Raw genomic sequence first — 121,896 nt, forward strand, 5'->3', positions numbered from 1 at the left:
CTCAACAGTATGCAATATAGTCCCAAATGTTCACCAAAATAATCTGAGCAGCAAAATGCTGAAAAGGGCTAAAGTGGCTGATGTAAGTTGATTCCCCAGGAAACAGACTCTGGGATGTGGAGGCTATGAGGAATTGCACATTTGTTGGGAGTGAGGGAAGCAGAACTGAGCGGAGGCAGAACTTGAACAAAGGCTTTGGCTGATCCTCCCACATCCCACAGAAATGGACAGGAGAGAGTGAGGGACCACACTTGAGGATCTGAGTCAAGGATTTTTCCACTCACCCATGACACTGGTAATACCCAGAAATTCATCTTATTATGTGAAAAAATGAGGTGTCCCAATACTGGCATTTACAAGCCAGTTATATATTGGAAGGATTCTGCCCCAAAAGGAGGATGTGGGTTTTATGGCTTTTTAAACCCTGCTTTTAAGCAGTAATTCACCATCAAAACGAGCTATCAAAGACACTCCTTGTTTGTTAAAATAGTCATGTCAGTGACATCCAGGAAACTGTTGTTCTTTTCCTTTGGAGGTGAGAGGGCAGGCACCCAGCCACCTAGAAGCTGGAGAAAGCATTTTGATGGAAATTAGCATGAGGATAGGTCAGAATTTATCATTGTTCTAGCCCTGATCCATCAAGAGATTGGTCCTGCCAACCTCTCCCTGCTTGACTTATAACAAAAACTGGTCAGACTTGACCCAGTGCAGTGGTTCTATATGAAGACTTCAGACTGTGGCCTTAAGAACACGCAATTTTTGGGCGCCTGGGTGGCTGGCTCAGTTGGTTAAACATCTGACTTCAGCTCAGGTCATAATCTCATGGTTAGTGAGTTTAAACCCCACATAGGGCTCTGTGCTGACAGCCCCTCCCCCCCCAAATAAATAAATAAAAACTTAAAAAAAAAAAAGAACATGTAATTCTTTCTACACAGGTAATGTTCAGACCAGACCATACTTGGAAATGACGTTGTCCTATGAAAATCTGAACTGGTTATGATTCTGTATGCCATGCCCTCTGCCCCGGTGGCTCAGTCAGGCCAGCCACAAACCAACCATGAGAGAGGCATTTGTACATAGACCATATTCCCAAGTAAATAGAGATGCCATTTCCCCAAGTAAATAGGTCACTGGCCACATGGAGGAGGAAAATCACCTCATTAGAAATACAGTTCATGTCGGTGCTATATTTGAAATTTGAACTTTTCAGACCAAGCGTGGGAATTCTCTGCTGTTAGCATTTAAAACAAGTGACCCTCCTGGGGCACCTGGGTAGCTCAGTCGGTTAAATGTTGACTCTCGGTTACCGCTCAGGTCATGATCCCGCAGTTGAGTGAGTTCAAGCTCCACGTCGGGCTCCATGCTGACAATGTGGAGCCTGCTTGTGATTCTCTCTCTCTCCCTCTCTCTCTGCCCCTCCCCTGTTTGCGCTGTCTCTTCCTCTTTCAAAATAAATAAACTTTTTTTTAATGTTTGTTTTTGAGAGAGAGAGAGAGAGAGAGAGAGAGAGAGAGAGAAACAGAGTACAAGCAGGTGAGGGGCAGAGAAAGAAGACACAGAATTCGAAGCAGGCTCCAGGCCCTGAGCTATCAGCACAGGGCCCGATGTGGGACTCGAACTCATGAATCTGAAGATCATGACCTGAGCAGAAATTGGATGCTCAACTGGCTGAGCCATCCAGGCATGCCAATAAACTTTAAAAATAATAATAAAAATAAAAGGAGTGACCCTTCTAGTGCCAAAGTATGAGGCTGGATTGTCAAGCCATCCAGAAAAGAGACACAACAGAAGGAAAGGACTGTGCCTTATTCAACCATCTAGTTACTGAGACCCTGCTGACGTGCCAAGCCCTCAGAATGCAAGTGAGCGAAGAGACATGGCCCTTCTCTCCTGGAGCTCACAATCAGGGTAACATAGACTGGAAAACTAACATCACAAAGAGAGGTAAAACAATAACCATAGTAAGTGTTACAGAAAGGCTCACCAGTGACTGTGGGAGCCAGTGACAGCAGACCTGACCCAGCCTGGGGAGTCAGAGATCAGGACAGACATACTACCATTAGATTAGAAAAAGACTCCCCTATGTATTTTTCTATTTATATGCACCATATATATTTCTATATGTGTTTATATAAATATACTATAATACATGCACTATGCATAATACTTGAGTTACCCATATAGTAACTCTCATTCCAGAACAGATTGTACTGGTCTCAGTTAATCCTACTGTTGACTATGCATTGCAACTGTCTTCAGATATTATTTCTGATCATTGGTGTCCAGAGCAAGCAGAACAAGTAAGGGCCCTCATCTAGAACAGGATTTTAGCCAGGGAGGACCCTGTCCAGACACATCATATGTTATACCTGCTTTGGGGAGTGTGTATGAATTTGGACAAAGATGTGCCAGGCCTGTAAGGGAGGCCATGAAGGTGTGCAAGGGTCTCTGCATGCCTCACTGAGTGCGTGCGTGTGTGTGTGTGTGTGTGTGCCTGAGCATACATGTGTCATGTGGGCTCGTGTGTGTGTGTGAATGCTCCGTGTTCTGCCAAGGAGGGGGTGGAGGGAGGCACCTCATTTTCCTGGGTCGGCAGTTTCATGGCTCAGTGCCTCTGGGGGTCGGGCGCTCTCTGCACGTCCTGGTGTTCCTTACAGCCGTTTGCCTGCAGCAGTCACACAGTTGAAAAATCTGGGTCCGTGTGACTGCTCAGAGACTCTGCAAAAGGCAAACAAGTAGAATTCGTGGCCATTTTGCAATTCCTGCTCATTAGACATGTCTGGGGCCTTGCGAGTGAGCTCTGAGGATAAATAAGTATAAATATTATATTTGCCTCCAGGTTATCTTTAAAAATGTATTTCCCTCTCCCTCTACCTGCCCCCCAGCCCCCACCAACAACTGTCAGTGCCTCCTGAAAACTCGTGGGTACCACAAGTGCCATAGTGAGAGTCTAGGGTCTTCATAAGTTGTTTGCTTCCCCTGGACTGCCCCCCACCCTGTCACCCAGTCCATAGGGTGGCCAGAGGCAGCAGGATGCCCTGTGGGCTTCTTAATGCTCCCCTAGGTGGGGAGGAGGGGGATGAACGTCTCCTATGTGGTGAGAGTCTGAGCCACCAAGTGACATCACACACACAGCTTGTCAAGGGCTTCTTCCTCACCAGCCACTCCTGGCCAACATGGCCAGGGTCCCAAAGGAATTAGGATCAGAATGAAGGCCTATGTGTGCAACCCTCAACTGGCATGATGCCACCCCCGAGGAGGGACTGAGGTCCCCAAGTCGGAGCAGAGGAAGTCCAGGCACCTCCAGTTTGCAGGTCATTAGGTTTTAAGAAAGCAAAACCTATTCTTTCCTATTCAAGGAAAAGGGGATTAGAGGGAAGCATATGGGGATTCTGCGCTCACCCCCTGAGATCTCCTGAATCAGGAGTATTTTCGTGGGTGGGATTTTGGAAGTGGTATTTTTAGAAAGCTGTCATGTGATTCTGGTGCTCAGCCAGAGTTGAGAGCCACTGGTGTGAAGTGAGAAGGAAACAGAGGGCAGAGCCCCAGCTCGTCAAGCTTCAGATGGCTGTGAGCATCAGAATTGGCACTGGAGCAGAGTGCCTTCTGTGGCTCCCTCCCTCCCCTCTGGCATGACAGCAAAGTGTCCACTCTCTGCCCATGACAGCCTTTCGATGGTCTAAAGAAAAAAAAAGAGTCCCCAGCATGGGTCCTCTCCCAGCTGAGCTGCCTTAGCCTTGCCTCATGGGACAGCATTTCCAGTTGTCTCAGTGACCCCAACTCCCAGTGTCCACCACGTGAGTCCATGTGCCACTGTCGCCTAAAATATGAGACACGGTGAGATCTGCTCAGTGTCCAGCCAGAAAAGCAGGTCATGGGCTGTTTCAGCCATCTTGGAAGACTAGCTTCCCTCCCTGCTTCCTGCCTGGACTCAGGAGATCTTCTGGGACTCTGTATCCAGGAAGGGATGTCACGACCCTAACAACAGGCAAAATGGAACCCCCTCCCCATTGCATAACAATAACAGCTACTGTTGGTTTCATACCTCCTATGTACCAGGTATTCAGCTGATTGCTTTACATGCATGACCTTATTTAATCTTTACTATGATAAAGGTACCATTATTATCACTTTGCAGATGAAGAAACAGGCCCCAAGTGGTTGCATAACCATCCTAAGGTCACACTGGTCACACAGCTGGGAAGAAGTAAAGACAGGCTTCGAATCCAGATCTTTCTCTTGACCACAATTCTATACAGCCCACAGAATCTTCTTAAAGCAACAGTCAGCTGCCTATGCAGACCCCTCTCAGTGACAAAATGGGGATAGGAGCTTCAAATCTCCACATGGAGATCAGGGCTTCTCCAGAATCCTGGGAAAAGATGAAGCATCTCTACTTACAGGAACAGGACGGATCTACACCTACTGCCTAAACCCATGGTCTTGTCATTTGACCATCTAAATATTTGCTGGGCTCCCTAGGGTGTGACCAGAGACCATGGGCTACACTCAGCCTAAAAACAGAATTTGGATAGTAAGATGAGAAGAAGGCCAATGAAGGGGCGCCTGGGTGGCTCAGTCGGTTAAGCGTCCGACTTCGGCTCAGGTCATGATCTCGCAGTCAGTGAGTTCGAGCCCCGCGTCGGGCTCTGTGCTGACAGCTCAGAGCCTGGAGCCTGTTTCAGATTCTGTGTCTCCTTCTCTCTGTGACCCTCCCCCATTCATGCTCTGTCTTTCAAATAAATAAACGTTAAAAAAAAAAATTAAAAAAAAAAAAAAGAAGGCCAATGAAGGAATATCCCTGCAATTACCTGATCCAACCTCCCTCATGATACACAGGGAAACTTAGAGAAGAGAAGAGGCTTTTCAGGGCCACCAAGCCATTTAGAGCAGCAGTAGTGATAGTGGTGGGTTTCATCTCCTATACCAGATTTCAGCTGGTGGCTGGCTTTGAGCATTGTGCTACGAAGAATTCTGAAGCCATATATGGATTCAGTGGGAAGGAACATTGTAGTTAACTGGTAGTGACTGCCATGGTTTCAAAAAGAGGTTATGGCAGTGAGCATGTCAGGTAACACCAGCCCTGTGTTAGAGTCGTGAAGTCTCAGGTCTCCTGACTGCAAATGCAGCATCAGGTGCAAGCATCCTAGTCAATTAAGAAACATTCTAGAAAATTGCTAAACAAGTATCTCAAAATGTCTCAGTGGTTGTCTTAGGCATAACACATTTGGTTGCCAAAACTAGTAACCCTATCAAATTAGCTTTAGTGAAAGAGGATTGGTTGTCAGACAATGACAGGTGATCTCATAGACCCTCAGGGACAGGAGACAGTGCATTCAGCCCACAAGAGCCCCATAGGTTGAACTGTAACCTCAGGACAGAGGCCATTCTCTTTGCTTCTTAAAGACACATATGGCGGAGACTATTGGCTGCCCTGTATAGTAGCTATACTGCCACCTTCTTCCTTGCCAGCAGAACATAGACTTTGTCCAAAAATCAGGTAGTATTGAGTCCAACCCAAGGAATGTATCATGACTGGTCTAAATCAGTCTTTTTTTTTTAATTTATTTTTATTATTGAAATATAGCTAGCATACAATGTTATATTAGCTTCAGGTATACAACATAGTGATTCAGGGATGCCTGGGTGTCTCAGTCAGTTAAGCGCTCAACTCTTGATTTTGGCTCAGGTCATGATCTCGTGGTTCGTGGGTTCGATCCCCACTTTGGGTTCTCCGCTGACAGTGCAGAACCTTCTTGTGATTCTCTGTCTCTTCCTCTCTCTCTCTGTCCCTGCCATCTCACACACACACTCTCTGTCCCAAAAATAAATAAATAATAAACATTTTTTTAGAAAACATAGTGATTCAGCATTTCTATACATTACACAGTGTTCACCATGATCTATCTATCAGCATACAAAATGTTACAATATTATTAACTATATTTCCTATGCTGTATTTTCATCTCCATTACTTATTTTATTTTTAATTTTTTAATTTTAATTGAATTATAGTTGACATATAATATTCAATTAGTTTCAGATATACAACATAATGATTCAATAATTCTATACATTGCAAAATTCTCACCACAATAAGTATATTACATTTTTTTTTTTTTTTGAGAAAGAGAGTGTGAGTGGGAGAGGGGCAGAGGGAGACAGAGAGAGAATACTGAGCAGACTTCACACCCAGTGAGGAACACAACTCAGGGTTCAGTCTCACAACGGTGAGATCATGACCTGAGCTGAAATCAAGAGTCAGACGCTTAACCGACTGAGCCACCCAGGCGTCCCAGTATATTACATTATTGACTAAATTCTGTATGCTGTGCTTTTCATTCCTGTAACTTATTTATTTTATAACCAGAAGTTTGTACCTCTTCATTCCCTTCACCCATCTCACCTATCCACTCACCCACCTCCCCTTCAGCAAACACCAGTATGTTCTCTGTGTTTATGAGTTTGCTTCTCTCTTTCCTGTTGTTGTTTAAGCCAGTCATGATAATCCTATTTCCCTTTGCCAATGCTTGGTTTATCCCAGTTCTGGGGAATGACACAGAAGGAAAAGTCTACAGGGAGCTCAATGAAAGAAAAAAGATACAAGGATAAGCTTATCCTTTCCTTCCCACCTTAGATGTGGCCATGTGAGGTTGTTGCCATATGATTGGTCCAGATTGGTCAAATGCTTACCCCTGGTCCAATCATCTGTAAGCAGATGTGAATTAGTTGTTCCAGCCACCTTGCCAACACTAGAGGAGACATCAACTGCCAGCCAATGTGTGCACCATCTTGGGCATCCAGCCCAGCTGAGTTTTGAAATAATACCAGCCCTAGCAACACTTTGATTGGAACATCTGGAGAGATCCCTCCGCAGTGAAACTCACCTAGCTAAGTCCAGTCAACCCACAGAACCTGATAGATAATAATAAATTGTTTTAAGGCACTAAGTTTTGGTCTGCTCTGTTACTTAGCAATAGGTAACTAAGACATTATTAATATAATTATTATTCTCTGTTTCTGTTTTTATCTACTTCCCTGTAACTCCAACTTGCATGTGAAGGGAGTGTGTCCCAAGAGCAAATGGGCAAGCTGGGGCATCCATCTTTGGCCCCAACTCCAGATGATTTTTCAGTCCTAGTGCCCAAGTAGCACCATCTTACTGATTTAGTCCCTGTGTCTGTGTCTCAGTTCCAAATGTTTAAGATAAAGAATCTGATTGGTCAGATTAAGTTAGGTGTTCACCCTTGATAAGAACCATTTCTGATCAAGAATGATCACATGCTAATACTGTTGGGGTTGAGTGCAGAATTCCCCAAGAAATGTTACAGATATGGAAGAAAGATGAGCATGTCTCACAGGGTATCTCTCAGCTCACTTCTTCTATGTTCCTTCTTTTCTTCAACCTCCACATAATACAAAGATGGCTGCAGCATCTCCAGCCACCACATCCTCTTGACTTCAAGTACAGTAGAAGAGAACTAGACTCTTCTGATAGCTCCTCCATTAACTCCTGAGCCGGGCACCTGGGTGGTTCAGTCATTTAAGCATCCAACTCTGCATTTCAGCTCAGGTCATGATCTCAGGGTTGTGAGATTGAGCCCCACATGGAGTTCTGTGCTGAGCATAGAACCTACTTAAGATTCTCTCTCTCCCTCTCTTTCTGCTCCTCCCCTCCCTCAAAAAAAAAAAGTTATAAACCAATTTGCAACCAAGGTCAAGACATGCTCTGGGTAAGCCTGGATCATAGACTCTACCTGTGGACTAAAGCTGTTTCCAAAAGAAGGGTGAATGAATGTGTGTGTGTGTGTGTGTGTTTGGGGGTTGGAGAGGACAAGTAATAAATCTCCACTATGCTGACCAAATACCAGATTTGGTGATTCTAAGGAGCCTCAAGAGGCAGAGGGTGGTGTTCTGAGCAATAGCTGGTGTGTGCTTGTCACTGGAAGGCACAGCCTTTCTGTAAACAAGAGTTTATCACCTTCACCTTTTAGTCTTAGGCAGTTTTCACCAGTCTCCGTCTTCTCTTCTCCAGGCTATAAGTTCTGGCTGCTTATACCCTTCCTCATGGATCACTGTCACACTGCTCCATGATTGCCAGGCCAACATCCTGCTCCTACAAGGGGCAGCCACCAGCTGTACTGCCTAGACATTTCTTCAACACTAATTACAGCAACAATAATACCATCTCTAGAAATCCTCACTGTCCTATCAGAGTCACTGGGATGGTCCGGGAGCGAGGACGGGAGCAAGTCACTACTTTCCGAGTACCTACATTATCCTGTGTACTTCTGGCTATCCCTCTCCTCCTCAAGGTCCCCTTTCTGTTTGCATTTCCACTGAGAACTGGTTGTAACTGCCCCCCAATGAAGTCAGTTGGAATACCTGTCTTCTTAAGACTAACAGTTATGTTACATGAAACAGATGTCCTCAGCCCTAGGATGGCTCTGGCTGGTGGGAAGTAGCCAGTCTGGAGGGAGTGAGGAGAAGTGGGCATCAGAAACCCAAAACCCTGTATTTGCCTCAGAGCCATTCATCAGAGGCTGATATTTCTTTCCTTCATTGCTGGCCCAGGGCCAGGGGAGTGAGTGGTTTGATTCTGTTGCATTATGGTGAGTCCACATGCAAACCAGAGGGCTGTGTCTATAAATAAGATATTATAGTTAAATCAATATTGATTATTAGGAGTTAGTGTTATATTTAAGGCTATAAAACTAAATAAATATTATGGTAAGAGTGTCCTAAATCTCATGGGCAAAACCATTGAGACACAGGCCTTGGACTGATGGAGCCATGACCTCATTTCCCTACTCCCTAAAAAGGATTGTCAAGCAGATGGTTGTCTCTGATGGGGGCAAGGGAAAGTCAACATATGGGACAATGGCGATGTCCTCCAACCCATTTTTCAGCTACATTCTTGACTTTATACAGACCTTGTTACATGTCACACAGTATATGCTCAGCTGATTCTCATGACTGGTAGTAAAAGGGTGGCTTATTCACACAATGACAATGGTACTCACCAACTTTATTTTTCTAAGAAAATCTTTTTTCTGATTTATTTTTTTAATATTTATTTATTTTTGAGAGACAGTGTGAGAGTGGGGGAGGGGCAGAGAGAGAGAGAGAGAGAGACACACACACAAAATTTGAAGCAGGCTCCAGGCTCTGGGCTGTCAGCACAGAGCCTGACATGGGGCTTGAATCCACGAACTGTGAGATCATGACCGGAGCCAAAGTTGGATGCTTCACCAACTGAGCAACCCAGGCGTCCCCCTGCCTTTTTTCTGAGTTAAAAAGGATTTCATGTTTATTATAGAAACCATAGAACAGGCAAGATAAGCAAAAAATAGATATTAAAATCTACCCAGAATCTTACTCCCCAGAGATAGTCACTGTTAGCATTTTGGTATATATCCTTCCAGTCATTTCTCTCTCTCTCTCTCTCTCTCTCTCTCTCACTCTGTGTGTGTGTGTGTGTGTGTGTGTGTAAATTTTTTTTATAGGGTAGAAATAGCTAGGCTATTTTGCAGTCTGGACAGATTATATTTATTGTGTGTACTAATATTTATTTAATCAACCCCTTATTGCTATATATTTAGGTTCTTTCCAATACTAATTAAATTACATTTCAGTTTTTTTCATTCATTTACAAGTAGAACTAAAAAGTCCTTAACTTGAAAAAATTAGCCTTTTATTTTTCCAGTTGACTAGGAGGGATGAAGCCTGAGATGGGACAAAGTGCTGTGTCTGGTAGAACACAGGAAGTCACCGTGCTCCTGCTTGTGGCCTGGAGTACAGGCAGAAGCACTCAGAGACTGGCTCCAGCAGACACTGGCATCAGTAAGACCTTCCCCAACAGTCTCGGCCACACGTCTCCTCTCCTGGCAGAACCCAGAGTCCCCAGGAGGCCCTGCACTGCCCATCACAGAACTGCTCAGTCTGAAGAAGTTGGGACGTCCTCCTACCAGTGAGCATGGGTTAGAAATACTCGTTATCGCATTCAGCCATGACAGGAGGTAAATGCCCATGTCCACTGCTCACTGCTCTTCACCAACTATGCACATAAAGACTGTCATAGCCTTCATCTGTTTGAGGGTCTGGGGGGAGACATGACCCAAAGTCTACCAGTAGTCACTGTCTTCCAGGAGGCTTGATCTTGAGTGAGTGCCACAAGGATCACAGGGCCATTTGGAGGTGAATTTCCACAGTGTCAGAGAAAACCATGTCACCAGCAGCCATTTCCTATCCCATCTGCTCTTGCTGAGGACCAGTGTCTCAGCTCCCTGCTTCCAGAACCCCAGGCTTCCAGAGCCTCCTCACCTCCTGCCTTTCCCAGGCCTGTCCTCCAGCTCCCTGTTGGTTAGTTATGCTGAGTTAATTTGGTTGCTTGCACACAAGAATCCTAATTGGAACCTACTTCATCCCCACTCATTCATCCTTCAAGGGTCAGGTCAAATGTCACTGAAACCTTCCCAGGTGCCCTAAATGTAATCAATATTATCTTTCTGCTTTACTCTTATGGCATTTATTTTATCCTGCCTGGTATGGGTGGTGATTTTTTTAAGTTTGTCTATTTGAGAGAGAGACAGAGTATATGAGCAGAGGAGGGGCAGAGAGAGAGAGGGAGAGAGAGAATCCCAAGCAGACTCCATGCTTTCAACACAGAGCCTGACATGGGGTGTGAACCCATGAACCAGGAGATCACGACCTGAGCCAAAGTCAAGAGCCAGACACTTAACAAATTAGCCACCCAGGAACCCTTGGTAGGTGATTTTTAACACGACACAGAGCTAGGGTTGTGTCTCACACCACAATCATGGGAATTTGTTGAATGAATAAATAAACAAACATGCATATCTGTGAGACTAGGAATAACATATTTTGTGTTCAACCATTGACTGACTAACCACCATTAACAGAGACACTGGATATTGTTCAGTATTTGGTCCAAATGAAAAGTCACAAGTGTTTCCATCTTCTGCATCTGTGAACAGTGAGGTAGTCCTGGTTGGTTGGGAACACATGGACATTAAATTGTAAGTATTTCCTAGTGCTTTTTCACTTGCATTCAGCATTAGTTGGTGCACCTGGCTATTATTAGACCCGAGTATGCCTCAGGTCCCTCTGTGATTCTATATCCGGCATCATGAACTGGTCACCTGCGGGCCAAATGCCTCCCAAAAGCCTCCAAAAACTGCCCAAAGCTTTGTTTGGTCCACACTGGTATTTTTTTAATTGATTAGTTGCCAACATTTAGAATTCAAGAGATTACACAGAAAAAATTCCAGATTTCTGACTTTTCTTGAAGACTCAGAGGTTCTGGCAACACCAGCTTCCATTTCCTACATGCCAAGCATCTGCTAGAGCTAAGCTTCGCTACCTACCCCAAACCCTGACTCATGCCTTTTATGGAACATAAACTCTCTGCAGTCCCCACAAAAGCCCACTTTGCTCATCACCTGCCTGGCCCCTGAAGACATTATCACTCTTAATCTCTGTTCACTGTGGTCGGTCATTACAGGTGGAAAGATGGCTGGATGGGGATATTACAGAAGGGCAATGTCCTCCTATTGAGTAGAAGTTTTGAGAGTATCATAGTCATATTCAGGAAAAAGCATATGCAAAAGATTTTCTCCTTTCTATCCCCACCTTCCCCCATGGAAGACTCACCTGCTTCTGTGAAACTAAAACCAAGCTCCTCTTTTCTCTGTTAGCATCCACAGGCACAAGTCTGTCCTTCCCAACAGGCCAGGGAGGGGAATTCTGACACCCAGAGTCTCCAAAGTCCAAATAGAACCAGTTCAGGCCTGGCCTTCCCATTCTGCCACATTATGCTGTAAACCACAGTTCAGTGGGCACAGCTGGATTCCTCCACCTTCAAGGCTACGTAAGGAACACCTCCCACCATTTGCCTGGATAAGACAGGACAACAGGGGTGAGGACTTATGGGTCTCTAGCCTGGTTGCTCTCAGTACAAAGCCAGGTTGGTGGGGGGTGGGGGGGTTGGTGATGGGAGGATGGGATAAGCCCAGCTGGGTCCAACCCCTCCACTGGCTCAGTCATGATCAGGGTTCACCCAGTTGTCTCAACCCTAGGCCAGGCTGCTTCCACACAAGACAAGTTTGACCCTCATCCCCTCTCTGAGACAGCATTGTCAGAGCAGGGGGATTAGGAGAAAAGTAGGTAGTCGGAACTCTAGCCTGATCTTGAGTGCAATAGAAGGACCTAGGATGCAACCCCAGGCAACTCAGACTAAAGAGCAGACAAAGCAGAAGCAGTAAAGGATCCTGAGAAGGAGTGTCTAGAGAAGTAGGAGAGAGCTGGGAGAGTGTTGTTAGGAAGAAACATGTCAAGGAGAAGGGAGTGGTCAATAGTTTCAAAGACAAGAGAGATCCTCAAGATACAGATCAGGAATACTGCCCTTGCAGTTTGAGGATCAGTGGGGGCCTCAGAGTAGTGGTGGGCTCTGGATCACACCAGACTGGAAGTGGGCTGAGCAGTGAATGAGAGGGAAATATGTAGAGACGATGATGGAGTAGAAATTCCTCCAACCAACCTGGCTTCAAAAAGAAGATCAAAGATACAGTAGTAGCCAGGGAGGACAAAGGGTCAAAGAATGACTTCTAATTGGAAAAGACCAGCATATATGTGGCCCAAACTTTGACTGTTTGTGACTTTATAACATGGCTTAAGTTCTTTCCCAAATTCCAGATACCAAGTTCCGCCAACCAACACGGGTGAGTAAAAGGAGCAGACGACTATGAGAAAGAAGTACTGAGTGATGTTGTAGATAATATAATCTCAACGTCTTGAGGGGTGGGGAGTGGGTACTTCAAGGCTCTGTTCTAATGGTCTTTGAATTTCCCTCCCTCTCCCTCTGGATCACACCAGACTAGAGTGGGCTGAGGAGTGAATGAGAGGGAAATATGCAGAGACAATGATGGAGTAGAAATTCCTCCAATCAATCTGGCTTCAAATAGAAGATCAAAGGTGCAGTAATAGCCAGATTAACTTCCGATAAACAGAAGCTGAGCATAACAATGTAATAATAAAAAAGACACTGGAACTGTCATCTGGATTCTACTTCCAGCTTTATCACCAACTATGTGACCCCTCTTCAGGCCTCAGTTTCCCCATCTGTACTTTAGGGACATTGACTTAAACGTTTTCTGAGAACCTACCACATTTGACACTCTCTCTGAAGCCAGTCTGCCTGGATTTAAACCCCAGCTCTGCTATGTTCTACCCGTGTGACTTAGGTGAGTTACTTAACTTTTCTGTGCCTTACTTCTTTGTTATTAAAACAGGGCTAATTGTCCTACCTCCTGGGGTTGTGAGGATGAAATGAAGGTTAACATATATACTGTCCTTAGGATAGTGCCCAGGACTTAGAAGAACACTATATAGGCATTGGCTAATGGTAGCCATTTGGCCCAGGAGAGACCCCCCCCCCCCACCCCATGAGTGAGTGAAGAATTCTGGTCTCATTGAGAAAGGCAGGAGAATTTGCAATGATGTGAGTGGAGCTAGAGAGTACAACCTAAGTGAAGTAAGTCAGTCAGAGAAAGACAAATACCGTATGATTTCACTCATGTGTGGAAAACAAGAAACAAAACAAATGAGCAAAGGAAACAATGAGAGAGAGACAAACCAAGTAACAGACTCTCAACTATAGAGAACAAATTAATGATGCCAGAGGGGAAGTGGGTAGGGGGATGGGTAAAATAGGGGCTAGGGATTAAGGAGTGCACTTGTGATGAGCACTGGGTGATTAAAATAAAAACTTAAAAAAAAAAAAAAGGCAGGAGAAAGCAGAATTCTAGAACAAGGGTGGACAAACTTTTTCTGTAAAGGACCAGATGGTAAATGTTTCAGGTTCTGTGGGATATCTGGTCTCTGTTGCTACAGCTCTACTGTTGTGGTGGAAAACAGCCACAGATAACATGTAAACAAATGGGTATGACTGCTTTCCAATAAAACTTTATTTACAAAGATAGGCAGTAGACCCAATTTGCAGATCCCTATTCTCAAACGAGGGGCCCTGCTGGAAAGAGGGATGGTGAGTTTTCCTCTCTGGTGGGTAGAACTGAGAAATTCCATGCCTCCAGACCCAGACCAGAAGAGGTCTGACCATTCCTGGCTGCAAACTCACCAAGAAAGTGGAGCTCCCAACTCACAGAACAAGCAAATAATAAACGAGTTTTGAAAATAATTAAAATTGAAAATTGATTGTCTGGGCCAGAGCAGATTTATGCAAAGGGCCCCTGCTCCATGGGGAGTAGAAGGAGGGTTTCTAAGCCCTGTGTTGAACAAGCTAAGCATTTTTTCAGATTATTCCCAGCATAATATGCCAAAGGGAATAGGCTCCATTTATTATTTCCTTAAAAAAATCAATGGGCTGAAACATTCCCTCTAGACCTATAATATTTATTTCAATGTTCTGTCAATAAATATAACAAGGTTAGCTTTCTATCAGTTTAGTTGGAAGAATCATTTGAGGGAAGTTCTATTTGTTAAGCTCGATTACAGAAAGCAATCAATAGGGGAAAATTCCCTGGTCACTATAGGCAAGAAATATAGAGCTCAGAGGAGCCATCCCAGGAAGGAGATTGATGCCTCTGCCTCATAATCCCTCCCTCCATCCCCCAGAAGGAAGAGATGTGGGTGCAACCTTGAGTTATGGAGTGTCAGGCTGAAGAAGTCCCCATTTGGTGCTAATAGGGAAACTGAGGCCCAGACAGAGAAAAGGAATTACTCAGCGAGTAATACAATCTGAACTAAAATCTGGATAGTCTGATCTCAGATTTCTCCCAGATCTTGTGTTGTTCAGTTGACTCAGGTTGAACAGTGGTATATGAATACAGATACCCATGGAGAAAGAACGTTTTTCTCTTTCATTTGAATTCAGCTTCATTGAATAGAGCTTTCCAAAAGACAGTAAAGGTAGGAGGTCTCAGGAGGTTATTAAAAGGACAGAGCAGAAATATGCCCTCTATGAGTTGGGGATTCCTGGAGACTTGGGGATTTAAGGAAGATGTTTCACCATTTTACCTTCACCCTCCAATGCACACACACCCACACATGGGCACACACACATATGCATCCCTAGCTGAGTTGGCCGGTATGTCCTCTCTCCTAGAACTTAAGTCTCACCTTTAGGCGTTGCTGCAGGAATGGACTGGATAAACTCACTCAACCACACTTAACCCTTCCATGGGGGAAATACACACAAATACACTCACATTACTTTGCTACACTTCACACAAATACACTCACACAATAAACTCACATTACTTTGCTAACTTGAAGCACTCAACTGACTTATGGCAAGAAATCCGATCTTTGCTTCTACTTCCTTGTACCTCCCCTACCAGGTATTCCTGGGAATCTTAAGGGCTGCCACCATCTTCCCACAAATCCATCCTGACTCCTGCTCATTGCAGTGATAATCAGCTAAATGCCACAGCCTTGGTACTCAAGAGTTAGGCAGAGCTACTCTGAGTGGTTCCAATAGAACTGGAACTCAGAGCTTTTGCCCTACAGCAGTCTCTTTGTGTCAGTCTGAGCTAGAAAGATCCCACCACAGAGTTCTTAAGCGTCGCATTGCTTCAGTATTCAATGATAAATGTCTTTGACTCATACATACAGCCCTTTTCTCCCAAAAGACAGCTGCCAACAAGAGATCTCAGCAGGGCTTGTCCTAGAGCCACTGACCAGCTTTAAAGAGAACAATGAGTACACCGACAAGCATGTGCATGCGCTGAGACTAACAAAATGATCTGAAACAGACAAAGAGAACACTTATTGTCCTATTGATTCTGTTCCCTAAATATCTCAAATCCATCTATTCATCTCTCCATCTCCACCACCACTGTCATGTGAGTTCAAACCACCACTATCTCTTGTTGGGACTCTTATAATTGCCTCCTAACTAGATTCCACTCTGGCCCCTCCAATCCATTCTCCATGCAGCCACCAGAGTCATCTTTGTAAAATGCAAATCTGATCATGTACTACTCTTGCTTAAAACCCTTCAGTGGATTCCATTACACTTAGGACAAAATTTAAAATCCTACCGTCTTACTCTGTTCTCCCAAAAGCAAACTCTGAGACACAGGCTTGGGTGCAGGAGATAGTCCCAAGGAACACAAGTAAAGTAAGGAATGGGGATAGTTCATAGGAAGTAGAAGTTTTAGACTTATTCCCTGTTGTCCCCATTATGTAGCAGCAACCCTAGCTTCCTTTGTATGTTTGTCTACCACAGCATGAGAAATCCAAAACTAGCTGGAAATCTCTGTGCTAGGTTCAGTGGAATCTTTACCATTTTCCCTGGTGGAAGTACCTCACCCCTAGGGACTAGGACCTCTAGTCCCACAGAGCTTTAAGATTCTGGACAAGAAGCACACATTTCCCCAAGCTGGTCCCTAGAAAGGATGGTGAGTGCACCCAATCCCATTTTCACCCCTCAATTTTCAAATCCATATATTCTAGCTATTGCAACACAACACCACTTAATGGCCATTAGTATAATGTATATACTGCATCCTGGAAAACAGAATCCCAAATTTGCAAGGTGCCACTTTTCAAGCTGTCACCTTACTGAGTTTTTAAGAGGCTGTTACAGCATTCTATCAGGCTGGCAGCTTCCTGGTGATATGATATATAATAGAGCCAATGAATCCCAATGTCATGTGTCCATTGTCATACCTCCTTTGCTGTAAAGTGTGTCCCTTAATCTGAGATGGTGTGGAATCCCATGTCAGTAAATCAAACGTTCTGCAAGCCTTTGGATAGTGGTGCTGGAATAGATACTTCAGGCAGGGAAGACAAACCCATATCTAGAGTGTCATTCTCAGTAAGAACAAATTGCTGCCCCTTGTAGGGGTGCTTGCCACCAAGTGGGCAGTCATTCTCCACAAGGATCAGTATTATACCGAGGGTTCAGTGTTGGTCTCTGCTGCTGACAGGTCATACATTTAACAGCTACATTAGCTAGGTCGGCCCTGGTGAGAAGGAACCCATGCTGTTGGGCCTACGTATAGCCTCCATCCCCACCACAACACTACTCTTCATGTGGGCCCATAGTGTATGCATGGAATGGCTGAGGACAGAGACTGGCTGACACGCAATGAACAAGTCTTCCTGTCTTCAAGTTGTTTAATGCCATTTCTACACTGGATACTGTCTGGTGAGCATTAATGTGAGATACAAAAATCTGAAAATCTTGTGTCCATTCCCACAGGGCCATCCACGCCTCTTATTTCCAGACTTCTAATCTCTTTATATTCAATTTCGCTTCTTCCAGGCCCTTGACCATTAGCCAAGCAATTCACCTTTGCCCAATAGTCTATGTGTATGATCACTTTAGACCACATCTCCCTCCATAAAAAGCTAACAACCAAATATACTACTTGTAGCTCTACCTAGTTGAAGATTTTCTCTCAGCACTGTCCTTTAAGGCCACCAACTTATGGAGCTGACTCACCTATGAACCAACGCAGGATTTTTCCTTCTCCATCAGTTGGTCGTGGGAATCTCCTCACAAGGTAATAGATATGAGATGAGAGGACAGTGTTGGTTCAACAAAGACAGGAGGCTGGCTCAAAGTTGGTTCAAAGACATAGGAGGCTAAGCCACCTGACCTGTACTGACATGTGCCCTCTTGACCTGTTCAGATCGGACAAATGAACCATTTCTATCATACAATGGATCAGTGATGCATCGACCCACCTTTATGATTCAGATCCGATAATACCTAGCTCAGGACAGGAAGCTCTGACCATATAGTCACTTGATAGTCCATGATCAGGTGCTGACCCATTGACACTCTAGGAGTTGGTTTTCAGGCACTGAGTAGTTTTGGCGACAGAAGGCATAGCTTTGCTCCATAACTTTAACCCAATGCTTCTTGTAACAGGGCTTTCCAGAATCCACCGCAGATATCTCTAACACTATTGTAGTTACCAGGTCACATGACCCAAGCAGCAGGGCAGTTTACAGTGCAGCCTATACTTGGACTTGTTGAACGCTCTTTTGATCTAGGACCCATTCAAAACTGGCAACCTTCTGAGCCCCTGAACGAATGGGTTACAACACTAGATCCAAGTGTGGCATACACTTCCTCAAAACTCCAGAGTGCCACCAAGCACTGTGCCTCTTTCTTAGTGGTAGGAGATTCAAGGAGCAATACCTCTAAAAGGTTTACCAATATGTCCAGCTATAAATCTTTTTAGGACTTATCTCCCACTTCCTGACATGCTTGTCCCTTACTAGGGCATCCTGAGTACTTGCCACTTCCTATTCATTGTGTTCAGTGAGAATGATGCCACCAACATAGTGGATCAGCATGGTTGTTTTGGAATAGCAAGACAATCAAGGTCCCTTCAGACTATATTATGACAGAAAGCAAGAAAATGAACATAGCCTTGGGGCAAGACAGTGAATATATATTGCTGTCCTTCCCATGTGAATACAAACTGCTTCTAATCCTTCTTCCTGGTGTGAATTGAAAAGATAAAATGCTGCATATTAAATGCTGGAGGCTATGTTGATCTGTTCTAGTAAAGATACCGTATTCAGCACAGCAGCTACAACTGGGGCTCCCATTTGTTTTGGTAACCCACTGTCACCATCCATGACCAATCTGAATTTTTCAGAGGCTATACCAATGAACTGAATGGGGATCTGATGGGGAAAATCAACCCTGAACCTTTTAAGTCTTTGCTGGTAACCCTAATTTCTACTATGCCACCTAAGGTTTCACATCTTGGCCAAGAAGTTGAGAGCATTTTTTAAAGCCTCCTCTTGGGCTTCTTACCATAATGGTCAGGGAACCAATGTGAAAGGTTTGGCAGCTACTAAGTATATCTATTCTAATTACACTCAGAAACCAGGAAGTGGACAGAGTCTATGTGGGTTTAAGAGTCTAAGCTAGGGCTCTCAATATGCCTTAACTCTAACATGGGAGGCATTGCAACATTTGGGCTCCCAGCTCAGACCCTAAATCCAATGGTCCTCAAAAAAGCTTCACGTTCTTCCTTTCCCCTAATGTTATTCTAAAGAATAGCCATAGGTCCCTTTGGAGGAAGACTGGGGAAATGTTTATTGTATATACTTGAAGCGATATTGCAGTGTCCTTCCTCAAGGGGACTTGGCCTCCTCTTCAATCAATGGACTCGGTCAGATCAGTGGTTCTGATCTAAAAAATGGGTAAGGATTCATTATTTTCTATTGCAGAGGCTGCCATAAGTGCCATAAGCCTTTTACTCATCTGCTCCTAATCTTTTCTTGGCTACACAAGCCAAAAAATATCCTTGTTGGCTGACCATATAGCAAGCCCCTAGGAGCATGGTCTATTAGCTATCAGCAAGACCCCTTTGGGGCAACACCCTTAGCTACCACTCCATCCTTTGCTGCTTATTGTGATATTGACTCATTCCTCTGTCAGTTACCTGCTGGCACCTAACTTCTGCAATTCCGAAATTCTATCCCCCTTCTTGTAATCAGGGAGCTCAGTTCCATGGAAGCATTTCTTGCCTTCAACCCTCACCTTCAGAAGATAGCCACCATTGAGCCCCTCAATGATACTGTATACTCTTGACTAGCACATTCTTTATTGTTTTCATGAAAGAACGATCCTCTGAATCTTTCCAGAAAACACAGTCAGTTGGTCTCATAGTCTCATACCAGCTTCTGACCATTTCCTCAATACTCTACCAGGACATTCCAGCATCTTCACCTAATTTACCTAATTTACCTAATTTACTCCTGGCAACTATCATGTCCAAGCTTCACGAAGACATTTCATCAGTATATTAGCACTGGCTCTAATATCCTTGCCAGACAATAAATTCTGATTGCCAGGAAAGCATCCCTATATTAATAATCTCAACTTCTATTCCCACCCTCCCCCTTGCTATTCCAAAACCTTCAGGATCTACCTCTATGTGTATTCTCCTGGCCCCTACTGGTACATATTGACAGTTTATGCAGCTTTTTTGGTGAATAAGCTATTTCCTTCTGGAGCAGGATCTGTACTCCTTTGCTCAAGCTATGCTGAAAGCTGACCCCAGTTAGTTTTTCTACTTCCATGGTGACCTTAGAACTCATATGTTGATGAGTTCATATGAAGATGGGGAGCCACAAGTTGGAAAGAGCCTAGGTCCCTAACTGCCACTTGGTAGAAAGTCACCAGTGATCATGAACATCTATTTTGGAAGCAAGAAATACTCTTTTATTGTGTTAAGATATTGAGATGTTAAGGTTTATCTGTTACAGCAGCTGGCTATAACTGATATTAGTTACCTTAACTTATTTAACCTTAAAAATATAATGCTCTAGTTACCCCCATGCCTTAAAACCCAGAACAAACTGACTCAAGGCTCCAGAAAGAGAAGGAAAATCCCCTCAAAGCTAAATTCTACTTCATACCTCGTCATTTTCTGCTCCAGGATTAACTTTCTCCCAGGATGATTGTAATTGGTAATCTTAGTCCTTAAAAAAAAAAAAAAAACTCAACCCCCCCCCCCCCCAGAGAGATATGATCAGTCCTAAAGCCCCAGCGATATAATTAAATAATAATCTAACAATACATTTCCCGGAGTCTGAGATTTCAGCCTTACTATAGGTCCTCACTGGTCCACAAGTTGGGCCAGGCTGTGTTCACCCCAGTTCCTTTTTATCCTCCCATCATTTCAAAGAGTCTCACTCATGCTCTTTATTCCAAAAAAAAAAAAAAAAAGAGCAGGGGTGGGGGGGAGATCGTTGAATCAAAGAGAAAGGAAGGAGAAAGAAAAAGATGAAGAGGAGAAAGAGGAGGAGAGCCAAGAGGACTATTTGTAAAGGGTGCTACCCCACTCTCTCTATCCCACATATTACCCACAATGGACACTTTAGAAGGCACCTCCTGTTTCGTTTTAGTAAGGCCCAAGGGGTAGTATCATGGTTGAGACAGAACTCAATATCTGGAGTCTGGAGGACGAATCCTGGATCTGACTCAGCTGCTCACTGGCCCTTTGTCTTGTCTACTTGCTGGGTTTTGGTTTTTGCATCTGGAGGTAATTCTTATTTCCCAGACCACACAAGCCAGAGGTAAAAATTAGATCAGATAATAACCCAAAAGAGACAGAAATGGATGTGCCATCATGTATGTCATTGTCACTGCCACTATTGCTGTCATTGAACCGTTATCAGCACTATTCAATCATTCATGCAGCAATATATTGCATGTACAGGGATACAAGAATAACCAGGAAGTCACAGCCCCTGCTCCAGTGGAAGAAACAAGTTCTCGTCAGATAATCAAATAAATTAGTGTATAATTACAAACTTATGTAAATATTCTGGAGGAAAGCAAACCATTCTATGAGAGCAAATAATGAATAAGTTGGTTTAAATGCTTCTCTGAGGACGTAACACTTGAACTGACATCTGAAGCATGAGTAGGAGTTAACCAAGCAAAAGAGAGAGAGTGGAGGAAGAACATACCAAGCAGATGGTATAACAGGTGCCCAGGCTCTGCAATGGGGAGACAGGGACATGAAAGGATTGGTGGAAGTAAAAGGCCAGCATGGAGGGATCATAGAGGCCAAGGGGAAGACAACCATGAAATGAGCCTGGGAGGCAGGCAACAGCCAGGCCCTTTGGGCCTTAAAACCCATTAAAGAGTTCAGTCTCTCTGGTAAAACCAACGAGAGGCCAGTGAAGGATTTAGATGTGGGAAATAACATGACCAGACTGGTGTTTGGAAAGGATCACTTTGGCTGTGGTGTAGACAATGGATTGGAAGCAGAAGGAATAGAAAGAGAGGCAAGTGATGAGCCCTTCATAGTAATCCAGGAGATGAAGGCTTAGACCATGGGTGTAAAAATCAACAGGACCTGGGCAGTGGGTGGATAACGGGCAAAGAGCAGCTGCTGCTGACATCTTGTGCTCTCAGCATCTCATAAAATTTTCAAGGTTCTTTTGGTTTTGAACAATGGAATCTCATTTTAATAGGGGTGAGAGTTTTAAGCCTGTGCATAAGACAAGAATTGCGTATAGTCAAAAGTATCCTTGAAAAACTCTTAAACTACTCATAAAGTCCAATATCCATGGGTTCATTTACACAGCCATGAAGAAGAATTTTTAGGCACACTAAAGGTAGGGAGGCATTGAACTAGAATAAAGAAAGTCACAGAAGGAAAGCCCATATGCAAATGTCTGCACATTCATATCTCTCTGTGCTTAAGACAACTATTCAAATCCCTAGCAGTGAATGGTGGGGGCGGGATGGGGGGAGTTGGTTGGGGGTGTGGGGAATAATGAATACATACAGGTAAAGGGTAGGAATCTTTAAAATGCTCCTACTTCCCTGAATATTTATTTCATTCTGTTTTAATAGCGAGCCTTTATAATTCTAACACATACTAACATATTAGTTTCTTACGTTAGGTAGCCTGTACGTAGGACTCCCACCTCAACATCTATTCCAGCCTATACTCCCCCTTCCCTGAAGGTGAGTTCTTTCCCAAGAGCCCTTCCCCCATCCCACTCCAGACCTACATGAATGCTAAGATGGGCTCAGCTTGAGTCAAGCCAGAACCCTGGTATCCTCCAGGGTACAAGGTCATGCCACTGTGACAATCAACCCCTGAATCTTAGCAGCTTCAAACAACAAAGATTATTTATTACTCAAGTCATTTGCATGGCTTGGGTTGGTTGGGGCTCTGCTCCATGTCTCCTCACCCAACTAATGAAGCAGACATCATTTCCAACATTCCCAGTCACCAAGGCAGAGGGAAGGAGCTCTGGAGAGGGCTTAACACAGCAACTAAATGCCCAGACATGGCACAAGTCACTTCCACTTACAACTCATTGGCCAGAATTAATCACCAGGCTTCACCCAACCACAAGAGGGCCAAGAAGTACAATCCTTCCATGTGTTCAGCAGGTGCATAGCCAGAAATATTTGACAAACAACACTAATGACTTCCACATGCTCTAAATGTACAATAACAAGAGAGAGGAAATACGAGCTTTAATTATTAAGTCTGTGTTTGGATCCCAGGCCCTGTGCAACCATGTGGCTGAATAAAATGTGCCCCACTCATGCCCCAGGGGGTGGAGTCTATGCCCAGAAATAGACTCCCAAACAGCATTTGAATCATCTATCTTGGAAATTAAAGAGATGTTCCAATAGAAGCAGCTGACAGCCTGGGGCTTGGCTCCACTACCTCTCTACCCCCTCCCCAGGCTCTATGGGGACCAACACAGCATGAGATTTATTGGGGCTGGAGCTCACCCTGTCACCAAAAATCTCTGACATTTCTTAGAAGTGCCTGAACTTAGGGGCAATGGATATACAGTTGAATCCCTGCCCTCAAGGAGCTCCCAACAAAATGACTTATGTGCTGCGGTAGACAGTTTCCAAATATGGCCATCAACCACTTTCATTCATTCCCAGACACAAATGATGCTCTTCCCATCAACAGGTGGAACGTATTTCCCCTCCCCTTGAATCTGGCAGACGTTGTGACTTGCTTTGACCAATGGAACACAACCCAAGTGAAGTTCTAAACTTTATAATCCCAAGTCTTAAGAGGAATGACTACTTCTAGTTCTTCCCCCTTGAAATCCAGCCACCATACTGTAAGGAGGCCAAAGCTAAACTACTGAATGATTGGAGGCCAAGAGGAGAGAGGCCATTTGGACAGTCTAGTCACAGCAAGGCTCCAAGCTGAGTGCGGCCACACAGGTGACCTAACTACACCAGACAGAGCAGCACTGCCCAGTTGAGGCTGACCAAACCATAAAATCATGAGCAAAAGTCAATCATCACTTGTAACCACTAAAGTTTTGCAATGGTTTGTTTCACAGCAACAGATGAAGGAAACACAATAGCAGATGTATTTGCAAAGTTCTGGGGGAGTCCAGAGAAAAAGGATCTTTAGAGGTGTTTTAGATTGGGTTCTCTGGAAGCAGATATTGAAATAGAGTTGCACAAGGTTTATTGGGTCATGTGGATCGCCCTGGAGAAATACACCTATGGGAGCGAGGAAGCTAGGATTGGACCAGCAATGTGGTCGCATCTGAGGCCTCAGCCAATCCTATAAGATGCTCTAGAGGTGAGGGGCGCCTAGGTGGCTCAGTCGGTTAAGCAGTTGACTTCGGCTCAGGTCATGATCTCGCAGTCCGTGAGTTCGAGCCCCGCATCGGGCTCTGTGCTGACAGCTCAGAGCCTGGAGCCTGTTTCAGATTCTGTGTCTCCCTCTCTCTGACCCTCCCCCATTCATGCTCTGTCTCTCTCTGTCTCAAAAATAAATAAACGTTAAAAAAAATTTAAAAAAAGATGCTCTAGAGGTGAAAAGAAATTCAGGGTTTTCCCAAATTGAGGCAAAGGGGGCTGGGTCTTGTATCCCCTCCTCAGGCAGCAGCATCAACTGTGGGCTGGCCCCAGCAGGAGGCATAACCTTAGTCAAGACATCTCTCTGCAGCTGAGGATAGTCCCCATGGAGCGATGCAGCTGTGAGCCCTCAGAGCCAGTATTCTCAGTAGCTGAGGATAGAGGCACTAGCCCAAAAGAGGAGAGCTGAGAGAACACAGTGTCTTCCACAGGAAGTGAGTCAGTGGCACTTGAATGGGGACAGGGAAGTGCCTGTTGAAGCGAGGGAAAGGAGCAGGTTTGCAGGCAAAGGAAACACCAAAAACAAAGGCTCAGATGTGGAAACATACGTGGCAAGTACAAAAAGAAGGATGAAGAGGAAAGGGAGCAAGAGGTAAAGCAACACCAAACACAAAAATGTGGACTTTGTCCAGGGGCAGGTGATGTTGGGTTGCCAGGAGGCTAGGGGAAGTAGACCCTGGAGAGGTGGTTGGAGGTGGAGGGGGCATCAAGTGATACAGGACACCTTGCTGGGTAGAAGCCTCTGCATTACCTTCAAGTATGGGGAAGGCATGGGACACTCTACTGCCTGAGAGGGCTCAGCGTGACCGGGATTTCAAGAAAGTGCATCGACCCAGAGGACCCTGTCCCAGCTGTTGGGACCCCACTCCTTCAATCAAGGCCCTGACCAATCAAGGCATAGCCAACTTGCTACTCTGAGAATTCAATTTTCTCTGGAAATCTGCTACCCTTATAATTAATTCCTGAGCCAAACCTTAGTGTTTTTTCCTGCCCTCCAGCTACAGAAGAACATCTCTGTATCTAATGGCAAGGAGGCCCTCTGGCTTTCACACTTCACCTTAAATTGGTGATTAATCACCCTCAGAGTTTAGTTGTCTTTTTCCAATAGACCCATAGCCCCCAGAAACAATCGTTTAATTCCATAGACTTTATAATTACTACTTCCTTTGAGCCTTTCAGATGCTGTTGATAATACTCCAACCCCTAGGTTCCCTTCCACCAGCATCCCATCCCAATTCACCAGCGGTAAAAGTTTCAACAATTGCACTGCTAGAGCATGTCGGGGGCTATTAGTACTTCCGCCCACCTCCAGGGAGAAGGTTCCCATTACCAACTGGCCAGTGGGTGATACAACTCCAAAATCCCACTTGAGAGTCTGTTTCCTAGGAACCACTCCTAGCTCCAACTGTAGTAAGTCAGGTTCTCTAGAAACAGATGGAAGATGGAGATTGGCACGCAGAGGGCTTATTGGGATCTCAGTAACAACACCTGTGAAAGAGGGAGGACACCAGGGCTGGGCAGAGGGAGAAGTTGAACTCTGGTGCATTTGCAACAGAAGTCCGTCAGTCCCATGGAAATCTCTAGAGCAGGTATGGCCTTTTAGAGATGTCTCAAAATGGAAAGAGAATGATTCATTCAGTCACTGAATCTGAACTGTCTCCAGAGAGGGGCGTAACCTTGGGAGGGGCCGTTCCCTTTGGTCAAAGACAATTCTTAAGGAGAGATGCAACTGAATACTCTTGGCCCCCAGTGCTCCCATTGGCTGGGAGAATGAGTATGTCAGTCCCGAGGGAGGAACCTGAGGGCATACCAGAGCACCCTCTCTACCCAGAGAGAGATCTTAAGCAATGCAAGATGGAGAGCCATGGTCTGTGACTGTTGTTGCTGAGGTCAAGTAGGTGTCCGCTGGATTTGACCACAAGGAGGTCCCTGGAGACTAGGAAGCCATCTCATTCAGGGGAACAGTGAGGGAGAAGCCCCTGCAGGAAGCAAAGAGTGAACAGAAGGCGGGGAAAGGGAGATGACGCTTGACCTCTTCAGACCCCGCTAATGGCTAGCTTCTTCTGTGGGCCCAATGCCTAGAACAAGTTATCACCTAGGATGTATGGCTCCGAGCATAGCCTACATTATCTCCATACAAACATGTATATAGACACATGTCCACACTCAGGCACACGTTGAGACTTCCTGAAGTGCAGATTTCAGCCATCAGCTTGCAGGCAGGTGTCTGTCTTCATTAACCAAAAACTGAGTTCTGCAGGTCACATTTGGCAGAAGCAGACACCTGGAAGGTCAAGGTACCCCAGCTAGAATCTCAGCTTTGTCTTTAAGCCTGATCAGAAGCCTGGCAGCAACCCAAAGCAAGGAGATCCCAAGACAGGAACAGCACCAACAACAGTTAATGTTTACCAATTACCAGCTTTGTTGGGGTACCTGGTAAGTATTGTAGAAGCATTAGCTCGTTGCATCCTCTCCACACCCTGTGAGATGGGTATTTCTGTTATCCCATTTTACAGATGAAGACGCAGAGGCTCCCAGAAGTTAGACAGACGTGCCCACAGTTGCGTAGCTGGTTAGCAGCAGAACAGGGGATTGGGATTCCAAAAAGGTTGATTAGCATTGAGAACTGGGCCGGCTCCTCCGCTCGTTCAGCAAATATTTAGGGCCAAAACTGTTGTAGCCACTTTAGGAAATATCAGGGAACTATGCCCAAGGAGAGCCCTGCCCTCCTGGGGCTCATTTTTTAGCAGGAGAGACAGACATAAACAATAATACAGTAACATTTACTTATTTACATATGTTAAAAGGTTCCGCACGAGCTACATGTAAGGCTCCCAATTTCCCCGCTGAGGCACTCGCACCCCAGCTCGGGAGTGCTGGGAGCCCCTGGCAGGCATTTGGGCACCTAGCTCCTCCAGAACTGTCCTCAGAGAAGATAGCTGCCCCAAGATCCTTCCCCTCCCTGCGCAGCCCACAGCCAACGTCTGGTCCATAGCAGGGTCACAAAGGCACCAGGGCCCCCTCCTCCACAGGTCTTGGTCTGAGAGCTTTCCCCAGTAAACTTGTTGCAAGCAAGGCTCTATGGGTATCTGTGTCCCCGTGCACAGAACCCTATGTTCTATAGGAGAAAAAAAAAAAAAAAACCAGCACCGAGCAAGAGGCATTGGGAGGGTAGGGACTGAAGGCACATCAGATTATAGAATTCAATAAAAGTTAAGATGATGGCGTGAAGAAGTAATAATCGGGCAAAGACTTGAAGAAGGAAAGGGAGTGAGGTCCTCAACTCTTTCCCTGAAAGGAGCAGAGAGCTGACATGACCTGACTTGAAACTTCCTCGGGCTGCTGCATAGAGAAGGGCAGAAGCTGGCAGGCCTGTTGGAAGGTCCTTTCAGTAAAATAGGTAGAGGGCTTGATGCGGTCAGAGAGGGTGGTGGCTGGGGAGGCGGTGAAAGGCGGTCAGAGTAGGGACGCACCTCTAAAATCCAGCCAGCTTAATCAGCCAATGGACTGGATGTAGGAAGTAAGACACAGAGAGGAATCAAGAACGATGCCAAGAACGATGCTTGTGATATTGTGATTTATAATAAAAAATATATATATTTGGTCTTGGTACGCATTCCTGGCACAGGAGCTCCTAAAAGCCTTGGAATTTCCTAAGTGTTGACAGCGATTAAGGTGTCTTTTGTTATGTCAATGAGATGACTTTTGGAAAGCCCCTAGGTTACCCCAGGATGGGGGCTGGTTGCCAGGGGAACCAACCACGGGATTAAAAATTTGGAATTTTCAAACCCACTCCCCCACCCCCATCCCCAAGGAGGGTGGAGAGGCTAGAGATTGAATTCAAAGGCCAATGATTTAATCAATCGTGACTAACTAATGAAGACCCCATTAAAAAAAAAAAAAAAAAGGACGAGGTTCAGAGAGCTTCTGAGTTGGTGAACACGTGGGATGCGGGGAGAGAGGGCATGGAAGCTCCCTGCCCTTCCCCCATACCTTGCTCTATGCATCTTTTCGGTCTGGCTGTTGCTGAGTTATATCCTTTTGTAGGAAACCGGTGATCTCCTAAGTAAATTGGTTTCCTGAGTTCTGTGAGCCGTTCTAGCAAATTAATCAAACCCAAGGAGGGCTGGTGGGCACCTCTGATTTGTAGCTGATTGCTCAGAAGCACAGGTGACCACCAGGACTAGTGACGAGCATCTGAAGTGGGGGACAGGGTTGTGGGACCGAGCCCTTAACCTGTAGGATCCAACGCTATCTCCAGGGAGACGGTGTCAGAAATGGGTTGAACTATAGGACACCGGCTAGACAATGCTTGGTGATGTGAGGAAAACATCCACGGGTTGTAACTGGTATGAGAACCAGAGTTATGTCCTGAGCAATAAAAGGAAAGACTTGCCAAGAGCTGAAGCGAGAAAGACTGTGGGGAGGCAGGTTTAGGGAGACCAGGAGTTCCACTCTGAACATGGTGACTTTGAGATTTACAGAGTAACAACCCCGGACCGACTAGCCAGCTGAGCTCCATGACAGGGTCCAAACCAACTACTTATAACAGACGGGGCTCAAGGACATAGTGGGAGTGGGTGGCACAAGGGCCTGACTGTAATCCTGTCACCTGATATTCCAAGATCCATTCCAAGCTCCTGTGGCAGCCTGATTCTGGGAATGATAGACAGAAATACTGAAAGACAAGCCTCCGTGGGACAATAAAGGAGAGTCAAACTATGTGCATGTGTGGGACAGAGTTGAGAGTGTATTTGGAGGTAAGAATAGGGGGTCTGTGCAAATAGTGTGTCCCTGTGTAAGGAGGTGATGATTTTGAGTATGTGTGAGTGCCCATGTGCATGCTATTGTAAGTATGTATGCGTGCTTCTTTGGCATATGTGTTCGTGCGTGCATCTGAGGGTATGTGTGCGTGCGTGCTTCTGAGCACACGTGCGCGTGTGTGCATCTGAGCGTATGTGCGCGTGCGAGCTTCTGAGTGCATGTGTGTGTGCGTGCTTCTGAGCGTACGTGTGTGCATGCATCTGAGCATACGTGCGCGCGCGTGCTTCTGAGGGTATGTGTGCATGCGTGCTTCTGAGCATACGTGTGCATGCGTGCATCGGAGCATGTGTGCACGCGTGTGCTTCTGAGTGTATGTGCATATGTGTATGCATGCTTCTTATAGTGTGTATGTGCACGTGCACATATGCTTCTATGAGTGTGTGTATTTGTGTGTATGTGCAAGTTTCTATGAGTGTGTGTACAAGTGGCAGTGCAGATCCAGGGGCTGGACACACCTTGGAGTGTGCAAATGTGTATGTGAATGTCACAGTGGCTCCGGCAGTCAGACGCACACTGCTATGTGTGAGCAAATGATGCCAGCTCAGGGCCTGACCCACCGTAGATGCCTATAGTTGTGGAATGTGTAGAATATACAAACAGCTGCTACCAGCATTAGGAACAGAGCACTTGGGTCTCCCCGGGGGTGGGGGTGGGGGTGGGATGCCCCCTTAGCCACCCTGTGCCACATGGGTCTCCTCAAAGTCCCTGCAGCTCCCCCATTCCGTGCCCTCCTGCTCCCCTGGGCTGCTCTCAGGCTGGGCCTGGGATGCTACCGACACAGCTCAGGGGAGGGAGGGTGGTTAACTCTCCATTTGCCATTAAACATAATCAGGAAGAAATCTGCGTGGAGCCCGCTGCTCTGGCCGATAAGTGATTCCACAGAACAACAGATAAAAGCCTGGCACTAAAGTGCAGCCAGAAACGATGTGTAATTGGGATGAAAGAATCCTTAAATCTGCATGCCGCTTTTAACTTAGGAGGCTTAAATTACAATTAATAGTTCCCTTGAAGAAAGCAGGAGGGGAAACAGAGGGATTCCAAGGCTGTGAGCTCAGAGCCCTGGGCTCCGTCCTCACTCTTCAGTGTTTGGGGGTGCTGGGAGGGGTAAGGAGGGAAGAGAAAAGGGGGGGGCTTTTCAGGGTCTCGTGCCCCCCCTGATGGGTTGCATCCTTTACAAGTCCCAAACCTGCCAGTTCCCAAACTCGCCCAAGCTCCTAGACCTTTGCTCAACTCCCCTCACAGCATCCCTTGGATATTGCCGATGGCAAAAATTATCATCCCATTCCACAGATGGGGAAACTAAGGAGACATACCTGCCCTAGGGCTCCGGGGTACAGTTAATTCACCTGCACCTCCAAAACTATAAGGGCTCTGAGTGCTCATCCCTCCTTATGATTCACTGGGGTAAGGAGGCCCAGAGATGAGAAGGTGTTTGCCCACCATTAGCCAGGGCAACAATACAGAGCTAGCACTAGAACCCAGGCCTGCTGACTCCAGCAACCATCCTCTCCTTTACAAGCCTGGCCAATGAGCCCAGAGTTCTCTGAGGAGAGCATGGTTCTCTGCACTCGTCATGTGGCCCCTCCCTTCCCCCACCTGCTCCCAAGAGGTAGAGACTGAGCCCTGACTGCACTGACCTGGGGAGGGTAGGTGGTCCCCCTCCCCAGACTTGGGTCTGCCCCCTCCATCCTCGCCAGCCTTGGTCTGGGCTATCCCCCTTCACCCCAGGACGCAAACTTGCCAAGTTTCCCTCTGCCCAAGACTTCCAACTTTCTGCTCCCATATCACACCCCGGGGTCTTGCTTTGGGATCCTGCCTGAAGGGCAAAGCCATTGGCGGTAGGGCTGTGCACATGTGTTCAGGTAGGTGGCACCTAGACACAAATCAGAATCATGAAGCTGGCCGGCGAGCCTCCAGGAATGAGGGCTTGGGTCCTTAGACAATCCCAACAGACAGTCAGAGAAGGCCTTGAGAGCTATCTCGGCATTCATCGTACTGGCTGTGTGGCTGCCCCTGCACCCGGCCAGGAGCACAGACTCCCGTGTCGGTGGGAATCCGAAAGCTCCCTCACATGAGCTCATGAGTGGCTGGGTGCCCAACCCTGCAGTTCATGGCTTTGGAATGTGTTCTCCAGGCTGGCCTGCTTCAGTGCCCCCATCTCACCATAACAAGTGCTGCTGCCTGTTCTTGGCCCTTCAAAGCCAGGCAAATTCCAAAAGAGCTTTTTTCTAAGCCTGCCAAATTGTGTAAGCACATACATGCACGAGTGTGTGTGTGTGTGTGTGTGTGTGTGTGTGTAAGCAAGCACCGTGCACAGAAGCATCTGTGTGCATGGGCGCACCTGTCTGTGCATGAGTGGGCATACGTGTACATATACAATATGTGTATATTGTGTGTGTGTGTGTGTTCTGTGCATGAGTCGTTTTAAAAGAACGCAGCGGGATCCGCTTGGGGCCCTGTGTAGCTGAGCCTTATTTATAGCTCTCCTCTGTCTGGTTCGTTTCCTCTAACTTCCCTGCAGAATGATATGAATGAAAATGACACTATTGACTATCTTGGTAACCATAAAAGACCTTATAGAAATAAGATTTTTATAGTTTGTGGACTGGGAGAATCAAAAGACTAAGAGTTATGGACCCCGAGGATAGGGGAGAAGCAAGCCGAGGCGGTAGGAGAGGTCCCCACGGTGGGTCGTCTGTGGGTTTTTTAAAACAAACTCATATAAATAAAGTGATTGTCTTGAAAGAGTTATGAGAGCCCTGGAGCTGGTGGGCAATATCTCCGTGGCCTCTGCAGAGGCGGGAGGGCGGGCATGCCGTCTGCCTGAGAGGAAACCCAATCTCATCCGAGCCCCTGCTCCTGGCCTCCCAAAAGAGAGGAAGGAGGCTGGCAGGATCAGCCCTGCCCTTTTGTCTCCTGGAGAGCATGAGTCTGTAAACCCTGTGTGGGTCGCGGGTCGGCAGCCCCTCCAAGCTTGAACAGGAAGACCACACCCCTTCCAACGAAGGCTGAGCGTCTAAACCCTGCACAACGACCCCCACCCCCCACCCCCGGCAGACTGTTCACGGAAAACCGAAGCATCACCACCATCACCAACCCTGCATAGTGAGACCCTCCATCTCCCGGGCTGAGCCTGGGCTGCTCCATTGTAGCAAAATTCAAAGGCACTTCCACAAAGTTTTACCAGTGCTCAATTTTCATTTGTCCTTCAGAGATGAACGAGACGCCATCCTACCCTCAAGGAGCTCCCGGTCTGGTCAGGAGAGAGGGGGAAGCGTAGGCGGGAGACGTGCCCACACGCGCGCACACAGGTCTGCAGGTACAGACAGAGAGCAGTGTTGAAACTTGGTGATGAAACTGCTGCTTTTGTTCATCCCAACAAACGAGGCGCTGGGCCCTGGGCATACCGAGCTGCATCAGACTCAGCCCCAGCCCTAGAGGAGAAGCTTCCGCCCAGTGGGGAGAGGGACACAGACGGGGACAGTCACAGCGCAGACAGTGAGGGCTGAATTGCGCAAATTGCCCAGGGAGCACGGACTACCTCTGCCTGGGGGGGTCAGAGACGGCTCCCTCCGAAGAGGAGCCGTCAGCTGCTGAGCCTGGAAGGGCAGGGAGGAGGTCACTAGGAAGAGAGGGAAGGGCGGGCCTGGCAGGGAGGAGGGGGAATGGTGAGTGCAAAGTCCTGGAGGTGAGAAAATACAGAGCAGATCTGGGAAACTGCTCCTGTGTCCAGAAGGATCCCCAGATGAGAGATTGGGGGTGGGGGTGGGGGCGTCGGTGTTTGAAAGGAATGCTGGAGGTGGATCTTGATCATGCACCTGGGTTCATTTTCTGCAGGCATGGGGCCACATGGAAGCCCTTGGGGGCAGGTGGGGAGAGGGGGATGTTATGGTTAGAGTCATGTTTTGGAAAGGTCACAGTGGACATAGGGAGGTCAGGGAGGAGGCGTGACCCGGCCCAGGGATTCAGGCAGTGACTGTGACTTTGGACAGAGTCATGGCAGAGGTAGAAAGTCAAGAAAAGGTAAGAAAGGCTCCTCCAGCTTTGCATCCGAGGACGGCTCCCAAGCCGACTAATGGATTTTCAGACAAAGAGCCGGATGGCGCACTTAGCGGAGCAGTCAGCAGCCCAGCCTCCCCGGTGCTTCTCCTTTGCTCTCCTCTCTCCATTTGGCCCCCACCACCCCCCACTTGTTTCCAGCCCTCTGGAGCAACACCAGGTCCCTGCCCTGTTCCACGCAAAAGGGACAGTTCTGAAGACCAGTCAGAAACCACTCCGTCTGGTCAGACGGCCCCTTGGCAATAACAGCTAGCTTGAGAGGCCACCCTGCCTCCTGATTCCTCTCCCTAGGGACCTGGGGACATGGGGTGAAGGCCGAGGAGTGCCCATGGCACCTGTCAACGCCCTGACTCCTTGTCTGCAGGCATCGATTTCTCTTCTTCCTGACCTTTCAGGAGAGGTGCCCTGAATTCCATGCCAGAACAGAGCCTGGAGCCCAGCCCCCTCGCCACCGCCCCTCGGGGACGGGTGCGTCTGGGGGAGCAGGCTGGCTGCTGTCAGCTGGCCCGAGCGTGTCTGAATCGAGGCTAGAGGCGCGGGGCTCGATTCACACCGACTTGAGCCGTAGGCGAGTTTATGGTTCTTGATTACACCCAGCAGGGAGGCCTTCTTAGTGATGAGAGAGAAAATATTCCACAACCTGTCTTTGCAATGTGCTGATCTCTTGGAGAGAGGGAGAGCAGGAGGGAGTGGGGGGAGGGGTTGAGGGAGAGAGATTTATGATATACAAGAGAGGAGAAGAGTTTTTTTAATCCAGGGCTTTCCAAAACCACCTCACCATTTCCTCTTTCTCATCATTAGTTTTTGCCTCCATGTAACTCCGAGGCAAAATGACCCCTGTGGGCCTCCGGAGGCAGGTGGAAATCTTAGAAGGATGTGGACCGGGAACTCTCACTGAGCGTGGCTGCAAGCTGGCTGAGAGGGAACCTGGGTGGCGCTGCCTCTCCCAGAGCCCCCTTCTCTCCGGCACAACAGCCTCCTTCTGTACTCAAACTTCATTCATCTCCTGCACTCAGGGCCCAAACACGGTGTCTGGCTCAGAGTCCATGCTAACAAATGAACAAACGGAAGAATGGGTATGTATCTGTCTCCTCCCTGGGCGGAGACCTCTTGTGTCTCCACAGCCTGAGCCGGGAACTTGTACCAAGTCAGCCCGGATTACATGTTCCGGAGACATGAGGAAGTGAATGACAGACTCCACACCCTGTCGGGCTTCCACATGCTGGCTAAGCTGCCCTTCACTCCACACGCTATTTCTGAAGTTCATTCTGGTTCTAAATGATACCTCCTATGCTCCCAGAAAACTGGGATACCAGGGGAAGAGAGGAGGGTTTTGTGCTTTTGCCGCTTAAGAATTCACGAGAGCTAGGATTTTAAACCATTGGATCTGAAGGCACCTCCCAATGGATGGCCATGCTGGGGTGACAAGGGCCCCTCCGTTTCTGCAAGAATGCTGAGGTCTTCCTTCCCAAGCCATCGGAAGGGAGGCGGGGGCTGATGGTGTTCCCTTACTCCCATTCTCCCCTGTCCTCAACTCCCAGCAGGTCCCCCCAGTTAAGACCCCAGCCACATCCCTTTCTGCCTCGGTCACCTTGCTTGAGGGATGGAAGGTGCATCTCAGAAGGAAAGGGAGGCACCCTTGTTTTACATAAACAACAGGATTCTAACCTTCAGTTCCCGTCCTGGAATCCTGTCTGGGAGGACAGAGCCCCTGTTGGGAAGGGATGGGTGGATGGCAGACTGGCCACAACCAGAGGAGGGGAAACTCTCACCCAGGATCAGCCCTTCAAGGAAACTACATGACCTTCAAAGCCTGCAAGTTCAGTGTCTGTTGGGAAAGTTAGACCTCGGGCATCCGGTGGACCTGGGGTGCGCTGGGTCAGGGAGCTGGGCTCCCCGGGGCTGCCAGGAGCCCCAGTGGGGGCCCCTGCCCGCCTTCCTTTCCCAGGGCTGAATCCTGAGGCTGCTGAGGACCTGTGTCAGCCAGCCCCTTGCCTCTGGCTCTGTCAACCCCGGTACCCACCGAGGAGGCGGGGGGCGGGGAGAGGCGTGCAGCGCCACAGGGACGATGCCCGAGCTCCGAAACTTTACACTGAAAGTTAATCCACTGAAGCGTAGCCCAAAATAAGCGCGCTGCCTAATGTGCCGGGAACTGCCGGTCGCAAGGCCAGACTGCTAGCGGATGTCTGTGCATCTCCGCCCGGAGCCTGCATTTAGCGCCAGCGAGGGAGTCTGGGCTGGAGCGCTGCTTTCACACCGACTCGAGCCGTGAGTTTATGGATCTTGATTGCACCCAGCAGGGAATCCTTTTTAGTGATGAGAGAAAAAATATTCAACAACCTGTCTTTGCATTGGGTGTGTTGGACACACTTCCCTGCTTCGGAATCAGACATATGCCCGTGGTGGGAGTAAAACTGCTGTCAGCAGGCCAGACACACTCCTCTCCTCTCCCGTCCCCGCGGTGGGGGCTGCGGCCGGCCCAGCGCCTCGCCGAGGGGGGAGGGGAGAGGGGAGAGGCGCCCCCCCCCCACCCGCGCCCCCCCCACCTCCCCGCCTGGGCCGCCGCCTCCCTCCCGGCCGCGGGGAGCGCGCCTGGGCGGTCCTCGGGGAGCCGGCTCCCGCGTGGGGCCCGCTGACAGCGAGCCCGGTGGAATATTGTATTAGTTGGTTGTGAGCTGTGTTCTCGTCAGGGTATCTGAGTTTCACAGAACAGACGGGGTGAGAGTTTTTGTGCTATATCCAGATTGGCTTAAAATAATGCCGTTTTTGTAGCTTATTAAACCACAGAAACTACACCAAAGTCATCTACGCTGCTGCCAGCAAACTCTCCGAGTTGGGGTTGGGGTAAGAGCTGAGCTCAGCCTGGGGCTCAGGCCCTGCCGCCCCCCGTTGGGGAGCAGGGGGTGCGGAGGGGCGGGGGAGGGAGGCAGCCGTCTTCTCCTGACAGCTTCTTTGGGCGCCAGGCTGGGGTGGGGGTGGGGGGTCGGCGGCCACACTAGGCCCTGCCTGGGGCGGGGGGCGCGAGGGCTAGGACCTCTGAGAGAGTGCGGGGTTGCAGGCCTGTGGGCACAGGGGCCCCTGGAGTCTGAGGCACTGAGCTGAGGCAGAGAGAAGGTGGGCTGAGAGCTGGCAGGTCCAGACCCTCTCTGGGGAGGCTGAGTCTAGTGGGGTGATGGGCACCTGAGTCGCAGCCTGTGTCTGGTTCCAGGACTGCAGGAGACAGGCAGGGCCTGGGGAAACAGGAAAGGGGAAGGGGCTCGCCGGAGGAAGGGTGCCAGGCAGCAAAGGCTCATCGGGAACCTTCGCTGGCCAGGAAGGCCTCCCCTTTCCTGTCTGGCAGGCGTCTGCCCTCCCTGGCCCAGAAGAAGGCTGCATCCCTACCTGTGGGGGGGGGGGGGGGGTGGAAATAGAGGGAAGGGGCCCTGCAAGAAATGCTGTATCATCCAGCCAGATCTGGGCGGTCATAACCAGCGCTGAACCGATGGCAGTCTTCACAACAAGCCTACAAGATAGGCACTGGGATGATCCCTAACTATCAGAAGATCTCAGCCACCAGGGCCACAGGCTTCCCGCCCTGTGGAGGGACCCATGGGTGCGGCTGGAGCTGCTCTCCCCCCATGCTCTCCGTCCTCCCAGATGCCTGCAAACCCAGGAGTCATTCTCAGCAACTCCCTCACACACCCCCATATCCAGGCAATCGCCGGATATGCAGGTTTCAACCTCCCAAAGTGTATCCCCTCATCTCCTCCCTCCCAACCCTACCCCAGCCTAAGCCTCACCACCCTTTTACCTGGATGGTTGTCCCACTCAGCTCACGGGCCTCCCTGGCTCCCGTGTCTCTCTGCTCTGTGCTGTAGCCAGAGTGCCCTTCCATGGTAACCATGCCACCCTCCTGCCTGAAAGCCTTCTGGAGGGCTCCCACCACCCATATGCTAGAGGATGGACGCCTTACACTGTAGCCTGGCCTGCAAAGACCCTTCACGAGCCACCCTACTCACACCCCCCCCCCGTGCACCCCATACGTCAACCACACAGAATAACCGGCCCTCCCGAACCCGAGTTCCTTTGACACCTCCCTGCTGTGGCTCAGTTAGGACCACCTGTCTGATACACAGGCTTTATAGGGTCAACTTCATATTCCAACCCCCCCCCCCCCCACAGACACAAAAAGTCCTGCTGAGAACAAAGAACGTGACACAGGGATACAGAATCGAAGTAGCTTCCCAGAGGCTCCACACGTGAATCAGAGACCAGGGGGTCACACCCTCCATGTCCGGCAGGCTGTACCTCTCCGGGGTTAAGATTTGGGCCCAATTCCTAGCTCTGGTATTGGTGCCAATCATGAAAAAACAAAACGAAACAAAACCTCTGTGCCTCAGTTTCCCCATCTGTAAAAAATGGGGTGATAATAATACCTAATTCCTAAGTTGTAAGGATATATAGAGGTGATATATGTAAAGGGCTTGGAACAGGCTTGGCATATAGTAAGCGTTGCATGTTACCTGCCACCATTATTATTGTACCTATCATTCTCCCCCTCCCCCCCCTCCTCCGCTCACATGGCCCATCTAAGCCCCACCTTCTTTGACTTTGATCCTTGATGACCCTAACAAATCCTCTCTCCCTCCTTTCCTCTTCTCTCTCTCCCCCTCCTTCTCTACCTCTCTCACGCGCACATCCTCTCACACAGATGCACCCAGATTCACATATTCAGATGCACATGGGCATACACACACACACACATGTGTGCAAAGCTTTCCCACCCCCAGAACTTTTCTTGCACATTGAGGTCCCCTGCAGCCACAGTGTCAGGGGCCCCGGGCTCTATCTACCTCCCTACCCTTTTGCCACATCCGAATCCTGAGTCAGGAACTCCCCGAGAGCCCTGCCCAGGCTCCTACTGTCTCCCAGAGAATCAGGCACAGCATGCCCGCAGCCAGAACCTGGCCAGCTACACTGCTCAGTGGCTGGGGTGCCGGTGCCTGCTGGAAAGGGAAGTGGGGCTGGTGCAGTGCGATCAGCAGGCATGTGGGCAAATGGGGATAGCCCCGGCAAATGGGGAGTTCCTTCCAAAGTGATCCCAACTCTGCAGTGTTGCCTCCTTCTTCAGCTCCTGCTCCAGCCAGGCTGTCCCAGCCAGCCCTGCACACCAGACCCAGGGGCTGGAGGTCCCACCAGAATTAGAAATGTCCAGTCCCTGAGCAGCTTGTCATGGTCTGCTCTACAGTTGAGGGCACTGGAGAGCTTCATTCATGAGTGGTAGGCAAGACTTCCCCTCACGACGTCACAGAAGCTTCTAGACAGGGCCCTTTCACGCCAGGAAGCATCCATAACACCCAGCTAAGTCGCCCTTTTATGCACCCAAGCCTCGATTCCAAGGGAAAGAGAGGAAACCTGGAGTGGGACAGAAGCAAGTTGAAATCCATACCCTTCCTACTGGGTGATTTCCAGGACATCACTTGATCTCTCTGAGCCTGTTTCCTCCTGGAGACAAGAATCTGAACTTAGGTCCCTTGTGTGGGGAGTGACCAGGAAAATGAATAAAAATATGCTAGAGAATTCTGAAGCACCAGACAATGAACGATTGTTTACCGTCACCTCGGGGGCTGTGCTAATCATCCTCCATTTGCTCCCCCTCCCCCAGATCCACCTGCTGCCCCCCTCTGTGTCCCAGGAGCCTCCCTAACCTGAAGGGTGTCACCCTGGATACCCACCACTGGCTTCCAGTCCAGTCCAGCTAATGTTCAGCACCAGCAGGAGACGGGAGGGCAGGAAAAGAGAGAGAGAGGCTGGGAATGTATCCCCGTCTCTTCCCAGACTCACCGCATCCTGGCACTGGCTGTGATGGTCCAGGGCCACAGCTCTGTCAGGCAGCCCCTCTCTCTGTCCCTCCTTCTCTTGCTCAGGCCTAGGAGTAGCCGCGGCTTCCTCTCCCTAATGTGCAGACGCTTCACCAGCCTTTGTTGTGTCTCTTACACCTGCTTCTCCCTCAAATCCAACTATCCTCACTCAAGCCTTTCGGGTATGCCAACTTTCCCATGCTGATCCCAGTGCCGATCATGACTGGACCTACCAGCATCTTCCGATGCTCAGCCAGGTGTTCTGTGTCTTAAAGACACCCTGGGCATGCGGCCCTGCCAGCCCTGTTTTGCTGAGTCCCTGTGGCTTTGGGTCACTGAGTCCTCGCAAGATAAAGTCAGAGAAGACAGGAAGGGACTGGAATGATTTGAGGATGGCCACCCCAATTTCCTTGCAGGGGAGGGAGCCTTGTCCCATGCTCTGGCTGCCCATACCTCCTCCGGGCAGAGCAGGCAGTCTCTGTGGGCGAAGACCTGCGCAGACCCTGCAGCTCAAGGACAGCCCCTGGCAGACCCATCCTGGAACCCCCATTGTCCCCACACCTGGAACTCAGCTCCCGCTTTGACTGTGTAGCGAAAGCTCTGGTTTAATTAAGGATCTTAGAGAATTCTCTCTTGTTATTTTCTGAATAAATTAAGGAAGTAACTTTGATGCAATATCATTTTCATCTAATCAGGAACATTCTGAAATTACCATATTGTTTTCCATTAGAAGCCCCATCAGCCCCCAAATCAGATAACCAGGCTGGAGGTTGCCAAGGCCCCTCTGTCCTGGGGCGGTTGCGTGCTGCGGGGACGAAACGGGACTCGCAGCTCCTGACACATCCCTTGTTGGGTTCCTGAGATGGCTCATGGCTCTTGACAGGGCTCCTCTGCGCTGGCCAGGGCTGGGGAGGGGTCCCCCAGGCCAAGGGCAAAGGGGAGGGGCCCCAGGAGCGCTGCGGAGCAGGTTGGGTCAGATCAGAACCCACCTAGGAGCTGCTTGGCAGTTGGGCTGGGAAGGAGAAGAGGTTAGGCTCTTTAGCTCGGCCCCCCACTCCCACCCCAGGCAGCCTCACAGGAACAAGAGGAAGGGGACTCATAGGGTCCCGGGTGGCACCAAGAGCCAAAAGAAGGGGGCCCTGAGGATTCAGCTTCTGAGATCACGCCCACGTGAGGTGGGGCCAGAGGCTGCTGGGAATTTGCGAAATTTCCCATCTCTGACATAACTCCCTGAAGGCTTGAGCTGAAGGTATCGAGACCACAGCAAGCCAGGGGCCTGATGGGAGGGTCCCCCGGCTAGACTGCCCTCCAAGGACCTCACTGCTGCTGTCCACAGAACCTTTGCCCTTCACAGCAGGCCGGGAGCTGAGTCCAGCAGGGGTCCAGGGCTGACCCCAGCCCCCTTTTCTGAGGCCCGTTCCAGGGCTGTGTGGTGTGTGTTAATGTCCCGGCATGCACCGAGAGAGACCCAAGTTCACCCTTAAGAGAAGAGGGTGATTGCTTTTGTCAGAAGTGCCTGGTGACCAGGTCAGAACCTCTTTGTATTGGGTCTGTTTGTCCCTGTGGTTTTTCTCAGTCTCCGTGACTTTCTTTAACTCTGTTTGTATCTCCCTCCTGTCTCCCTTCCTCCTCCTCTGCCCTCCTTCCCCTCTTCTCTCCGCTGTCCCCCTCCTCCCTGTCATTCTTTCCTGTGTCCACTTCCCACCATGCTTCAGGCCTCCTAAAAGCTAAGCGCTTCACCCAGAACCCAGTGAGGACACCCCCCATCACCCCTCTCCCATCCCTGTGAACCCCCGCCCCTCGGGGTCTGCCCAGCTCTGTGTCGCCCAGAGCCAAAGCCGGGAAGCGAGGGGGGAGAGACGGCTGGGGAGCAATGTGAACCTCTCCACGACCCTCCTCACGCTGCCCCAGAACCAAGAGGGCATGACCAGGTGATGTCATCCATGCAAAGCCAGTGTGGAGGAAGAAAACAAGGGGGATGAAGAAAGCAAGAGAATGACAAGGAGGAGGAGGGTGGCTGTCATGTGGCAGAGAAAAGTGTGTGTGAGGGCAGATGGGGGAGTGAGCAGGTGGGGGAGGGTCTAGGGAGGATGTAATCCCAGGACAGACCGGGGAAGCCCATCTGAGGGTCTTGCTAAGCCCCAGATGCTCTTTGAAAATGATGAGTTATTCTCCTTGTCTCCGGACCCCAGAGCTCAGCAGAGGGCCAGGCACATGGAAATCCCAAGAAACATTCGCTGAGCTGAATAAATAACTCAGAGAACAAGACGCACTGCAATACGGCCAGGTGCCTTATAAGCACATGGAAGAAAGGGTCTCTGCACTCTGGACGGCAGCTGGGATCCACGAGGCTGGGGGAAGGCCGCCACCAGGAGGCACTGTGCGGAGCAGGGCTGTGGCCTCGGGCACTGGGACGAATGTGGTCGGCCCTGCTAGGTTTGGGACTCTGAGCCCACAGACACCCAGCATGCCCAGAAGAGGCCAGCAGCTCACAGGTGGATCCATTCATTCCTTATGCAAAGGTGTCTCAGAGTGGCTGTTTGTGCAGTGCTCTTCAGTGAGGACCGCTTGCCTCCCTGCGAGTGTGGGTGTGGGTGTGGGGTGTACAGGGAGGTAGTGGGCACGAGTGTCGGTAGATCAGGAGGGGGTGCGGCTACAGACCGAGTGGGACGATGAGCGTGTGTGGGAAGGACCTGGGGGTGCTTGCGGGCTTAGGTGGGAACAGCTGAGGGTGGTGGGAGGGGTCCAAGGGCAGCCCCCAACTCCAAGGCTCGGGGCCAGCTCCCGCTGCTGTTACTTCGCTCACTTTCTGCTCTAGCCCATCAGAGGTGGGGGTATTTTCTCCTAGGGACCTCACTTAGGGATTTGCAGGGCAAAATCCTCCTGGCAGGGGAGGGGGCCTTCGCATCAGAGCCCACGGTCAACCACCTGACATTAACAGCCTGCTTCACCACAAAGGGCTCAATGGAGTTGCTGAGAAGTGTTCCAATACATCTGGCTCAGTGAGTACTTCCCCCAGTCTCTTCTGGGCATTTTTGGCTTTGATTTCCAGCCCCTCCCCCCGCCCCCCCCCCCCCCCCCACACACACAGCAGGACCCCCTGCTGTTTGTGAGGCAGGATCTGCCCCTTCCTGGCCTTCACCTCTAGCCCCAAGCTGAGACAGGTCTCTAAGCTCCCTTGGTGACTGGGCAGTAACAACTCCAGACCACGTTTCAGTCCTGGATAGCTCTCCCCAGCCTCAGCCCTCCCACTCAGCGTCTCCAGATGTCCCAGCCCAGGGAGCCGGAGAAGGACCCAGATGCCCTTAGAGACCACAGCATTGGTCCCCAGGCAGCCTACAGGCTCCTCCCAGAGAGCTACCTGGCCTGAGCCCTGGCTGGGACCCAGCCCAGCGCGTAGGGACGCCCCTGCTGTGGCTGGCTGAAGCTTGTTGTCTAAGCCGGCCTGGGGGTGCCTGGGAGCGGGGTGGGGAGGGTGGCCTGACGAGGCTCCGAGAGCAGGCACACCCTGGGTGAGGTCATGCCTGCCTCACACCTCTGGTATTCCGGCTGATCGCTATCTCCTGCCCCAGCCCTCAGGTTACTCCGCTGCCGCCACTGCCGAGATGCGAGATGCGGCCCAAAGAGGTGCTGATAGTGCAGAGCCTGCAGGAGGCAGGAGGAGCGGTGACTGAGCCCGGCCTGTGGCTCCCATGGCCACCCATGCCCTTCCTCCTGCCGCCCCAGCAGATGGACAGTCAGGGCCAGCTGCCCCCGCCCCCAGCACACCACCTCCACCAGAGTAAACCCTGTCCTGTGGCTGGTGGCTGGCTGTCCTCCCTCCCACTGCTTACCCAGGAAGCCAGGCCAGGAGGACGGAGCCTGGGGTCAGGTTCCAGAGGGCTTTCCCCTTGGGAACACCTCTAGTCACCTCCACCCCACCTCTAGGCCTGCTCGCCTCTACCGCCACCAAACTGTAGTCATTCCAGCAGCCGTTAGCAGTTAAGGGAATCTGGTTTATCGTGTAAACTTTTGAGAATCACACACGGACATCACACGCTGAGATGGTCCTGGGCGAAGTGGAGATGACCGCCCTAACAACTGGAGCCCCCGCTCTGCGCTGGGGCCCCCAAGAAGGCACGTGGGCATCTTGATGAGCTTAGGCTCTGAGAAAACCTGACTCTTTGGCCCGGGGTTCTCGCGAATGAAGAAGTGTCCAGCCCTGGATCAAAAAAATTCTTTTAAGTAATGTCTACACCCAACCTGGGCTCGAACTCACGACCCCAAGATCAAAAGTCTCACGCATGCTCAACTGACTGAGCCAGTGAGGCGCCCCTATTTAATGTTGTTTTCGGCCCCGGATTCTTTTTCTTAACACAATGGTGGGGTGGGGAAGGGACCAGAAAGGGGGGGGTTGGGGAACGAATGCCAGCAGCTCTCAGGAGACCCATTCCCTCTCCTGGCTTCATCCCTAGACTAGTCCCTGAGTCAGGAACATGGAAGACCTAAGATGATGGCAGGGCCACCCATGATCTGGCTGGGTGACCAGTGACTTCCCCTTCCTTCTCATCCCCACACCCGCAACACACACGCCTCCACTCCTTCTCCTGCTGTCTGCCTCCCTCGGCACAAGAGCTAAGCCGGGGGGAGGGGGGGGGGGTCTCCAAATGTGGTCCCCAGATGAGCTGCATTAGCATCACCTGGGAGCTCCTGCGAAAAGCAGATTCTTAGGCCCCACTCCAGACCTACTAAATCAGAAACTCTTAGATGTGAATTAGTTGAGAAGCACTGCTCTACTCTTCTCAAACGTCAATGGATGTACAGATCACGTGGGGATCCCATTAAAATACAGATTACGGGGGTGGGGGTGGTGGTGCAGGGTATGACTCAGAGGTCTTGGAGGGGCCTGATACTCTGCATTTCTTAGAAGCTCCCAGGTGAGGCTAGTCCTCAGACCACCCTCCCCCCGCCCCCACCTTGGAATGGCAAGTCTCTGGACACACTTCAACCCTGGCTACACTTCAGAACCACCTGGGGAATTCTCAAAAATCCCAATACCTGGGGGTCCTGGGTGGCTCAGTTGGTTAAGCTCAGGTCATGATCTCATGGTCCATGGGTCCGAGCCCTGCATCGGGCTCTGTGCTCAGAGCTCAGAGCTTAGAGCCTGCTTTGAATTCTGTCTCCCTCTCTCTCTGCCCCTCCCCCTCTCATGCTCTCTCTGTCTCTCTGTCTCTCAAAAATAATAAACATTAGAAAATATTTTCAAAAAATAAATCAAAATACCAATACCTAAGCCCTGCCTCCAGAGGTTGTGATTTAATTGATCTGAAGTGAGACTGGGGCATGGGTAGGTCTTTAAATCTCCCAAGGTGCTTCTAGTGCAATCCAAAGTTCTCAGCCAAGGGTGGTAAGAAGTGTTGGACACACACACACACACGCCCCACAGCCCCTCACCCTCTGGGGTCCTCCTTCTTTCTTCGGTCTTCCGGATCCCCTTCTATGTCCCCTTGCCCGCAGCTGCAGACATTTGACACAATCAGAGCACAAGCGCGTGGACATGCAGAGAAGCACAGAGACAGACACTGACGTGGAGGCGGGAGGCAGGAGTGGGCTGCAGACGTGAGTGCGCACAGCCAGACAAACGCAGACACGGATAATCCACGTACAGTGTATGTGTTGCAAACACCCCCAGGTATAGGTAGATAGATAGATGGACACACACAGGCAAACACCCAACCTGTAGGTCGAGGACCGCCGCCCTGTCCCCATTGGTCCCGTTGCTCCAGACAAGGGGGCCTAGGTCTGTGCTGGACAATATCGGCAAACAGGAAGCCTGGGCTTAGACCCCCTCCTCTCCCTCAGCACCACTGAAGTGCTGTGACCTGGACAGAGGCCTCCCAGGGAGCCATTAGTGACCGGCCAACCGGCCCCAGGATCTCGGAGGGGCTCAGGGGACATGCCTGCTCTCAGGGGGCTGACACTTCCGAGGGGCGGTGGGTGCCTTCAGCCCCTCAGCTCAGCCCCGGTGCTGCTGTGTTGGGGCCCCCTTTAAGTTTCAAATCCTGCATCCCCCCCTCCTACCCCTCACCCCCCAGTGCCGGGGCCCTCCACAGACAGGCCTGATTGATGACTCAGGGGGACTGTGGCTGCCGCAGGCCTATTTTATGATGTCATTAGGCAGCTTCGGCCGCGGGAAGGAATCCCTCCTGACATCATAAAGGACTTGATATTTCGCTAATGTTATCTTGGCGGCGTGTCGCCCTGACATTTTCTCTTTGCAGCGCTCCCCCCAGGACCGGGAGTTGTCTAACTACAGCCTGGAAAAAATGCAAAACAGACAAATGCACCCTCGGGGGACAGCGGGAGAAAGCTAATAGACCAGTCCCCGAATCCCCACCCACGGAGGTGGTTTAGGTGGGAAGCATGATGTGTTTGTCAAGGGGGACCCAAGGCTGCCTTCCTACTGATTCTCTCCCGCCTTGGGCCGCCTCTGCTCAGCGGCGGGGAGGAAGTCAGGTGCTGATGTTCCAGAACAAGCTCTGCCACCCAGAGGCTATGTGACTTGGGCTAAGCCCTTACCCTCCTGCACCTCATTTACCCCATCCACACCACAGGGGTGGTGGCCCAGATAATTTCAGACTGCGTGAGGCTCTGCTGAGGGCCCTGAAGCTGTTGGGGGCGGCCAAAGTGCCATAGAGGTAAGGAGGGACCCCATCCTAGGCTCCGAACTGAAACTCTAGACAGCTGCGGAGAGGCTGGGTGAGATGGTTTTCATGTCCCCACGCCCAGGAATGGTTCTGGGGGGACAGACTCAGAATAGCAAGATATCTCCCCAGCCCTGATCCCAGGATCTTCAAAAGACCAAGAGCAGGGGGCGCCTGGGTGGGTCAGTCAGTTAAGTGTCCGACTTCAACTCAGGTCATGATCTCGTGGTTCGTGAGTTCGAGCCCCGTATCGGGCTCCACCACACTGTCAGGGGGGTTCTCTGCTCCTCTCCCACTTGGTGTGGCACACATGTCCTCTCTCTCTCTCTCTCAAGATAAATAAATAAATTAAAAAAATAAAGACTAAGAGCAGCTGCTGGTTCTGAGGAAAAATTGGTGACACTGATGCAGATCCCTAGTGTGGGCCTGGTGAACAGAAGTCAGCAGAGAGTGCCCACCATCCCATTCCCAGGTGGCAGGGGCTCGGAGCTTGGTAAAGGAGAAAGACCTGGCAGCCATGGGCCCCTCCTAGATCCACCTCCCAAAGGACCTCGGGCTAAATCTGCCAAAATCTTCTCCCACCCGAGAAGCGATCACCCACCACAGCCTGATCCCAGAACCCCTGGCAGATGGGCCTCCAGCTTGCCATCCCCGGGAGGTAGGGGAGCTCCCTCCTTTCCCCCCAGGCAGCCCAGCATGTCCCCCTCCCTGTGGCTTCCTCCCGAAGGGTCCACACTCTGCCTTCTGAGTACGGTGGGAGAGGGCTGCTCCCCTCCCTCCTCCCAGGAGAGCCAGCCAAGAGGTGCACCAACAGCTTTCCCCCGCCCCACCCTCCCAGCGTGCAGGAGGAGAAGCCAGGGTTTGTACCCTTTTTAAAGCACGGAGTCTTTGTCTTCAAAGAGCACAACTGGCCATTTCAACCTGGGGTCCATGGTGACAAGTGCAGCTCAATAGAATGAGTTTCTGCTGTTTGAGAAGGTTCCATGGGCTTCACCAGACTGCTAAAGAAGTCCATGGCATTTGAAGAAAACAAACAAACAAAAAGTTAGGAAGTCTGTTCCAGAATCCAGACAAGGCCACTTTTAGCCATGAAGGTGCTGTGTGGAGAGATCACTCTGGCCTGGGTGCGTCTCCCACCCCTGGAGAAGCCCTCCCCCACATCCCAACCTTTGAAGAAACTACTTGAGGAAAGATGGGTAAGATCGAGACCCACTCCCAAGTCTGACCTTCCCATCGTGTTTTTTCTGTGCTCTGAGGTGACTCTACCACCAGACTCCCAGACTCCTGGATCTGAGCAGACATTGATGGCACTACTGAGGGCTAAGCACGTTCGAGAGGGGCCGGCAAAGAGGGACTGAACCCAATCCCAGCTTCCAGAAGTTCCCACCAGGTAAGGTAGGCGCACTGCAGCCACGCCCTGCTGCCTGCCCTTCCCTAGCACACCAAAGGCTTCCTACTTGCTCAGCTCTGCCAGTGCTGCTCCCTGAGCCTGAGTGCCTGTCCCATGCCCTTCTAGTAGCTAATATTCCCTCAGCCTTCCAGTGCCTGGTGGGACTACCCACCTTAAACAGAGTGCCCTTTTCCCATGGAGAGACCCAGCTGAGTGTGAGTCTCCAAGAAGGACCATCTTGGCCTTGGATGCTCTTGTAGCTGTGGTGCATGGATATAAAAGATAGAGAATGCCAAGGAGGGCAGCCCTGACCTCTGGCTGGCCCACAAGGACCATGCTGACTCTCAGGCTGGGTCAAGAATCAGCATTTGGGTGCATCCTCCTGAGCTGGCTGCCCCCAAGCAGGAGGCCCATGGGACAGGTTTCCTCCCAAGGGCCCCCACTGCCTTGCTAAGGCAGTCATTCTGAAGCAACGCCCCTCCAGAGCTGGCAGACAATGACAACCCCTGATTGCCCAAGCCGGTAGATGGCTACGTGACACTCTCCATTATGATGAGCCATTCATTCATTCAGCAGAAATGTATTGAGTGCCCATTACTTGCCAGGTATTATTTGGATGGTGGAAGCAAAGGCAAAAATCCTTGCGCTCAAAGAGCTTACATTCTCTTGGGAAGACAAACAACATAGAAAATAAATAAGTAAAAAGTATAATACGATATTGCTGAGTGTGTTAAGAGCCATAGATAAAACTAAGTCAGAAAGAACAGGGTGTTCCTCCCAGAGAAGGTAGCTTTTTGTTCTGTTTCATTTACTTAAGTAATCTCTACACCCAAGGTGGAGCTCGAACTCACAACCCTAGGACCAAGAGTCATATCTTCCGGCTGCGCCAGCCAGGCGCCCCAGAGAAGGTAACGTTTGAATACAGACCTGAAGGGGATGACGGAGGGAGCCATGAGGAGATCCGGGGGAAGAGCATTCCGGCAAAGGACACAGCACACGCAAAGGCATTCCTGAGGCAGGAATGTGGCCGGTACATTTGGGGAGCCAGGTGGGAAGTGTGGTTGGAGGGAAGTGAAAGGGGGGAAATAGCGACAATGGCAGGTGGGGAGATTGAGCACGTGGGACCCTGAGGCTGCTGTGATGACCTCGGCTTAACACCACGTTGAGACGGGCCACAGTGAAGTTTCTGAGCAGACGAGTGACATGCTGTGACTTGAATGTTAACAGGATCGCTGTGTCGCAGCATAGGGAATAGACAGCTCGGGAGAGGGGACGGATGGCGGTGCTCAGCCTTGACAGTGCAGGTGGAGGGAGGTGGTTGAGTTTGGGGTGTGTTCTTGAAGGGGAAAGACTACGTGCCAGGCGTTGCTTCTGGTCCTGGCGTTATCTTCTGTCATCCTCGCGACCACCCTGTGAAGCAGGTCCTTGATCCCCATTGTAGAAAAGGACAGAAAAGGAAACTGAGGTTCAGAAAGGTCACACAGCCAGTGAGTCAACCCAGGCTTATCCAAGCCTGAAGCCCGAGTTCTTCACACTCCGCTCCGGCGCCTGCCTGGGCAGGATTCCAACAAGGAGGATATCTAGCCACAGACTCCCAGAAATGGGGAACTAAGTCAGGACACTTACCCGCTGAGAAATGTCCCTAAAATGCCATTTTAACCATGCTTTCTCTTTCCATTAAAGCTCAAATGATACTTATTGGTCTTAAGTGCTTTTATTTTCACTTACACAGTTTCCAACTTTTAATCAATCTTTTTTATTTTAAATTCCATCCAAAACCATCAGCAAAGGGAGAAGACTGTAAGGGGAGGGGAGCCATCAGATGATTGCAAGATAGGAGCTGAGGCACTGGAATCATCCATCACACTCGTGTTCCAGCACGGCTGTGGGCCAGGCCGTGGGCCAGGGAGCCTGGGGCAGACGGGGAAGGCGGCCCCAGTCCCTGGGGGAGCAGCCCGCACAGGAGGGGAACCATATCCAGGCGAGGCTGCCTGGGAATGACCCAAGGAACTGAGCAGGGAGGTCCAACCGGGGAAGGCTGGAATCCAAACACATCCAGGAGGAGAGGAGTCCCAAGTCCAACCCAGAAAAGGTCCAGCGATGCCAGAGGGACCGTCGACAGGCAAACAGTTGAGCTGGAGCACTCATGCTCCAAAGCCCAAGCCGGCAGATCTTCCGGCAGGTGGTGGGGCCGCCCTTTTGCAGGTGGGAAGTCCGGGAGGGCTGCCGCAAAGGGAAGTAGAAAAAGTCATGAGTTGTCGCTCTCACTGCTGCTGGGGGTGATGATTAATATGCAGCGGGGGGGGTGGGGGGGAGGCAGGCAACAACTTCCATTTTAAAAAGCCCGACGCCTGTGTGGCTCTAGGGCTGAGCCCACATGGGAGATGGACATAGGGAGCCCCTCTCTAGAGGCCAAAGTGGGCTTCTAAAACTCATCTGTCACCTCCACAGCAGCCTGGGCCAGCCAGGTCCCTTCGGGTGAAGTGCAAGGAAAGGAAGGAGGAGAGGAGAGAAAAATGGAGAGGACAAAAGGGAGCTATGGCAGTCACAGAGAAGAGTCCATCCTGCTCACCTTGATACAGCCATGCCTGCATTAGAAAGTAGATACCAACACCCTCCCAGGGAGACGTGCACACCCAGAAATGGACCAGCACATGGGCACAGCCACAGAGGCACTCGCGAGTGCAGGTACAGGGCGGGTTTATAGACACTGACACAGAGAGGCACAGGGCACTAGACAGGACACACGCGCTGAACAGCGATGCCCATGGATACTGACGGAGGTGGGCGCACGTGCACCAATACGGATGCACCAGTGTGCACACGCCTGTACAGATACTGAAAGATACATACAAATGGACACCCACACATTCGGGTAGAAACGTACAGACACACACAGATGCTGACATGTACATGCAAGAAGCTCACCTGGACACAGAGGGCAGGCCAGGCACGCACACACAGGTACACACGGACACACGGACACACCTTGACGCACAGATGTGCACAACTACATAGATAATGCCTATTCTTACACTGCTAGGTGATGCATCTATGCCCATTTAGGAACACACACGGGGCGCCTGGGTGGCTCAGTCGGTGGAGCAGCTGACTTCAGCTCAGGTCACGATCTCGCGGTTCATGAGTTCGAGCCCCGCGTCGGGCTCTGTGCTGATGGCTCAGAGCCTGGAGGCTGCTTCGGATTCTGTGTCTCCCTCTCTCTCTGCCCCTTCCCACTTACGCTCTGTCTCTGTCTCTCTCTCCCTCTTTCTCTCTCAAAAATAAATACACATTAAAAGATTTATAAGAACACACGTTCGCAGATGTATCCCGAGACGCATGCGCACGCACAAAGGCACGTTCAAGGCCGTGCTCGGGCACTGCCAACAGCCAGGACACGCACACAGCTGGGCTCTGTGCTGCACTCAGGCCCCGGCTCTCAGCACCCCCAAGCCGGCCCCCTTCAAGCCAGGTGCTCTCCTGACCTTCTCCTGCCAGCCGCCCAGCTCTGGCTGGCTCCCTGGTCCTCGGGCCCTCCCACCATCTCTCATCCGCCCACTGGCCCTGGGCCAGGCCCTGGGCTCCAGGATGGCAATTGCCCCATTCTCCCAGGTGCCGACTCAGCCAAACTTCACACCCAGAAGTGGAGCCAGGCCAGCGGGGCTTGTTGCAGCCTGCTTGGGGCATCAGCGCGGGGGAGGCAGGAGGGAGCCAAGATCCTGTGGTGGCAGAGAGAAGAGCAGCCCCAGCCGCCCGTGCGGGCCTGCCTGGTAAGGCTGCTGGCTTCCTCTTCTCCGAGTCATCCACCCTCCGCAGGCCTTGGGCTCCCCACCTCTGTAATGGGACAGCACGCCCGTCCCACTGAAGTGTCAATTAAGTGTCCACATCACCTCCCAGATGAAAGAAAGCTTTTGCCTCCTCACAATAGCTCTGAGACTCAGGCTGTATTGTGCCTGGGTTAGACCAGGTAGCACAGCTCTGGAAGGGGACGTCACTTACTCAAGGGAGCAGACAGGACCGGAACCCGGGTGCCTGCTCCGCACTCCACAGCTTTCCTGGGCGGTAAATATGTAGCACGTGACTGCCAGAGCCCAATGACTTGCCCGTGGCAGACATCATTAATCGATCACAGTCTCTCTCCTGGGGAATCCAGACTTGGCCTCGACATCCTTCTCAACGCACCGCTCCAGGCAGACAATCGTAATTGGCCAGAGTTGGCACCCAGGATGAAACTCACTGCCACGCTGTCGCTACATCTAATTCATCTAATTCAGAGGGTGGATGTGACGATTACATGAAATCAAGGGCAGAATACTTTGGAAGAACACAAGTGATGCGCCTATCAGAGGAATTTTAGTACAGTTTCCAGAGGCTATTGTCATCCAAGTCCCCCCAAAGTCTCACGACACTGGGGTGGAGGTTTAGGGGCAAGACAGCCACTGCCGTTGCTCTGTTTCACAGAGGGAGACACTGAGGTCCCGGAGAGTGTGTCCAGGGTCACACAGCTAACACCCAGAGTGGGACTGTGATTCAAGCAACAACCCCTGTTTCAGTGCTCTTTGACCGTCCATGGCCCCAGCCAGACGGGACAGGCCAGAGTGTGTGGGCCTGGGGGAGCCAGGGATGGAGGGGGGCAGGAGAGGCCAGTCTCCTCCCAGCAGAAAGGAATCGACCCTACAACTAATTGGTTCAGAGTGCTTCTTTTGACCCTAATTAGCTATTTGTCATGTCTCCATTTGCATACCAGAAAAGATGCAAATTTGCATATTTGTAAATGAGGCTGAGCCTGGATGTGGGTTCTGGAAGAGCTTGGCGGTTGCTGGCAGGCAGGGAGGCAGCTGGCTCTTGCCACTGAAGCATGGGCCGTGGAACGAGGAGATTTGGAAGACAGCTCCTTGGCTTGGGGCTGCAAGGTGCTCTCAGAGGAGGTCAGACAAGATGGCCCGCTTCGCTCCCTCCCTCGGGGCTAAGTGGATGGGCAGGGAGAATGGGTGAGCCTAACGCTATTTTGATTAGATGAAACAAGGAGGGGGGAACATAAAGTAATTTCAGGACTCTCTGTGCTGGGAAGCCTTCTGTTCCCGTCCTTGGATAGAATCTGTAACACTTGCAAAGTGGGGGGGGGGGGGGGGGACATCTCCCTCCACCTCGCTAGAGGATGAGGTTTGGGAGAGAATGGAGGTCAGGGGGAATCATTCTCTCCCTCTCTCTCTCTTTCTCTCTCTCTCTCCTCCAGACTCTCATGCACACATACACTTGTATACACATCTTACAGTTCACTAGCACATGCACACATACACACTACACAGACAAGCCTCTGCACCCCACCCCCAAGGAGCACCTTGACACACAACACCCCAGACCCACAACGATACATACGCAACTCTAACTGGAGAGGCGCATTCGCACATGCAGACATTCCCAGACTTCCCGCCACATACACATTCACGCCCTTACACATACAGACACACACTCAAACACTCGAACATAGATGTAGGCATACAGACTCACTTAAGCTGTGCGTAAATATTTACATACACACACACGCGCGCACACACACACACACACAAGACATACACGAGAACATCCTTGCTAAGACCAAATTCCCTGGCAAATTCTGGAAATTCTGAGCCCTTTGCCAGAGTTTCTGGTGCCTCTATGGGAAGAGACAAAAGAAAGAAGGTAGCCACCCTTCCCAGGGAGGGAGCAGGTGTATCCCCAGAGAACGGGGACCCCAAGTAGGGACTGGTTCTTCCTCTAGGAAAGAAATGACTAGCAAATGCCCCAGTGCCTTCTGGGGTTTTGTCTAGGGCTTGGAGCAGGGTCTGAGTGGGCCTTGACAAGCGGGAGAGCACAGTAGGGAGGCTGAGGAAGCATTCATCTATCGCTGGGGTCTGCCATGCACTGGGCAGGAAGGCACCAGTGTCTCAGACGTCCACGTTGACCTCGGCAGCCAGCGCGGAACGAGGTGGCACAGAGCTGCCGCACCTTCGGGCATGCAGGCACCAAGATGCCAAGTTCAAAGGGAGCCCCAGATCCATACGGCTTCCCAGGCTGTGGGGCCTGGGGGCTGGACACTGGGACCAGGAAGCCCAGGGTCAGGGTCCAAATGCTTCCACTGTTCCCATCCCCGGCATCTCCTCCCCAGTGCCTGCACCCCAAAAGGCAAGCTAAATAGCTCCGTATTTGTAAATTAAATATAGCTGTACTCCAGCTTTCCAAAGAGCTGGGAAGGAGAGAAGGAGAAAGAAAAAGAGAGAGAGGAAGAGAAGAAAAGCTGCCGCCCTCAGGAAAGTCTGGCTGGTACAGATTGCCTGAGTCATGAATATTCATCTGGCGAATGAGGAGAGCGAGAGTCTGCATAACAGCTCCACCCACCCAACTGAAAGAAATGTCACCGCCTTTGCCAATAAAGTGCCAAAGGAAGCCGGTGGAGGCTGCCAGCCAGACGGTGCCAAACTGCTGACTTCCACTCCCAGGCGTGGAGAAAGCACATTGTTTCCGGCCCAAGGAGCCGCCACTCGGGGCTGGGGGAGCAGAGCTGGCGGCTCAGAGAGAACCAGGAAGAAAAGTTACACCCGCCACCCACGGGAAGCCTGGCGGGCAGCGCGCCTGGGCCACAGCCTTCCCCAGTGTCCCTCCAAAGAGGGGTTTGATACAACCGTTCGAGGGTGTCCTCTCTGGCCAACCACCGAGGGCCCAGCTCCCAGCTGAGAGAGCTCCATGCTTCGCACATCCTTGAAGGTGTCTCCCAGATGGTCTTCACGAATCCTGGATGGTTACTAGAGACCAGAGGCTGGGGGGAGGGGGCAAAACAGGTGTTACTTTGGGACCCAGAAGTCCACGGTCGCCGTGGCCCCGTTTTGCCGAAGGGCACCCCCCAAATGCGGGCGACTTCCCTCTCTGGGTCAATCCTATTGCCTCTTCTTCCAGGAGGTTTTCTCTGACCCCTTTCTCTAAGACAGAGTCTGGTTCTCGGTCCCAGGCACCCACCTTCCTGGGCCTGAAAGCTTGCCTTGATCCAGTTTTGTTCCCGCCTGTGGCTGTTTCCTACCCCCGGGCTGTGGGCTCCGGGGGCAGGGACTGTGGCCTCAGCATGCCGGCCCAGCACAAGATTCCGAGAAGGCATCTTGAGTAGTTTGTTACACAGGGGCGTCTACGCCCGTCCATTCCTGTCCCCATGCCTGTACCTGGCCCTGGTCCTTCCTGTTGCCCTGCACGTGCGGGTCAGGTCCCCAGGAGGTCAGGCATCCTGTCCGAGAAGCTCAGTGGGATCGGGACAGGCACTGAGTGGCCGGCCTCCCATCCCCAGGCTCCTGCTCCCCATGAAGAGAGCTGAGAGCTGCCAGCGCCCCTCAGCACCCCATCCTCGTGGTGGCGCCCGTCCCGTGGTGTCACAAACCAGCCCGCCTGCCCGCCGGTCTACCACAGCTGGCTCCCTCCAGTAATTACCTAAATGAATGGAATAAGCAGAACTGGAGAGAGGATGTTCTCTTAGTGCAGAGAAGCAATTAGGGCTGTGGGCGTCTCCAGCTGCTGCTCCTGTTATGTAAAGTTTGGGATGTGTATTTGGGACTTAATGAGGATATTTATGTGTTCACATCTTACCTTCACAGACTGCTCATTTCAAGTATCCCAAGTACTCTTGGGCCGAGTATGAAGCAGTACAAGCCAAGCGACAGGCTCTAAGGGAGGAGTACCACCCCTCGGTAGCCAAAGAGACCCTCTCTCAGGGTTCATGGACCCCCAGAAATCAAGGGTGACACCCACCTGGAGCCTGGCTCTGCTCAAGGCCTCCGGTACGGAAAGTCCTTTACTGCCTGGGTGGCTCAGTCAATTAAACATCCGACGTCGGCTCAGGTCGTGATCTCGCGATTTGTGAGTTCAAGCCCCCACGTCGGGCTCCGTGCTGACAGCTCGGAGCCTGGAGCCCGCTTCGGATTCTGTGTCTCCCTCTCCCTGTGCTCCTCCCCTGCTCGTGCTCTGTCTCTCTCTCTTTCTAAAAACATAAGTAAGCATTAAAAAATTTTTTGAATTAAAAAAATAAAATAAAATAAAATATCAGCAATTGTTGCAAAGTTCTTCCTTGAACTGAGCCAAAGTCTGCCTCTTTGCAACATCCCTGAATTGGCCCAAACATTGCCCGTGGCACCATGCAGGACATGTCACTGCATCTGTCCGAGGTCAGCCACTAACCTTGCAGAAGGTAAATTTCAATTTTGCAATTGAAAAAGTTTCTGTGGTCAAATAAGTTTGGAAAACTTCTGCATCCGTTTCTTGGCTGCAGGACTTCTCTGAGCCTTTACTGTGCTCACAGGCACCCAGCTGAGGGTGCTGCATTTCATGAAATGTATTTGCTCACAGAAGCCTTTTTTTTTTTTTTTTTTTTTTTTTTTTTTTTTTTTTTTTTTGTGGAACAACCTCAAGAAACCAGGACTCTAAAAGCACATTTTAGGAAACACCGCTTCAGAATGTTAAAAGCAAACACTTAATTCCTTGGCCTGAGCTCCTTCAACATTTCTCCTCCACCGGGCGTGATGCCTGGGCCTCTCCCCATTCTGGACCTTTGCTGTCAGTGAGCTCTGCCATATGCCTGTGTTCCTCCACTGCTCCAGACAAGCTCTGGTCAGGGATGGTCCAGAAGAGCCTTTCCCTCCAGTATCCAGGACCCCATGTTCTCACTGATGCAATCAAAACACCATTGGGAGGATGGCAGCTGAACCCCACTGAGTGTCTTTCCTGAAAGTTCCTCCAGCAAGCCACGACTGAATCTCAGTTCCTTATTCTGCTCTCAGACCCTGCAGTTGGAGCCCACAGGCAGACTCCCCTTAGGCCAGGTGTCCAGACAATGAGTCCCTGCTTTGCCTTCCCTGGATGGCAAAATGGTGAGCCATGGTGAGCTCCCAATATCTGTGTACCAGCTAGTAATTTACACGCAGCCGGGCTTTTTCACAGCATCACACAAAGCATGCATCTAGTCACCGCACACTCACAGACAGAGCACTCTAATCACCCTGGGCTCCAGACCCAGAAGTCTTCTGGGGCTGAAGCCACAGCCCACACCTGCACTGGGGGCCTCTGGCTCCACCAGGCCTCTCCCCTGCACCTTCAATCACGGCCTCCATGCCTGCCTTCCCATCATCCTTCAAGTATGTGTTCAAGCCCAGGCATGGAAAAGAGGCTCCTCTCACCGGCCAAGTCCAATAGATTCTGGTGGCTCCCTGGTCTGGCTGTTGGGAAAAAGGTGTTGAAGCTTCCCCAGGTTGCACAGAATGTCTAGAGATGCCTGCCAGTGTTGGGGAGTGGGCAGGGTGGTGCCCATGCCAGTTAATGCCACCCCCCCAAGCAAGGCTCAGTCCCTTTCCCTCAAATCTACTCCCCCAAGCTACAACCCTCCTTTCTCCCTTAACAAACACCCAACTCCCACATACACCCACACATGGCCCCATTCCCCCACCCAAACCACTCCCTCCAAGATCACCAACAGACTCCTATTTGTCAAGTCCCGTACCCTCTCCCTGGTATCCGTGCCTTTGCAGCATTAGATATGGTTGACCTTTCTCTGGAAATTCGCCCCCGCCTTATGGAATTCCAAGACAAGCTATGCCCCCCCCCCCGCCCCCCGTGGTTCCTTGCCTTTCTGACCATTAATGCAGTTTCTTCCATCACATAAATGTGGCCATGTTCCAGGGCCCGATTGCCAGTCTTCTCTTGCTCCTACACCCCCTCCCTCCAAGATCTCATCCACAGCTTGGTCCTTGGGAAAAGCCCTCTGTGCCCCTCAAGTGTGCCCCTAGGATCAGCCTCCTAAGAGCCGTCCTGCTGCCTACAGGCCACAGCAACAAGCCAAAGCTCCGAAATCCCAGCACTTCCTCTCTCCTCCGGAATCAGCTCCCACTCCAGGTTCTCCACGATGCATAATCCTCCCAGGCTCAAGGATCAAATTCTTGGCAGCGTCTTGACTCTTTATCTGCATCCATTAAATCACGATGCGCCGAGTCCTCTTATTTAATATTTATCTAATTTCCAAAATAAAAATAGCTTTATTATTTATTCTGATTGAAGAACATGATATATCCTCAGTATAAAAAAAAATTTTTTTAAAAATCAAACCAATACTTAAAAGTAGGAAAAAGAAAGTAAAAATCACTCAAAATCCTACCACCCAGATATAACCACTCCAGCATTTTGGTGAACAGCCTTCCAGACATATCTCTATGCATATATACACATAGAGATCTATGTATATAATTTATAGACGAGGGATTGTATTATACATACTGTTCTCACTGACACCTGCTTTTCTCTCTCAACAATATGTCATAGACATCTTTCTATGTCAATAAATAGAGCTCTACAAAATTATTTTAATTACTTCATAGTATTCCATTGTATGTATGTATCATACTTTATTTAGCTGGGTCTCTATTGATCCTTTAGAACGTTGTCAAGATTTTACTCTCATAAACAATATTGTGGTAAATATCCATGTACATATCTCTTTGCTTATTCTTTGTAATTATCTCCTTAGGATAAAATCATACAAAGGAAATTGCTGCAAGAGTACACTATTTCCAATTTTGCCACTCTGTCCTTCTGAAAACATACAATGTACTTCCCATCAACAGTGTCCCAGCATATCTTCCCACACCCTCACTAGCCCCAGGTTTTAACGTTTGGTCAAATCAACAGATGGCAAAAGACATTCGTTTTTACTGGCATTGTTTAAATTATTAATGAAAGTAAATGAGTATCTTTTCTTCCTTTTTTGTCATTTGTAATTATTTTTTTTGTGAATTGCCTGTTCGTGTCTTTTGCCCATTTTTCTAATGAGATATTTATCTTTTGCTTAATGAATGGTTTAAGAGTTCTTTGCACATTTGAGAATCAGATTAAACAATTATCTATCATATACACTTTCCCTTTTCTCCTTTACTATTTTTTTAATGTTTTTATTTATTTTTCAGACAGTGGGGGACAGAGCATGAGCAGGGGAGGGACAGAGAGAGAGGGAGACACAGAATCTGAAGCAGGCTCCAGGCTCCAAGCTGTCAGCACAGAGCCTGACGTGGGGCTCAAACTCACAGACTGTGAGATCATGACCTGAGCGGAAGTCGGACGCTCAACCGACTGAGCCACCCAGGCGCCCCTCTCCTTTACTATTAATGGTCTTAAACTTTTCATCTTCATATATTCAAATGTATCAATCTTTTCTTTTATGATTCCTGGATATCCCATCATGCTTAGAAGGAACATCACCACGTTAAGATGACCAAAATAGTCATTCATATTTATTCATTCGTATTCATGAAGACTCTGTAGTCTTCATGCCTTGGTCTTATTGGAGAAAGACAGAAAACCAGCTTGTGTTGTAATGGCTGGCCCATGCCAACACCATTTATAAACCAGCCCATATTTTCCCAACTCAACAGAAATGCCATTTTATCGTATACAAAATTCCCTTAAATACTTGGATCCATTTCCAGACCCTCTATTCCATCCTGGTGATCTGCTATTCTTACATAAGAATTTTAATTATTGTCCCTTTATAAAACATTTTAATATCTGAGAGGGTAAGTATTCATCATTTTTCTTTTTCAGAATTTCCCTTAGCTACTCTATTTTTTTTTTTACTCCTCCAGATTAGCTTTATAATTTTTTTTGTCAAATTTTTTAAAAATCCTGTTGCAGTATTAATTGGAGTATCTTCACTTTTGTACACTCCCTTAAGGAGCACGAACAAACTTAAAGCATTAAATCTTTTCACCCAAGAACTAGGGACATGCCATATTTATCCGAGTCTCTTTTCTATCAGGCAAGTTTTCTGGTTTTCTTCCTGTAAATCCCACATGTTTCTAATAAAGTTTATTTCCAGGCATTTTGTGTTACTATTTTCTTCTTGACAGTGCAAATGAGGCCTTTTATTTTACCTTCTAGGTAGTCATTTTATAAATAGAAAAGCTATTTGTTTTTATATGTTGTTTTGTTACTGGCCATTTTACCAAACTTTACTTTTTCCAGTTGTTTTCATGAAACTGTCTTGAATTTTTACAGATAAATAATAATCATATCTGCTAGATATGATTATTGGCTCTCCTTTTCTAATATGTATCTCTTTTTATTTCTTGTCTAATTACAATGCCTAGCACCTTAGGAAAAGTGGGTTTTTTTTTTTAATTTTATTTATTTTGAGAGAGAGCACAAGCAGGGGAAGAGGAGAGAGAGTGGGGGAGAAAGAATTCCAAGCAGGCTCTGTGCTGTCAGTGTAGAGCCTGATGAGGGGCTCAAACTCATGAATCACAAGATCATGACTTGAGCTGAAATCAGACGCTTAACCAACTGGCCACCCAGGCACCCCTAGGAAAAGTGGGTTTTTTAAATTTTTTTATTAAGAAAAAAATGTTTTAATGTTTATTTATTTTTGAGAGAGAGAGTGCAAGCAAGAGAGGGGTGAGAGAGAGGAAGACACAGAATCTGAAGCAGGCTCCAGGATCTGAGCTGTCAGCGCAGAGCCTGACTTGGGGCTCCAACCCACAAGTGGGGAGATCATGACCTGAGACAAAGTCAGATGCCCACCCGACTCAGCCACTCAGGTGCCGCAAAAGTGATTTTTAAAATACTGATAACAACAGCTGCCCTGGTCTAGTTTCTGACTTTAATGAGAACATATCTAGGGGGTCACCAGCCTAATGTCTCCCATGCATCCCTTCCTGTGACCACTATCCTGGTTTGGCTTGTATTAATTTGTCACCTGTGTCATCACAAATGTGAATAAGGTACAGGCTTTGAAGTCAGATGACCTGTATTCAGGTCCTGATTGTCATATAGTAACTATACGGTCTTGTCAAGTTATTGAAGATTATTGAAACAAAAAGAAAAAGAAAGAAGAGAGAGAGAGAGAGAGAGAGAGAAAGAAAAAGAAAAGAAGAGAAAAGAAAAAAAAAGGAAAGGAAGGGAAAGGAAAAGAAAAGAAAGGGAAAGAAAAGAGAAAAGAAAGGAAAGGAAAGGAAAGGAAAGGAAAGGAAAGGAAAGGAAAGGAAAGGAAAAGAAAAGAGAAAAGAAGAGAAAAGAAAAAAGAAAGGAAAGGAAAGGAAGCGAAAGGAAAAGAAAAGAAAGGGAAAGAAAAGAAAAGAAAAAAGAAAGGAAAAGAAAAGAAAAGAAAAGAAAAGAAAAGAAAAGAAAAGAGAAAAGAAGAGGAAAGGAAAGGAAAGGAAAGGAAAGGAAAGGAAAGGAAAGGAAAAGAAAGGAAAAGAAAAGAAAGGGAAAGAAAAGAAATGAGATGAAATGAAAAGAAAAGAAAAAAGAAAGGAAAGGAAAAGAAAAGAAAAGGAAAAGAAAAAAGAAAAAAAGAAAAGAAGAGAAAAGAAAAGAAAAGAAAAGAAAAGAAAAGAGGAGTTATTATAAGGACTAAGTGAGATAATCCACACACTGGGTGCAGTACCAGTAAATGATCATGTTCTTAGGTCTTAGCCCCCAACTTCTCCTTCCAGTCCCACCTATATCCTACTCTTAGGTTGACCTTCTCAAATCCCACTGGGCTCACAGCACCCTACCATGCCCTCACTAGCTCACAAGTCTTCAAATATCCCCCACTGCCTACAGAATGAAGGCCCAGATTCTTACACTAGTGTCTGAGATCTTCCATTATTCAACTCCAAACTTTCTTCCAGCCTTATTTCCTGTGGCCTCCTGCCACCCCTGCTCATCACACACCCCTCCCAACCCTTTCCTCCAGCCTAGATGTTCTCCTCACTAATGGCTGCCTGATACCAAGTAGGTCCTCACTCTCCACTCAGATCCCTGTATCAGATTTTAGCTCTAAATAATACAAAATTAAAATCTAAATGGGCTTTTAAAAGTAAATTCTTCAGCTCACTTAATAGAAAGTCCAGATGCAACAGGCTTCAGGCACAGTTTGATCAGGGCTGGGACAGAATTCTTCTGTGATGTTCTGGGCTCTTCCCACATCCATATGTTTACAGTAATCTCCGGTTGTGTTCCCAGTCACCAGATGCCTGCCAGGAATTAGATCCACAAGCTACCTCATTCAAATCCAGATAGAGAGAGACTGGATGTCTTTCTCCAGTCATCTAACAAAAAATTCTGGCCTTCTGTCTCACTGGGCCAATCTAAACCAATTCCCGTGACTGGGGAAATGTGTGTATTGATTGGTTTAGAACCAATCCATGTGTCAAAAATGGGTCTTGGGGAGAAGGACTATGTTGACCGACGAAGTCAATCAGGACTCCACTCCAAAGCCACATACACCATGGGAGATGGATGGGGGTTGACAATTTTAATTGCACCATAACCTCTTCCACATCACTCTCCTGGGACTTAGCCTTCCTTTAAGGCCCATGTCAAGCCCCAGAGTTCTGATAATGGACCCACTCTCTTTTAACTCCCAGAGTCCCTACTCTCTGCTCAACATATGGTAAGCACGGCCATATATAATTTGTTTATATAGTCATTTGTCTATTCTTCCCAGCTGATTAATAAAGTCTACAAAACGCTAGCAAGCTAGCCCTTTTGACCTTCACAACAATCCACTGAGACTCAGAGAGGTTAAGTGACTTGCCCTGTGTCACACAGCCAGAGATGACATTGCCCCCAAAGGCCACTGCAATGAGCTCACACTCTCATTCTCTCTCTCTCGCTTGCTCTCTCACGGGTACACACCCCACAGTCTCTCCTCCAACCACCAACTCAGGCCTGACCCGAAGATGCAGAAACCTACCCCTCCCCCTCCCAGCACCACCTTCTTTTTCCCACTCCACCTCAATTTCTAGAGCTCTCAGACTTCCTCCAAAGAGTACAGAGAAAGTTTTCCTGCCAGACAGCAGTTTCTAAGATTTGTGTGACAAGGCCAGGTACAATTCAAATGACTCTGGGTGATTTAATCTGCTTGGGGCTGGGGTGGTAAATCAGCGCAGCCCAGGCTGCCACAGCCGCCCCAGAAACCCACGAGCCGAGCTGCTGGTAGGCGGTTATATCTGCAGATCTGCAGGTGACGGTCTGGAAGCGTGAACCTCGGCCTGGGGAGTTCCCCTCCGCTGCACTCGGAATGCATTTGGAGGGTCCTACGGCCCCCGCAGCCACTCCGGGCCTACGCGTTCCACCAGGAAATAGCTTTCCCAAGGATGCAGCCCTGATTCCGCCTCCCCGCTGCCCCCCCTGCCCCCCTGCCGGCTGTCAGAGCGCCCCCACCCCCCACCCCGAGTCCACACTGGACTTTTCAGGGAAGGAGACCAGCGTCGGTCAAGCTCCCACTGAAACTGCCTCCTCGCTGCCAGGGCCTCGTGCACCCACACACACCCATTACCTCATTCCATCTGCACAACAACTTAATGAGGGAGGCATGTCTGTCCTCAGTTTACAGGTGACTTAATTGAGGTTCAGAGCGATTAAATAACTCGCCCAGGGTTATTACACAGCTAGCAGGGGGCAGAGCCAAGATTCAAATCCAGATTCATAAGACTCCAAACTCCTCATCCTGTTGGATCCACCCCTCTGCCGAGGCCAGAGGGAGCAAGTAGAGGGCAGCTGTCGCTGGAACCACGTCGTCTGAGAAGAGAGAAGGAGTCGTCCCTGGCTGAAAGGGAGGTGATGCTCTGAGTGAATGGAACAATCGCTTTGCCCCTACAAGAGAGATGTCTGAGGAGAAGGGAGTCACGTTTGTGAGGCTCCTACTGTGTGCCAAGCAGGTGTGCCTACACGGGGGCCGTGCACCAGGTGCTCAACATCCTGCATCCTGCCCGTGAGTCCTTAAGCAGTGGGATGCTGGCAGATATTTACCAACTAGCAGTCTGGAAGAAAGAAAGAGACCCGGCTTGTAGCAGCAGCCAATTCCCATGGTGTAAATACTCCCACCGTGGTTGACTTCGAGCTACCAATGGGACGTCACTGACCACAGAGTTGAGAAGAGATGCCTTCAGTTGGTTCTGGGCAAGTAGGAACCCACTCCAGCACACCACCACCTGTAAGAGAGGCTTGATTAAACCCACTCGACAGATGAGGCCATGCAAAAAGGCACTCAGGGCCGAAATCCATTTCTATGCAACTTTCTAAATTCACATGGTCTGCATAGCCCCATATTCCCTGAACCAGAAGCAACGCAGGGAGCCACGACCACTGGTCTCTACTCTCTGAAGGTGGAAAAGTCCCGCGAGGTCCCGAAGGGCAGAAGAAGACCAAAAATCCGGCAGACTGAAATTCAGCATGAGGAAGAACTTTCTGAGTGCCCTTCTAGACTGACAGCTTCGGGAAGGCAGCAGCCAGCCGTGCCTGGCACAGTGAATGCTCAAAGGCGAATGAATGAAGAAAGGAGTGATCAATTGAATGAAAAAGTCATGACATACGTGTTCCGTTGATTCTTCACACTCACCAAACCCAAAACTGAATTCATCTTCTTCCCCCCAAAACCTATCCCTCCCCCGGTGTTTCCATCTCAGTAAGGACCACAGAGCCAGAAACCTGGGGTCCTTCTGCCTCACTCCTCACGTGCAGTCAATCAACAAATCCTATCCCCCCCACTTCTCAGTTCCTCCTGAACGGATGTTGTCCTCAACATGCCCACTCTGCTCCCACGGCTCAGACCATCACCGTCTCTCCCTGAGCAGACACGCGGCGCCCTAACTGCCCTCCCGGCACTCACCCTGGCCTGTATCGACTCCCAGCCCCCGTCAAACACATCATCAAACCTGCCCACATGATCTGTCAAAGTTGCCCCTCTGCGCAGGTCCTTCCCACTCCTTCGATGGCTCCCCACTACCCAGAGGATAGAACGGAAGCCCCTTGGTCCTCCACGGTCTGGCCTCACCTCCCTCTCCTGTTTGACCCCTTACCTCTTGGTCCACCGCATGTTGGTGCAGAATGCATGTAAAACACCGCCAGACCCCTCGGTGTCCTCTGCATGCCATCCAGGCCTCTGGAGGCCCCTCCCTCTCCCACCTCCCTTCCCTTCACCTCAAAAACTCGTTGCAGACTGAAGTAAGATGATCTAGAAGGTGATTTCTGGGGGCCTCTTAGACTAATATTTCATGATGATTCTAATGCCAAGTCCTTAATTCAAGGCCTTCTGGATTTTATAGTCACCTTCTCTCTTCATGGGACCCTACAAGGGTCTGTAGGGGCTCTCGAGTTGAATTCCACCATTTTAACGGACAGAAAATCTGAGGCCGAGAGAGGGAAAGGGATTTTCCCAAGACCACACAAGCAAGTGAGCAGTGGCAGCTCCAGGACAAGAACCAGGCACCTGCCTCGCAGCCCAAGACTCTTTCTTGGCATCACACTCTCCACCCTGATCCCCTGATTCCAACACAACCATCCTGACAACCCCACCCTGATTCACCTCTTCACACCCAAGCCAGATTAGCACCTTTCCTGCCTTTGCTCAAGGCCATTCTCTCACCTCCATTCAACTTCCAGAGGGCCACCTCCAGGAAACCTATCCTGGTTATCAAGCCAACCCCATCCACACCCCACACCCTTCCCCCAACCCCCTGTATCTGTCAGAACCCAGCAACTAAGGTTTGGCTCACTCACAGCAATCAGTGTCTTGTGCCCTCTCGCCAAGTAGGACACCCACTCCTCAGGGCTGGCCAACATCTCATCTTTCTCCTCTTCCTCCTTCTGCACCTGCCAGCTGGATATACAACTGCTCAGGGTGACAAAGGATAGCAAAAAGAGCATGGCATCTGAGGTCAGGCACATGCAAGGTCAGATCCCAGTTCCATATATCGCCGACTGGTTAACCTTAACCCACGTGAGCCTCCGAGCCCTGCTTCGGGTGAGCTCGAGCCCTGATTCAGGTAAAACACGAGCCCCGGGTGAGCCCCGCTTCTCGCTCGCTTGTTCTCTCTCTCTCTCTCTCTCTCTCTCTCTGCCCCTCACTCACTTGTGCCCTCTCTCTCTCACACACTCCCTCTCTCTCAAAAAAAAAAAAATACATCTGAGCCTCAACCTTCCTTATCTATAAAATGGGCCCTATCCCCCAGGGTTCCTCGGAGGACTGAATGACATCACCCAGGTTACAGGTCTAGCATTTATTTAGTGGGCTCTTGATAAATGAGAGCTCCCCTCCCCATTTCTTTCTCAGTAAATCCCCAAGACACTTGAGGGAAAAAAAAGCTCTTCTGGGCTGGGAGGTGGGCAGACTCCTGGACATTTTCTCTCGCTCGCATTTTCAACGGGCTACGAGCAGCCTGTGTGCAGAAACGTGGGGCGTCTCCAACCCCCTTCCCCACCCCCAACAATCTGCTTTAACCTTCCTGTCTCCAATGCCTTGTTTATTTTAATATCACTCGTTTCGCTTTTCTGTTCGTGCAAAAAAAAAATTTTTTTTTTGTAAAAACAGATTTAAAAGGAAAAGAAGCATTTAATGAGTAAAACTGTCTGCAGCCCTGTTTCTTTCTCAGGAAAAAGTGGCTGTGATCCTGGCATGAGAGAGGAAAGCTGAACAGCTTCCCTTCACTGCAGCTGGCAGGAGCAGTGCGTTTCAGAGTGGAACAGAACCTCCAAATTAAACAGTACGTCTCCCAGCCAGGCGCTTCCTGTGCCGAATTCAGCTTGGCAGGTGACACCCCAGCTCAAGCAGGGATCCAGCCCCGACATGAGCAACTTACAAGGCTCTCTGTTCCTGCCCGCCTCCAGCACAGAAGACCCAACGCTGCCAGGCCCTGGAGAAGCACTGACCTCCGGGATAAGGCTCTGAGAGGAGAAGGACATAGCTGGAAAGGGAGTGGACCTACCTGGCCAGTGGCCAAGGGGACCAGGACCCCTCCCAGTTCCTCAGCATTCAGGGACCAGCACATTCCTCTGCCCAGAGAGCATAAAGACCAGATCCAGAACTTTCTGTTCAAACAGAAGTTCAGAAAATCTGCTGCTACTTCCCCACCTCCAAAGGTGGCATTTTGGAAGGCTACTCTGGATGGAATCCAAGGGCCAAACTCCAGAAGGGCTCTGCCTACCTCAACCGCCACCCCCCCTCTGCAAAAAGAGATGAAGGACAGAAAATCACACATGACCTTCAAATATGCACAGTAGAGACTGCCCCAGGGCAGAAAGCAGGCTGGGCCAGGACAGTGGTCCCCCTCCCTTGTTCCAAACTCCATACCTTTCTTAATGTAGCCTAGTGACACATACTGAACTCACCGGCCCTTGAACTCCTAAATCCCTTTCTCATTTTTTCCAGTAGTCAAGACAGGCCCCAGCCTTTACTGTCCCTGGGACATTTCATCATGCCAAACCCACCTGACCACTCCAGCCTGTTGAAATCTTTCAGGATCCTGACTTTGCTATCTGAGCTCTGCTCTGTCCTTTTTCTCTGTTCTGTCACCTCTTGCTGTTACAGGACTGCACCCTTTATACCTCCTTTTGGGTCTGTGGCATATATTGGTCAGAACAGGGTAGAAGGCAGAGCCCCACGGCTACCTCTAAAGACCCACACAGACTGACCTGGTTCCGACTCTATGAACACTCTGTGGCGGTCTTTCAGCCAGGCGGGAGCCCCCTCGATGCCCTCCCAGCCAGCCATCATGTCCTAGAGAGCATGACAGACCCTATCCAGTGTTTTAGGAGGCAGCGCGATATGACACGAAGGGCCAGACAGATTCAGGCTTGAATCCCAGCGCCCTCAGTCTTGGGAATGCCATTCAACTTCCCGGAGCCTCAATCTCCCATCTGTAAAATGGATACTGTCACATCCAGAGCACAACTTGTGAAGATTAAGATCATATATGTGAAGTATCCAGCTCACGACAGGCACCCAATAAATAACAGATTCCCCCAATCGCTAAGCTGTCCGGAATCTGAAAGATTCGCCTGGTCTTGCTGAGCCCATGTTGGCTCCGGGGATGACTACCTTCTTTTCTTTTCTTTTTTGAAATGCTTGTTTTTATTTATTTTGAGAGAGGGAGAGAGCGCAAGCAGGGGAGGGGCAGAGAGAAAGGGAGGGAGAGAGAATCCCAAGCAGGCTCCAAACTGAGTTCACGGGGCTCGAACTCAAGGACCGTGAGATCATGACCTGAGCCAAAATTAAGAGCCAGGCGCTTAACCACCTGAGCCACCAGCTGCCCCCTCTTTTCTAATCACAGACGTCACCATCCATACGAGGCCCTCGTATTAATCTGAGATCAGCCAAAGCCCTGGGTCTTTTTGAGACAAACTCCTGTCAAAGCAGTCTTCCCTTTCCTGGATCTGTGCGGTCGTTTAAATAAAATAGCAACGGTCATAATGACAGCTTAATCCTTCCAGTCCCGCTATGAAAAAAAAGTAGCGGGGCGCCTGCACAGCTCAGTCAGTTGTGGGTCCAACTCTTGATTTCAGCTCAGGTCATGATCCCACGGTCGTGAGACTGAGCCCCACACTGGGCTCCATGCTGAGTGTGGACCCTGCTCGTGATTCTCTCTCTCTCTGTCTCTCTCTCTCTTCCCCTCTGCCCCACTCCCACTCTCACACTAGAAAGAAAGAAAGAAAGAAAGAAAGAAAGAAAGAAAGAAAGAAAGAAAGAAAGAAAAGTATCTCCATTTACCTATGAGGAAACTGAGGCTCAGAGAGGTTAAGTGACCTTTCCAAAGTCACACAGCTGGAAAGTGTGAAAGCTACACACAGTTCTGTCTGACCCCAAACACCATGCTCTCAATATTAGACAATTCTTCCTAAATGTAGGCCTTAAGGGGATACTTTGTCTCCAGCCCTAGTGCACTTGTCTTTTTGGGTCTTGGCACCGAGGTCACTTGGTTGAGCGCCTTTGGGTCCCGATGCTGTCATCCACAGGGGTGGCCACGCCTCACCCCCACCTCCCAGCAGCTCTGTAGCCACCACCTTCACATAAAAGGGAATGAACTGGGGCACCAAAGCCCATTGCTTTGGGTTCCTTGTCTTGGCCCTAGAGGCTGACCTCCACATGGGCATCCTAAGCTCTTGACTCCTGGGCCCTTGACCACCACCCCCAAAGCCTAAGCACAAGGCCAGCCCGGCCCCTCTTCCTCAGCCCTTCACCCGGGCCCAGCCACCTGCTGCCCAGCCCTGACACCTCTGAACTGACCACTGCCCAAGGGGTACCGCCAGGCCCCTCCTCCCAAGTACGTGTCCAGATTATCCAGATGCTGAGTCCAGCCACTCAGCACGGCTGTCCTCCAGTACTGACTGCCAGCCTTCACCCCCCTGACTCCTCCCAGCCCAGGGGGCAGACTGGCTACAGGGTGCGGGGATTCCCTAAGTTTGGGGCATGGTCTGCCCATGGGGAAAGGAGAGAGCGGACCCAGGAAGCTCCCAGGGCTAGGGCTCAGGCCCATGGCCACCAAGGGGGCAGCGTGTCAAGGAAAGGACTCCTGGAGATTCCAGGGGAAGCCATCCTGGGCCTGTTGGCAGACCCTTGACGATGTCCAGTCAGGACGCCCAGATCCTAGAGCCTCTATCAGAGAACTGCTCCCCAGGCCCCAGAGGACAGAGCTCTGGAGCAAACCCACCCACCTCCCAAACACAGTCAGTCACCCCCACAAGCAAAAACACTGCCCCATGGGGCGCCCGGGTGGCTCAATCAGTTAAGCATCCAACTCTCGATTCCAGCTCAGGTCACCACCTCGAAGTTCGTGAGTTCAAGCCCCACACTGGGCTCCATGCTGCCAGTACAGAGCCTGCTTGGGATTCTCTCTCTCTCTCTGCCCCTCCTCCCCCAAAATAAATAAATAAACAACAACAAAAAAAAACCCACAGCCCCTTGACACTCACATCCTGCGAGCACTTACTTTACAAGCCCACTCACAAAACATACTTCACAAATCCACTTGGGCAGAAGTGCAGCCAATCACTCAGTAAACACTGACGAAACACCTGCCACATACCAGGCGCTCTCCTGGGCGCGTGGGATACATCCATGGCCAAACCAGACAAAGGTCCCGCCCTTGCAAGGTCTCTCATTCTCACTGGAACACCAACAGCAAAAAACAAGCTTAAATGAATAAATCATTTAGTGTATTGGAAGGCGATAAGGGCGAAAGAGAAATTAAAATCAGACAAGGGGAATCTGGGTGCCTCGGAGGAGGCAGGCAGCAATTTTAAGTAGGGTGGTCAGGGCCTCATTAAAAAAGTGACACTTGAGGGGGGCACCTGGCTGGCTCAGTCAGAGAAGCGTGTGACACTTGATCTCAGGGTCATGAGTTCAAGCCCCACGTGGGATGTGGAGATTACTTAAATAAATTAAAAAAACTTTTTTGTAAAAAGTGACACTTAGGGCGCCTGGGTGGCTCAGTCAGTTAAGCGTCTGACTCCAGCTCAGCTCATGATCTCATAGTTTGTGGGTTCGGGCCCCACGTCGGGCTCTGTGCTGACAGCTCAGAGCCTGGAGCCTGCCTCAGATTCTGTGTCTCCCTCTCTCTCTCTCTGCCCCTCCTCTGCTCACGCTCTGTCTCTCTCTCAAAAATAAATAAACATTAAAAAATTATTTTTTTAAACAGTGACACTTGAGTGCTCCATAGCCACATCTGTGTGGCCAGTGCCTCCTGCAACGGACAACATAGTTCTAGACGTTTCCATCAACATGAATTCCCACAGTCGGGTAGATATTCTCTGTCTCAAATCCCAGAAGACCTACTTAAGCTACCAGATACCAGGAACCTGGGCCACTCCCGACAAGAAGGTCGATAAATGTCACCAAGCTAGTGGGAATGACCACAGGACCCCACTGCCTCCTCCAGCTAATGCCTTCTCCCATTTCCTCCACATACTACCTAAACCACTGTCTTTACCTTACCCTCACCTCCCTCCTCCCACTTCCCTCCTCCCTCCCATACCCTGAAATCTGCCCCTCCGTCCTCAGAGCTCTGTCAGAAAAGCTGCTCCTGGGAAGGTACACAGCACTCTCTTTCTTAAAAAGTATCTTTCCCAGGGCGCCTGGGGGGCTCAGTCAGTTGAGCATCTGACTCTTGATTTGGGCTCAGGTCATGATCTCACAGTTCATGAGTTCAAGCCCTGCATCGGGCTCTGTGCTGACAGTGCGGAACCTGCTTGGGATTGTGTGTGTGTGTGTGTGTGTGTGTGTTTGTGTGTGTGTCTGCCTCCCCCTCTCAAATTAAATAAATAAACATTTTTTAAAAAGTACCTTTCCCTCTTGCCTGGCTTTCCACACTTGATCTGCCCCTCGCCAATGTCAACTGCTACTGGCCCACATACAGGACTTCATGATTAACAGCATTTTCGAGAAAGGAAGGCAAGTGACCCGTAAGAGAACACCTGAGGGAGCTGATAACGTTGGTTCATTCGTTCATTTGTTCATTCAATGAATATGCACTGAAGTTTCACAAGGCCACCTGTGCCAGAGATGGTTCTGACGGGGGGATACACGCATGAGCACAGCAGCTAAAAGTCCGATCCTTGTGGGGTTTACGTTCCGCCAGGGAGACGGAAACCATACACAACATAAATAAGTAAAAGTACAGTGGCGTTCAGGGGCGACCAGTGTTATGGAGAAGATTAAGGCAGAAAAGGAGTAGGAGGCGTGCAATTTAAAACAAGGATGTCCTCGCTCTCACAGATACTTTCACTAAGTGAAACATACACACAGATCGTTTCTCAAACTCACCACACACACACACACACACACACACACACACACACACACACACATCCAAGCCCAGCTTACTCAGGGAAACACACCCTCACGTTCTCACAGACAGACTAGAAAGTCAGAACTGGCTGGACCCTCGGTGGCCAGAAGGAAGACCAGAGAGGGGCGCCAGCTTGCCCGAGGCCAACAGCGGGCCAGCGGCAGCGTGGGTGTGATTTTCCAACGCACCGCACCCTCCCCTGCCCGTAGGCCGCCAACCTCAGCGTGCAACAAAGGTTCCCACGCTTGTCAACACCCACAGATGGGCACGTGGACTCGTGCACAGGGGCACACGTGCAGACAAGCACACTCACACAAAAACACGAACCTCCTTCCCCTCTTCCAGGCAGCATGGTGGGGCGAGATTTGGACAGCGTCTTTCGGTCTCGGCCTTGCCTGTCCTCCTCACCCTCTCCCACCCACCCCGTGCACGCTAGCCGTTCCGGCCTCCTGCCCTAACCGGGGGCCGCGGGTCCCCCCCGGATGGCATGCGTGTCATACAAATGCATCACATGTGAATGTGTACACGTGTGGTTTGCTGCGGGGTGGACACATCTGTGAGCGCTCATGCACGGGGGCTCCGCAATGTGTGAGCACCTCTACGTGTGCGTGGAGGCGCAGGTCTGCGCACATGTGTGTGCCCGCTCCCGGGAAGACGGAGAAATTTATCATCTAAATCTTGCTTCTCCAGGGGATGAAAGCAAAGCAAAGTTCAGGTTTAAATCACAGCACCACGGGCAGGAGGGGTTCCCTTGCCTTACATGATTATCTGCATGCGGTGTGCAGCCGAACGGGCTCGCAGGCAGGAGGCAGTGAGCAACCCGTCAGCGGGGAGTCATTTGTTGTCTCCAGGCCCTTGGGGACCTGCCGTGGCTGCTCCTGGAGCGGGAGACCCGAGTGTAGCAGCAATGAGCACCAGCCGGTCCCGGGCGCTGGGGGATGGGGGAGGACGGGGCTGGCAGCCAGCTCAGGCTTCCCTGTGCAACAGAAAAGCAGAGGGTGACCAGGCGGGAACCTCCAGGCCAGAGAGAAGCCCGGGGAACTTCTTGGCCTGGACGGAGAGAGAGTCCAGGCTAAAGGGCAGCCCCCAGCCTGCCAAGCTGTCCGCTGGCCAGGAAAACACCATCGGGGCTCCAGGAAGTCACAGCCTGACCCAGTTTGCCTGATGCTTTTCTCCTGGGTCTACACCTCCTGCCCATCTCCATCCCTCTCTCTTTGTTTCTGTGTGATCGCTCTTTGTCTCTCCCTCTCTCTCTGTCTCTGGGATTCTTTGATCTCTCCAGGCTTCTCTCTCCATCTGTCTATCCCTCTATCAGCTCTAACCTCAAGGCTTTCCTCTGCTGACCCGTGTCACCTGTGGCCGTGCTTGTGACATACTGCACACCTCCCAGAGCATGCCATCCCATTCGAGCCTCTCCTCATTTGGGGAACAGGCTGAGGGAGCCGGGACTGGGAATCCCATTGTACGGATGAGGAAACTGAGTCCCCCCGGATACTAGGGGGCTTGCCCAATGCCACGCAGCAGGCATGGGCTTAAAAATCCAGGTGTGTTTCCACTGTGTGCCGAGGCTCTCCCACCTCCGCCTCACCGGGAGGCACGAGCAGCTCTCCCCAGCAGCCCAAACCCTAAAGCAAAGAGAATTTAAGAACTCTGTGCCAAAAGCACAGCTCATCCCCAGCCCAAGCACTGAAACTGCCTTCCACTCACTCAAAGGTCTAGAAAACATAAGCACTGAGGTGGGAGGCCTGGGGCCTGTGCCTGTCCCCCGATTGGACGCCCCATCACCATCCCACTCTGCCTGACATGTCTGTATGTCCCCACCTTCCCTGGGCCCACCTGGAATGAATGGGCTTCCCGCTTCTTGAGTAGGTGCCTTCCGAGGTCTCAGTCTTCCCATCTGTACAATGGGAACCATGGGTCTCACTCACACTGCCGAACCAGGCCCCTGCTCCTAAAACACAGGCGCTCCTCTTCCCCTCCTGGACCCTGATCCCCTAAAAGACCTCTGACTTCAGCCTCCAAGAGCTCCCCCCCCGCCCCCGCCACCCGCCCCGGATACCTCGGAAGGATCCCTGCGTTCCCTCGGGCCCAAACTGGCTTTGACCAGCTGGGCAGCCGGGCAGCAACCGTGAAGCCGTGGGCCCAGAAACAGAGCCCCGTCTGCGGCAAGGTCCAACAGCCTCCGGAAGCCTCCACCGCCGCCTCCAGCCCCCACCCGAGAGGCGTCAGCACCAACGACCCGCCAGGGCCTGCCCATTTTCCTTTCTTTTCATTGCTGGCTCCGCGCGCAGTTATAGAACCAGGTCTCCACAGAGTAATTTACTGGCAGAATCTCTCCCAGAATCCAGCTTGAAACCAAGCTGTAAAAACAGCTTCGAGTGTAAATAATTCATGCAGACAATATGACTTTTTTATGTAAATTCGGTGCATTAACCCTCTATTATAATGATGGACGACAGATAGGGGCGACGTTGCCTTGGTAAGAGCTAATGGATGGCCGCCATAAATTCACTGCACATTTTATTGTGTTGCTGGAAATTGTGCCTTCAGGCAATGCTGTTTACTTTTATGTAAAACTCTAGGTTCCCTAAATATTACAAATATTTTACATCTAGCTCCTCAGCATTTGGGCTCTGCCCACAAATCAAGCTTTCTCCATGTGAGTTGTAATTAAAGGTTTGTTGTTTTTTTTTTTTCCTGGGACAATTATCTCCAACTATAAAGAGAAATATTTTTCCCCTTTAGATGTTCCGTCATTGACTTATTAACAAATCCTTTGGAGAAGGAGGTTGTAAGCGACTCGCTGTGTACTCGGCACGAGTGGGTCGGCAAGAGAAGGGGACGCCCTGGGTACAAGAGCTTGGTGGCTGGCTTTTATGTCTGACCGCCACTCTGGTTTATTTACACATATGATATTCTGGGCCTTCCCCCCACCTCTTCCTTTCTATAATTCATGACCACTTTAGCAGGGTAATTCCTCCAGCCACCTGGAGATGGGCCCCTTGCAAGCCCCCTGCCCACACTCCTCTGGGGTGGTAGACGGCGGGGCCTTATGCCCGAGCGGGTCAGAAGCACAGTCCTCACAGCTGGCGGCCCATATACAAGCAGATATATCCCTTGCCCGCCCCCCGACCCGCTCACACGGCCCACGGCGCGCCTGGGACGGAAACTCGGGTTTCCTGCATTGATTCTCGTCCAATCCGAAGTGTCGGAAATGCCTTTTTGGCTCAGTCCCTGCCCGGGCAGAAGTCACGAGGATGCCATTGAGTCTTGCGTGAGGTCTGGGAAGAGGAAGGCCGAGAACCTCAGAAGTGTCTTAATGAAGGGAGGCAACAGCTGAAGCAGCAGCCCTCTTTAAGAATAATACTCACACTTGCTTATTATTGTCATCAATATTAATGGCCACTCTGTTAATATTCATACAGCTGCATTAACATCATCCAGAAGCTCCGGGGATCTCTAAGCACTTCTAATGGCATGCGGATTCTGCCTCTGGGGCCCCCACCTCTCTGCCTGTCCCTCCCCACAGGCATAACACCCAGCCAGCCGACACAGGTCCCAAGCCACCCTCCTCTCCGATCGGCACCTGCTTTGGGACACCCTGAGCCACACGGGCTTTGGAGTCATCTCAAAGTCCCCGGCGCTCTGCTGTGAGGATGGGACAGAGAGAGCTTTCCCGCCCCGCCAAGGGGCACAGGAAGGTTCTGACAAAGGTGGCTTAAGAAAGAAAGATAGTTCATTTCCCCCCAAGGGCTCATTTCCTGCAGAGTCAAAAAAAAAAAAAAAAAAAAAAAAAAAGACACGTTGGTTAAAAACAAAGATGAGATATCATTTTTCACCGATTATATTAGCAGAGATAATTATAATAATAATGGCAACAGCAGTGACCGGCTCGCTTCCTGTACATGAGCGCTGGGCTTAACCCTCTGTGCCCGCTCTTACTGAATCTCAGAACACCTTTGCGGGCAGCGAGATAGAACGTGAGATGAAACACAGACTCTGCTTTTACTCTCTGACCCAGCAATTCCATCTTTAGGAATCTTCTGCATGTTAATAATTGAAACTACCGCTCCCCCCAAGTGAAATCCTCACGCTGTTCCCCTCCGCATCCACCTCCCCTCCCCTCGTCCATCCGCTGACCCTGCCTCTTGCCCGTTCATCTTTCAAACTCAGTGCCAACCCCTCAGGGAAGCCCTCCCTGACTCCCCAGTCTAGGTTATCTTCTCTGGTCTTACTCGCTCACAGCTGGAACTTTTCATTCATGCTTTGAGCACTTTTTCTGTGCACTCCGCATCACATGCTTATTGGATCATTATTTGTGGAAGCACTTAAGACACAAGCTCAATGCAAAGAAAACTGCTGTCTCCCCTGCTGGCAGGGGCTGAATGGCCTGTCTCCTCACTACGTCATAAATTCTGTAAAAGCAAGCACTGACCACGTTGTTTCACTCGCCCTTTCTATCCCCAGCCTGGTCCCGGGCTGGTATGTAGAATGCACTTGGTAACATTTGTGGCATGAACGAAAGAACAAACAAACGGACGAATGAACGAATGAATGAATGAAATTCACAAAGATGCATGCACATAGAAGTTCATTGCGGGGATAGCTGTAAAAGCAAAACAATTGGAAAAACACATATCACCATCAGCTGGGGACTGGGTAAGTAACGTGAGGTCTATCCACACACATAATGCAGGCATTAAAACTAAGAGGTTGATCTACATGTATTGATATGAAGGATGCCCATGACATATTGCTGAGTGGGGGAAAAAAAACAGGTGACAGAACAGCATGTGGCGTCTGATCTCACTCAGGGTAGAATTGCATACGTGGAATCTATTTGTGTATATTTATGCACAGAGAGAAGTCTGGAAGGACGTTCACCAAAATGTTATGTGGTTATCTCTGGATGGTGAAATCTGAGGTGATTTTTACATTTTTCTTTGAACTTTTCCATATTGTCTGAATTTTTTGCAATGAGCATATGTATCCTTTTTTACAAAATGATAAAGCTGCTTTCAAAAGAGAAAGAAAGTATAGGTACGTTGGGCAAGGATGGGGGGGGTGCCTTGGGAAGGACTCGATCCGAGGCCAGGTGAACCAGGCAGAAGCCCAGGCCAAGGGGCTGTCTCTCCTCTGGCATCGGCTGGGCACATTCCCGAGGCTCCAGCGGAAGGACGTTTAGGGCCCGAGCCCCTGCCCCATCCCTTCTCCGGGCACATCATGCCTGTCCAGAGTGGAGTTTCTAAATAGGGATTTCCACATTTGATTCTTCTGACATGCTTTACCGCCTCAGAGCTGTTTTGCAAAATTCATGGTGGTTTTCACAGGCTCCAAGCTTCCTGGGACCAATTCCATTTTGAACAATAGCGGAGTGTCTGCTGGTGGGCGGGGTCGGCCCACCCCAGAGCAGCCTCCCAGCCTCTGTGAGCTGGGACTGTGGGGCTGAGTGTCGAGGCCACGGCATGAAAATACATGAGCTTGCCCTTGTCCTCGTCCTCACCCTCCTCCTTAGGAGGAGAGGGAAGGAGGGAAGCAGCAGGCCCCCTCCCTGCCCCCTGGTGCCCAGGAGGTGAGGGAAACAAAGCCCTTCCCAGCAACCCTCCCTTTCTACCTGGATCACCTCCTCCCGGTCTCCTGACCTACGAACCACCTAAAGCTCTCAGAAGCTAATTGACTTGGCCAAGTCAAGGTCACAGGGCAAGATAATGGCAGGGTGCAGGATTGAAACCAGGGTTCCTGCTGCTCGCCCAGTGCATGCCATAATTTTTAAAAGCCTTGGTGCCCCATCCCTTAAGATAAATCCAAGAGGTATAGCAGCACGGTCATTACTTCCAAACGAAGCCACAAAAGACTGGGCTCCCTGTCCTTAGCCCTGCCCTCCCTCAGTCAGTACGCAGTACCCAGCATGATTTCTACAAAATTTACTCACCAGCCATTCCTCTGCTCAAAAGGTACCTAAGGCTCCACACTGCCCATGGGGGGAGGGTAGCCGGGGGATCCAAGCCCCTTAGCCTGACACTCAAGGTCTTTTGTGACAAGACCTTGGTCGTGCTCCGACCGTACCCATCTACACTCTTCACCCTGCACAATCGTGTGCTCCAGCCCCACTGAATGACTTAGAATTCCCCCAGCCCTCCATGCTGTCCTACCTCCACACCTTGGCCCATGCTGCTCCCCCCCCCAACCCCACTTCCCCTGGGTAATTCCTACTCATTCTCTAGGACCCAACTTGGGAGTCACCTCGTCTGGGAAGTCTTCCCTAATAACTCCCCTGCTCCCAGATGGATCCCATCCATCGATGCCTCCTTTATTCAGCTCCCCAGGCCCCTGTGCTACTATGCATTCAATGGGTACTTTATTCAACAAGCGGGTATTGGCTACTTATTACGCACTGGCCCCTCTCAGGGCACCTACCGCACGTAGTGTCTGTTTCTGGAAGTTCCTTGACGGCAGGGACATATTACCAGGGCCCAGCATCGCTCTATTTTACAACGCTGTACAGCGCATCAGCCCCATTTCACAAATCAGAAACCCAGGGATCCTTCAGCGGGCTACAAACGTGGGCAAGAAGAGAAAAGAAAGGGTTTCCTAAAATGCAACCCCCATCCGCCAGTGCCTGCCCTGCACTGCCATCCCCAAACGTTTCATGTGCTCACTCCCCTCTCCTACATTCTCCCACCTTCCTGAGCCGTTCATTATTGCTCTTCCCAGACTCCACGGTATCTTCCTGCTGGGCCTCAGCACCTGCTTTTACCTCTGCCTATGACAATCTTCTGTCTTGTTCATCCTGGTCTCTCAGATGCCTGATACACGGGGAATGTATGAGTAAATGAAATGAATGAACGATATCTCACGGGTGTTGCAGCCTCAAGAGGTCTAAAACTCGCCACCCTCCCTCCAGAGAGACCCCCTTCCTTCCTCCTTCTGTGTCCACTGTCTCGGTGGACAGCCTCATCAACCACCCAATCACTGGGGCCACAGATGGAGTGGGCCCCCTCCCAGCTCTCCCCCTCCCTCCCGGCACTTCATTATCGAATCAGTCTCTGCCTACTGTGGATGCTGACTCAGCAATTCCCTCTGACCCATTCGCCTTCTCTTGTCCCCCACTGCCTGGGCTCAGGTTACCCCTCAGCAGACAGGCACCCACCATAGTCCTTCCTCCCTGCAGAAGCTAGAGTGAGGCTCTACTCTGACCCTGACCCTCTCCTTTAAGGAGGCCCTTACTGGCCCCCCATTGCCCCAGTATGGGCAACCCTGGATGACCCACCAGGCAGGTCCCTGACTCCTGCCAGCTTGCTGCTGGTTGGTCTCCAGCCAGTCGGAATGGGCCAGACCACTCCACATCTGCACTCCTTCAGGCTGGCTCACCCTCTGGGCTTCTTCATCTGCTAACCCCTCCTCATCCTCCAAGATTCGCTCAACAATTGCCTGCTCAGAGACGCTTTCCCTAAGCCCATCTCCCATCTCCTTGTCGGGGCTAAGTGACGTTCCTTGCAGCCCCCTGCGCTATCACCTGCTTATGGGTTCACCTCCCCCATTTGACTGCGGGGCATCCAGTGCCCAGTGAATATTATTGTTGTTTGGGGGCAGGGTGGATTTCATTAGTCCCAGTTTACAGATGAGGACACTGAGGGGCAGACAGTCGGTGTGACTTTCCCAAGACCTCAGAGCTAGCAAGTGCCCCAGAGAGGCTCTGCCCCTCAGAGCCCCAGCCTGACCCCAGGTGTCACTGTTCGCCTTTCTGAGCCATTCTAGCAAGCATCACACACACACACACACACACACACACACACACACACACACACTCACACTTCTGCATGTGTAGGAGCACACACGGGTATATCCAAACACATACAGAGGCACATAGAGCCCTACTAACACCCAGATGGACAGACACAAATGGCAGACCCCCACAGGCATGCCTAGTGACCCACACCTAGGCTCTTACACACAAGCGCCCAGGGATGCACACATATGAATATGAACAGGCATACGCGTGCCCACAGGTACGTGCGTGCATAACCTGCATGGATGCACACGGACACACACTGACACTGCCCAGGCACACACACAGACAGACCCGCACAGGTACCTAGTCGCAAATACAAAACCACCTGCAGACACGGCACACAGAGATGTCCACACATGTACGTTCAGAGATGCTCACACAGAACCACATGTATGAGACCGGCACACAGGCACACGCAGACACAGAGATGCCCTCGTGTACCACACACGCGCGTTCATCCGAACGCAGGCAGTGTGTGTACGTACACAGGCGAGGACAGGTCTGCCCACCCGCAGGCCCTCGTAAGAGGAACCATACACATTGGCCAGCGTGCGCAGACACACGCCGGTGGGCGTTAGTGAACGGCGCAGGTCAGACGGAGCCGTCTGCTGGGGGCGGGTGGGCAGGGGGGTTGGGGGGGGCCCCCGTCTGAGGTACCTCGGGGCGCTCACATTTTTACAGCTCAGGAAGGCAGCTGACATACCAGCCCGGCTGCGATGGTATTTTGCATAAATGCTAATGTATTAATTACCATGTACAGTACACAGAGCTGCCATTTAAAAGAAAAAGTTAAGACTTTTTAATTCAAAAGCCCCATGCGGGGTGGGGGTGGGGGGCCTGCCCCGCATGGTGGGTGGAAGCTGGCAGGGCAGCCAGGCGTGCGCCCACTGCCCTTGCACTTGGGTCCCCGCCTGTGGGCTTCCAGCCCAGCCTGCCCGGGGCAGTCAGCCAGCCCTCCGCCTCAGTCCTCTGCCTCTTAGTGCTCTTGGGGGGCCACGGCACCTCTGGAGCCCGCAGTCTGAAAGAGGGGTGGGGGCGTGGAGGGCAGGTAATGCCTACACCGACAGAGGTGTGGTCCTTTGGGGGAAGGGAGCAGGAGTTGGAGCGCATCAGGATCCTTCCCCCAATTAAGCTGGTTCTCTGCAAGACAACGGGAGTAACCAGTGCATCCGATTCTGCCCTGGCCTGGCATTAATCCTTTCAAAGGCTTCCCATCGCTCCTGGAGTCAAGTTCACACTCCCTAGAAGGGCCTGTGGAGCCGAAAGGCAGCTGGCTTCCCTCCTATCTCTCGAGGCCTCTGCCACCACACCCCTCCTTTCTCACTAGACACCTAAGCGGGCCGGACATTCCCCTTGGCGCCTCTAGGCTGCCTTCTTCTGTCAGCCAGGCCTCAGCTGGAGGAGCCCCTCTCCCCGGTCACTCTCCTTACCTCACTGGGGGCTTTCACGACCCTCTTGGTTAATTATTCTTGCTCAGCGCTACCGGCCGCCCCCACTAGAAAGGGAGCTCTGGAAAGCCAGGACTGGGCAGACCTCGCTTCATCTCGATACCGCAGCCCCTTGGATGGGGCTCGGCACTTAGTAGATGTTCAGTTAAACGTTTGTTAAATACGAGGATGAGCTGAAATGAATGAGGGATGCCCTTCCCAGCTGGCCCCACTCCAGGTGCTAACTCAGGCAGGACTGTTCTCTCTACCTGCCAGGCAGGTCCCCTGCGCCCTCCCTGCCCACCCACCCCTACCCCCCGTCACACGGAAGGGCGCCTCAAGTGAAGCTTTAAGCAGCTGCAACAAAGAGTCTCAGCCTCTCCCTTTGCAGCTCCTTTCATATCCAATGTCTCACACGAGTCCTGCCAGGGAGCCACCATTTCTCCGACTGCAGAAGAAAGGAAGGTTCTGCGACACAGGCGATTCACCCGGAGTCCCACAGCTTGCCAGAGAAGCCAGGATTTAAATCCATGTTTGATGCCCAATGTGGAGCTTCCTCCACTGCACTGCTGACCTCTCCCCCTGCTCCCTCAGCTCCTGGAGCTGGAGCACTACAGACATGCCACACAGACCACTCCTCCTGCCTCTGGGCAGGTGGGAGAGCCAAAGGGGTCCTGCCAGTCATGTGAAGAAGGCACCTGGGACCCAGCTGGCTCACCTCCAAATGCAGGGTGGAGTCCTCACTCCCGCACCCAGTCAGCTGCCAGGTACCACCATGCCAGAGGCTTCTATCTCCCCCAGACCCGTCTTCTTCTCCTCAGGCCTAATCCAGGCCACACCTCCACCATCTCTCATTTATGATCTTGTGACAGCCTACGATCCAGACCCTCAGATCTGCTCCCAGCAACCAAAGCGATCTTCCCTAAACTCAAATCCTATTTCCCTCTCCAGTGACATCCTCCTTCCCTGTCACTGTCTGTAACACTTCCATAAATGTGCGTCATTGTTAAGAATGTACACGGAGTCCAAATCCTGGCCCTGCCACTTACTAGCTGTGTGGCCCTGAGTGAGTCACCGAACCTCTCTGTGCCTCAACCACCTAATCTATACGTACGGATGGGCATAATAATCATATTGCCCTCAGGGGGTTGTTATCAGGATGAAATGAGTTGAAATGTGTAAAGCACCAAACACAACGCCTAGAACCTGAAAAACACAGATGTAAGAGTTCGCCGTCATTTATCAATGTTTTTTTGCGTGTGCGATTATTTGATTCGGGTCTTTCTCCTCCGTGAAATAACAAACTCCATGCGGATGGGGTGGCTGTTCAGAGGCTTCTTTGAAGCCACTCAAGCCCCTCGCTGCCTGAAGCCTTTGTGCTATTTTCTTCATTCTGGCTGGGTGTGGGCCCGGTTGGGGGTGGGGGGGGGGGGGGCGGGGGAGAGCATGCCCTCAGGAGGAAACGCTGTCAGTGTCGAGTTCCAGCCCTGATGAAAGTGACAGGCAGCAGCCAGAGAGGACTGTTCCCCGTGGAGGGCCACGTAGGGGCTGTACCCTCCAGAGCCCCAAGTTCCCTGGGAGCCCCCACAGGGCCACAGCTCCCTTTGTCCAGAGGTCAGGAGCAGCTGGCCAGCTGCGGGGGAGTTCCGCTGCCCTGCTCCGGCCAGCAGCCCAGATGTGCGTGTTTGCACAGCCGAGTCCCGGCTCTGAGGGAGCCTTGTTGGGCATCATGAAAGGGGGCTTGTGTGAGGCCGACGGCCTCCGCACCCCAGCCTGCCTGCCTCCAAGACAGCGGGTAGGAATGCAGCCCGCAGGAAGCCCTTCCTACCAGGCCTGCCAAGTGCTCTTCCCATGCCTGAGAGGTCAGGGCCGCTGCCAGGAGCGGGTTTAACTTGCCAAGTGCAGACTAGATGTCCAGGTTCGGATCCTTCCTCAGTTTCCTCTCCTGTAAGCTGGGGGGAGGCCCCAACCCTCTCCCTCTGCTTGGGGGGTGGGGGGGCGCCACATGGAGTGCGGGAAGCCACAGTCTTATAGGCAGAATAGCAGCGTGGCTAAGAACTCTGGAGTCGAAAGGCCAGCAAAGAATTTTCACATCTGTGAGCCTCGGTTTTTTACCCGTAAATGAGGATGATACCTACTACCTTCTGGGGTTGTTCCTGGGATGAAATGACATAATGGCAAGGAAGGACCGAGCATGCTGATACAGAATAGGTGCTCAATAGTTCTGTGTTCTCTCTCTTTCTCTATTCACTGGGCTCCGAAATGGGGGAAGTGGGGGTGGGTTGAGGTTGCCTGCACTGAGGGCACAGGCTTCCTCCCACTGTCCCAGAAGAAAAGCTGCTGCCAGAGGCCCCCACACCAGGCATCGTGCCATGCATCTGGGCAGCCCGTATGCCAGGCGCATGACTATCTCCAGGTAGAAAAGCTTCTGCTCCCCACCAGACTCCCTAGGGACAGCTGGTCCCTGGGCACAGTGGGTCTTAGATGTCCAGATACAGTTCATCCTTGTGCCCAGTCCAGTCCTGGGCAGGGCCAGTCCCTGGGTTCAGCTGGTTTGCCAGTTATAGCTCTTCTGTTTTTTTTTTTTTTTTAATGTTTATTTATTTTTGAGAGAGACAGAGACAGAGTGCGAGCAGAGGAGGGGCAGAGAGAGGGAGACACAGAATCCCAAGCAGGTTCCAGGCTCCGACTGCGAGCAGAGGAGGGGCAGAGAGAGGGAGACACAGAATTCCAAGCAGGTTCCAGGCTCTGAGCCGTCAGCCCAGAGCCTGACACGGGGCTCGAACTCACAAACTGTGAGGTCACGACCTGAGCTGAAGTCGGACTCTTAAACAACTGAGCCACCCAGGTGCCCCTGCCAGGTATAGCTGTTCTTGAACACAATTGGTCAGTGGGCAACGTGAGTCTCTGACCATAGATGGTCCCTGGAAACCATCTATGAGCACAGTCAGGCTATATACAGCTGGTCCCTAGGCACAGACATCCTCTGGCATAATCAGTCCCTGGGCATGGGTAGCCCCTGGGTCCAGTCAGCCCTCAGGCAGTCATGGTGGACGAAGTCAGTCCCAGGGCAAAGATGAGCTCCACACACAGTGAGTCCTCCAAGGGTCTCTGAGATCAGTTGTTCTCCTGAGAACAGTTGTTTCTAGGCTCAGTTGGTCCTGGGGAACTGTGGGTCCCTGGCATAGCCATTCCATAGGCATGGTCAGTCCCTAGATATGGCTGCTCCCTGGGCACAGTCACCAGCCCCTGGGCAGGGCAATCCCTAGGCACGGCCAGCCGTCATTCTCTGGACACAGTTGTTTCTGGGCTCAGTTGGTCCCTTGGAGTCTGTCTTTGACCTTAGGACAAACTGGATAGTCACAGTCCATTGAGATCCGCCCTACCCTTCCCGCCGATTAACATGCATAGACCCATCACCCCTTTCCTTTATGGCCCCCATCCCTCCTCTTAGGGCCTGAAGAACTGGGACCCACCAAGGAAATAGGAAGGATCCTCTAGGGTCCCAAGAGCCCTGGCATGGCCTGCTTCATGGCAGGGGGAGGTGACAGGATAGGGGAATTGGGGGCAGGGGGGAAGCAGAGAACTAGCTCTGTCCAGTGATTTGGCCTCAGTGCAGGGGAGGGTGCACAAAACATGGTACAAAAGCTCTGACCTCGAGCGGGACACCCTCCTTCTCTCTATTCTGCTCTCTATTCTCTAGATATATGGAATGGATCCCACAGGCCTGTGGAAGGAGCATGGGCTGGCCTGCTACTGAAAGTCTGCGTGGCCATGGGTACCTGTGCCAGACAAGTTTCTTCTAGTTCTAAGGATATACATTCCCAACCAGGTGGCCATCCCTGGTCACTAACCAAAATACTCATAGCCTTGGGCATGGCACCGACAGGGAAGGAGGAGATGGCCAGTCTTGGGGACGGTCAGCTCTAGGCGACGGCTGGTGCTGGTTTTCTGACTCTTCCTGGCTCTGTTCAGTCCCGCAGCTCCATCGCTGTCCGGTCCAGCTGGGAACAGAGCAGCGAGCCCACATGGAGGCCCTGTCCCTAAGCCTGCTCGGTCCTCATTGCCTTCAGCCGTCATGATTCTCTGAAGGGGGCGTGGTTTCTGTGGGATGATGATGTGATGTGGCATCCCATTAGCCAGCACCTGCCCTTTCTGCCCACCCTCCTTCCCCAGCCCCCATGCACATCAATGTTTAATTGAATCGCCAGGGTAGTGGTGCAAGTCACATCTGCTTCAGGGTCTGGCAATAAAGTGAGTGACACTAGCAAGTCACACATTACAGGGGGTACCACCCCCACATGGGCCCCTCCATCCCAGACAAGCCTGTGTTCAGGGACCATCCTAGATCAGCATGCCAGGATCCCCTGGGTTTGTACCCCCAAAAAGAAATTAAAGGAAGGGCTGACTTCTAGGGTAGGAAAGGGTGAGATCAGAGCACATGATCAGGGGACTCTATGGGGACAGAGAAGGGAAATGAAGGACAGGTGGTCTGGCAGAGTTGGCCAAGCCAGGGCTCACCACCGAGGTATTCCAGCTGCAGGCCCCTGTGGGTACAAGGGTTGGCCCCTGTAAGGTTAATAACTTATACTCTCTCTCTCACTAGTATCCCAACCAAAGCCATCTGACCAGGGAGTCCAAGAGAAGTACATCCACAGGGAGTCAAAACGCTAAGGCTGAAGAGACAAACACGCTTAAACTAGGTCAATCCAGTTCAGGCTGGTCCCAACTGGCTGCAACTAGATCTAACTGATTCAAGCTGGCTCGAATCAAACCAGACCTGTCGGGGCCAGCTCAAAATGCATGGAGCTGGCCAAGACTCAATGAAGTTGAATCAAACCGGTTGTGACCTGCTCATACCACCTGGAGCCATGGGAAGGCCAGCAATTCAACACCCAGTTCTTTTGTGTTGGCCTCTGCCTGGTGGAGCTTTGTGTCCCTTCCTCTTAAAACTTCTTGAATTCTTTTGCTTTCAGTATGATTTGTTTTTATTTTAATTCCAGTACGGTTAACATACAGTGTTATAATGCATTTTTTGTAATTTTTTTTTGAGACAGAGAGAGACAGAGCATGATGGGGGAGGGTCAGAGAGAAAGGGAGACACAGAATCCAAAACAGGCTCTAGGCTCTGAGCTGTCAGCACAGAGCCCGACGCGGGGCTCGAACCCACGGACCGCGAGATCATGACCTGAGCCGATGTTGGACGCTCAACCGACTGAGCCACCCAGGCGCCCCTTACAATGCATTTTTTAATCCAACCATCCCATCACAGTCGGAGGAGGTAACATGTACACATTCCCTGCTATTAAAGGTGATTACTTGGGTAAGTACAAGAGCTGTCAACAACATGGGTCCAGATCCCCACCGCAATGTCCCGGTCGGGAGATCTTGAGTAAGTTACCTATTCTCGCTTACTCTGTCTCTCATGTCAAAAGACTCAGCTCATTACAGGACTTGCCTCAGAGAGGACAGTTTTGAAAATTAAGATTATATACAGGAGCACTGTTCCTGGCATGTAATAACCACTCAGTACATAGAAGTTATTCCCATCTTATTATTATTCTTCTGCTCTGACCTCACACAGCACAGCCTTAACCTCAGGTGACCAAAATTCAGAGTGCTACACTGCCACTGCCTCAGCATGTGAACTTGGATAATTCACTCAAGTTCTCTAAAGCCTCAATTTCCCCAGCTGAAAATGAGGGCGCTAACACCTGCCTCAAGGGTCATTTTGAGGATTAAATAAAAGGAAGCAAGCACTTGGCAATATATCTGGCACGTGGTACACACAGTACCCCATATATACTGGCTACTACTATATGACTAACTAACAAATAATGTTAATTCTGTGCTAACGGTTCTATGCATGTCAACTCAATTAATCCTTACGACAACCCTAAGAAGTAGGTACTAGTGTTATCCCCAAATTCAGGAGGGGTAGCTGAGGCTCGAAACATACCACAGTGCCTCATGATTCTGAAATATTTTAGGAAAGAAAGGAAATAGTGCATTTGTCAAGGTGAAGGACAATGAGAGATTGAGCCGAGGGCACGTCTTGGGAGTCTGGTGGTGATTAAAAGCAGGCAGTGTTTAAAGTCAAGTTCCCAGCTCACACACTTTCTAGGCCTCAGTCTCCTCATCTCTCAAATACGAATAATCTTTATCCCACAGAATTGTGAGAAACAAACTAGATATCATTTATAGCTTGCACATAGTAGGTGCTCAAATATGTAAGCTCCCTCTCTTCTTCCACAAGGACATTAGGCATTCAAAATCTGTGTGCATCGGCACAATGACATTTGCCTGGAGTGACCCCTGTAGAGCACACTATCTCCACATGACATCTGCCCATGTGTGCTGCCCATCTCTTATGTGGCATCTGATCTAAGTTGCTTGTGTCTTACAGCAACACCATCTGGAACACAAGGCTTCCAGGTCACCATGGCGAGGAAAAAGAGCCGGAATGTCATTCATCAACTCTTAAATGTTTCATTCCAGAATGTCACATTTCACTGCAGCTCATAGACCATTGGCCAGATTGGTCACATGGTTCTTCTGCCTGGCCATAAGGAAGCTGGGAAATATGAGTAGCACATGAACTCGATGAGAAGTACATGCCTCTGCCCTAGGATGAAGCCATCCATCTCAGTTGGGCTGCATCATTAAAGGTCTAACATCCAACCTGAAGAAGCTGATGGTTCTGAGAGCTCGACCACTCTCCAGCCATATCTAGAGTGCTGTACCAGTTCTAGGTGTTGTGTTTTCAGAGCCTCCAAGACACACGGATTCCCAAAAAAAGAGGAGACCAAATCAAAGATGGGGCTGGAAATCTAGTCTTGTGAGGAAGAATTGAAAACATGTTTGGCCTGGAAGAGGAGCGGCTTCAGATATCTAATTTCAGATTCTTAAAAAGCTGTCATGGGACAGAAAAGAATGAAACTACTCTGTGGGGCTCCATGGAGCAGAGTCCTCCCAGACAAGTGGAACTTACACGGACAAGGGAGACAGTTGAGAGCTGAGCACGTTTGAAAAGATTGACTCAGGAGAGAGTGGATTCCCTGCCTCGAGGATATGCAGAATATGCAGGCAGAGTCCAGAAAGCCATTTGGTTTGGGTGCTATGAAAGAATTCAGGTATCTGAAGGAGCTGAAATAGACATCCAGTAAGAGTCTTTACAGACAGAGTTCAGATGGCAGGGGTAGGGACACAGCTCATTCAGATTCTAAGCTTAGTATCATAAGGAATCGGGAAGGAAGCCAGCCCTCAGAGTCCCTGTTAGATTAGGCTAGGCCTTGCTACAGTAACTGCACCAAAAACAAAAAGCAAAAGTTCCATGGTTTGACTAACACAGGTTCATTTCTCTGGGGCAGAAGGGACTCTCCAGACCTCTGTCCCTAGACTCTCCCCCTGTTCCTCAGGTAAAAAGCCCTGCTGTCTGGGTGCCTCCCACTCTCAGGGACACTTATGAAGGACACCCAACGTGAAAACAAATAAAAGTAAATCACCCCATCAGAGCTATAAGTAATAATCAATAATTCAAAGCCTTGATAAAGTCTTGCTGGAGAGCGCTTCAGAGAGAAGGCACGGGCTGAGTTTCATGGTTAATTCAATGTCAATTAGCTGATTGCTAACTTCCCTCCAGCGAAATCGCATGCAGTGCAGGGGAGAGAAATCAAACGTGCTCTCGCTTTAACAAGCCTGGTGTTTCAATCATTCATCTCTGGCCGCGGGCTCAGAACCAATGCCAACAGACGTTCCTTCACAGTTTTATCAACCATTTCTGCGTGTCACTGTTTTTTCAGCTGCCCTTAATTGTCCCAGGACCATCTCTGGGAACCAAGGCTACTCGAAATCCACAGTCAGGAGAGTAGCTTTCTGCTTTCTAGAAGGTTGTGGGACCCACACTCCCGAAACTCAGTTTCCCCATGATAATCTCTTCCTCCAAGGGACACTGTGACCAGCCAGTGTGACAACGAAGGTAAAGTGAAGAGCAGAGAGGCTGGTACATAGCAGGCGCTCAGTTAAGGTAGTTTTCCTCTGCCCTCACAAATCCTGGGATGGGTACATTGCTCACCTCCATACCTCCAAGCCCGTGTAGAGGCCATGGCCGCCTTCAGCACCATGGCCAGAGTCTCTGCCCAGAGGCTGGAGAAGGGTGGGGAGGAGCAAGTCGAGGAGATGCTGCAGGGCTCAGGGCTGGAGGACCAGTGGGGGAAATCAGTGTGCAGGGATCCCGGGAATCACTGAAGCACGCTGCTTCCCTTTGCATGTGAGAAAACGGGCCAGAGAGGGTGAGGAACTTGCCCATAAGCATAAAGATGCCAGGTCTCCAAGCTCAGCCTCTCCACATCTCACACTGCCCTACAGATAGAAGGGTGGAAATTCTGAGTCCCCTTCTCCTTCCTGGGACTCTCTAGGGGGTAGGACACAGGAGGGGAGTTATTGATGCACAAGGAGACCCCGGAAAGGGCTGCCTGAGGGACTAGATGGCTGCAAGAGACCTGAGCTCTCCCTGGGGTTCAGCCCTGGTCCAGCATTTCTGGACAGTGTCCTCTGCTTATCTCTTCTCTTCACAGTTCTGAGCTGAGGCTTTAATTGGCCATTCCCAGGCCTAGCACTGTGCATGGCACCGCAAAGGTGGGTAGAAAGGCTCCTGACACACATCAGTGCCTTCTCTTGGAAGGCAGACATATATCTCTCACAAGTGTGTAGCATCCTATGATGGTTAGTTTCATGTGTCAACTTGACTGGGCTAAGGGATGCCCAGATAGCTGGTAAAACATTATTTCTAGAAATGTCTTCAAGGGCATTCTCAGAAGAGATTAGCATTTGAACCAGCAGACAGAATAGAGAAGATCACCGTCACCTGGTGGGAGAGGGGGGAGCTGACATCACCCCTCATCCAACCCATCATCGAGGGCCTGAATTGAACAAAAAGGCAGAAGGGTGAATTTGCTCTCTGATGAGCTGAGACACCCATCTTCTCCTGCCTTCAGACATCAGTGCTTCAGACTTGGACTTGGCTCTCCTGCTTCTCAGGCCTCTGGATTTGGACTAGAACTACTCCACTGGACTTCCTGGGCCTCCAGGCTGCAGGTAGCAGGTCACGGGACTTCTTAGCCTTCATAATCGTGTGAGCCAAGCTTCATAATGAATCTCTTTCTGTGTATCTCGATATATCCTATTGTTCTGTTTCTCTGGAGGACCCTGACTAGTACACATGTCCATGCATTGTGGACTGTGCCCAGCAGTGTAATGACTACAGATACTTTGTCCTGGGAAGGACTGAGAATGTTCTTTCCATGACCCACAGGTCCTCTGGACCTCCTCTCCTTCCTCTGGGGGTGCAGGAAGTCAACCCTCTCCAGTCTCCTCTATCACAGGCCACCCCCAGATCTGAATCCAAGCTCCACCAGGAACTAGCTGAGGGGTGCTGTAAAGCTAGTTAACCTCTCAGAGTCCCAGTTCCTTCATGTGAAAAGTGAGGATAATAATAGTACCAAAATGATCAATTGTTGAGGAGATTAGATGAGATAACTCAAGCATGGTGCTTAGCGTGGTGCCCAGTACAGAATATGTTTCAAAAATAATAGTGATCTTTTTTTAGTAAAAGTTTCTCTTGGAAAAATTCCAAGCCTCGAGGGTATTCCAGGAGTCTGTCCACAGCAGAATTAGTATGAAAACACTCAAGGGTACCCTGGACCACCAAGACCTCTTAGCCCAGATAATGTGATGCTCAGTGTGAGGCCATGTTCAGGGGTTAGTGCTGGGCCAGGTTCAGGGCCAGTCCGGGCCTGGGCTAGGGCTCAGTGTGAGGTCCTAATCAATAGCCCACCGCTAACTCATAACAGCCTTGGGAAAGTCCCTTCCCTATTAGCCTTAGTTTCCTTGCCTACAAAATGGAACAACAATCCTGGCCCAGCGTGCCTCACGGAGGTGTTAGGAGGGTGCCATCAAATCATGCATGTGAAGGCTTGCATAACTTCAGAGATGAGCTTCACTGCTCAGTGTTACTTGTATTTCTCTGGACCCCAGATCTGCTAAGTGAGAGATTTCTCTCCTTATTTCCATGCACCCGTGGTGGGGGCCATTCCCAGGATCAGAGCAATAAGGCAGGGGACTGGGATGCCGGGGGGGAGGGGGGGGGGACACCCAAGACTCTGCTGCTCTTCCCAGGAGCTGGGAACAGAAGGCTTAGAATTCACTGCACACATATTTGCTGACTTCTCTGCACTCTGCCAGCTTCAGGCATTCACTTCCCAGAAGTTTATTTGAGGAGACGCAGATGAGCCGGATTTGGGTTCAGCAGACCTGCCCAGACAAACAGGCTGAGCCCTTTCTCACTGCCTCTCTCACACACATTCCACCTCGCTCAGTTTCTCTTTGTCTGTCGGTCTCTCCTTGACGACCTGCTCCTCGGTCTCTCTTGCTCCTCGTGCTGTTTATTCGCCATTTGATCCCCTGCTCCACATTCAATCCCTGCCCTTCTCAGCCCCGCTTTGTGCCCTGGGAGGCTGACCCCAGCACACTGCATGGCCTGGGTGCCCCTAGGTGGGGTTCAGCTGGTGGGAGACACCGGCAGAGATTACAGGGAGGGGGGAGAGGATGTCAGGGATTCCTTCCCCACCCCCTCTTTCCTGGGCAACATTTTTGGCAGTGGCTATGTTTCTCCGTGACTACAGTTTGCACCAGGCATCCGTCCTCCACAGCACCAGCCCTTCCTGGGCTGTGATAGCCCATCTCCCCCACCTTGCTGCATCAGCCCTAAAGGTTGCAAAGGCTTCAGACTATTGCCAGCCTCTGGGACCTCACCATCCCCTGTTGTTTCCTAAACTCCACCCGTGCCAGGGCGCCTGGGTGGCTCAGTCGGTTAAGCGTCCAACTTCGGCTCAGGTCACAATCTCATGGCTCGTGGGTTCAAGCCCCATGTCGGGCTCTGTGCTGACAGCTCACAGCCTGGAGCCTGCTTCGGATTCTGTGTCTCCTTCTCTCTGACCCTCCCCTGCTCTCTCTCTCTCCCTCCCTCTCTCTCTCTCTCTCTCTCTCTCTCTCTCTCTCTCTCTCTCAAGAATAAATACTTAAGAAAAAATAAAATAAAATAAAATAAAATAAAATAAACCCCACCCATGCCTTGTAAGTAGCCCATCCATTATAGTCTGTACATGTAAACCATTTGAAGGGAATTCTGCTTCCTGCCAGGACCCTAACCAAACACTCCTCAACCCCATCCACACTCTCTTTGAGATCCTCCATAGTCCTCAGCCTTCTCTCCTTTCAAGTTCTCCTAAACTCAGGGTGGGAAATACTAAGATTGCTTCTGTCACATCCCTTAGTGAAGGCCACCCCAGGGTGGTCCCTGCTTCCTTTAGACACACACATACACACACACACACACACACACACACACACACACACACACCACAGAACCAAGAGTCCCTCTCATCTTCCCAGCAGGTCAGGGAGAACTAGGGACAGCTTGGAACTCAGAGTAAGAAGAGCTGGTTTATAGCACCCCCTTTGCCACAAACCAGCTAGAGCATTTAATAATCTCCCATTTCCTCCCATGTAACATAAAGAAACGCACACTTCTCAAGCTGTTCGAAGATCTGGTAGGCTGACAAATGTGTACGTGGTTTGCAAACTGTAACCACAACACAGCAATGAGAAACTATTACTGAGACCCCACAAGGAGCCAACAGGTCTGCGACCTCTCTAAGGCAGTGGGCGAAATATGGCAGACCGCCGGGACGACCACCGTCCGGTGGCCATGGCTGCTCCCGACCCATGGGCCAGAAGGAACCACCACTGTCCCAAGGCTACTGATCTTGAGGTTAAGGTTGGAGCTGGACTCAGCTGAAACTGGGGGCAAGGTTATGGTTGAAATTCAGGCTGAGATCAGATTTAGGATGGGGCTGAGGTCTGGTAGTGAGGCTGAGGTTGGGGTTGGATGTGTGTTCCAGTTGGGGCTGAGACCAGAGTCAGAGCTGAGTTAGGGGCTGTGGCTGGGGTTGGACGTTGAGCTGGGTCTGGGGCTAAAGGTTCAAGTTGGTGCGAGAACTGAGACCGGCACTGAGTCAGGGGCTGGGCATGGGGCGGCAGAATCCTCCCTGCCCACACAGACCTCCACTGGGCTTTGGGACCTTAACTGACCTGCACAATGGAGACACTGGTATATTGACACCTTCTTCCCCATCCTGGAGTGACTGCTTCATTCATTTATTATTTCATCCGTCTATTCAATGAACAATTTATTGATTACCTATTACGTGCTATATATTGTACCAGATACTGGCAATGCACTGGTAAGCCAAGCAGATGTGGTCACTACCCTCACGGAGCTTACGTTTTAAAAGGGAAGAAAGACAATAACCTGATAATCACAGAACTGGATGTATAATTACAGGTGTGCAAAGGGATATGAATCAAAAGCCCAGGGAGCCATGTGTTAGAGAACACAGCACATGAAAGGTCATGGAAGGCCGCTGGATGTGATAAAAGTTCCCAACATCTTTCAAAGTTCATACGGGACAACAGACGACAGAGGGGTTGACTCCCGCTGGTAACCAAGGAGCACTTCATGGAAGAGGCTGCATTGTGCTAGGTTCCTCCATCCTCCACGGCTTCCTCCATCCATGAAGCTGGGAGGCAGTGGATGCAATGGATCTGAAGTCAGGTAAACCTGGGCTCAAAGGCAGACCATCCAGGCAGACCAGCCTTGGACAAGTCACTTCCCCTCTCTGAGCCTCAGTCCGATTCTGTAAGACGGAAACAGTAGTTCCCACACTGTGGGGCTTGTGTGAGGGTTCAAGATGACATGTGTAAAGTTCCCAGCGCATGTAAGGTGCTCACTTAATGTTATCTCCTTCCCCTTTTCCCAAGGCACGGAGGACAGCGGGAGCTTGCTGAGAGCAGCTGACACCCCACGGGCGACTGCTCAGGGTCCCGATCTCCAGGCTCAAGCTGTCACCCCGACAGGCAAGGCGTGATCTCTCCCCAGAGTTCACGCTCCCCAGAGTGCAGGCATGATTTACACAGCCATCGGGGCAACTCCAAATTGGACTAAAACCTAATGACTGGAAATGAGACAAGTAATGAAATTCTACGCAGAAAATTTACAGGGGAGATTTATTAGGTAGGTTTTATTTACGAGGCTGAGCACTTAGGGCTCTGGGGTGGGGTGTGGGATCGGAAGAATAAATCCAGTCCACATACCCCCCACCGCCCCCCGCCGCCCAGGCATCACCTCCACTCAGCCGGCCTAGACTCTTGATAATTAGGATTAGGAGACCTTGCCGCATCCCTACCCCCACTGAACTCACAACCTCCCCTCGCCTGTAAGGCTCTTTCACACTTTGCAACCTCGTCTCGGTACTGCCAGCCTCTCCAAACGCTGGATCTCCCTATCTTTGGGAAGACAGTTGTATCATTCTGGGGCAGGCTGTGCCTGGAGGCTGGACCTCAGAAGCACAGAGGGGAGTGGCTGGAAGGCAGAAGCTCGCGTGGTTAGCCCCTAATGAACCTGATCTTGGAATAAGTCTTCCCCAAGATATGAGGTGGCAGGCAGAGTGGGCAGCAGAAACCCGAGGAGAAGGAGGTGCCACTCCAGAGGAGCAGTGGGCAGAACTTTCCTGTGGTCAGGACAGGGGAACAGCTAATAGGAGTCTAGAGGGGAAACTGAGGCAATTCGGTGCTGCATCTGGGCCTACAAGGTGCAAAAAAAACCCAGTCAAGATTACAAGACTGTTTTTAGCTACAGAAAGTAGAGCACTCTCCTATGCCTTTCCCTCACATCTGTCCCTTTCCTGGGCAGAGGACAAAGCCACTGCCCACCATGACCCTCTCTGTGCCTCCCCTCCACGTAACTCTCACCAGCCTTTCCTTTCCTCCACCTGCTTCTCTTAGCTCCAATACTCTGACCTGTTCTCTTTTCCATTCACCTTACTCCAAGCACAATGGCCTCCTTGTTGCTCAAACACGCCCTGTAAGTTCTTGTCTCAGGACCTTTGCACTGCCTAGAATGCTCTCCCCCACCCCATAAGCAGCACAGTTAGCTCCCTCCCTTCCTTTTTAAAAAAAATTTTTTTGACGTTTATTTATTTTCGAGAGACAGAGAGACAGACAGAGTGTGGGGGTGGGGGGGGAGGGATGCAGAGAGAGACACACACACACACACAGAATCCAAAGCAGGCTCCAGCCCCAAACTTCAGACACAGAGCTACCCGGACAGGGCCTGACACAGGGCTCAAACCCATGGACTGTGAAGTCATGACCTGAGCCAAAGTCAGAGCTTAACGAACTGAGCCACCCAGGCGCCCCGCTCCCTCCCTTCCTTAAATATCACCCTCTCAGAGAAGTCTGACTCATCAAAATTTCAACCTCCTCCTAGACACTCCCCATCCCCCTTCCCCACTTTATTTTTTTCTCCTTAGCATGTATCACTAAATGCTTTATATTATATGTATCTTGTTCATTGCATGCCTCCCCCATGAGAACAAAAGCTCCCGGAGGACAAAGACGTTTGTCTGTCATGCTTGTCACTGTAATCCGCAGTTCCTAACGCAGAGCTTGGCATACGGAAGGCACTAGTACAAACTTAGCTGGGTGGCTAAGCCTCACCCCCAACCACCATAAATGCCCTTCCGGAGTGTACAAACAGGTATGTACAGGATGCCGAGCACTGTGCCCAAGGGTCCCTGTGATTACCTCCATGAGTGGCTCATTTACCAGGTGCCCTGGGCGCCTGCTCCTGCGTCAGGTACTGGGGGCACCAGGTGAATCAGATCCAGGCGCTGTGCTCAAGGAGCTCCCAGTCTGGGGAGGGGCAGGAGAAACCCAGACTCGGGAAGAGCGGCTCCAAGTGTTCGAAGCACAGCCCCTGGGAGACGACGGAGGAAGTCAGCCAGGGAGGTCTGGGAGCCGGGATAGCAGGCGCCCACAAGTGGCTCTCGCAGCCATGCAGAAACCACACGAGAGCCGGCAGCAGAGGCCACGGAGCCAGCTGTGGGTCTCAGCGCCGCCATCCACCAGCTGTGTGACTTCAGCTGTTCCTCCACCTCTGTGCCTCAGTTACCTCATCTGTGAAATGGACATAATATAGTGCCTGCTCACTGGATGGCTGTGAAGATGAATCGAATTTGTAAGGTCCTTTGAACAGACCCAGAACATAATTAAGAAGCACACAGTAAATGCTAGCCATCGTTATCGCTGCTTGTATTGTTCATGAAAACTAACAGACAAGGGAAAAAGAATTCTAGGGAGCAACCTGGGCAGAGGTTAAAGACGGAAGTACAGGCATGTTTGAGGTTAGAGAAGAGGCTTCCATACCAGCGTCGGGACTGTGCTAGTAAAAGTCTACCAATAGGTTCTGGAGGGGGGTGGGGGGAGGGCTGATGTGCAACATTTGTCAATTTCTGTAGGGTAAATACTCCCACCAAGGCCAGTTTCAAACCACCAAAGTGACATCGCTGAACAAGAACTTGGGAAGAGATGTGTAATTGGGACCTGTGGGCCCACACAGCGACCTCAGGCTGCGGGTGGGCTCAGAAGGATGGCCTCCATCCACCCCACCCCACCCCAATCCCTGACAGGGCCAGCTCCCTCTACACCCAGCCCTTGGCCCTCAAGTTAGGCTCTAGAAGGGAAACCGATTAGGCTATGGGGTGGGAGGCAGGGAGACACCAGCTCAGATGTGGCCTGAGGTCCATGTTTAGCCCTTGCCCCAGGGAATCTTGGGAACTAGTCTCTCTCTCTCTCTCTCTCTCTCTCTCTCTCTCTCTCTCACACACACACACACACACACACACACACACACACACACACACCTGAGTCCTCAACCCTGAGCCCAGTGGCCACCTGGATTATGAGCACATCTGTCTCTGGTGAGGCCAAGGTGATTGGAGCCCCTGGAATCCTAGAGGAGTAAGGGAGGGAGGCCCACCTTCCACACGAATTCCCTGCACACAGCCCCAGTCTCCCCCTGTGGGCTCAGATGGGGATGCTCTGGAAACCAACTTCAGAGGCTTGGGGCTGGGCCAGCCCCCGCAGAGCAGCTCCGCTGAGCGCTGAGTGGGGAGGGGCCCTCAAGCTCCGGGTTTGCCACCTTGCTCTCTCCCTCCCACCCACCCTCCCCAGCAGGTTTATCAGCGTGAAAACAGGAAGGCTGGCAGTGCTATTAATAATACATGAAGCCAGCTCTGCCCCCGATCAGGCGGGCAGGCAGAGGCGGAGAGGCAGCCCCAGCCCCCAGGGAGGGAGAGAGCCAGGCTGCTGGGGGCCTGCCTGGCTGGGCCACGGGGCAGGGGTAGGGGCAGGGGGAGCTGCTCTCTTCCTTCTCCCATTTGCTTTGTGCACGTCCAGCACTCAAGGCCAGACACTGGCGCTCCCTCCATTTTGCTGACTGTTATTTCCCTCCTCAGAAAACACTGTCTGAGTCCTGCAGAATCTGCAAGCCGGTAGAGAAAACTTTCTGGTCTGGGATACAGGAGACCAGGTTCTGGGACTTGGGAGGCCACAGAGGGTCAGGTGTAACACAAGCTTTGATGTTAAACTGATCTGGATCGGAATCTTGGCCCAAGCCCCACCTACTGTGTGACTTTAGACAAATCGCTTTACCTCTCGGAACCTCTGATTCTTCATCTACAAAATCAGAGACCACTAAGGAAATGGTGAGAATAAACCAAAGAATAGGTGTGACACCGCTGGCACGTAGTAGTTGTTCAAAAAATGGCAGCTGGGCGTTATTATTTTTGTGACTATGAACTTGGGCAAGTTTCTTCTCCCCTGAGCCTTGATCTTCACATCTATAAAATGAGGAGGTTGATCTCCAAGAGCCCCCCCAGGTGCCGGTGGGATCTCCATGACCACAGAATGAGAATCCCCAGGCCACAGATGAGGTCTCAGAAGCCCCTGAGATGCCCCACCCCTCTGGTAGCCCCCCTATCTGGAAATGCTACCCCTGCCCCAGAATACACCTGCACTAAGACCCGGGGTGCCTGGTGTCTGGTCCACTCTGGCCTCAGTTTCCCTAGTTATGATGTAGGGACAGCAATCCTCTCTTAGCTCCCTGAGGAAGGGGTGAGCGGAGGGCAGGGCCAGGAGGGGAGAAGAAAGAGCCAGAGTGTCCTGGGGAGAGAGAAGAAGCCTTGATTCTGAGTCATCAACAGATAATCACAAGGAGCTCAGGGCTGAGGGGGTGGGGGGCCGGTGGGGGGATTACCAATCTTTTCCATCTGCACTCATTCATTCACTCATTCATTCCTTTACTCATTCATTCATTCATTCACTCATTAGTTCATTCATTCACTCATTCATTCATTCATTCGTTCTACAAATACTTCCAGAGCCCTCTCACATTTTGGAGGAAGCCCTCTGCCCTGATTCTCCCTCTACTGTTAGTCCTTCTGAGGCTCCTACGTGAGTTCCCTTCCCTCAATGAACCCTTTAAATGAAGGGGTCCCCAGAATTCTTGACCTTTTCCTCTTCCCACACCACATTCTCCCTGGATCTCCCCCTTCGCCCACAGACTCATCTCTCCTGATGCCAATAACCCCAAACCTCCTTCCCCAGAGTAGATGTCCCCCCAGCTCCAGACCCATGGATGCAACAGCCCACAGGGCATCTCTATGTTGATAGTTCACAGGCACCTCAAACTCAGCAAGGCCTGAGTCCAACTCACCGTATGCCCCAGGCCTTCCCTCTGACCATCCCCCCCCCTGCACCTCCTCTGAGCCCTACACACACCTTATGCTTCAGCCTTAGGAACCACCGCACTCCCTCTGCCACCCAGCTCCCCGTAGCCGCCTGCAGCCTCACCTGAATGACTGACCATAGAGAAGAGAGGGTCATTTCACCCCTTGGTCCCCTAAAGCAGAGCGAACACTGGCCTTGGGGTCAGAAGATCAGGGTTCAAGTCCTGGCTCTGCACTTACTGACAATGCCACCCTGAGAGCCTCACAGAGCCTTCACTTCCTCAAATGGGGATGATAAAATCCCCACCTCGTATGGGGTCACAGTGAGGATTACATGGTCTGCTGTAGAGGAAGTAGTTAGCATGTGCCAAGAGCACGTCAACAGGCTTCAGGTCTGATAACGATGACGAAGGTGGTGGTGGTGGTGGTGGTAAAAGTTTATTCACCACCAAGCTTCAGCCTGGAAACACAGAAATAAACAAAGACAGACCTGGCCCTCAAGGAGCTTGCTGTCAGGCAGGAGAGGCTGTCATAAAAGCAAACAACTACAAGGCAAGCAAGGAATGCTTACACACTTGTAGGAACAAGGAGCTATTTGGGTGCTCAGAAGAGTGCGGAACTAAGTCTGCCTGAGAGTCAGGGGCTCTGGACAAGGGAGAGGGCATTTGAGCTGGGACTGGAGGGATGTGTAGGAGTTCCCCAAGCAAAGACAGACCAGCATCCCGGGCACTCATTCTGAACAAGGTGCCCTTTCTTTTTTTTTTATCTTTTTTTTTTTTGTTAATATTTATTTACTTTTGAGAGAGAGTGTGTGTGCACGAGCGGGCAAGGCGCAGAGAGAGGAAGACACAGAATGCAAAGCAGGCTCCAGGCTCTGAGCTGTCAGCACAGAGCCCAACGCGGGGCTTGAACTCACGGACCATGAGATCATGACCTGAGCCGAAGGCAGACGCTTAACCAACTGAGCCACCCAAGTGCCCCTTCTAAGGAATACAGCTGATAGGAAAACTAGTCGGAGCGCAGAGAGCACTCTCACCCCCCTTGTGGGTGGGCCAGTGGGTCAAGGGCAACCTCAACACACCTGAGCCACCCCCAGGTGCCAAAGCAGCAGAGATCCTTACAGGATGGCTCACTGGGCAGAGGGCCCTGCAATTTGCTCCAGCCCCCATGTTGGGCTTCTAGGCTTTCTCTCTCCCTTCTCCTTTCTGCCCAAACCCAAGGTCTGTGAGGTTTGGTCTCCTCACTCATGGTCCCAACCTGCTTCCTGTACCCCACACTCAGCACTAGGCACAATACTAAGCAGTGTCATAGCCTAGAAGCACAGTGCTCTTGCCTGAGCCCTGGGAAGTCCACACGCCCATCCCCTATAGTCCTGTTTCCCTCCACCCCCTACCCCAGGGTCTTCTTTGGGCCTGTGAGTCTGGATGCATGGGGAAGGGAACGAACAATGGACAGCGGAGTCCCTGTACATGGAAGTCTCCAGCACTCAGAAAATCAGAGATGCCAGAAAAACAGTGCTGCCTCTCCACAGTCAGGTCCCCTCTCCTCAACGTGACAACTGTATTTCCTGAGTGGGACCAAGGGGGAAAGAGAGATGCTTGCAGACCGGACCTGTAGTGGACAGAGTTATAGAATCTGGCTTCAGACAGTCCTCAGCTAGTCCCAGCTCTGTCCCTGCCTGGCTGTGTGACCTTGGGCACAATTTCATCTTTCTGGATCTGTTTTGCCATTGGTGACTTTCAGTCACTCGGCCAAGATTCATTGACCATCTCTTCTATTCTGGGTCTAGTTCTAGGATGAATTTTGATGAGTAAGACAGACCAAATCCCTGCTTCATGAAGCTTACATTCTAACTGGGCAAACAATCAAAATGTAGCCAACTGAATCAATCATGTAACTTACATGAAGGTAAATGCTCTGCCCAAGGGATGAGAGAGGAACTAGAAGGCATGTGTTTTAGCCAGGTTGGACAAAAATCTGAATCAAATGAGGGAATGAGCATGTGAAGAGGTGGGGAAGCCACTCCTGGCAGAGGAAATAGCAAGTGCAAAGGCCCTGAGGTAGGAATGAGCTTAGCAAATTTAAGGACTTCCAGGTGGCCGGTGTGACTGGAACAAGGAAAAAGGGAGAAGATAATAGGAAAAAAGATCTGCAAGGCAGCTAGAGGGTCATTCATCCAGGGCCCTGAAAGCCATGGTGAGCACTTCATTTTCATCCTGTGTGAAATGGGAGCATTTAAAGGTTGTAAGCAGAAAAGGGACATGATCCATCCAAGATTTTAAAGGATCTTTTTGGTTGTTATGTCAACAACAGACTCTGGGGCAGCACTGTCCAACGGAAATACAATGCAAGCACATGTAATTTATAATTTTCTAACCACCACTTGCAAAAAAAAAAAAAAAAGCAAAGAAACAGTGAAATTAATCTTAGTAATATATTTTACTTCATCAAAATATTATCATTTTAATATATCTATATGAAAAATGATTAGAGATATTTTATATATTTTTTTTCATACCAAGTCTCTGACATCCAGTGTGTACTTTGTACTTGCAGCCTATCTGCAAGTAGGGACTGGTCCCATTCCAAGTGCCCACTAGCGACATGGGGACACTGTGAGGGACAGCGGAGCTCTGGAGGGTCAGGAGTGAAAACAGGAAGACCAGGTAAGAGGCAACTGCCAGACATGGAGAGGTGGGGGCTTAGAACTGAGTGGTCACCGTCGAAGGAGCAAATCTTCCTTTGCTGGATCACCGTGAGGAGGAAAGAAGGTAGGACGTAGCAGGAGTACAGGGTGAGGGTTGGCTGTTATTGTTTGATATTATTACTTAAAATTGACTGACCCCTGAAGACACTAACTGGGCAGCAGGCACAGTGCCAGGGGCTAATCCTTAGAACCTCAGTGACCTCTCATCTGATCGCTTAGAGACCCAAAGAGGCCAGTCCCTGGCCCCCAGTGACAGACAGAACCGGGGTCAAGGGTATGACCTTGAAGCAGTCGTCACCTCTGAGATAATCCCACTCCCGAGCAGGCATCGCTCCACTGCCTGCAGATGCTACCAAGACTGCTGGGGCATTGCCCAGTCCCCTGAGCCAGGACCCCAAGGATGCGGGAGAAAAGACGCTCGAGCCTAGCCTAGGAACTGGACACCAGAGCCTAGGTCTCCCAAGCCTGGAAGCAGCATGTGGCTTTGGGCCGCCTGCTCGGCCTCGTCTGCAAAGTGAGGGCTTTGCACAACACGGGTTACAGGCATGCTGGATAACACACGAGACCCGTCGCTGACGTAAGGAAGTAACTGCTTGCCTCATGTGTATGCATCTCTTAGACGTGGGCTGTGCAGCCTCACCAACCTACAGGTTCAGATGTTCTACGAGTAACAAAAATAACACGATAGTGAACATTCACGGGCCACCTGTGTGCTAAGTACTTTTATACATCTGTTAGGTCACTTCGCCCTTATCACCCAAGGTCACACAGCTTCTGACTGGCAGGCTGCCATGGAACTAGGCAGTCCAGCTCCAGACCCTTAACCACTATGCTCTCCTGCCTCTCTGATGAGAGCAGACGGGCACCAAAATCATCCTCTTCAAAACTGCTGAGTACCTCCCATGAGCCAGGTGGCAAGTTCCCTGTGGTTTTTCTCCTGGGGCTGGGGAGGGGGTTTCTGCCCAGGATGGAGGTGGCTACCTGGACATCCCCTCCCGCCCCGAGTTTTCCCAGATATACACAGACACCTGCATGCAGAATCCGGCCCTATCTGATGGGGGAGAGGATTAAAACAAAGACAAGGTTACTGGAGAGTGGAGCTGAGCTGAGCCCAGGTTGGAGCCCCGAGCTTAGAATTAGTGCTGCAGGTGAAATTCCCTGGAAATTCTCTGAGACCATGAAATTTGCATGAAGACTTACCGGAATGCACTCTTGAGAACGACAGTAAGACAGGAGCAGCACTCGGCAAAGGGAGAAGCTGATGTGTGATATAGTCGCACCAAAGGGGCCAGGCTCACAAGGAGCTCTGGGACTGGGATGGCCCTTCACAAGCGTCCCAAGGTGAAGCAAGGGGACCTGACCTTTACACACACCCCCCACCAACTGACCAGCCCCAGGAGGCAGGCCACCCCCAGGGAGGGGTCAGAACTTTGGGCAACGTGCCCCTTTTCCACCAAATCATCAACGTCAATCCCCAGAGATAGTTTCAGCTAGCAGTCATCAACAGCCCACATGACCACAGTCAGGCCATCTGGGGACAGGAGAAAGGGGACAAGAGAGAGGCCTCCTGGATAGCTTCTTCCTCCCAGGAGCAATACTGTCACAGCGGCAGGAGCATCAAGTCCTAGCCAGCCAAATCCATAAATAGCCACTGAGCACAGCCAGGGAAGGCTCAGTCACTGGAGGGACGCGGGCCCAGCCGGGGGCTCTGTCTCTAAATCACTCACCACCCCACCTCCATCCCGCAGGTCCCCTCACGGCCAGTCCCCAGGTCCCAGTTTGGCTCTGCAGCTCCCCTCCCCCACTGCTCCCCACAACAGGGCCCATCCCCGCCCCCATCCAAGTCCTTCTCAGCAGGCCATTGTGAGGCTTGAATGAGCTTAAGCAAGTGGAAAAGTTTTGTTCACTGCTGGTGCCATCCACAAGGAAGGGGGCCCTTCATAAGCTCCAAACTTCCTGCCTTTGGAAGAGCTGTTGTTCCCCTGGGCCCACCGCTTTCTTCCCTTGCCTTGGACTTCCCTCCCCTGGCCATTCTCTTCCCAGCCCTTCATACCTTCCTTCTCCCACCTGAGTCTGTCTCTGTCTTTCTGAGTCTCTCTCTCTGTCTCTCTGAACCTCAATCTCTATATCCCTCTGCCTCTCCGAGTCACTCTGTGCTCCTTTGGGTCTTTGTCTCTGGCCCCTCCTGCTGCAGTTTTACCTCCAGCCGGGCCAACTCAACCCCACAGACGTTGGCCGCCCACGTCTGCTGTCTTGGCCAGGCCTGGCAGGGAGGGCGGGGGGGAGGGGGGGGGCGCGATTGGCCTGAACTCTTGGCTCCACAGCAGCTCCTGAGCTCCGAGCTCACCCGGCCACCCCTCTGAGTCCACACTCCGCTCCTCCTTGGCTCCTGCTCTTCCCACATGGCAGCCAGCCCCTGACCCTGCTTCCCAGCCTGTTTGTTTAACTACAGTAGTGTGGAGAGGCTCCACAGCCATACAACTCTACCATTCCTCAAGCTGGGTGCTGGCAAAAGGGGCCAGCGGCTCCTGCAGCAGCCGCAGACAGGCCACCGAGCAGCAAGGCCCCGCCCCTAGAGCAGCACAGCATCCTCTAGGCTGGACCCCGATGAGGGTCACAAGCCCGGCCCGGCAGGGGTAGGAGCGGCGTGCAAGATGCCCATTTCCCCGGGGCCCCAGGGTGCCCAAGCCTGGCAGCTGCTGACACCCCTACAGCCAGGACAGAGCATTTCTGATGGGTTCAATAGAGATGGGAGCCCCACCTCTCAAGGAGCTTCTCTAAGAAGCAGGTGGAGAGAGGAAATACATAAACAGAAGGGTCACGAATGTATAAACACTGAAAAGCTCTCTAACACATGCCCTCGATAAGCATAACTGAACCAGTGACTATGATAGGCATTCAGTCAGCAGTGTGTTAGATAGATGGGTGGGTGGGTGGGTGAGTGGGTGGGTGAGTGGGTGGATGGATGGATGGATGGATGGATGAACAGATGGAGAGACAGGTGAATGGGGGAAGAGGTGGATGGATGGGTGGGTAGATGAACAGGTGGGTGGATGGACAGACAGATAGATGGATGGATAGGTAAGTGGATGGGTGGATAGGTAGACGGGTGGAGTCATGATTTGCAGATTAGCAAGCCCATCATTATAAGACCTCCCTTTCCCTTCATCCCACCCAGAAAACCCCTTTTGCCAGATTTCTTTATTCACCAAAGACTGACTAAGGCACAAGACTCCTCCCTGAATTCAGACTCCTCCTCTGAATTTCCAGTAACTTTTCTATTTCCTCTTCTCTGTCCCTTTTCCTGCAGGAGAGAGTGAGGCAAAAATGGGGCCTAGACCACAGACACAGGTAGGTGGTCAGGAACTAAGAGGCCCACTCTGGCTGAGGCCTATACACTGACTATATTAAGGAAAGGACAGAGGGAACCAGGCAGGGTAACCACCAGCCATGCTGCCTCCAGCACAGTTAGCAAAGCACAGGGAGTGTTTTGGGACAGTGCCATCAGACAGCAGGAATGGAACCTTGTTTTCTCCCTGCCAGGAGCCTCAGCCCCAAGCTGAGACTAGGCTCCCTGAGCAGAGCCCAGAGGACAGGGCTTGAGCTAGTCAGGGGGCTGGAGAGAGCCAGGTGCTAAGCCGTAGAGGGGAGCCGGGAAGATGTGGCTGAGAGCCCCGGGGAGAGGAAGTTCTCAGGCAGGCCAGGCTGGATGGGATTAAGTTAGACACCTCACCCTCTCTAGCTTCAGTCTGCTGGGTAGCTTTGATGTTCTCAGGACCACCCTGCTTCATCCACTGTGAGGATCCTGGTCTTTCCAGGTGGCAGACGTTAGGTGCCCCAATGTGGCTGGGAGATGGAAAGAGGCTGGAGGAATGGAAGGGAGCCCAACAGTCTCCCCAGGCTTCCCCAACTCCTTGTGTTGTTGTGAAGGTTTAACAAATGTAAAATGCTTAGAAAACAGAGCATGTGCTCAATAAGCATTAGCCATCAGCACCTAAGATAGTACCTGGCACAAAGTGGGCACTAAATATTTGTTGAATTAATGTATGAATGAATGTGGACCTGGAAGGCATTATGCTAAGTAAAATAAGTCACACAGAGAAAAACAAAAACCATATGGTCTCACTGTGGAATCTGAAAAACAAAGCAAACGAACAAACAAAACAAAACTCATGAATACAGAGAACAGAAAAGCAGCTGCCGGGGGTGGAGGTGCTGGGGGGTGAACGAAATGGGTGAAGGGGGTAAAGAGGTGTAAGCTTCCAGCTATAAAATAAATAAGTCTTGCAGGTGTAAGGTACAGCACGGTGACTACAGTCAGTAATATTGTAGTATATTGAAAGTTGCCAGAGAGAGTAAATTTTAAAAGTTCTCATCATAAGAAAAAAAAATTGTAACTTTGTATGGTAATGAATGGTAACTAGATATTATGGTGGTCATTTCCCAGTGTATGCAAATATCAAATCATTATGCCATACCATTATACTTAATAATATATATACATACACACATATGTGTGTATATATATGTGTGTATATATATATATAAAGGAAATTTTCTGTATTTCCCTCCCTCAAAAAGAAGCATGAATGAATGAGTGAATCTTGCTCCCGCTTTGCTCCTCTACATCAAACATTGGAAGATACAAATCAATATTGTCTCTATTACTACCAAGGGAGATATACATATGAAGTTCATTCCAACCCCAGGGCCTGTGCCCTTGTCCCTTCTGCCATGAGTGATTTCCATCGCATCTTCACGTGGTTCACGTCCTCATTTGATTCCAATCTCTGCCACTGGAAATGAGAAAGGGCCCTTACCAGTGTCTGCTGATAGAGCTCCCCCACTCCCCAAAGTTGTCTCTCCTTCCTCAGTCGACTCTCACCAAGTACATACACACACACACACACACACACACACACACACACACACACACATCCAGGCAATCCTAACTAGACAAAGTCAGTGTCCCTGCCCAACCCAGAGCTAGAACATGAGCCAATAGGGGCTCTGTTGGGCCTGGCAGATGATCCTCCCATGCACTGGTGACTCTGTGTGTCCATGCATGACAAGGGCTCACCCAACCCACAAAGGAGATCATGCTCTGTCCCCAACCATGCCCACACCCTCCCAATCAGCCTTGGCAAGAACCATGGTAGCATGCAAACAGTAGAGTCCACTGGACCAGGATTTAAGAATCCCTGCTCGGGGCGCCTGGGTGGCTCGGTCGGTTAAGTGTCCGACTTCGGCTCAGGTCATGATCTCGCAGTCTGTGGGTTCGAGCCCCGCGTCGGGCTCTGTGCTGACAGCTCGGAGCCTGGAGCCTGTTTCGGATTCTCTGTCTCCCTCTCTCTCTGCCCCTCCCCTGTTCACGCTCTGTCTCTCTCTGTCTCAAAAATAAATAAGCGTTAAAAAAAAAATTTAAAAAAATAAATAAAAAAAAAGAATCCCTGCTCTACCACTTAAGGGGAACAAAGACACTCTCGTTGAGCACTTACTGTGTGCCAGCCTCTGTGCTAACCTCTCTACACCCTTGAGCTCATTTAACAATTAAGCAAGGTAGGTGTTATCTTTACTTCATACCTGGTTGACGCATAATAAATTGGCTGAGTGGCTAAGTAAACTGGGGCTCTGGAATGAGACAGAGCTGGGTTCAAGTTTGTACTCCTCCACTCACTTGCTGTGTGGCCTTAGGCAAGTCACTACAGCTCTCTGAGTCTCTGCTTCCTCCTCTGTTATGAGGAGATAAGACAGCCACTGCCTTTGATCCTGCTGAGGATCAAAGGAGGTGATGGATGAAAGTGCCGCACGGTGTCAGGCATGCAGCCTTCAATCAAGGCCAGGGCCTGCCCTTGCCTCCTTATCTCACCAGCTCCCCTGCCAAGGTTTGCAGGCTGAGACTGGTCTTCCCCGTGGTGCCAGGCACAGGGCTGGGCACAACCGGCACACACAGAATATTCTTGCTGATGGGCAGATTTTCCCCAGGCCTGGATTGCAGACAGCACTCCCTTTCCTCTCCCGGGAGGCACCCAAGCGGGGGACTCCCGCCCTGGGCCGCACCAGGGGGAGGGACTCTAGAGGGAGGCCCCTTCCTACCTCTGATCCTCTGCTTTGTTTGGAAGCCTTCCACCAGCATGTGTCCTACCCTGAACCCAAGATCCTGCTCTAGCTCCTTGGGTCTGAGTTCCTACCTAGAAAGCTTGGCTGGCACCCCGGCTTCTCCAAGACGGTGGCGACCTACAGGCTCATCAGTCACCCACCCCAGTGTCTGAAGCTCTGACTCTGCCCCAGCCCTTTATCCGGACCCTGCCATACACTGACACGCACCCCCCACTCATACCAGCTGCCCAAACCACCCACTCCAGAACCCTGGGCTCCAGACTGCCCACAACTCAACCCTCCGGCCACCGCCCACCTACCCACGGCTGTCACTTTCACCCCGTCCAATAGCCCACACGTGCACACTCAGAGCCTACAGCCCGTGCCCACTAGCCATGCCCTGCACAGGACCCTGAAGGTTGGTAGAAAAATCACGGAGGCACTTTGACATCAATCAAAGACACTCATAAATAAATATGCGTAAATCACATGCAAACCAAGGTGGGAATTTACATCTTCCATTGCAGAATCAGCATCTCCCAGTTCCAGGGAAGGCTGCCTGCCTCAGTGCTCAGGAGTTTCGGGACAAGAGCCGTCTCATTCTCGAGGTCCACCGAACAATCCCAGATTCATCACCTGAGATTCTCAAACTTCCAAGTTGGGAGTATCCACCACCATTTACTGATCGCCTACCACATGCAGTCGCCCAGACAACTAGCTCCTACAGACGTTAAATGAGATGGCACGTAAAGTGCCTAGACTGGCAGCTGGCACCGAGTAAATACCCACTATATTTGGACTACAACGATTACTACCAACTCTGAGCCTCAGTTTCTTCTGAGTGTTTTGGTGAGGCTGTAATGTATAAACCCAGGTAGAAGCACTTAGCATAATTCTTGCGCATAGTAAGCACTCAATAAATCTTAGCTATTATTATTAAATAGAGTGTGTCTATCCAAACAAATTCTGGAAAGATATAGCCAGTAGGAGTAGTTATGAGGGGGTGAGGCAGAGAGATTAATGGAGGACTTCCACCTTCTGTTTCATATGTTTCTGAGGGAAAGAATTTTTACAAATAAGCTTTTATCATCAGCAAAAACTATAAAGACATTCCCGTTCAGTGGAATAAAAGCTATCAAGGCAAAGAGGCTGTCTTGGGACCATTCACTTCTCAGCTGCCTCCCCATCGTCCTGCCTGTCTCTCTACTCTCCTGGGGACCCCCCTCCCTCGAAACCTGGCAAGTGCCAGGTAGGTTCGACCAGGGGAAACAGTTCGCTTTGGACACGACATTTACATTCATAACCCCTCCCATGACCTCCCCCTGTCCGGCAGGACAAGTGAAGCTAGGAACCCTGGAACTTTTCCACACAAGCTAAGCCAGGCCTTGATTCTCCCACCTGCCCTCAAGGATTGAACCCGGGCAGAGGCCTCCTTGCTTAGATCCAGTCCCATCCCCATGACCCCCAGAGAGGCCATTATGTCTGGATTCACTGTGGCCCCCTGAACTTTGCTGCTCTTCCCTGCTCCTATCTGCGGCCAATGTGCGGGATCTTCAGATCCTGTGCATCTTCACCCATGTCGTGGATAAAGAACATTGGGCAGGACCAGGCCCTTGTCCAGGGTGCCCTGGGCCTATCACCCAGCACCCTGTAGCTTTAGTCGGCTCACCAGGTACAAATAAGAAGATACGCCCTCAGGGCCTCTGGGTGGCTCAGTCCATTGAGTGTCCGACTCCTGATTTTGGCTCAGGTCATAATCCCAGGGTCATGTGATCAGGCCCCGCATCAGACTCTGTGCTGACAAAGTGAGGCCTGCTTGGGATTCTCTCTCTCCTTCTCTCTCTGCCCCTCCCCCGCTCATGCTTGCTCTCTCTCAAAATAAATAAATACATACTTACAAAAACTTTTTTTAAGATTCTCTCTTTCCCTCTGCCCCTCTCCCCTGCTTGCACTCCCTCTCTCTAAAAAAATAATAATAATAAAAATGTTTTTTAAAGATACACCCTCTTCTCTGAAGCCCCCTTCTTCTAAGACTGAAAGCCAGTGTCTACTTCCTTCTGATACTAAAAGCCGGAATCTCCCCTCCAACTCCCCCCACCCCAATTTTAAAAATGAAGGAAATGAGATCGTAGTGGCACAACCATGTGCTCATCGCTCAGCAGCCATTCTTTATTGGTACCACTACAGACCAGGAATTGGGCAGGGTGCTGGAGAGACAGAGCCAACTACCCCCGGGAGCTCACAGTTCCATAGGAGAGACAGACTCACAAAGGGTAATGCATGACCATGCAGGGCTGAAAATGCTAGCACGGAGTGGAAGCAGGGCAGAGGTCATGGTTTCGTCTCGAGTGGGAGCACGAAGCCTTCCCAGAGCGTGAGACCCTTGAACTAGGACTTGAAGAATGCGAGGAGGGAGCATTCCAAGGAGAAGGAACTGCGTGTGCAAAGGTAGGGAGCCATTAGGGCCTGGTGTGGAGGGGAGGGGGGGCAGAAGCTCCGAGCTGCTGGATTCAGAGGATACGCAGAGGCGGGACAGGACTTTGGATGTAACAGTGTGCACGGTAAAGAGAAATGGAAGGCTTCTCGGGAGGCAAGTGACAGGTCCAAGTTGTGTCTTGGGGAAGCATTCTGACTTGACACAACACAGGGGCCAGAGGAAGGGAGACTCATCCTAGACCAGCCATTAGATTTGAGGATTTATCTACTCCCCTTACATATTCTTTTAACATTACTTTCCTGGAGCCACTGAGGTGTACGCTTTGGCTGTCCCTTGAGGTGCTCAGAGCCAGGAGGCCGATGGGCTTACAAATGGAGGTAAACTAAGGCACTCTACCTGAGGGTCCTTTAGAAAGGACAGTAGGGATAGGAGTCTGACGTATACTCTGTTCCCAGCCACAAAGCAAAGTTGAGATTCGAGGGTGATTTTATCTACAATGACAAGTCCACCCCCAGGCTCAGACAGGTATTGTTCCAGACTCGGCAGACATCCCCAAGTCAGACAGATGTCCAGGGCTCAAACAGACATTGCCCCCAGGCCAGGAAGATGTTGCACCAGGCCCGGACAGATGCTGTACCAAGTTCAGACACATGTCCTGGGCCCCGACAGAAGCTATCCCCGGGCCAGATAATGTGCTGGGCTCAGCCAGGTGTCCCAGCCTCAAACAGATGTTGTCTCTAGCCCAGGCAGATGCTACCCTAAGCTCAGACAGATGTCTGCCACCAGAGATACATAAAGATGCTAAGAGGTCCCTAGGAAAATATAATTCCTAAATCCTCCTTTGCCACTCCCCCCCCCTCCACCTGCTACCCTCAAGAAAGCTGAGAAAGGCCAGCACTGAGCCCAGCCAACTCTCTCCAGAGCCCCCAACTTGTAACGGCCAAGAAGCCCTATCATCCTGTCCCTCCCTCTGGCTCCAGGCTAGTCTGCTACACAGAAGGGAGAAAGGCACGTAGAGTGGGGTGATGAATGAGGCACAGGCACAGGAGTACAGGGCACCTGTCCCATCTGTGGTGTGGCAGACAGTAATGCCTGGGCTACCCGAGCTGACCTCAGGGAGAGGGGGCTGGGGAGTTAAAGGAAGGAGTGGGTTGATGTAAGGACCAGGCCCACTAAGTCTTACTTCTAACCAACGCTCTGGGACCGGCTGGAGGGAAGAGGCCCTGTGACCTCATCCGCAAATTCCCATCTCTGCCCAACACCCTAAAAACGTCGTTACTCAGTCATTTGAGGGTAATTACTTCTCCAAAGCTGGACAGCATTAGGCTAGGGAAAGAGGAATAAGGAGGCCGGCCCCAGTGTGGGCACAAAGTGGAAGATAGTTCCATTCATCAGCTTGGCTGGAAGAATGACCCCCCACTCCCAACCCCCCCTTCTCTAGGAGCCTTCACAGGGGCAGCCAGGATCCAGAAGGAAAAAGACCTTTCCCCTCACAACCACACAGCTATTGTCAGGAGCTAGAATTGTATGGACGGCTGTTGTGCAGAAGTTGGGGTTCAGAAACCGTGGAGTGCTGAATGTTCCCGGTCTGTGGGTGGAGGAGGGAGCTGCTAGCGGTGGGATGGGGGGGAGGGGTTTTAGTGAGAGCCTTACAGCCCCATCTGTGCTGAGGGGCCTCCCTACTGGTCTAAGTCTCTTACAGAGAAGAGCTAGGGAGGCAGCAGTTCATGAATATGTAAATTAACCTTGAGCCACGCCCCCAGCAGGTGAAGGTGGGACCTTCCTTCCAGCTCTACCTACTGCCCCTGAAAAGCTACCTGGAAGCTGAGAAAGGTGAATTGGGTCTTTAAAACCCCTGTCAAACAGAAACACGTTCTGACACAATGACCAACACTGATGCACACACATCAACACAAACCAAGCACCAGCACCCTAACCCAACTACACAAACACTTTAGGGAAATGTATAAGGTACAAACACGGATTCACGCGAGCACACTGATATACAGTCACCATATACACAAGCCCAGCAAGCCCAACACACTATTGCAAATGCTGTACCACACACAAACACAAGGGAATCCCCCCTTCCTTCCCTGCACCCTACCCAAGCTGCCCACTCCCCACCTTCAGTCAGGGCACCAAGTCAACACCAGGCCCGGGAAACCACCTCACTCTTCTACTGAAGGTGACAAGGACTTAAATTATCATTCACTGCTCCCACCCCACCCTGCGGTGGTGAATTTTGCAGCCATCCAGATAAAAAGTGTGTTTAAGAAAGAAAGAAAGAGAGGAAGGAAGAAAGAAAGAAAGAAAGAAAGAAAGAAAGAAAGAAAGAAAGAAAAAGAAACTCAAACCCAGCCCCAGCCTTTCAGAGTGATTAATCCCTGCTAATGATTTACCGATTTGCAGAGAGCATGTTCTGCATAACCGGATGGTGGGCATTAACACCAGCTCAGAGGCTGCCATTCTGCTAAAAATGAAAGTCAATTTTAAGAGCAATTGGCCACCCCTAATTTGAATATTCTACAGATGCACTGGGAGGACCCCCCACCCCCACCCATAGACTTAGGGGCTGAGGCAGGGGAAAGAATGCAAAGACAGATTCATCCCTAAGAGATATTTCACCTTCCATCCCTCCTGCCTTTCACCAAGACTGAGAAATAGGGAGCCTTAGATTCAATAGGTGAGTCTGCTTCCTCCTCCTCTGCCACAGGCAGCAATGCCCTTCCCACCCCTCTACTCCCCAACACCAGGCTTTTGCCAGCACAGGCAGGACAGAAGGGATAGGACACCTGGAGGGGCTGAGTTTAGAGGGGAAGATGTGGGGGCTTGACAGCTCAGAACAGTGATCACATCCCATATGGGACAGCTTTTTGGATGGTGGTGAACACTATGAATCTGTCCAGCTGGCACCAGTCAGCACGGAGGCAATGGATGGACACGATGACCCTGGCACTGCCCCAGGTCAGAATCTGTGACAGCAGGACCCTGCCAGACTCTTTCAATCAAAAACACATTGCAGCCCAGAAAAGAGCAGGGTGTGGGTGTGGTCACTCCTGACACGGCTTAGCAGGAACTGGCTGGGGAGCAGGCAGCTTCCACTCCCGTCCATAGAGCTTCTTGCTCACCCCAGGCAGCCCAGGAGAAAAAGCAAACCACACTTTCCAAACTTCCAGCGGGGCAGTGGTCTCATCTCGCCTCCATAAGCCACCCAACAGGGACCACCCTGCCCAGTTTACAGATGAGGATGCTGAGGCTGAGTCTCGTCCAATGTCATCCAGCAGACCTGAGTCTGAGCTAAGATGGAACCCTGGACACTCTGAAAATGCGGGATCCAGGGTGAGAGGGGAAAACTGGCAGAAGGGAAAGGGAGCAGCTGTGAGTGCTGGCCAAGTCCTGTCCCCCTACCCCTAGCCCGGCCACCTCAGCAAAACCTCAAAGCTCATGCACTGCACACAGAAGGGTGTCCTCAGACACTAACTCCCCCAGTAGCCCAGATCTGCCTTTCCTTAGCTCTTTTCAGCACTCATGACTTCCAGTGAGGAACCCAGGGGGAGCGTCCTGGAGCCTGTGTTCCCCCAGCAGTGAGAGGCCTTGGGTCTGCAGACACACCTGCTCTCAGGGCTTCTTGGACTCCCAAGCACCCACCGACCAGACTGAGAAGACACAGCGCAGGGGCTCAGAGTCCAAGGGGGAAAGCAGCCAGACCCACCTGCCCCCTCTTCCTCCTTCCCAGATCTTGTTCCGTGTGCCGGCTCACCAGCCTGGGATGTGTGTCTGGGATATCACAGTGCATATGTGGCCACAAAGGTGCTGATGGTGAGTGTGGCTGTCTTCTAGAGGCCGTGTCTGACTCTCTCGGGCGGAAGCACGAATGTAGATTACAGAGTTTGCGTCTGCGACTCAGGGCTTTGCAGAAAGACCGTGTGGGGTTGGAGTTCATCCCTTCGGAGCTTCCCCCCACCCCCTGCGCCCCCCCTCCCTGCAGCCCCCTCCGGCTGTGAGACCCCCCACAGTGAGGGCCCCATCTGCTGGAGGCTCGGTGACCTGTGTCAAATGAGCAGGCGCTCAGTCACACTCCAGAGCCTGGAGGAGACCGCACCACTCTGGGAAAGCCCAGCAGCTCCTAGCCCCGGGGGCGGGCTGAGCAGGGGCCCCGCTGGGGAGGGAGGCCCCAGAGCCTCTGAAACTGGCGGCGGCCTGGCTGGGAGCTGCCCTCCACAGACAAGGAAATTGGGGGGGGGGGGGGGAAATAGGAAAAGAAAGGGCTTCCCTGCTTCCTTGGGACTAGCACTGCTGCTGACGGGCATGAGCCAAACTCTGAGCAGGGCATGGGCCCTCCTCCAGCTTCTGATCCCTTGTGCGGGATATATTAGTTCCATAGGGTGTGGGTGTATGCATTAGCCTGTCTGCGTGATAGGCGGGGTTCGCCTCTTTGTATCTGTGCATTGGTGGGGAGAGTGTGCATGTGTCTGTGCGTTCATGTTTGCGAACACCAGGGTGTGCCTGTTTGTGTGAACTGGCATGCCAGAGGAGAGTGTCCATGCTTGTGACCCCAGGGGCCTGCAGGTCTCCTGTATTTCGCGTCACCGAAGGGATGCCTACCTGAGCCTCCCTGAGCCTATGTGCAGGTTTTATGCATGTTTCCTTTTAGACACACGCCTGTATTTATCACTGTGTGTCTGTTTGTGCGACTGTGAATTCCGACCCAACAGGATGACTCCCTGTGTCCCTATTGTGAATCTGTTATGTTCATCCCTAAGCTAAACTGCACGTGTGTACCTGTGTGTTATGTGTATGAACGCATGTCTGTTCACACGCCTCAACCATTCAGCGCCTACATGGGTTCAGGTAGGTGTCTGACTTCTGTCTCCCAATTTTTCCCCAGGCCCTGGGAGGGCAGGGCTCCTGGAGGAGAGGGACTGTTTAACTGCAGGCATCTCTGCCAATGGGCATGTCAGAGTCCCCAGAGTTCTACACAGTATCTCCAGGAGCAAACACAAGGAGGATGTCGACACTTCTGGCAGAAGCCTAACTCTCAAATACAAGAAAATTTTGACTCCAGACCAAACCCATACATTGTAGAGGCTCTAAAACTTTCAAAACAGAGACGGGACTGTTACCCTGCCCTAGTCCACACGGCTCGCCCCAAGGCAGTATCTAACACTAGAGCTTCAGGGCAGGCCTAAGAAGCAGACAGTCCTGTCCCCATTTTAAGATGAATAAACCGAGGCTGTGACAGGCGAAGCAGCTAGCACAAAGTCACCGGGCTGCTAGTGGGGGAGTAGGAGACGGGATCAGGACTGAGACTTGCTGGCTGACAAGCTGGTAACCTCGGAGCCCGGCTTTGCTGCAGACACCCCTCAATTCAGCACACACATGGGAACTGGGCTTCAGAAGCCCCAGATGGTCCAGGCCTGCCCTCCCCAACCTCCGCTCCCCAGAGAGCTACCAGAGATGGGGCCAGGGGGCTCTCTCTGCTGCGACAGCCAAAACCACTGTCCCCACAGGTGTCCTCCCCCATCAAACAGCAATAGGAGCACAATGAGAAGAAGGACCTCTGTAGATTCTGCACCCCTCGGACAAGTTCAGTTTCTTCATCTCTGCCCTAGGGATAACAATCTCAGGGCCCCTCCACAGGGCTGGGAGGTGCAGGTGAACGTGAATGAATGTAAAAGCACTTGATAGGGGCACCTAGGTGGCTCAGTGGGTTAAGCATCTGACCATGATCTCAGGTCATGATTTCACAGTTTGTGGTTTCGAGCCCCACGTCGGGCTCTGTGCTGACAGCTCAGAGACTGGAGCCTACTTCGGATTCTGTCTCCCTCTCTCCCTGCCCCTCCCCACTCGTGCTCTGTCTCTCTTACTCAAAAATAAGTAAACATTAAAAAAAATTTTTTTAAGCACTTGATAAAGCACTGTGCCCATGGGTCACTGTTCTTCAAGTCTCAGTGGCGATTCAAAGGCCAGACACTGTAACACCTGACCACTGTCCAGACACTTCCCTTCCTCCAACAGGAACAGAGAGATTCACAGATTCTGATCATCACAGCTGGAAGGCACTGAGAGGTTAGCTGGTCCAAACCTCCACAATACCACTTGATGGGTAAGGAAACTGAGATTTGATTAGGGAAGGAGAGTAACATGCCTGATCGTTGGGCACTCACAATAGAAACAACCAGAGTAAAAGCCCTTCCTGAGAGTTTTTCACCCCCATTGTCTCAGACTACCATCTGACTTCCCTCAGTGAGACAGGTGGGCTGCCTATGGTACTGTTACTCCCAATTTACAGGGAAGAAAACCAAGAACTACAGGGATTGGACCAGAGTTATTCTCGCCCAGGAAGATGGTGGCAGGTCCAGGTAGGAAGCCCAGGCTTCAATGTCATGCTGGCCTTGGTTAGGGCTGGCATAAGAGTAGCCTTCACTACAGAACTCCCACCTTGGCCCTAACTCCTAGACTTGGAGGAGGGGCCAGGAAGTCAAGTGTTTTATGATCTTATGAAGGAGGGGTGGCTCAAGGTGACCACTTCTTGGGCCAGAGTCTAGGAAAGCCAAGCATCCCCAGCTGGATTCAGACAGAGCTCCATCACAGCTCTTGAAGCAAGGGTGGTACCCAAGATGACTGCTCAGGACAGTGGCCAATGGCCAGACAAGGGCCTTGCCTTGTCCCACTCTATCCCCTGAGGGCTAGCCAGAGGCTGGTCTAGGGCATTCAAGGCCTGGATGAACATAGTCTGTGCCCAGGACGACCCTTATCACTGCGGCCTCTGCCCCAGCTACCCCAAGGACCATTCCCAATGCAGCTGCTATCTGAGCCCCCATCACCCTTATTTACTCACTGAGGCTCTATTCTGCAGTTCTAAATTCCCCAGTAGGGTCTAGGTGGGCCCCTAGCTCAGTTCTGTGATCTGGGACCCCAGGGCCCTGGAATCTGTGGATCCACCGGAGGCAAGGGGCGGGGGGGGGGGGGGGGGGGCGGGCGGCGGTGAGCTGTCAGCTGGGAGACTCCCTGGGACCCAAACCTCAGTGCAGAAAAGAGATGGAGACTGCAGCTCACTCCACTTGGCCTCCAGCCCAGTGTTGGTCTTAGAGGCACAGAGTAGCTGCACTGAGGTCCACGTCCACTCAGGATCTTTCAAGGAGCCCTCAAAGAGCTGGGGAGATGAGGAGATCCCCACACTGTACACCTCACCCCTCTAACAAGACTTCTTGGATCTCAATTCCCTTTTCGGCAGCCCAGGCAAGTCCGTTAAATTCCAGCCCGGACTCCATGCGAGGCTGGACAGCTCCCGGCCTGCACGCGGCATTTCTGAAGTGCCAGCCGCCCTTCCCCAAGTCCATGCCACTCCTCACCTGGAGCAAGTTTCGCGTCCGCGAGTGACCCCGTCATGACCCCGACCAATGAGCCGGTCACGCAGAGAGACGAAGCGAGGAGGCGGCAGCCGCATGGGACAGATACCCGTGGGCGCAGTACGTCCACCACCCCCGTCGGCGGCGTTTTCGCCGGAGCTTCGGTCTCTACCTCAAGGTCCTCTCACTCTGGAAGCCCGGAACGCGGCCTGGATACGGGAGCTCCCGCCTTCCCGAAGCATCGCTGCCGCCGGCCATGCGGACCCCGAGCCGCCCGCGCCGTACTCACCTGGTCCGCGGAGTCCGGAAGAAGGGGAACCCGCACGAGGAGGGAAGCCAGGGCCGGTCCGACTCTACCCGCACCCGACGCGCTCTCGGGGCCGCGTAGGTCGGCGGAGTTGCGACGCTGGGTCTAGAAGAAGAGGGAAAACGAGACGGGCCGGGGAGGCGCGCAGAGGAGAGCTCTGTGCCGGCTGAAGCCGCGGGAGGCAAGGCGGCCGAGGTGAGCAGTCGCGCCGGAACCGAGCCGGGACCCGCGCCGCCTCCGGCTCGCAGCCGCCGAGACCCGCGGGAATCCCGGCCCGCCGGCAGCGGCACTGCGGAGGGAGGAGCGCGGGGCTGAGCTGCTTCTCGGAGCCTGAGCGCCTCCCGGAGCCCGCAATCCCCGCCGCCGCCTCTTGGCCGCCCGGGCAGGAGACGGGCGGGAATTCAGTTCGCGTGGAGTGTGGGACCTGCCGGGCTCCGAGTCTCCTGCACCGGGGGTAAGCGGGGGCCCACGCAGCCAGGACGAGAGGGGGTGCGGTCCCAGTGCCACCCCCGCGCCACTCCCCACGTGGCGGCCGCGCCCCCGGGGCGTGAGTATGTAAGCGGACCGTAGGGGGGCCGTGAATGAAGCCCCAGCGGCCAATCAGCACGGCCGGCGCGCGGGACCCCGGGAGCGAGGCCCAATGGCGAGCTCTGGGCGGCCGGGCCGGGCGGCAGGCGGACGCGGGGGGCGGGGGCCGTGGCCGGGGGGCGGGAGGCGGCTCCGCGGGCAGCCAATGGGCGGCGGGTGGGGTGGGGCTCCGGAGCGCCGAGCGGGTCGGGGCTTTAAGCCGGCGGAGCGCGGCGGCGGGGCCCGCAGACGGAGCGGAGCGGCGGCGGCGGCGCGGCGCTGGGCGCGGGGCGGCATGGCCACCACCGCGCAGTACCTGCCGCGGGGCCCCGGCGGCGGAGCCGGGGGCACAGGACCGCTTATGCACCCGGACGCCGCGGCGGCAGCTGCGGCGGCGGCGGCCGCCGAGCGGCTGCACGCGGGGGCCGCGTACCGCGAAGTGCAGAAGCTGATGCACCACGAGTGGCTGGGCGCGGGCGCGGGCCACCCTGTGGGCCTAGCGCACCCCCAGTGGCTACCCACGGGAGGAGGCGGCGGCGGCGACTGGGCCGGGGGCCCGCACCTGGAACACGGCAAGGCGGGCGGCGGCAGTACCGGCCGAGCCGACGACGGCGGCGGCGGCGGAGGAGGTTTCCACGCGCGCCTGGTGCATCAGGGGGCGGCCCACGCGGGCGCGGCATGGGCACAGGGCGGCACGGCGCACCACTTGGGCCCGGCCATGTCGCCGTCCCCAGGAGCTGGCGGGGGCCACCAGCCCCAGCCGCTCGGGCTGTACGCGCAGGCGGCCTACCCGGGGGGCGGCGGCGGCGGCCTGGCCGGGATGCTGGCGGCGGGCGGCGGCGGCGCGGGGCCCGGCCTGCACCACGCGCTGCACGAGGACGGCCACGAGGCTCAGCTGGAGCCGTCGCCTCCGCCGCACCTGGGCGCCCACGGACACGCACACGGACATGCACACGCGGGCGGCCTGCACGCGGCGGCGGCGCACCTGCACCCAGGCGCGGGCGGCGGTGGCTCGTCGGTGGGCGAGCACTCGGACGAGGACGCGCCCAGTTCGGACGACCTGGAGCAGTTCGCCAAGCAGTTCAAGCAGCGGCGCATCAAGCTGGGCTTCACGCAGGCCGATGTGGGGCTGGCGCTGGGCACGCTGTACGGTAACGTGTTCTCGCAGACCACCATCTGCCGCTTCGAGGCCCTGCAGCTGAGCTTCAAGAACATGTGCAAGCTCAAGCCGCTGCTCAACAAGTGGCTGGAGGAGACCGACTCGTCCAGCGGCAGCCCCACCAACCTGGACAAGATTGCGGCGCAGGGCCGCAAGCGCAAGAAGCGCACGTCCATCGAGGTGGGGGTCAAAGGCGCACTCGAGAGCCACTTTCTCAAGTGCCCCAAGCCCTCGGCGCACGAGATCACCGGCCTGGCTGACAGCCTGCAGCTGGAGAAGGAGGTGGTGCGCGTCTGGTTCTGCAACCGGCGGCAGAAGGAGAAGCGCATGACCCCGGCGGCCGGGGCCGGCCACCCGCCCATGGACGACGTTTACGCACCGGGCGAGCTGGGGCCGGGCGGGGGCGGTGCGTCGCCGCCCTCGGCGCCCCCGCCGCCCCCGCCGGCCGCACTGCACCACCACCACCACCACACACTGCCCGGCTCGGTGCAGTGACCCCGCGGGCCGGGCCCCCGCCGGCGCGCGGCGAGGCGCCGCGCGGCCTGAACTCTTTTTGTTCGGTTGCTTTGGATTTTACAAAAAGCCCAGAAACTTTCGAACAAAACCAAACACCCGGATGACCCTCTCTGGCGAGCGGCGAAGACGGCCGATAGGCTGCGTCGCCCGAGCCCCGGGAGAGAGGAGCCGGAGATCCGAAACGCGCCAACTCACCGGGCATCCTGCCCGCCGCCTGCTCCCCGCCCCCATCCCCTCGACGACCCCCGCCCCTGCCCCCCCGGGCTGTTCGGGGCCGGATCCCGGCAGCGGCCTCCCCACAGCGACAGGTAACGCGGTACGGGGTTAGGGATTCCCCGGGAGAGAGGACGAAGAGAGGAGGGTGCCCTGTCCCTCTCCCCGGCGCGGACTCCCGAGCCTGCGGGTTGAGGGTGGGGGACTGTCACTTTATTCGCTCCACGCCTCTTCTCTCTCATAAGGATGCGCCCCACCTCCCCCCCTCCCCTTACCCTTCCTCCGGGCTTGGTTTTTTACGGTTTTTATTTATTCACGGAGCCTCTCGGCTCCTGGGGTCCTTCTAACTCCGCCCGCGCCCTTAATTTAAATCGCTGTATACTGTATTTATCGGGGCCCCGGAGGGGAGGCCGCGAGAGCCGCGTCTGTGTATAAAAGCAGGAAATAGCCAAAGCTTTAATCTAGCCTAATTTATTTTTTCCCCTTACCTTCCCCTGCCCTACCCCCAAAAAGCAAAACAAAAACAAACAAAAAAAAAAAAACTAACAAAAAAGATTCGAGTGTTCATTTTTTCGTTTCGTTTTATCCGAGCTGCGATTCGGTTCCCGGCCACGCGGGAGGGGTCTGCGCTCCCACAACATAGTCCATGGGAAGAGGCTTCTGCCCCGCTGCAGACTGACCGCTGCACAGCAGGGCCCCCGCTCCCCGCGGGGCCCTGCCCTCCTGGCCACAAACAAACGAAACTTGACAAAGTTGGAGATATTTTTGGACCAGCTGTAGAAATAAGCCGTACCCTGAGAACCTTCTGCCTGATTCCCTGCAGCTTCCGCCTGCTCCCTTTCCAGCCCCACCTGGGATGCGGGATGCTGGGCGGCCAGGAGAGAAATCCCCAAGTTTGGGGTGAGGTGGGAACCATGTAAATATGTGAGATATGTACACACTGGCGGGGAGAAGAAACATTTTGTGCTTGGTTTTTATTTTTGGTTTTCCGGGTTGCCCTCCATCCCCATCCTAAAGGATTTTGTACACCGAATAATCCGAAAAAAAAAAAATATTTTAATATGATTTCCAAATTTCTGACCCATCTCTATTTATTTTCTGGATGTGTTTGGAGCTTCCCCCCTTCTCCATTTCTTGTTCTGTTTGTTACAGTTTGGATTTAAATTTTGTTATTTTATTTTTATTATTTTTTGGAACAATGTTTGGTGCATTCTTTGTATCTTTATTGCAAAAAAAAAATAATGTAGACTGGGAAGTTCCCTTTATATTTATGTTATAGTAAATATTTTATTACTCACATAAACATGTACCCCAGGGCTGTGTCCTGTCCTTTTTACTACGAGGGTTGGGTTGGTTTGCGGGTAAAGCGTTGGGATACCCTAGCTAACCTCTCCTAAAGTTCCGGCCACACTATCTTGGAGCAAGGTGACCACGCAGACCTTCTCTCAGGCCAGTATGAGGACTGCCTGTTACTTGGGCAACAGTTGGGCCCCTGCCTTTAGGCGAGTGAGTTTTAGGGAAGATGAAGCTGCCTCGTGTCCCCTCCTGTAAACAAGACTATCCTGAGACCAGACCAGGACCTACGACACTGCAGACACCACACTGATTTCGGGACAGCCATTCCCCAGGCACAACTGCTTCTCAGCCAAGGAAGAATTGCCTGTCTCACGTGGACCACCAGCCTGGCATCTTTGTGTTCCCCACCCAAGACCCCAGACCCTGACTTTGGTCTCCCTTTGCTTTCGTGTGTGGCATCCAGGCCAGCTTTACTCTCCCAGGTCATGGGGCAGTCGGAAGCAGGGTCAGGCCCCACCAGCCCACCCCAGCTGGCTCTCCACCCACAGAACAAATGGTGCCTGAACCTACCTGGATCCACTGGGAGTTCTAACAGCTTCCACAGTGGTCCTGCGGGAATTAAGTGGGCCTGGGGAGGGAGTCCTGCCTGTTTGCTTAGGCAAAGCCAGTCCTACTTGTCTGCAAACAAACCACCTGCCCCAGCTTCTCTGGTGGAGGAATGAGAGCAAAAACAATTGTGCCACCAGAAGGCCCTTCCATCTCTCCAGGGATGGGTCCCTAAGGAAACCCCCCTTCCCCCACTCAGGGAGTGATGCCTATGCCTGTGGGAAGACTCAACAGTGGTACAGCCATGTACCTGGGGGGAAAGATGCAGTCTCAGACATCTCCCCATTCAAGCTCTCAGCAGCAAATGTCTCCCCACCACCTCCTCAAAGTCATGATGGTGGGGGAAGATCTGGATTCCAGGGCCAGGGCTCAAGGTTACCTGTATCCCAGTCAAGATTCTCTTTTTCCTTTAAAACAACTTTTAAAGATACGCATAAAACATGGATTCAGTTTTCTCAGGAGGAACTAAATGAGGTTTCTCTTACTCTTCATGGACACAAAACCTGAAGCAGCACAAGCACTGGACAGGGTTGGGGGGTGGGGATAAGTTGTGTCCCTAGTGAGCGTGTATGCATGGCCCCCTCCTGCCAGGGAAGCTGCCCAAGCTCAGGGGCTGGGAGAGGCCTTGGCTCCAGCCGACGCATCTTGGGCACCCAGAGAGGTGTTCCCAGGCCGCCAGTTCAGCGGTACCTGGCTAGGCTGAGGCTTTAGGATGATGGTACCATGCTGAGAGTCCCTGGTGACTTTCTGGGCTCTGACCCTCAATCTCAGGAGGAATTGTCTCTGCAAGTACACAGGCCGCCAAGATTTTTCCAAGGCTCAGCCTCTCACTGCTGGTTTCTTTTTCCTCCCTTCTTCAGTGCAGCCTAGTGGGCAATTAGCCCTGTAATTCGCGCCCGTGTCCCAGCCATTGCCTGTGCTGGTGGGCCCAGTGAGCCTTCTCAACGCTTAAAGACGAGGCCGGGAATGCAACAGCCAGGTGACAGCATGGCCTCCATTTCCTGCTCCACTAAGTGGAGAACTTTGAATCAGCCCCATACTCCCCCACACTCTCTCCTCATTCCTCCATTCCTGGATTTGTCCCAGCCTCGGGGCCCTGAAATGGAAGCAAATGAAGCTCAGAGCTCCCTGCCGCCTGCACCGCCCTGAGCCTCAGCAGG

The 121,896-nt window shown here is 51.5% G+C and overlaps 1 protein-coding gene and 2 long non-coding RNA genes across 4 annotated transcripts; 1 reads left to right on the top strand and 2 right to left on the bottom strand.

Annotated features, from left to right (window-relative positions):
- Window positions 1-42,870: 42,870 nt before the first annotated feature.
- LOC132672970 (uncharacterized) lies at window positions 42,871-44,990 on the bottom strand. 2 transcript variants are annotated; one of them, XR_014138027.1, is made up of 3 exons: window positions 44,606-44,990; window positions 44,323-44,385; window positions 42,871-43,090 (listed from the first exon to the last, which is right to left on the bottom strand). It is a non-coding gene; the product is annotated as an uncharacterized LOC132672970 (long non-coding RNA). The 2 variants fall into 2 exon arrangements; XR_009607808.3 differs by having other exon boundaries at window positions 44,323-44,990.
- Window positions 44,991-49,023: 4,033 nt separating this feature from the next.
- LOC132671272 (uncharacterized) lies at window positions 49,024-117,037 on the bottom strand. The gene is made up of 5 exons (XR_009607026.3): window positions 116,362-117,037; window positions 64,507-64,618; window positions 54,733-54,961; window positions 49,998-53,758; window positions 49,024-49,185 (listed from the first exon to the last, which is right to left on the bottom strand). It is a non-coding gene; the product is annotated as an uncharacterized LOC132671272 (long non-coding RNA).
- A 114-nt stretch (window positions 117,038-117,151) lies between these two features.
- POU3F1 (POU class 3 homeobox 1) lies at window positions 117,152-120,143 on the top strand. Its single transcript, XM_060625656.3, has one exon. The coding sequence runs from the start codon at window positions 117,242-117,244 to the stop codon at window positions 118,598-118,600; it is 1,359 nt and encodes a 452-aa protein (XP_060481639.1). The 5' UTR covers window positions 117,152-117,241; the 3' UTR covers window positions 118,601-120,143.
- Window positions 120,144-121,896: the final 1,753 nt, after the last annotated feature.

The sequence above is a fragment of the Panthera onca genome, chromosome C1 (assembly GCF_046562875.1).
Source record: "Panthera onca isolate mPanOnc1 chromosome C1, mPanOnc1 haplotype 2, whole genome shotgun sequence".
In the NCBI taxonomy this organism is placed as follows: Eukaryota; Metazoa; Chordata; class Mammalia; order Carnivora; family Felidae; genus Panthera; species Panthera onca.

Excerpts from the sequence above, each read along its gene's own strand:
- POU3F1 (XM_060625656.3), top strand. The coding sequence starts at position 117,242 with ATGGCCACCACCGCGCAGTACCTGCCGCGGGGCCCCGGCGGCGGAGCC.